Genomic DNA, 144179 nt, shown 5'->3' with positions numbered 1-144179 from the left:
TACAGCCCTACAATAGACTGTGATTTGTTTGATGGTGGCAAATTTAGGGTGCTATCTCTCACCCCTGTCTCTGAAATGTAAAAACAAAATGTGTAAGCTGCACCCTCACACCCAAATCATTTGGCAGTGACACACTGTAGACCCATTTTCAAAGGAGCCTTAACTGGCACAGATTTCATTTGGAATCATCTTCAAAGCGGACAACACAGAGGAACCAAGCCTCGCATGGTTGCGTGTTTTGCAACACGATCTGCTCTGTGACTTCTTGATTCGCTTCTCCAAATTAGCCACACGTCTGTGAAGTGGCACTTGAAATTTCAGGGGAGTAGACGTCGATGCCAGAAGGGCATGTTGTGTTATAGCTGCCATATCGCAGTTTGGTAACATAATAGAAAAAGTGTCGCGCCATGCCGGGGATCAAACAGGAGAACAGAGAGCAGATGCCGGTTAAAAAGCCGAGGCAGTCTCCCCCTGCACAGGGCCATGTGGGATGCAATCTGTTGTTCAGAAAACAAGGAGCGTCTGTGCCAAGGTTGTCACTTTTCTTTCCACTGTGACGGATCTTCACCCAGTGCTCACTGGAGAGTGGTAAACCAGCTCCATCTGCAACACAGAGATCACAAACATCTGAAAACTGACGTCCACCTGCGATGCCGAGTCGAGTAGTTCCTCAATATCACTTGTGACTACGCTTCAACGTCTGTGATGTAGTTTTAAACAGGACCATGCCAGTTGTTTTGCATGTTTTACTCCATTTACGACAAATCACATTCACCTTTGAGCACAGATTTTATAAAACATGCTGCTGTGATAAAGAAATTCATTTCATTTTCCATTCATTTCTGTATTGCATGAAAATCAGTTTACAGAAACTTGCTTGAGTTGTGAAATCCATCACACTTGATATCAAGTCTCGATTCATTCTGTCAAAGTTACATTGTCGTGATAATGAAGCAGCTTAATTCAGAATCAGAATCAGAATCAGAAACTGTTTATTGCCAAGTAACATACATTACAAGGAATTTGCTGTGGTCTGAAGGTGCTATTGTTTTGATAACAAATAAGTAGAATATAAAAGCTAAAATAAGAATAAGAATAAAAATAAAAATAAAAAAAAAATTAGATAAGATAAATAACAACAGTGCAGTGACCAGAATAAAGTAAAGTGTCCAGATAAAGTGTCCAGTAGGGGGTGGGTGCGTTAATGTAACGCAGTGGGGACAGGGGTGATGTACGTTAATATAACGTATAGCTTGTGTTTGTGTTCTGGGGGGGGGTCAGTGAGAGTTTGTCAGGTTGACTGCAGAGGGGAAGAAACTGTTTTTGTGGCGGGAGGTTTTGGTCCTGATGGACCGCAGCCTCCTGCCAGAGGGGAGGGGGTCGAACAGATGGTGTCCGGGGTGGGAGGGGTCGGCAGCGATCTTCCCTGCTCTCCTCAGGGTCCTGGAGGAGTACAGGTCCAGAAGAGATGGAAGGTTGCAGCCGATCACCCTCTCTGCAGAGCGGATGATACGCTGCAGTCTGCGTCTGTCCTTGGTGGAGGCAGCAGCGTACCAGACGGTGATGGAGGAGGTGAGGATGGACTCTATGATGGCAGTGTAGAAGTGAACCAGCATTTTTTGTGGCAGGTTAAACTTCCTCAGCTGCCTCAGGAAGTACATCCTCTGTTGGGCTTTCTTGATGACGGAGCTGATGTTCAGCTCCCACCGGAGGTCCTGGCTGATGATGGAGCCCAGGAAACGGAAGGACTCCACAGTGTCCACTGCAGAGTCACACAGGGTGATGGGGGCGGGTGGGGCTGCGCTCTTCCTGAAGTCAACAACCATCTCCACTGTCTTTGAAGCGTTAAGCTCCAGGTTGTTGCTGTTGCACCAGGTCACCAGATGGTCAATCTCCCACCTGTAGGCAGACTCATCCTCTCCAGAGATGAGTCCGATGAGGGTGGTGTCGTCCGCGAACTTCAGGAGCTTGACAGACTGGTGACTGGAGGTGCAGCTGTTGGTGTAGAGGGAGAAGAGTAGAGGAGAAAGAACGCAGCCTTGGGGGGAGCCGGTGCTGATCGTCCGCGAGTCAGAGACGTGTTTCCCCAGCTTCACGTGCTGCTTCCTGTCAGACAGGAAATCTGTGATCCACCTGCAGGTGGGGTCAGGCACGTTGAGCTGGGAGAGCTTGTCCTGAAGAAGAGCCGGGACGATCGTGTTGAAGGCAGAGCTGAAGTCCACAAACAGGATCCTGGCATAGGATCCTGCGGAGTCCAGGTGCTGGAGGATGTAGTGTAGAGCCAGGTTGACGGCGTCGTCTACAGACCTGTTGGCTCTGTAGGCGAACTGCAGGGGGTCCAGCAGAGAGTCTGTGATGGATTTGAGGTGGGACAAAACCAGGCGTTCAAATGATTTCATGACCACAGAGGTCAGGGCGACGGGTCTGTAGTCATTTAATCCAGTGGGCCCTGGTTTTTTGGGGACAGGGATGATGGTGGAGGCCTTGAAGCAGGCTGGCACGTGGCATGTCTCCAGTGAGGTGTTGAAGATGTCCGTGAACACCGGAGACAGCTGATCGGCGCAGCGCTTCAGGCAGGATGGGGAGATGGAGTCTGGTCCAGCAGCTTTACGCGGGTTTTGTCTCTTGAAGAGCCTGTTCACATCTCTTTCAAGGACAGACAGAGGTGTTGATGCTGGAGGAGTGGGGGGCGCTGTGGGGGGCAGCTGCGGTGGTAGGAGGTGTGAGAGTTCAGCCCCAGGTGTGATGAGGGGGTTGGGGCTGTTGGGCTGGAGCTGGTGGGTGATGGTGTGGGGGATGGTGTCAGGACTGTCCCATTGTCTTTCAAAACGACAGTAGAAGTCGTTGAGGCTGTTGGCGAGGCGTCGGTCGTTAGCAGAGTTGGGGGCTCTTGGCTTGTAGTTGGTGATCTGCCTGAGCCCCCTCCACACAGAAGCAGAGTCGTTGGAGGAGAACTGGTTTTGTAGTCTCTCTGAGTACAGTCGTTTAGCTTCCCTCACCGCCTTGCTAAACTTGTACTTGGCTTCCTTAATTGCAGATTGATTTGACTGCGCTACATTACTAATAATGTAACTTTGACAATAATTAATGCAGACTTAACGGCTTGCACAACGTGCATTTGAAAATGTTAAACAACTTTGTAAAGCACATGTGATGTTAAAATAAGGAGCTGAAACTGGCAAAAAACACTAGTATGGTCCTTTAAATGTTCACCTTGATACCGTTTAAGTATTATCTTTGTAGTTTAGTTTGCAGTGTAGCATTATAGAAACGTGAGCATGGCATTCAACGCCTGCGTAAAAGTCTCGTAAATGACAACTCTGACCTCAGTGCTGCACGGTAGACACCCTGAAACCCAATGCACTGTCAGCTCTAAAAGAAGACGAGTGTCGTACGAAAGTGTGACCACAGTGTCAGGGGTCGGGGGGGGTCAGTCTGTGTGGGGTAGTGTCAGGTCACGCTCGAACATTTGACCCTTCACCTGACAAGGTCTGGGACTATTTTTCCTAACTGCTGACCACATCCAACACACCAGTGACTAAAACGTGGCAGATTAGTTTTCAAGTCAGGAATGTATCATCGTTTTTTTTAATCCCTCTACTTGTGTGACTGAAAACAGGCTGTTAGCGTCCATTTGTTCCTTTAAAAAACACTGCAAGGCTCCATTCTAATCCTGAGGATATAATGGTAACAATGAAATATTTATAAGTTCATGCATGACTCATTATTCATACAGACAGACAAAGAGTCATGAAAAAAAAGCAACATAAGCCCTTCCTGCCAACTTAGAGTCGAAGATACGAACGCTGACGTGCCTTTGAGTCATTTTGTCTAAATGTAGGGTTCACACCTGCTTAACGCCAGCATTTCAGACATTAAAGCATAAGTCAGACCTTTTGATGTCGTCACTGCTGAGGCTGATTTCATATGCATCATACTCCCTTATCCCTCTCACACCTGAGGCGCATTTTTTTTAAAACATGGCTGTCATCTTGGAATTCAACACCAAAGCCAGAAAGCATGAGATCATGAAATCTGAGAAAAAGATTCACACAAGTGCCAAACCTGCAGTGTGTTCTGGAAAGCTTGTGTGCCTCCAAGTAGCATGTTCTTTGTTACCTTTAGGGTGTGGGATCAGAAAACTGTACACAACACAAAAGTAGTGTAGTGGTTCAACTTTACGCTCGTTTGTTTGGCGCCTCCCTCATGGCTCCTATTCTCCAACCTGCCCTTCCTTCCCCTCGGCTAAAATAGGCCCAGCTCTTGGTGGGCAGCTGTGGGGTTTTGCATGGTTGATCATTGTGTTTGAGATGGAGCTGCTAACCTTTTACAAAGCCTGTTTATCATTATGGGGCACCATAACCGGCTTTATCATGGTTCACAGAATGGAAATCGCTGCTGAAGATGTTAAGGATTTATAGTTTCAAGAGACAGTTGAGCGTTTAATTATGCTGCTGCTGCTGTAACCACACATGTGACCCTGCTGGTCTGAGATCGAGTTTTGTCTCTCCTCTCCTCTGTTTGCTTTCATTTGAACAAAAATATGTGGAGTATTTCTCTTGGGTATTGCTCTCACTGAGATTTAGGTCAATATTGTGCTCTCTCTCTCGTGTTGTGTCTTTTGGGCCTTCATATTACATTTTGTCTTACATTATTGCTTTGACTTTGGCCAAAAGAAATTGGATTTTGAGAAGATGTGTTGTTTAGTGCATTACAGCAGTAATAGTTGATGTTTTGGCAGCTTGTGGAACAAGCTGTAAACAGAACATTGACAAATTATCACCGTATAAAGTTGTTGTGTTATTGTACAGATGCCTATTTACACATCCAGCGACACATTAGCATTATCCTTTTAGTTCTGCATTTGTTTCCACCAACTCCTGAGGAAAATATCTGGCTCTTCAGCTGTTCCCTCGCTCACTTCATCTGTCTGCTGTTTGGTGCTGGGCAGGTAGCATACAGCGGGTTTATTAGAAGGTTTATTATTAAAATCAGCTACCTGCCACGGCTGGAAACAATCGATAAAAACAGTGAGAGAGAACCAAAACAGTAACATTGTGGGCGGTGAAAACCAAAAAAAGAGCTGAAAGATGCTAAAATGCTCTGTAAAGTTGAGGGAAACTGATTTGGGTGATAATTCTCTGTGGGTTCATCAATATGAGCAGCCCCTTTCACATTACATGTAATAATTTGATCCACTGTTAATATAAGAATATTGATGAGTGCAGCTTTAAAGTCTTTGGAGGCCCATTTGCTCCCATTGCATTAATAACTCAGCACAAACTTCAAATTCCAAACTGCTCTGTATTCAACACTGAATAACTGTACATAAGCACATTAAGATGACAAGCACATACTGTGGATACATAACACATTACTATGGGTTTGAATACAGTGAGGCCTACGGGGGCCCATTCACTCCCAATGAATCACTGAACTCCGTGAGCTTTGAAATGCTCATAATGCTGCACAAAAAGTCGATCATCGAGAAAGCTTACTGCATTCACATGCATTTTCATCAGGAAATGCTTCTCTAGATTTACACTGCTTTTGATGTTAGACTACGACGAGGGAAGGATCTGGAGTCTTTGCGAAATTAACGTCACACTTGATGTTACAACTGTGGGCTGGAGAATTGGCTGTGCACTTTAACTGCCCACACACACACAAGGTGCTGACGTCAATTTCTGCAAGCATCTATCTAACAATTATTGCTTCCAGCGAAGGTTTTCAGCCGGGAAGACAACAGATTGGGTCCCAGACTGTCTCCAAATATCATCTGCCAAAGATGATGATACGGATCCTAATCATCCTGCGTCTCCACAGCAGCATTGCTTTTGTGACGGTGTAAATGAGCTCTAGCAGGAAACAAGCTATTAAACCACCTCCCATCTCTGAAAAGGCCATCAGGGAGTCTTTGCTGGGCGGCGGGTCATAGGAGCAGTGATAGGTTAGATTCTGTTTTAAAGGGACAGTTCACCCAATCCTCCATTTACTTCTGGCTGATGGTTTGGATTTTATTTGTCAAGCTTTCGGGATATCTGTGTCTGAGATTTCTGCTGCTATCCCAGTACAATGGAGGTGAATGTCCTTTGTGGTGCTCACAGCACTGAAGTTGAAGTTACATTTTAAAAATGCATGAGCATCATCTCTTTCCAAAAACAGTGTTCCCATTGCTCTGGATAACCCACATAATTCGTTATCAGGAGTTTTCACAGGAACTATTTTTAATATAATTAATGAGAAAATATGTAACGTCTTGCCTTTAAAGATGGATGACTTATATAAGTATAAGTAGGATGGCATATAGTTTGTCAGTGCCTCCCGAAACTGGTTCAAGAATGACTCATATGTCTTTTTTATCCCTAACTATTAAGTTTTGGTTAGATTTAGGCATTGATGATGAATCAAAGCGCTCAGCCCCAGTATGTTTGGCAAGGGTCAAGGAAATGAGGTTAGGAAAAGATAATAGTTTTGGTAAAAGAACCACTTGGCTAATGTAAGGGGCAGACTGAGGTTTGGGATTTGAAAACTGATCTTCCTTATGGAATGATCATCGTCACAGTTAAAAGAAACCAACGCTGATTCTTGGTATGAAAAAGGATAGTGGCCTGCCGTGTCCAAGTCTGACATTTTGTCGTTATACAGTAATGCTCACATCCTAAAGGGCTTTGAAAGTTCAATATAGACATTGTATCTAGACATTTGCACAGACGACAGGTGCTGTCATTTCTCTTGGCGGTAAAAATTCGGGTTAAAAACGTGGATGTCTACACTTAAGGAGGAGCTATTTGTGTCTAATACTCTTTTGTTGAACATTTTTCACTCTTCTTCTCCTGAACGTGACCCCGAGGACACTCGGACCAAACAGAGTCACCATAACCTTTTTTTCGTCAAAGAGGCATTCATTGCCGTGTGCACAGTAATGTATTTCTTTCAGTGAATGCTCCACAGCTTTATTGCCCTCTTGATCGCGACCTCGGGTGCTGTCCACAGCGGTCTGCGGCGTGTCCAGCAGTTCATTCACAGAGGCCCTCTCTGTATCCCCCGGACAGAGACCCCATTTCTGTCCTTGACCCACACACAGCCCACCATTCATTTTTAATTAGGGGTGGAGGTGGAGGGAGGGTGGAGTACGCTAGCTGCTGCCGCTGCTGGCCAGCTCCTTCTAAACAGGAAGACCTTTTGGGTCTGATAACCTTGGCCTCACTGTTTCCTCCCCCTCTGGCCAATAACAAACAAACAACAACAGTGAATGGCCTGTATTTCATAGCCAAAATAGAGCAGTAGCTTGTTTTTGATTTCTCGTGTGTGTGTTTATTTCTCACCTAATAATCCAGTTAATGTATATCAGTGAACACAACATGCAAGCAGACACATACATGCCTTAAAAAAAAGACACAGACTTCATTGAAGCGAGGCACGTCTGGACATGTGTTGAGCTCAGTGTGTCTCCTCAGCAGAGGAGCATTGATTTATTTATACTTTGCGGAATTTAATTCACTTGCATGCATACTGAATGGTTTCTGGATGCATCTTCACAGTGGATAGATCTTGACGTGAGAATATAAAATATAGAATCTCCAATCAACTGGCTTGTTTTAATTAAAATGGCCAGAACTTTTTAATACGCCTCCATTCAACATTAATTCAAGACTGCCAGCCATTGTTCTTAAACTTTGAAGCATCCAGCCCTTAATTGGCAATTATGTCTGGTTGGCTGGCATTACTGCAGCCAAAGAAGAAGTAGCGGGGGATGAAGGGGGAGAATCTGGACAGCCCCTTTCTTTCTTTCTTTCAGCAGATTTTCACTTGGCTTGCTTTTTTAAAGTGATCTTTTTTATAGAAATACACGCTTGATGGATTAAATGGCTGAAATAGTTTGGAGGCTTTAGTTCAAAAAGAAGATTTAACTAAACTTCACAAGACTGGGTTAATGACGCCAGTGTTTCTGGGCAGTACAGCAATTCCCTGCAGCCCCAATTTCATCCCAGTTCTCTTATTAAATTAGATTAGACAAGACATTTTTTTCTCATCCCCATTTTTTTCTGGGTAAGACCTAAAGGTGCGTGTGTAGGCTCTGTAAGGTCTGCGTCCTGTGTGTCTTTGTGCTAACGAGGCCCTGAGCTGATTCACACATTGTAAAAGTGAGGCATCTCAGAATGAACAACATCTGTGTTTGAACTAGAAACTGCCACGGGACATTATTGTAAAGTCACTTCCAGCATCCTGAGCAGACGCAAAAGTGAAGGCTGAAAAGGCTGACATATTTGGGCCACACAGTTCAGCCTTGAAATGGCAGTGGTGGAGCGCCTGGAGTTAGTTGGCATGGTAAAGGTGGAATAATAGGGTTTAGTTTACCACTGTTCCTCCGCTTGTTCCCCAGGGCACAATATGAATTATTAATGTTGCCTTAGAATAGAAAAGCCAGTAAACAACTCAGTGTGTTTTAAATAACCAGTGGGAACGCCTGCGTTTTGGGGATAATGGAAAAGTTGCATGTGAGTGTTAAATTAGGGTGTTTTGGTTAGCATGTGCAAACAGGTGCTGCCCTTTCAGACTGCATGAGAATAGTTTGCTTAGGAGATAATATTTCAAAAACAGATTTAATACATTTAAGTGGTCCAGATTTCACCCGCAGCTCAGAGTGTGGTAATCCCTCAGCTGATCCCTGCATAAACTTCACGGAAGCCACATGTCTGCCTCTGAAGATATAACAACAATACATAACTCTGCACGTCATCTTGTCTTCAGACTTGTTGACCTTTGATGTGGAGGAAAGTAAACCGTAATTATGCGCTCTTTCCCAGCCTCTCCCGGGACAGAGGCAATTACAGCTAATGAAGTCAGCCATATGTGGAAGGCACAAAGACAAGAGACAACCTGATCGTGCTAATTACACGTACCTTCGCTGCCTAATTTAGCGAACCAACGGGAAGCTCAGAGGCTTTTGTTCCCAGCATGTGCATTGATAGGCTTATTATCTAATCTTACAGGCTATTCACGCCCCTGTGCACCTACTCAGCCATATGTTAGTGATGAGCAAAGTGTTTTAACCCAGAGGTTTGATGGTGCAGGGTATTGGATAAATGTCATGGTGGAAAGGCCTGGGTAATTAGTGCTGAATCAATCTGTCGGTTAACAGAGAATTAATCAACAACAATTCTGATGACCAATTAAGTAATGTATCATGGAAGAATGCCAAACATCCTGCTGGTCTCTGTTGTGTATAATTGTAAATAGAATATCTTTGGTTTTAGACTGCAGGTCAGACAAAAAATGCCATTTGTAGACATCACCCTGGGTCCTGACGAACTTGGGATTACAATTTTCATTCATAGATTAAATGATTAATCAAGAAAATAACCAGCAGAATAATCTAATTGTTTATGAAAATGAATCATTAGTTGTGGCCCTAGTATATAAGAAAGTGTCACTGTTCTAAAAAGTTTTGCAAAGTCAAATATAATGGATTTATTTTAGAAAACAAGACTAGCGACAAGACAAGCTAGCAGCTCTGTGAGGTTGTACTAAACATTGTGATTGTGAGCATGTTTGCATACTGATGTTAGCATTCAGCTCAAAGTACTGCTGTGCCTAACACGTTAATTTTTAGCAGGTATAATGTTTACTATGTTCACTATTTTAGTTTTGCGTGTTAGCATCATTCACTAATTAGCACTACACACAGAGTACAGCTGTGGCTAGTGAGAAGGTTATTAGTTTAGCAATTTAGTCATAAACCAAAGTATTGGACAAATCAAACTTCTGACCAGATGATGGTGCTTGGTGGAAACTTCAGCGATTACTGAAGTGACAAGTCATTCTCAAGGGGACATAAATGTCAAATGTCATGACGAATTTCATGGTAATCCATCAAATAGTTTTTGAGACATTTCACCAAAAATCACAAATGTCAACCTCATGGAGGCACTAGATGAACAGTCAGGGGATCACCAAAGTCCGTAAGCTTCATCCTCGGGGGACCACGAATGTCTGTAGTAGAGATATTTCAGTCTGGACCAAAGTAGTGGACCGGCCGACTGACATTACTAGAGCCTAAGAAAAGTTATATATGGCATATTGGGGGGCTAACAGTCATAAGATAGATATGTATTGTTGCTTTTTCCGCGTTTTAAGATAATCACCTGTTTACTAATAGCTAGAATTTTATTTTTTTAATCTAAATGTAGCCCAACAATTCTAGTTATTGATGACATTTGTCTGTTTTCCCAGAAAACCCACATTCTGCAACATTTCCTTCTCTCACGGTGCTTATAGGTTGCTTTGTTTATGATGCTGTACTGTCAGTTGTCCTACACAGCTACTTTTCCCACACAGGGATCAACACAATCACTGCTCCCTCAAGATTAAGTATCACAGCCTGGTGTTGTTACACCTACAACCGACCCCCCTTTCTCCCATCTATAACCCCCCTCCTGTGTTCTTATGGTGTCATCCATAATTAAATCCATCAACAGTTTTCTCTTCGACATCTAAACATATGGCGAGGGACCCCCCCCATCCCTCTCACTCGCTGCCTCCCCTCTTGCTCCTCTCATTGTCAATCCGTTTCCGCCTGAGTGCCCCCCCCCGTCACCGCCGTTTGGGGGGTTGTAGTCTAGACGTGCAGCGCTGATTGGCTGTCACGCCCAGCAGTGTCCCCCCATTGGAGAGAGATACATATAGGGGCCATTAGACTGATCTGTTTGAAAGGTGAGAGACAGTGACAGGCTGGCAGAGGTGCAGACTAACAACAACAGAGAGACAGACAGGGATATCTACACCTCCTGCTTTGTGAAGGTTTACAGAAGGTAAGGTATAGGTTTCCAATTCTAAAGATTTACAATATTTGTTTTATAGAACGAGTCGTGAGTTCTACAAATTCTTGTTTTTCATTTTCAGATAATGTTTCACTGAAAAGTAGCTGTTCTCATGATAGAGGCCTGTTTTATATACAATAGACTGCATTTATGTTTAGTTGACAGTTATCCATGTTGTTGTGGTTTAACCGACAGATCGTGACAGCTTGGTTTCTAGGGAAAATAATTGTTGATCATTGTTGTTTGCTGTAGGTGTGCTTTTCTTCAGAATTCCTTGCATGCTTTCTCTCGTCTTCCCACAAAAGCGCTCCTGGCAGGTTTACTCATCAATCACTTGCTGCCTCGTCAATGTGAGCATGTTATTAGCTGAAGATAAACCTGTTGTTATATTAAGAGAATGATTCAAAGTCTGGGTCAAAGTGTGAGTTGATTCAAGCCTACAAGTTAAGACACAGGTCACGATGCTGCCTCCGGGTTTTCCGTCTGCCTTCAGGAGAAGACGGTTAGTCCAGGTCACATGACACACAGGCTCTTAAACAGATGAAAGCAGAAAGAGAGAGGAGGAGGAGGAGGAGGAGGATAAAAGCAGAGTGTATGATTACGGCCGCATACAGTGAAGTAAGAGTGAAGACAAAGAGCTCTGAGGAGGGAGCAAATATGGAATGAAGTAAATGGAAAGAGTTAGAAAGAGTAAAAGAATGAGAAAAAAAATGGCAAGCTAGTCTGTTTTACAGCTGTCATGGGTTGGATCCAGTCTTGTACGCAGGCCATATGGGACACTGGCCTGCCATCCAAAACTAGGTCACATGACCCATAATTAAACAAGGTGCGCAGCCTGAAACACACAAGAGAAGAGTCCAACCAACACAGAGACAAAAAGCAGGACTATTACTGTGATTTTTATTCATTCATATGTGTATTTAATGCATTTGATACTGACAGTTAATGGTGTGTATTTGGATATGAGCTGGTGCTGATATGAATGATGAACAAGAGGGGGGACTGTGAGGAATTCTGTCTTTGATGGATGAGATGGGTCCTGCAGGAGGCAGAGGAGTTAAATGATTGAATTGATGACCGCAATAAGATCTTTAGTTGTTAAGCCGAACTGGACATTTTAGTTTTTTGTCTCTCATCATCTTTATTGCTCTCTGTCTCCCTGCAGGTGTCTATGAAAGAAGCCGGAGATGGCCTCCATGCTCAGATGAATTCAATGATGGGAGCCCTCCAGGAACTCAAGCTCCTTCAGGTTCAGACAGCACTAGAAAACCTCGACATTTCGGGTCGACCCATTAACCGAGGACTCCCACATCCTACTCCGTCAGCTCCTCCTGACGCATCAGCTACAGCGGCTTCGACCTCAGGCAAGGACCACGGGTCCTGCTTTAGCCAAGCCATGCCAGAGGAGCCCAGCCAGAGTCCGATGCAAAGTCCAAGGCTGTCTCTGGAGAGCAGAAACACCTTCAGCCGAGATGACAGGAGCCCGTCTCAAAACAGAAGCAGCCTGGGAACCTCATCTTCCTCTGCATCCAGCCTTGACAGTGAAAGTGAGAGAAGTGAAAGAAGTGCACGAAGCGAGAACATCCTTGAGTCTATACCCAAGAGGTGGTCAGGATACGCCGCCCCACAGGTGGATTTCTATGGACCAATGGTGGGAAACCCTCCACCGGAGCCCTACCCTCATCCACAGGCTCCTAGTCATGCTCAGGTGGTGGACCTGCCTGGGATCCTGTACAGCCTCTCCAGAGAGGGCCCTTCATTGGACAGTGACTACTCTCAGGACAGCACAGACGATGGCAGCGACTGGACTTCTTCGCTCATGAGCCGCAGCCGCAACCGTCAGCCCTTAGTGCTGGGCGACAACGTCTTCGCCGACCTCGTGGGCAACTGGCTGGACCTGCCCGAGGTGGAGAGGGAAGAGGTGGAAGAGGAGGAGAGGAGGAAGAGGAGAGAAGAGAGGACAGCAGACGGAGGGGCGGACAGACCAGACACCCCAGCTCACCCTCTCCGCCTCAGTCGCTCACAGGAGATCTGCAGGAAGTTCTCGTTGACCACAAACATCTTCAAGAAGTTCCTGCGCAGCGTCCGGCCCGACAGGGACAAGCTGCTGAAGGAGAGGCCTGGCTGGATGGCTCCAGAGCTGTCAGAGGGCGATCTCTTCAAAAGGCCGAAGAAACTGGTTCCTAAGAGTTCAAAAGGCAGCTTCTACCTGCCCTTCTGGGCAAACGGACAGCAGGGCAAAGGCAGGCCATGTCCACATCTAGCTGAAGCAGAGAGGAACCACCCACACCACTTCCCCCAGGTCCACCAGCAGCCATTTGCTGGGATTTATTTAGACAGGAGACAGCCAGAGACTGGTCTGGAGAAAATGCATCCCTTGTTTGACTACAACACAGCTGTGTGGGTCTGACAGTGAGGCCAACAGACTGCCAGTGATGCCAGACTGAGTGAGTGACAGGTGCTGGGGGATTTTAGCTGTGCTGGAGGGGGATGAATGAATGACTGAATGAGGAGGCTTGGACACAGTTATCTTCCAAAAATGAACCGATGAACTTCACACCCACAACGAGATTATCAGGGCAACATTTTGTCTGACAATCCTAAAACCTAAACCGTGTTTGCCGTGTGTGTCTGGGTGTGTGTGTGTGTGTGTGCTGGAGAGTGTCTGAAAAAAGAGTAAGAGAGATAGATTTCATGAGGACTTATGCTGCAAGTTTTGTATTATTCAAATTTCTTCCTGTGTGTGTGCATGTATGACTGGTTTCTCTGGATGTCTTAAAAGACGGTACTTTGAAATGGACATCTTTCTCAGAATGTCGCCATCATCACAGATCTTTATAAAAACATCCACAGACTTTTTCACTTCTATGCTACAGGACATACTATATCTCACTTCCTTGCATCTATGAATAGAAACGCCAACTGTTGGATTGCATGGTTTCTGTTTTTATAAGTGATGCTACAAACAGCTGTTACTCAACGCACTGCCACTAAACACAGTCATAAGCTCCCTCTCGTTTCCGACAGGCCTTGCCGCCTTGGAAACTCAGGTTTAACTGAATCCGTCGGTCTCATTCATCTTGCTCAGGGAATGAATGTTACACAGGAGTAAAATATGAGACACTGGCGCATTTAAATGTGTTTCAAATACATTTTAGAGAAGTCTTTCCTCCTCTCATCTTGCCTAGAAACAGCATAACAGCAATATAGTGCATGACTAGTTCAGAGATTGCACATTAAACTTTGAGATTTGTCCCTCGTAATCAGCAATGGTTGTGCTTGCAGTCATGCTAGAAATACTGATTTTACTTCTCTGCCATGTAGACATGGCACATGTTGAGTCAACTGTCAGTCCTCCTGGGTTGTTACGCAGAGAGAGGAGGGGGTAAAGATGGCACAGCCAGTACTGACTGACTGACTGACTGCCATCTGGTACCCGGTCGTTATGTAAAGCTCATCTGACACAGGCTCGAGGAAGATGCAAAACGGGCTTATTTAATCCCACAGTTTTTGTGGATGAACTGAATTATGATGATGGTGTTATATACTGTATATACACACACACACATACACACAGGGCTGTGACAGTGATGAGACAGGTGAGAGAGGAGGCAAAGACCCGTAATCTCTAGCAGACAGAATCAAGTTAAATGTACAGGACATTGTACATATTTGCCATCAACCAAACAGCAGCAATAACAAGCATTTACTGTAATATCCCATCGCATGGTTTTCATTATTCTGCACAGATAAATGTGTCACAGTAATATTACAGTTCGAGATGTAAACAAAACCACCACAGTTGTATTTAAACCACAAACTGATGAGTTAATCTTTGACCTACAGTATCTATTCTCTTGTATCATAATAAACTGTTTCAGTGTTTTTCATTTCAAGCTGTTTCATAACAGTTCAAAACAAACGACAGCTTCCTTCACAAATTCACATAAATATCAGGATTCCCTCAGGATTACAGAGGACACTGCCCGCTCTGACTCAAAACACTTTGTTTTTATAGAGGACCACTGTTATGCAAGGACAATCTGATATACTAACTTCTTATTGTTATGGGAAAAAAAAACAGTTAATTTCACTCAGTTTTAAAAAGGGATCCCAGACCAATCAACTTAGCCAGCAGGGATTAGGCCTTAGGTCTTTTGAGTGTCTTGGCCAGTCGATCCATATGGTGTTGTCTCAGTATTCAGGTCAATACATACTGCACATGCAGAGGGTCCAATACACACAGACGGTTTCTGCTGAGAAGGTTGTGCCATGACGCACAGTCCGAGATGTCATATCACACAGTATGTGTATGTAAATGTAACATTTATTTCTTCCTATTTACAGTTGTCTGAGTGTAATTTTCAGCACTGTTGTTGATATTTTTCATCGGGGTTCTGCGAACCATCAGTAGTGATTCTGTGTCATGTGCACTGTAAAACTGTCACTGACTCTTTCTAAATTAAATCTGTTTTCAGAGAAATGTTGACCTGTGTCTTGACTTCAGTTTTGTGTATCAGTTGGTGAGTCTGTTACTTTGTTGGTTTGTGGAACAGTTGATGCTGTTGCTTGTTCTTGTGTGGAGATGAAACTTTCCAACAAGCATTAAACAAATGGCATCCTGATGAATATTTAAAAAAAAAAGGTTGAAATCAATATCACGATATTAATACAACTATTATCTCTATATCTATCAAACAACTTATATTGTTAGTTTTTAATTAAAATGTTCTTGATATCATTTACACTAAGGTTTTTATATTATTTAGCCTACCCTCATTGATATAAAAAATAATAGAAACACCTCTGTGTATAGCCCAGTACAGTCCAGCAGCACCACAAACTACATCCTCCAAAATGATCATACAGCTCTCTAAAACAGTTTCAACAAAAACGGAATATTACATTTGTTACAGGACTGCATTAGTTTTAGCTAGGTGTACCTAATAAACTGGCAACTGGGTGTATTTGGGCTGCAGAATTCAAGAAAACATAATCTAATCTAATCTAATAACCAACACAAGCACTGATTTTCCTTAGTGCTATACTGTTTAAAGGAATAGTTTAACATTTTGGGAAATACATTTTCTTGCCAAGAGTTAGATGAGAGGATCGATTCCACTCTCATGTCTGTACACTAAACATGAAGCTACAGCTAGTAGCTGGTTAACTTAGTATAAAGACTGGAAACAGGCAAATCTCACTAATGAATACATATCTGATTTGCTTAATCCCTACAAAATCCAAAATATAAAAACGACAGATTGGGGTTTTTCCCGGGATTATGTACCGGACCATTTTTTGGCAGGGAGGAGTAACTTCCAGGAGATCCACTGGGTCCCTCAATTTCAGGAAGTCTGGCACATAACCACTCGTAAAAACACACTTCAGTTTTTGTACAAATTAAACAAGATACGTCTTAATTAGTGAGCTTCAGGGGTGCTTTTAGACGGATTTTGTTGCATTTGGATAGAGTTTGCTGTTCCCGGTCTTTAAGCTAAGCTAACCGGCTGCTGGTGGTAGCTTCATATTTACAATACAGACATGAGAGTGGAATCAATCTCAATCTTCTCAACTTTTGGCAAGAAAGTGCATATGCGTATCCCCAAAATGTCGAACTATTCCTTTAAATAGGATAGGAAAGGATAATATAACATGATATTCAGTATCAAAATGGTTGTAGCGTCTGGATTCTTGATCTTCATTGCTACATTATCACCACATTTAAAACAGCACCACATTTACTCTTACATATTTAGAATCTAGCATACAAAATAAAGTAAAAAATTAGAAAAATATCAGACTCTGCGACCAGCTTTTGCTTTCAGCTGTAGCTCTCAGTCTGATTTGTTTCTGCTCTGCATCCTCACTCCAGTAAAGTGCTGCTGCATGACTAACAGGTTCATTGAGGCCAAAGCCAGCAGCCACTCGCTGCCTGTGCATCAACTGTGCACTAAATTGATTCTAAATCTGTACAACAACTCCATCAGTGTCTTCAATAAATAAACAAAAAGCAACACGAACTCTGCAGCCCTGCAGTTCATCACAGGCCCTTCATGACACTCAATCCCTGAGATGGTTTTTATGAGATTCACATCAAACCACATCAATCAGTTCATCTTTCTGTCCCCGAGCACTTTGTCCAAGAAAAGCAAGTAATACCTACTGTAGAAGTCCTGGGCTAAAACAAATCTGCTCTATAGTGTAGAAACAACTCTCTGACATGGTATTATGTGGCTCTTTTAGAGCTGAAACAATTAATCTATTAGTCGATCGACAAATATTGATAGTACTATTTGTGTAATAAACTAATTGTTTCAGTCATTTTTTCCAGCACAAATGCCATATATGCACTGATTCCAGCTTCTCTGTTGTGAGGATGTTCTGCTTGTATCTGTTTTATGTCATTATAAACTGAATGTCTCTGGGTTTTAACTGTTGGTCAGACAAAACAAAACGTTATCTTGTTGAGAAATTGTGGCATTCTTTTTACCATTTTCTGACATTTTAGTTTTAGACAAAATGATTAAAGTTAATTGAGAAAATAATCTGCAGAGTATTCAGTAATGAAAATAGTCATTAGATGCAGCCCTAGACTAGTTTGTGTTGTTGTGTTTCATGTTGTTGCATACTGCATGACATCGTTTTTATCGTCTGAATGTTAGTTTGACATAAGTAGGCTTTTCATTCTGTGTGAAGTCATTTGAGACACTTAAAGAGATAATAAATAAATGAACTTGAACTTGTAATGAGGAGGCTGAAAACAAAGATGCTTTTAAAACAAAGGCTTCCCTGTTGCAGAAACTGGTGTTACTGTAACATCACTATAATGAAAGAACATTTTTAACCCAAATCATTTGTGGATCAATTAGGAAATCGTCAGAAAATCAGCAGACAACAACGCCGATAAATGCTGACGAAACAAGTATGATGAGCATTTTTCACTATTTTGTAGCATTTCACAGGTTAATCAATTACTCAAAATAAAATCAGCATATTAATCGATATTGAAAATAATCATTAGTTGCAGCCCAAATTCAAGAATAAAAAGCCATAACTTGCCTCTTTTGTTAATGTGTCATATTCTGAAACCTATAAAAGTGGAAGTCTCGCAGTAAAACACCATTTATCTGCTGCCAAATGTGCTTTGATCAATATTCTCTCAGCTTTAACACCATCTCACAGGAATGCATTATAACTTTACATAACACTCAACGAACAGGTCAGTGAGCATTCCAAATTAAACAAGATGCTGGGTTCATTTAGAGAGAATAATCCGTGTGTGTGTGTGTGTGTGTGTGTGTGTGTGTGTGTGTGTGTGTGTGTGTGTGTGTGTGTGTGTGTGTGTGTGAGAGAGAGAGAGAGCGTGAGCAACAACAGCTGCAACTGTAGTCCCTTCTCTTCTGGCTCAGTTTCCCCCGGGATCCCAGCAGTGGAAGCTGACTGTCTGACCACCACCAACCCCCCCCCCCCCCCCCCCCACTCCCTCCCCTCCTCTATGGTCCCAGCTAGTCAGCTGTCGCTCTCTCACAGCCTCACAATCCTACTCCCACTCCCACCCCCAATCTGGGGCACGCTTGCACAGTTGTACAACTTTGCAAGCCGGGGAGCCTGCAGAGCTCAGACTCACACGAGGACTGAACATTGAGACCGGGTCAAGTTACAGTTCAGCAGTCAAGTGTGACTTATTGCCTGAACATAATGATGGGATGTGTGTGATGATCATATAAAAAAGGGATCATCATCAGTGGGGGAAGGTGAATAAGGAATGCATGTGCATATGAGCATGCATTTATGTGTGTGCATGTATGTTTCTGTGACCCCTCTGGATCCTACTGTAGGCTAATTTCCTGCTAAGCGCTCATCTTTCAATAAGCCCTCAGCTGTGCAGCCACACAGCTCTACCTTGGCCCTCAGGAATGCGCTCACGTTTCACTTTTTATAAATCGTCAGCAACTAAAAGTCCAGATTCGTCACTCAGTGCGGCTTTCTGCAAGGAGTTCCCACAAGAAACACGAGACACACTCACACATGCTAAAGCTAGCAAAACCATAGGTCATTTGTAGTAGCACATAAACACCCCCACTTTTTGGAAATGAAAGACTACATCTTAAAGCCACAAAGCAGAGCCAGATTTGGCAGAGAGATAAATGCAAGAGTTAAATCTAGGGCGAATTATTTGGGATTTAACATCTGGCCGCTTTGCGCCGCAATGCTTATCATACAAGATAAGTCTCACACTCTCTTGTTCTGCTAATGCATGCAAAGTGGAACTTCACGGACATGAAACGATGTTGCATTAAACATTATTAACCCGGTCTTTTAATGAGGTGAAAGGGCCACAGCTTTATACAAGAAAATGCATTAATAACACTTCAAAGGGTTCACAGCATGAACAGATGCTCTCATTTCTTTTATTTTGCATGTGTTGAATAAGTTAAACACGTTTAATGTGTACACCTGTAAAATTCGTGCATAAGAATGTAAGCTATGGAGGTGTAGTATATGCAATTTGATAAACAAACGTAACCTATGTGGATTTGTAGATCAATAAAGGACATACAATATAAGACACAACATAAAACACAGAAAACAGCAGCTTGTTTGTACGGATGTTGAATACTCTCTTGCAAAGAACGCAATATAAACTAGTTGAGGTGTTCATGGCACATATTACTGTAAACAGGTCAACAGGTCATACAGACTACAATGATTTCCAGCAGTACATACTGCATAAGAGGTGTGCACATTTACAAATAAAACAAGCAATATGAACACATCACGTTTGGCTCTGGGAAATTATCAAGCATTTTTCACTATTTTTTGACTTTTTGTCTTAGATAAAACCAATAATCGATAGTAAAAATAATCGTAATTGAAGCCCAACTTAGTAACTTAGGCCTTATGAACAGATTTTATTCGCTTTTAATTACAAATCATCAAATCATCAAATATGTTTCCATTGAAAGACAATATGAAACGATAATATTGAATCACTGCGCAGCCATAATCAATATTCTTATATCATAATGTGCACAGGCATCAGTTTTGCCATTTAAACATAGGCAGTAATGTGAGTCATAGTTTAGTTTCTGAACATTGAACTTCTCTTTAAAGAGGGATCCCAGCGGTGATGAATATTTCAGCCTGACTGAACACCGCACTGATTTTTTGTTGGTCAGACTGCAACACGAAGCTCCCTGCAGACCACCCTCCTCTGGAGCCATGATTGATGTCTTTAGGTGCTCTGACAGGTGAACCTAACACACAGGAATGTTTCCACGCTTTGATCTCCAGTCTTTTGTGAATCCGAGGAATTCAACGTGTATTTGTACAAATGCAGTCTGACGTTGCTCTAACTCCACCGCAGACGAGCAGAAGTGCCGACGGTGCTGTTGTTTCAGGGCGGTCGGCTCTCCAACTCCCGCTGTGTCCTGCCCGTGTAATCTTCTTGGGGGGTGAGATCGGAAACAGCGATGGTTTGATCCTGGTGCTGTGTCTGCAGTTAGGATTTATTCTAGAGCTGAAACAGTTAGTCGATTAGTTCTTTAGTCGATGAACAGGAAGTGAATTGACAACAATGTTGATGATCTACTAATCATTTCAGTGATTTATTAAGAAATAAAGAAGAAGGGACAGCTTGTTCCACTTTAATAACCACCATAAAACCTGGACAACAAACAACAACTCTTAACACCAGCTGTGACACGTTTCATCACTCTCTTTCTTAACGTGTATCACTCCGCCGGGTTAAACTGTTACAGGAGGTGTAGCAATGTTACAGTATGTATTAGGATAACTAATTAGTCATTAACTCGGCCTGTTGGTCGGACTATATGACTGATATGAAAGTCAACTTGGAAATTATGATGGTCACTTTTCTGACATTTTACAAACCAAACGATTAATCCTGGAAATAATAAACACATGGATTGATGATGAAAATAATCTTTGGTTGCACAGCTACCATCTAACTTCTCATTAGCTACAGTAACAGTGACAACAAACACTAATTTGTTTCTTTTTATTCTATCTCTGTCAATACAAGCAGCGTGATGCCGGCTGCTTCCCACACCGACAACATCACAACATATCATTACGTGCTTCTCAGCGATAATTTAGGAGATCATCTCATCGCGGCGGCTTCAGATCCGAGAGCCTGCAGAGCCGCAGCATGCGGCTTCTTTTTTATCCCCCTTCAAGAGCGTCAGATCGTTCGTCATCATTAAACAGGAGCTGGCTTCCTCCTGCCGGTCATGGCAGCCGCCCCAGTCAGAGGGAGAGACTCTTCCACCACCAACATGCACTCAGATTAGAGGTGACCCCTGCTAATGGCTCAACGGCCGGCATTTAAACTTCACCATCCCCTCAACAACAAAAGCATCAGTTTTCATGAAGCCCCTCCAATTCTGTTAAACCCCTCAAACAGTAAATAATTGAGCCTTGTACTTAGCCTGTCTTATCTCTGCAGGGTGTTGCTCTCTTCGCACTCACACTCTTTTAAACACCAATGGGTGGGCCACACACACATACACACATACCCACTCCCTCCTTCCTTCACCCCTTTCTCTATTAATTTCTCCCTCTATTTCTGTCATTCCTGCACACACACACACACACACACACACACACACACACACAAATCCCAGGGGGTCTGTCTCTTCCCTGCTTTCATTAAATCATAAACTGAGGGCCAATGGGGGCTCTTCGTCATCATTAATCCAGATTAAACACAAATCTCCAGTTCTGACTCACACCCACAGACAGTTATTTAATGCCGCATCCTGTTACTCAACACAAGTCATCATCAGCGCCTATTTTGTGCGTCTGTTATTGGGACATCTTTTTTTATAAAAAAAAAAGGATCTTTTTTCCACAACTCAAGAAGTCTGTTCTTTTCAACCATTTGCTCATAAATTGATGTCTGCTATCTGACATTTGAAACAGTCTCTGCAAACCCAACTAACCAGACTGTCCCTGCTGTCTCCCCACATTTTCCTCCCCGTCCGTCTCAATGCCAAAATAGAATTTTTTTAAAGAAAGAAATGGAGTGTGGAGGAGAGGGAGAGAGGCCTGTATTTGACTACTGCTCCTCAAGTTAATGTATTTCCAGGCTGAAGCAGAGTGCTGCAAGAGGAAGAGGAAGCGCTGTCTCCATGAGTGTATCAATAACAGCAATCTGCTCCGTGGATACTTTATTAGGTTGTACAGATGGAGTTTACTTTTCACAGGAAACATTTGATAATAGACAGATAGATCTCATCACTCCTCTGTGTTCACCAACAAAACACCTCAAATCATTGCACGGAATATAATACCTATGGATAAATCCAAACCTCAGAACTCTACCTGACATGCAGCAGCAGACAATTATTAACTTTAAGGTCAAGGTAGAATTTCTTGTCATTCCCTCCATATACAGTATTTCACGGGTAAGCAAATCAACGTGGGGACCAACACAGCTTTACAGGCCAATTTATAAAACATGTTGTTTTAGGGTTGTATCTGAGGGCAGATGTCATTTTTCCCCAGTAGCTAGTGAGTGCTACAGCAGCTTATGTGACTGTAAAACTCACACAAATCATTAAATCATCACATTTGATGATACAAGACTGCAATTAATAGGTTATCCACACTCAATAAAACAGTGACCTGTTCCATTTATGGTTGAATGAAAATTGTTTAGTTGTTTGAGTGCGCATGCGCCAACTGTGCAGTCGCTCCTGTTTGTTTTCTTATTTTATCTTATTTTTCTCCTTTATTCCTCATAACTCCGTATTTTTTAACCAAAATAAATAAATAAATAATTCGTATAAATACTGATGGGACAGTTCAGTGGCAGCACTGAATGTTTCACTCAGGAGGAGGAAGAGGAGTCCTGTGCCTCCTCTGACTTTACATGGTTTGTATTGACTTTATTGGAAAAGAATAAATAATGTGGGGGGTTTTACATCCACCATCCACTGAGCTCGTAACATTTTCCCTGAAACACATGATTTCCAGTGATAACCATGCAGATCAGAGCTATATAAGCTAGAGGCTGAGGAGATGCACCTCAGTGGAGCAGCAGCATAAACTGCACTTCACATCGAATTATGAAAATAGTAAAGCAAGCTACCACACAAACCCACTGCCTTTGAGTTAACATTTCTCTTTAGCTTCACTGCATACAAAGTGTGTAAAGAATGTGTGTCGGTGATTATAGTGTGTGTGTGTGTGTGTGTGTGTGTGTCATGTAGCCAATATTACAGAAAAATAATTATGCAAAAGAAAAGTGTGCAAAGACAACAGTGATGTTTACTCTTCAAAAGGCCAAAAGCAATATTCAACTATACACCTGGTTTACATTGTGACCTCCCAGAACAAACCAACAGCAGTCCAGCTCATATCACTCATAATACTCAAACATGAGTAACTTACAGTAGCTGTGATATTGTCAAGCGCACATCAGCAACTCACGAAATGCACGTTAGCACCGGCAGCTAGCTCTTACCTTTGAGCTGTGATGCGCGGTGGTCCAGAGCTTCACTCCACTTCCGGGTTGAAATGGCAGTAGCTGATGCACAAACAAGCGGCAAACACAGTTATTCCTGCACAACGTAGCGCTGAAGCTGCATTATCAAAATGTTAGCATGTTAGCTTCTTTAGCAGCAGGTGTTTTGCAGATGTGCTGCAGCAGTTAGTTGACCAGCAGTGCAGCAGGTGCAGCAGGCTAACACAACAGCACAGCGGGCTGGACACTGACAGTTCAAACAGCCCGCTTTGAGATCACAGGGTGCGTTGAATTTACATTGCAGCACGTAGAGTGAGTCACGTGTGAGTGAAGTTCAAGTTGTCTGTTTGTGTCTGTTTCAACAATGACGGAAGAACTACTGTATTTAAATAATTTAGTAAAAGTAGCAATACCACGGTATACAAATACACCATTACAAGTAAAAGTCCTGCATTCAAGTAAAACAGAAGTATCAGCAACAAAAAGTAAAAGTACTCATAATGCAGAGTGGCTACTGTCAGCGTTATACTGTTATAATATTGGATCATTATTATTGATTATTATTGTACTTGTGATTATTATGTTGTTGTTGGTCAAGGTTGAGCTAATTTTAACCACTCCATATACTTTTGGTAGTTTAATCTGTATATCATTTTAATGTTTTATAAACTGATGATATGTTTTGCATGTAAACTGTTCATTTAAAAAGTAACTAGTGACTATAGCTTTTAAATAAATGTAGTGAAGTGAAAAGTACAGTATTTCTCTCTGAAGTGAAGTAGAGGTATAAAGTAGCATAAAATAGAATTGCTCAAGTAAAGTACAAGTACCTCAAAATTGTACTAAAGTACAGTACTGTACTCAGTTACTCCACTACAGGAAAATATTGTACTTTTTGAGAACTAGAAATAGTTAATATTTAATGGTTAACAGTTACTTTTCAGATTCAGATTAATACGACAGAATATTATCAACAAAATATAAAGTAATAATAAAGAAGTTAAAATTAGCTCCACCTGGATGTTCCACCTGCCTGACCTCCACCCTCCATTTCTTCCTGAATGTCACACTACCTCTGCACTAACAGTACATTTTGCCTGTACATTTTAATTCACTAATGCAGATTAGTTGCATATGAACATAATTTGTATCCAGAAGAGAAAACATGATTCTTCTTACTGCTTTGCTTTTTCCTCTCATCCTCTCCTCCTCACCCTTCATGTAGCCTCACGGGAGAGACTCACTAATCATGGCCCCAATTCTGTCTGGTATCACAACCGCATCCTATTCCCCGGGATGTGTGGCCCACAACATCTAAAGTCTTCCTTGCACGCTGGATCATTGGTTCTGCATCACTGAATCTCCTCAGAGAGAGGGATGAGGAACAGAGAGGAAGAAGGGTGTGAGAAGAGGCTCTGGATGGGCTGCTTGGTGATCCCAGGTATCAAAAAAGGTGTCTCACAGTCGTCATTACACAACAACAGATGATAAAAGTCACTGGATGAATGAATACAGATTAGCGTCATGGACAGAAACCAAGACATCCAAACTGTTAAGTCAACTTTTTTTGTGACAGAATCATACCTAGCTGGTTCAATAATTAATAATAATAATAAAAGCTATTTCTCACCATCGTTGTGACTCAGCAGTTTGAGTCCCAGAGACCCACATCCTAACCTTTTGGATCGGGTTCGTTCATTCGCTCTGCCCCCTAGTCCAAGGCCAAATGTAGGGTTAATTATTCATAGAGGTGGAAGACTCAGAGTTTTAAAGTTTCAAGTCTTACCTGGCTAAATAATGAACGGTTGGCCCAATTTTAAAAGCCTCCTGAGACAAAATATTCTACTCTTCTTTAACTTTTTTTTTATTTGCCTTTCCCTGCTTCTAAGCCCTGCAGCTGACCCCCCTGTAAAATGCACACCCCATTTCTTTCATCACCCATCTTTTACTTTCTCTTGCCCCCCCCTCCTTTTACTTCATCCTCTTTTCCTTTATCTCCACCCCCTTCAGTTTCCTACTCTGTGTTTCTCTGTCTGCTCCTCCTCTGTGTTTCTCCTTTCCGCCTTTCTCTCACTATCTCCTCTGTTCTTCATCTCCCTGACAGACCATTGTGCTTGGTAACACAGCCGCCTCGAGTCAAAACAACACGCACAAAATGTCTCGGCTGCAGTCTGATGAACACTGATAGTCACAGCTGAAATGTCACGGGGAGCCTGCTGCTAACTCTCTGCACATCTATTCCTCCACACTTAAATACAGTATCAGTCCTCTGCTGCACTTGCCGTGTCAAGTTCTTCCACAACATCCAAGCATTTTCATGCAAATGATGATGAACTGAATTAGAACGGCTTAGTGGAAACTGCAAAGTTTGATAAAAATGTATTTTACACTCCTAAGAAGTATTTTCACCTGCTTAATGCTGAAGCAGACAGCTTTGTCTGTGAGTGGTGATGAATACACATTAGTGAAAATTAAAATACAAAGTTCCTCATGTTGTCTGTCGGGAGAGCTGCTATAAATAAGCCATGAGCCTATAAATATGCTGAAAATGGAAAAACATCTACATTTCTTGCAGTTTAAAACTTTGTGTTTTTACTCACCAGTTGGATAAACATTTTGGCCAAAAGAAGACCTGGAGGCTTTGTGTGGTGGCATTATACCATGTCAAGGGTCTGAATCCAACTAAAACCTGTGTTCTCATGTTTCTCTCCATCTCGATTGTACCCTACAGAACCTAAAATATGATCTTAAAATGCCGATTTAAAGCCTTCTTGCACCTGCCAGGAAAAACAACTCTGGGTGGGGAAATACTACAACATCTTTTATGTATATTGTTTTTATTATACCATGGCCATTGCAATTCCTAGATTCTCACTGGCTGAAAAGTGTGGATTATCATTTAGTAAGTGGACAGTATAACCTGACACCTATGACTTAAGTGTTAGTTTGCTGTTCATGCCAGTATTAAAATCGGTAACAGCAACGCTCAGCTGAGAGCAATTTGTGTAGAACTTATGAATAGATGTTCAGTGAGAACCACGCAAATTTATTTTCAAACTTGTTAAATATTTGCTTGAGTCTGGACAGCAGGAGGCTCTTACTGCAGGAGGAGGAAAAACATTACTTTTGGAAGTATAGCTACAGCGAAGCCAATAGCCTGTGGGTCTGAGGGACAGCTGCAGGGGAAAGGAGAGAGGAAATGTGGCCAGAACAACACACAAAATAAAGAGACAGAGAAGTCTCAGGTAAGAGTCAGCGAAAGAGAGCTAACATGTCTGTGTGTGACAGAGGAAGGGATTAAATGTGAAGTCCAAAATGCACCGTATATCCTTTGTATTACTTCAAGCCCTCAGTGCACTCAGAGGAAACAGACGCTCTGTGCAGACGGTCTGGGTATGATAGATGTATTGCTAACACAACACTTGTGTTGCATCAGTTCAGAAGGTGAGAAATCATTTGCAATAATGTTGTGAACTTTAGACATGACTCCTTCTTAAAATTGCATTTTTTTTTTGAAGTTTTTGACCATTTCTTCCTGCCTGCTGTAGTTTTTAGCGACAAGGTTGAGCAGAAGCAAAGGTGAGAGAGGAGTGGGAGGAAAGGCCCTTTATTTTCGTCTGGATATGAGGAGGGAGAGGAGGAGGAGGGTGATGGGATGAGATGAGACATTCACCACTGCCCCTGAGGAGGAACAGCAGTAATGGGGAAGCCGGACGAGAAGTGGAGGGTAGAGTATGTGTGTGTATGTGTGTGTGAGTGTGAGTGTGTGTGTATAAAACATTACTCTATTCTAAATTTCATGCACACTAATTAAAAGTATTAGTCTAAATAAAACATTTAAAACTTGAACATGCAAGTGAGCACGCATGATTTTCCACATACATTAGCACCTATGCATGTGTGCAAAATGTAGGATATCTGTATATGCATGCATGCACATGTGTGTGTGTACGTGTGTGTGTGTGTGTGCAGAGAACAGGGTAATGAATGGCCCTCAGTTTACCTCAACTTCCCTCAGCTCTGTGATTAACTACCCTCGATATATCCCAAATTAAAGATGTGGGTTTCAACTTTAACCCCTGTGGAGCAGCTCGGCACGGCACAGCCCTGCCCAGAGAGCAGTGCAGCTGTTGCGGCCTGGCGATTAGAGGGCACTTCGATTTGATCCAGAACAAACCCAGTGAGACTAAAGTAAGAGAAGGATGCAGCCCCCCGCCCCCACCTTGTGGTGACCCTCCCTGCCGACACGAGCTGCATCTCACCAAGAAGACTCTACTTCAAACTTGAACTTTGAACTTGAAATTGGGTGGACAGATGACCAAATGGCCCAATGATGATGTGGTTAGGGTTTGGTTTTGATCCAGATTTGGGATTTCTGCCATTCAGTGGTTTGAGGAGTTTGGTGTCATGAGTCATAGAAAACTCTAATACTCTGGATGTCCAAGTTGGCTTGTAAAGTTAACTGTATTTATGGGCCACTCTGTCAGAAATTATATCCCAGACAACAAATAATAAAACACAAACTGTTACAGAAGCAAGTTGAAAAACTGCTCAGTGTTTGATATCTTCTTGTACTTCTTGTTCAATATCATCTGTATTTTATCAGACTGTACATGGTAATTTAAAATACTTGCAAATCTATATATTTGTGTTCTGATTTTGAATGAATATTTATTTTCTCTTCCACAGAGCTTGGTGGCTGAGACCATCTCGTAATTTGAGACTCATAGTTTCAATCTCCACAACAGCCAGTGTGTGTCCACTCAGAGGAAGACGTTCTGTCAAATAGCCATGTTGCTCACTGGAAGTTGATGGAAACTGCAGCTAAATGCTTGAAATATGAATGCATCTTATAAGAAATGCATTTTTAATTTGTATGCATGATTAGATTGATATAAATCAACCCACTATCATCCAACAGTATGTGGTTTCTGAATAATACAAACTCATATCACCAGTTTTCAGCACTTCAGGTACAAATGACTGAATTGTTTCCCATATTATTAATTGTTTAAGTGAAGTCAAGTCAAATTAAGCTTATTCATATAGTCTAAAATCACAATTTTGTCTCACTTGCCTTTGCAACATGCTATCCTCAGACTCTTGAAAACTCCACATAAATGCACGAGGAAACTTTCCACTTTTTCAGCCCCAAGTCGTAGCAGCATATAACAAAAAAGAAATGTTGTTATTTGAATGTTTGATGAACTTAATTACCCAGAAATTATGTAACATGACATCAGTAAAGAGTACAATCCTTCGGGAAGCACTTGCAGCGACAATATTTGGAGTTTTGCTTATAAGATTAAACACATCACTGCCTGCAGACAGAGAAGATTCTCATTTCAGACAACTTGGCGAGTTTGTCTCTGATCAGCTTCCCTATTGCTGACCCAACATTTAGATGTAGCCATGTAAGCAGCCTTGTTTTGCTATGTGTTGTGTATGTATTTGTGGTGGTGTTGGGCAGAGAAGTCCCCTGGAGAATCTTCCAACATGTCTCCTCTTCAGCTTCTTCCCTCCTGCCCTTCGTCCATCCCTTCATCTCATCGTCCTTCATCCTGAAAGTTCAGCACAGCAGCGGCCATTAACATTTAACGGCTGACTTTTACTAGTTTCTCAGAGCAACAAAATCCTTTTCCCTTAGCACATGAATATGTAAGGAGACTCTGTCAATGCATGAAGGATAGGCAGACCAGGCCACAATTACACTGCTGGCTGAAAGCCGCTGTTGTGTAGCCTTACATCACATCATCTCCTGGTGCAGAAAGGCACACTACTGGAACACTAACCCATTAGGCTACAATCTCTGCTGGCTTTTTTTTTTCTGTGTCACGGCTTCCTTTTCTGTGTCATCGCAGCTGGAATGCATGCGGTGGTCCCCACATGGGTGAATCTCTCGACTTGGATCCAGAAATGTTCATATTCCTGTCACTGCAGTACGAGTCCAACACTCTGCAACAGTGACAGGATTTCTTCAAACAATTCCTCTAAGTAGGTGAAGTAGCAATGACCCGCTCAACGCTAGATGTCTTTCTCTGTCACATTAATGCTGTGACTGCTGTATAGCTCAGAATTTTTTTGACAAGGTTTTGTGCAATACGATCTTACGAGACAGGCTGTGGTAAAGATGAAGACGTCACAACAAATATTTCACTTTTAAACTTAATGCAGCCTCATGTTAACCTTCATGCCTAAAAATATTTAGATCTCTTTTAAATAGTTAATCCACACAGCCCTGTAGTGCAGTATGCATGTAACAAGACTAAGAGTCAGCTCTGTGAGGCAGTACAGCGGTGCTTTGAGCTAAATGCTAACATAAGCATGCTAAAATGCTCAAAATGACAATGTAAATATGCTAATGTTGAGCAGGTAATGTTAAACATGTTCACTATCTTAGCTGAGTGTGTTAGCACTGAACACAAAGTACAGCTGAGGCTGATGGGAACATGAATGTTTGTTCAAGATTTCATTGCAATCCATCTGACAGTTGTCAAGACTTTTCCCTCAAAACCTCAGATTTCAACCTTGTGGTGGCGATAGAGGTAAAGTCAAGGGATCGCCAAAGTCATGAGACTACATCATTTCGGAACCATGAATGTCTGTACCAAATTTTGTGCCAATATGTCCAATTGTTATTGAAATATTTCAGTCTCAACCAAAGTGGTGGACCTCTAATGTGACTAAAAAAGCCAAAGAAATATGGAGTTCATGCTTGAGTACAGTCCAGTGATTTATCATTTTGACCTCTGACAGTGAAAAGGCTATAATGAACGGTGTGAAAAAGCCCAATCATTATATTTACAGTCTTGCGATCAATATATGGACTGATGACGCTTTACAAATGAAGCATTGAATGAACATCAGCCACGAGCTATCAGGAGACTCGAATGAGCTTCACGGTGCCGCAGCAGTTGAAAAACTGCAACAACACAGAAATCAAATAAAATGAAGGACAAATTAAGGTCAGTTACAAACACTCACCAATGGGAGCTGCCCAGCAACATCATAGCGCATTGTGTGACTTGCTCAAAGGCACCACAGTAGTATTCCCTACAGGAGAGCATTACTCATTCATACACTCCCCCAGTTTTTGCCAGTTGGTATATAAATATCTGTCACAAGCCCGCTTTCCTAACCTGTAGGCTTATGTTGCCCTATTTGCACAAGAAAATGAGTCAGTACATTTGTGTTCTTGCTTGTAGCTGAATTTAATTAAATATGAGAAATGTGCTGGGTGTGTAGGCGCCACCAGCATAGAGCCACATGCCAGCAAGCTCAATGCATAATGTTACAAATAAATGAAATCACAATGCAACATTTTAAATGTAACTGTAAAAACATTTGCGATCCCTTCACTTTTCATCTAGCGCCATCATCAGGTCAAATGTTGAATTCGTCCACTACTTTGGTTTATGACCAAATTCCTGTAAAACTGATGACACTCCCATCTGCTTGTGTGTTTAGTGCTAATTAGCTGATGTTAGCATGCTAATACGCTAAACTAAGACGTTGAACTAAACATCAGCATGTTAGCATTATCATTGTGCGCAAGTTAGCATGCTGATGTTAGCAGTTAGCTCAAAGCACTGTTGTAACAGAGCTCTTAGCATGGCAGTAGACTCTAATTTTAATAGTAAAAATCTTATTTTAGTTCATTTTCAAATTAAAAGGAATTCCTAATTTTTAGGAAGAAATGTTGTGCTGCACTAAGACTCTTAAGGAGTTATTAAAAATAGCAACATCAGGCTGCCATGAAGCACACGTTTTATGGGATAAAAACACCTCACAGGCACGAGGGAGTCTTAGGGAAGTCAAACACTTTGATTTCCAAGTTATAATCCCTTGCAGGTGTCCTTTTCCCTATACATCACTTTAAGCAGGTATTTGGCTGCTTCCCTTTGTGAGCTGAAATAGAAATATTCAAGCTTCACCTGGCCTGAGATGCTTCCAACTGCTGTGTGTGTGTGTGTGTGTGTGTGTATGTGAGAGAGAGAGAGAGAACTTGCTTGCCTGTATGCCCATGGCTGTGTGTCCTTAAGAATGTGCAAGTAGTACACGACCATGTGTGTGTGTGTGTGTGTGTGTTAACAGCATGCCCATGTCTGTCATGTATGTGTGTGTCGGCCTGTTCCCAGGGGGCTCGTCGTGTTACAGACTGTCCTACTGGTTTTATTAACCAGTTGCTCCTCGGGGCCATATGAAAACACAGTTCAGCTTGTTTCCAGCAGACAGAGCGTCACAGTGTCGCTGATGTCGGACTCCCGTGGGTCTCGCCGCCTCAAATCATGCGTCCCCACTGTCAACACTGGAACGTATTCATATTTATATTGAAGGCCACATTTTAGGTCACATTATATTTCTACATTTCAGAGGTACTTTTTACTCCCCCTACATTTGTTGATGTTTTTGTTCCTTCCTCACGCCTTGCTGTGTGTTTTTTTAAATACCCGGTTCATCATTGATAAAGCTGTCTGATACCATTTGTGCATCATATTTGGATGCGGTGGCAGATGGGATGCTCTCAGTGCTCATCATGTCTCCAGCAACACTGGAGGAGAGTAAGGCGATTGCAGCACAAGGTGCAGGGAGGACATGTGACAGTGTGTAAAATAAAAACCCTGTGGCTGTTCCCTTCCCCCCAGTCCCCTCCAAGCTCCTCCAGCCTCCCTGTCTGAATTAAATGAGGCCTGTCTTCTTCCTCACAGCTGTAGCTGAGCTGTAACACTGTAAAATGAATGACAGACACACACATTGTTCCTCGCCCTCAGCGCTCCATGTTGTGCAGACATTTTCAGCCCAAAAACAATTAGCATACGTGTTAATAATAACAGCACACTGACAGGCGTAATTGTTGCTATTAACATTTCTTGTTTTGAAAAGGAGGCACAGGATTTGTTAAACATAACAAGTTCTCCGTAACAGTGACCGGATACACTGAACCTATTTTGGTGCATGTCTGTGACTTCCATTATGTCGCAAGCAAACCACACACACACATACACACGCCTGCCCAAAATGCTTACATGCACACAAACACACTAATAGATACATACTTCAACTAAAACATTAATTAGACCCACAAAAAGTCCCAAACTGCACTTGCATGCAGATGTACAAGCACAGAGTCACATTCATTAAACACACACGCTGAAATATTCCCTTTGGTGAAGTAAAAGCAGAGCAGCGGCTGTTTGGTGTTTATTTACAAAGCAGGAACTCAGGCCATAAACTTAAAGCCCAGCGGCTCAGAGAAAATGACGAGGGGTCTGTGTACCGCTTTGTTTTTCCATCCAAGCCTCTTTCAAGTTCACTTGTATTCGTCTTTAACGAGGCAAATACCAAACGAAGGTGGTAATTCAGGCAAAGACTCAATTCTTTTTTCTTTTTTTAGGAGGAACTGGTTGGTGCGTTGCTCTCTTTCAAGCAGTGAGTTTGTGGTTGGTGATGGTCCCGGCGGCGTTTCGCTGTGCTCTGATGATTTTACCAGATGACACATTTTTAAACGTCAGTGCATCTTCAGCAGAGACACACGTGCACACAGTGAAAGGCAGAGAAGCATTCATATGCTTATGTGGGCCACTAAAGCCAAAAAAAGAAAGAGGAAAGAAATCAAGTTTCTTCTTTCATGGCCATCGTGGCCAATTTGCATTTCATGAAACCAGAGAACACAGACACTAATCAAAGATTTCCCCCAGCAGAGCCAGAGCTGCTTTATTGCTTTAACATCCAAATGAGTTTTGCTTACAAGTGAACTGTCTGAACCAGACAAATGTCTGTTTCCCCCTTAAAACCGCCCACAGCGTGTGCTCACAAAATCCCGCTAACAAACACAGTCTATGGACGAGCAGCATGGTTTGTGTCTTGATTTTACATTATTAAGTGTGTCTTAAGGAAAAATGTGCTCACGGTTGCGCAGCCTGACATGCAATTTGTCATGAGAGTGTTTTTTAATGTCATAAAGTTCACCCCAAAAACAAGATGAAAGTTATGACTTTCTCACATGCGTTGTAGTATCTTTGTTATCATCTGTTTTCTTAGCCACGCTAGCGGCACGGCAGATGGCGATGTCAGTCGGTCGGTCCACCACATTGGATGGAATGACACGATATATTGTACAGATATTCGTGGTCCCCAGAAGATGCATCCTAATGATTTGGTGATCCTCTGACTTCATCTGACATTTGTGGTTTTGAGGGATTTGTCTTGACAATTATTGGAGTCCCAAAACATTCATGTTCCAAGTTTTTGGTCAGATCAGAATGTTAATTTGTCTTTAGTACTTTGGTTTATGACCAAATACCTACAAAACTAACGACATTCCCATCAGCCTCGGCTGTACTTTGTGTTTAGTCCTAATTAGCAAATTTAAGGATGCTAACACACCACACAAAGATGATGAACATGCTGAACATCAGCATGTAACTGTATCATTGTGAGCATATTAACATGCTTATGTTAGCATTTAGCCCACCGCTGTGCCTAAGTACAGCCTCACAGAGCTGCTAGCATGACTGACAACTCTTAGTCTTGTTGGAATATCTAGTTTTATGAACCTGGGTATGTTGGCTGTAGTACTCCAAGAAACTGGGATATCGTGACATCTAAACACTTTACGAAGGTTACCAATCACTGTCTGCCTTGTCGGCAGTTGTGTCCTCAACTCAAGTTATGTAGTAGTTAGTCTGTACCATGAAACATATGATAATACAGGGCACAAAGATGGTCTGAGACTCGTAATGTTGATGTTACATTCAATGGTTGCTGTCATCTTCTTTTACTAAAGATTAGATGGAGGAGCTAAATCCAGCAGAGTGAAAACAAGGAGATATGAGGCTGCCAGAAACCAAAGTCAACTGCTGAAGCAACACAGTCAGTAAAGAAATGACAGATTTTCCTGGATGTAAAAGAGAAACACAAACCGGCACCAACGCAGAAACCTGGGTAATATTAGAATCGTGCATACAGGAATATAAATGTGCTCCATGTAAACATTACATTCCAAACATGATCAAAATCTAGATAAGACCTGGATATTAATGTGAATGTAAATGTATTTTATTAACTATGTAACCCTAAACACAAGATCCACTTACTTATATGTGGCTATTCAACAATAGGGACAGCGTGTGTGGACATTGTGTTACCAGAGTTATGTCGAGCATGAATCTCCATGCTCAACCAATTAAAACTTTTCAAACATTAAATGACACTAAAACGTCAATACGAGACACCGCTGAAACAGGACAAAGCAAAAATGCCACATGCAACCGCTTCTACGTGTGTGTGTACAGGTGTGTGTGTGTCTGTGTGTGTGTGTGCAAAAGTCAATGTCTGGCTGCCAGAGTGAGTGAATACATTAGAGTACCATCAGCCCGTATCTCAGCCCGTATCTCATCATTATTAAGATAAAGACGTGATAGGAGCAGACAGATTGACAGGAAGCCCTGGAGGCTCAAACCAGCCTCCGTCGACCTTCAAGCCACCCAGGAGGAGCAGCAAGCTCACCTGAACCCACACACATCCCTCCATCCATCATCCATCCATCCATGATCCATCTATCTATCTATCTATCTATCTGTCTATCTGTCTATCTATCTATCTGCCTATCTGTCTATCAGACATCAGAGTCAGACAACACATATTCCAAGCTGTTCTATATGTTATTAGTAGGTTCAGCAGTCTACCCAAGTTAAACCTAACACACACACATCACACTAATCTTTATGCATGGGTGCATACTGCAAGCATTAATGCTTTTGTACAAAGACACACATGGGCAAAAAAAAGCTATTTTTCAGTGGCGCTAAGCACCTCACTGCCTCTCTCTCTCTCACACACACACACACTCACATAGACATGCTCACACACACACACTACACAGCAGGGATCTCCAGAGTCATTACACACTCAGAGAGGCGGCCTGATGTTGGCAGGTTGGCTCCAATAGAAGCAGATTTGCCGCACCTTGATGCAATGTGTCCAAACATTCAGACAACATGCTGGGCTCTGATATCAAAGCTGTGCCTCCATTAGTAACTGAGAGCGGCAGAAGGACAGCAGGACACAATAACAACAACACCGGTGTTATGCAATCCAGTGCAACAGCCCTGCAACAAGTTTTTCAACTGTGAGGCTTATCATGGCGAATATTTGTTGTGTCAGAGAGGAATTGATTCGTCTCTGTAATTGGCGGTCTTGTTGTATTGGAAAATAGGTATTCCTTTTATTTGATCCAGCCTTCATGTGTTCCCTGAATGAAAGCAGCATCTCTGGAACATTAGACCTGAAGGAACAGGTGGTCTTATGTAAACAAAAGAGGCTATTTACTTGCCGTTTTGGTTGATTGATGGCTTTTCTGTTCTGGGGTCAATATTGGGAATTCTTAACAAAACTCAAAGTTATTATAACTGAGATCATTTTACTGAAGAGTGATCAGGCATACATAGGATTTTATCTAACTTAGTGTATTTTCTATTTAGCGTAAATTTTTTACATAACTTAATATGCATTTTAATTGCAGAATATTTGTATTTTTAGAGAGACAAGTGCTGCATATAAGGCTGTAAATGTTATGTGGCAACAGTCAGTTCAAAATGCCATCTCATATACACACACACAAAAACACGTAATATTATTTTATCATGATATATCACCTCTTTTGTGTCATGATTTGTTACTTTTTCACAGTGTGTTTAATTTCTGTTGGATAGCTTACATACTGTGAAAATGTGACTTTATATTTGTTACAGGATATAGCACCCAGTGCCCCTGCTGACCAACAGACGTCGAAAACACCTTCCGACCCACATTTTAAAAATATGTTTTTCGATGTATCCAGACTGCAACTCGTTCATACATGCATATTTGTTTATTCACTGGGAGGCTTTAAACCTGTGCAGTCACTTATAATCACCATGTGCTTATGAAAATGAACCAGGATTATTCACTACTGTTAAACTGTGTAGGTGCTTTGTGCATGCAATACTGTGTATCCTTGTGATGTGACTCTGCAGGATCATCCATCAAAATCACTCCATTCCTGGCTCCAAAGTGACTATCCAGCAGCATTTTCTCCAGACTTTGTTACCCTGCAGGAAATTAGGGCCACTCAGGCCATTAAACGCAGTCAGCAGCTGTGGATACTCAGCTCTTGAGAGTCCCTTTCGAAAGAAATATCAACCTGCACCATTTCAATAGGCCCCAACACAGCCTTTGCGATGTAGGGTACTGTGCTCAATTAGCTATTGTTGTAGGAAACGGCTGTTCATCTGGGTGATATTTAGCTGTGGGTCCTTTGGTGTGTAATCATGCTCCAATAAGCAGCTCAGTATTCAGTTCAGTCATCTCTGGCTGTGTAGCAGAGACCCACATGGGGACGAGGAGACGATACTCTCATTATTGTGAGTGTGTGTGTGTGTCTGCAACTCTGCATGTGTGTGTGTGGAGGAGTGGTGATGAAGGCAGAGCTCTGTGATGAGAAGCCAGTTGGCCGAAACCTTCCTCTAACTCCCACCCTCAGTCCAGTGACGGATTTCATATAAACGGATTTCCTCAGTCTGATTTTGACATAAAAGAAACGTTAAAAAAAAGTCCTCTTTGTTTTATTGTTCTATTGTCAGTTTAATTTGTCATGAAATTCGGTTGTTTTTCGCTATGTCATGTCGATTTTTGTTTCTCACTTTTCTGTATTTTCTGTGCCTCACCTGTTTCTCTCCACTACCTTTGGGTTTCCTCACTGCCCACAAAATAAGACAGGACGGGGAAAAAAAGATTTTTAGAATTATGGTGACAAACATAGTTTTACAGGAACATAAGGGGGTGGTGGTGGATTATTGCAACACATCCAACTTCAATACTCAAAATTCTTAGTTATTTAGGAAATAATGGGTCTTTGATTTGAGACTTGCCCCCTTGACAGTCGATTTTGCAAGCTGAAATGACAACTGTCGCTAGCTGATTTTATGTGGCAAGCTTGCTAATTAAGATAGCATGAGCTCCATGAGCTGGTTGAAAACACTTTTCCTGCCTTACTATTTTTTTATAATGAGAAAACGTCTTAAATATGCTCTTACATACATGACATTGTGCTAAAAGACTGAGGCTAAAGCTACATGTCCCATTCAAGTAATCAGTATCCTCACCACTTGATAATCCATAAGACGTGCAAGTAAAGAAACAGCAGTGTTGAGCCAGTTAATACTAGTCCTAGTATTATCCTAGTATACTAGTGTTAAGTCTGACGAGGAAAAATATATTTCATTCTAACATAACGCTGTTTGGCAGCTTAGCTTACATTATCAAGAGATTTGATTTATTCTTTATTATTTGTATTTTTAAACAGTTTCACTTTTAAAGTTACATGAGAAAAGGCTTTTAGGATGAGGTTACAAGAAGACAGCACCCTCCAAACCAACTATGAAGGTTTAGCCAACGGTCAGTTAGCCATTTTAATTACATTAGCACATGAAACAGGAGTGTGTGGTGGATCTTGGCAGCAAAAGGCAAAAAGCTGGAAAAAAAAAAACCCAGAAAATAATACATGACTGAGTGTTAGTAATTAAAGAGATATTTTGGTTATTACGAACCAGATTCTCATTGAGGAATGTTTTCAAAAATAATAAGCACACTTTACATTCTGAAGGGCAAACTCTCTTGAATCAATTTTACCATAATGTAAATAGATGTTTTTTTCATTGTAAAACACATTTTCTGGTGTTTTTGTTCTTATTTCACCAAAGGCGCAGTGTAACTAAATGGCAAACCCCAGGTTAGAACTGGATGTGTAAGCAATTATACCTCAAAATGATTTTCTGGGGGCTGATTTATCTCCACTGTGCACTGAGAGCAGATTATGAAACCCAGCCAGCGCACAATAAAACCTCTATTACACAAGCAATGAATTTCATCAAGAAGTGGAGCAGGAGAACAGAAAAAAAAGAAAATCCAACCATCCATCCGTGGAGTCATGGAGTCTACCTTGTGTTGAGCAGTAGCTGAATACAGAGCAGCCCAGGGAAGCCTCCACAATCCCAGGCAAGATATTCATTACGGCCGCAAACCTCCAAGTCAGCAGAACAGGAGAGCAGGATTCAATGAGAGCGCAGGCATCTCCAGTGGCTCTGATTTCATGCTCCAAGCCGTATTTCCCTGGTTGCGGAAACCCATCCCCCCAAACCCCCACCCTTGTTTTTCCATTGTCCCTGCCGTTTTTTCCCTTGATGACGGCCCACAAACGTGACTGCATGCAGAAAGTGGCCATCACACTCGGGAGGGTGAACCTCTCCTCCATGAGCTGCCATGAGGAGAGGGATAGGATTTCATCATCTGACAAGAGCTCTATTTGAGTGTGTGTGTGGTTTCATCCATGAGGAAAAAGGCTCCTGTATCTCTATGATATAAAGCCGTGTAATAATACAAGCTCCCCTCTGCTCTTTCGTTAGGGTTTTAAATCAATGGCAGAGTACTCTGCAGCCCTGACTCCAGGTCAAGGTGGATAATGGCACAGAGATTCATCAAACACAGTCCACTGTCTCCCTGCAACATACATTGTTCTGTTGTCATTCTTTATCCTGTTTTGTTCAGATCTCATAAAGGTTTAGTGGCCGAGTTCTCCATATATAACTACTGAATACGACTAAGAGGAGGGAAGCATGTAAAATTTGTACTGACAGGCAGACTCCATGTTCCAGGAGTCAGCCTGTCAGTGTTTCTGCCTTTGAGGATCACTTCAGGGTCAAAGCTCACTTATTGTAGTGCCTGGCTGGTTATGCATGTGTTCTGCAGGGCAGAATATCTGCAACATCAATGAGTGTAGCATCAAGACATAATCTGATAAAATAACAGCATAATTTTAGTAAGTATTATAGTTTAGTTCATTCAAACCTCACATATAGAGCCCTGCTCCGATGTGATTTGAATATTCTTCTATTTCTATTTCTATTTCACCATGCAGATGCAGCAAGACGATATAATGTAACCACATATTAGCATATATATTGTGTCCCTAATTGTCCTTATCCCCTAAAAACCTTACTCCACTATCACTGCCACCCCTCTCCCTATAACCTCAAAATACAATAAAGAATATCTAGATTACAGAAAAGGGAAGAAATTACATAATAAATAGACAAATAAATAAAAGTACCATAAGTCAGATCTGAGCCAACAATTAAAAGAAGAAAGAAAAGAAAAAATTATACTCATTAAATCCCTGAATAAACGTGGTGACAGAGGATATTAAGTCTCCTCACCATCACCATGAATAACTGTGAAGGCCAATGACCTGCTACTATATGAAAGGGGGCGAGGACAAGGTTAGATTGGTAAAGAGGAGGAGCAGCAGAGACTCAGACCTTGGAGGGAATTGATATTGAAACATCACTGACACCACTGCAGCCGTTGCCTCCTCTCTAATGACCAGGCACACAGACACATCAACACTCATACACGCACGCACACACACACACACACACACACACATTGTGGTGTGTAACAGACATGTGGGAGCTGGTGACCAGGAGGGAGAATGAGGTAATGATGAAAAAAGGCAGACAGAGAGGCAACAAGAGAGGACAGCCTCTTCTAATGAGCTATTGACATTTTCAGAGGATGAGTTAGAGGAGACATGCTTAGCTGTTGGACTGAAAAACAACAGTCTCTCAAACCCAGAATTATTTGCAATTAAAACTAAAAAGATGCTCCTAACATTGGTATGCAAATACAGAAGACTGATTAGGCCTACCTGACAAAAGAATTTGGAACATTACAGACGATTGAAGGGGATGAGAAATTAAAAAGATCACAGTGGAAGACAAAAGCACGAGATCAGGTTGCAAAAAAAATCAATGATGGATGAATCAATGATTAAATCATGCATCATGGAGGAGGAAAGGCTTAAAATGGGGACGTGGACTGTTAGGACGTGCAAGATATGATTTGAATCCCAAAATGTTTCAAAACAACAACAAAAAACTGCACAGTGTTGAGAATTCACATGAGAGTAATTTTTATGCCTCTACAGTGCAAGTATTATAATGTCTTGAATAATCACTCACATACTCTTGTTATGGAGTGCTCTGATGTAATGACGAAGAAAAGAGAGCTTTGCCGAACGTCAATAATATCATCAGCAAAAACATTTTCCTGTAATTATGACTACAGTTTGTGTTGTTTGTGTGAAGTTAATCATGATTACAAACATTGGAGACATCACAAGCTCATTTCTAAGCAAAACATGTTGTTTGTGGCGATTGTTAATGTCAGATTTCTTTGGTCATATATGTTTTTGTGGTTTTGTGGTTGTTAGCCATGCCAGCAGTGTGGCTCTAGGGATGGCAGTGTTGGTCTGTTGGTCTTCCACTTTGGCCCAGACTGAAGTATCTCTACTACTGGATAGATTGCCATGAAATCTTGTACACGTTTGTGGTCCCTAGAGGATGAATCCCACTGCCCTCTGTGACCTTTTTCTCTTGTGCCATCATGAGGCTCATATTTGTGATTTTGAGGGAAATATCTCAACAATTATTAGATGGATTGTCATGAAATTTGATACAGACAATCATGTCCCCCTCGGGATGAATTGTGAAAACTTAAGTATGTCCAGAGCTTTGGTTTATGACCAAATACCTGATAAACTAATGACATTCCCATTGATATTCACAACTGATATTCTGAATACTTGATTTCTTCCTGGTTATCAACTGTTTCATCTCAACATACATACACCCTTTTTAAAGTGGCATCTGTTTGTCTGATGAATGCGATGAAACCACTTTATCAAGGTGAGATGATGGACAACATTTTTCATTCACTTTCAGAGGCTGTGATGCATCAGCTCAATCTCTAGACAGACACACAGTGTTGCTGAGACGAGGGGTAATTGACTGGAACTCAAGCCAACAGATACAGGAAGGTCCCAGAACATCGGCTGCCACTTTGGTTTTCAAACACATTACCATTGATTTTTCTGTGTTCTCTTGTCATCACAAACTGTACAGGCCATGAATCAGGAAGCCAGACTGGATGAAGCTTCCTGCACCAGACAAAGACTCGTGAAATACTTTGTGATGTTTCATATATCTAAAAGATTACTGGAAGTGTGCACATTTCAAAGGGTTAAGAGAGTTAAGAGTTACTGACCAAATTAGAGTACAATAATAATAAAAGTAATTATAGTAACTTTTATTTAATTAGGCAGTCTCAATGGGATAATCCTTAAATCACTCAACCAGCACACAAGAACAACAAAGCTATATACCATACAATTAAATGACAAGAGAGAATTAAAAAAAATACTAAAAAGTGCATAGTACCTGAAACCAGTTCAGCCATGGTTAGTACATATATGGAATATCAAAGGTTTGGATCATGTTCTGTGGTTACAAGATTTAAATGAGAGAAGAGATGTGAGGAAGCTTTAACAGTTGAGCTTTATAGATAAATATCTGTAAAATGATTATTCCTTTTTGTCATTAAGGAAGTCCATCCAACCTTGAGTGCAAATTTGAGTGACATTGAAATAAGCCATTAGTGATAAAGCGTAACACATTGAAGTAATGATGGGGCAGCATGACAATACAGAATATCTCCAAAATCAATTTCAGACATATAAGTTGACTGAACAATAGTTTTAAGATCAACAGCCTTTAATTTTATACAGAAATACTTTAATACAAGCCCATTTCCAATTATTTGTATGACTCAGAACAAGTGATATGGGTACCATTTAAAGTTTTGAGACACACAAGTAGATGTACACCAAGTACTTAGTTTTACTGGCAAAACAAGTTTAAGAAGGGATATTTGGAGACAGATCAAAGGCGGACTGAAGATGGGTCAGATTCTTGGAGGGGTACCACAGTCACATAAAATTGTATCGTCTGCATAAAAATTAGAAGAATAAATTATTCATGTTTAATGTAAATCCTAATGGACCAAGAATAGACCCCTTTTAAGAGGTCAATAAAGAGAGCAGCACAAAACCGTTTTTAATCCAGAGACAATGTCATCAATTACTGAAACTGCTGCTGTTGTAAACCTTTACTATATAAAAGTACAACAGGTTAAACTGTTGCTGTCAACTAAGAGGTGCCTCCAATTTTCTGCTCTGGACTAAAAGTGCATCATCTGTCAGAATTAAAGAGTCGCTGCTGTCGAAACAGTGAAGCCACAAACCTGTGCAGCTATGTATGTGAGTGTAAACAAAGACAGACTGTGCTGCATGGCTGCCTGTGTAAATACAGACGTTTAAAAATTGCCTCTTATTCGTTATGTAAACCAGAGGGAAAAAATCATTATCTCTTTTCAATTAGTTAGCCTCTGCTAATGAGAACTGAAGCCCTTCATTTTAATTACAAAACTGTGCGATCGAATCACAGGCAAACATGTTAATAGAAAAATTATGCATTCATCGATGTGCGGAGGGAAAAACAAAGACGTGAAAAACAGACAGGGTAGTCTGTGTTAACAAAGCAAATTTACAGTATATATGGATATACAGTATTTTTGATTAACAAAATGTAGTACAAAAGAAACAAACAAATGAGTACCATCTTGCACAGAAAAGGCCAATTTCAAATCCTCTTTAAATTAAGTAAATTAAAATATACAGAAAGTAATATTAAAGGCATGTACATAACAACAAAACAAACACAATACATAGTTGAGAAAAAGGCACAGAAGAAATATATTGAGCAGCATTTTACATGTGCATTACCGTGAAACATATATACAGTACGAAGAAGAAACCCCTGTCAGCAAACTGGCATTAAAATATATGGAATATTAGAGAATGACCTGTGTATCAATACAGCATCAGTGTACATCATCAAAATAAATAAATTACAGACAGGAAATGGCAGATGATGAATCCTCCGAGGGCAAACGTAACCTTGCACTCCAAACTGTCAATATTCCCCTGACAGTGAAGCTCATGTTCACTGCCTCTCCAGAAAATGCATTAGACACAGATGATATCCTGAACCCAGGCCTTCAATCTATCCCACACAACCACTAATCTGTTAATTGATCTGGCAAGGGGAAGGAGAGAAGGGTGTGTGTGAGTGTGTGTGTGTGTTAGGAGATGGAGGGATGACATTACTGAAGAAATATATAATCTTTTATAATGGGTTCAGGGACCTTGAGTGGATGAAAGCTTGCTGTTGTTTGGAGGCCCTCTTTAAAAATTCATCCATCCTGGTTTATTGTTGGCAATCTCTGAGAGTGTTTGTTGAAGATGTAATTCAGCTACTTAAAGGATGCAGTTTTTTGACAGATAGTACTACCAACAATATACTTCTACTGAAAACAAAGGTGTCAGATTTCAGAAGACACTGCAGGCATCAAAGTGGGACTTGACTTGAATGATTTGGAGTAATCACCTCAAATACAACTTTGTCTTTACTGTGTATTTCACAAGATAACTCTGACCTGCTGGTGGCGCTAAAGGAAAATTCTGGGTATCACCAAAGTCATTCAGATTCATCCTCTGGAAAACATACGTGTGTTTACCAAATGTTATGGCAATCCATCTTATAGTTGTTGAGATATTTCATATGTGATGTGATGGGCATTAATATGCGGCTATAACAGCCTCCACTCTTCAGGTCGGGCACTGATGTCGTTCCAGTTCTTCCCAAAGGTGTTGAGGTCAGGGCTCTGTGCAGGAAACCCAGGAAATTCACTGTTAATTAAAGCTACTTTATAAAGTATGGTATTTATTAGCTGTTGTTTCTTGGCACATTTACCTGCTCCTGATGATTGCTTTAAAGTAAAACCGAAAGCTTGAAATTGCAACAATCCCTCATTTCTGCTGTTACAGTTCAGGTCTTCCACACCAAAACCATTTCTTTATGAACCTGCCCTTTGGGCATCGGGGTGTTGTTGTGTTAAAACAGGTAGAGGTCTTCCCCAAACTGTTGCCATAAAGTTGAAAACACAAATATTGTTTTCTGAAGCATTAAGATTTCCCAAATTGGAAATAAGGAGCACACTAAAGCACACAAACGTACAGGACAGGGGTGTCCACTTACTTTTGGCCATATTGTGGAACTCACTGTTAAAAAGGGCAAAATATTAAGCCCATTGAACATGTTTATACTAGTGAGGATCACATTTTGTAAGACCCAAAAAGAGAGCGCTTTGATTTAACTCAAGCCCACCTGGTACCAAACAGTCTTCCTACTTTTCCTGCGGGGACCAGGAGAAGCTGAAGAAACCTCAGACCGGGGGAGTCTGGAGGATGACAGCGGGCATTATTTCACAGAGAGGATAACGAATGCAAAAGTGTTTTGGTATTACTCCGCTTCTCAACCACTAAAGGGATTAAGGGCCCGATCAAGGCTGCAGCGTAGGTGATAAGAGTCAAAAAAACAAGAACAAGAAGTGAGTCACACGCTCTAATCCCTTCTCCACCGTTCTCACCAGCAGACATTTAGCATCCTCCTCTGCTTGACACGTCCCCCTCTGAGACATAAGGAGCTTAGATGATGCAGCATATTTTTTTTTTGCTCCGTAAAAAATAACTTGAAGAAGTGCTCGTGGTCGAGGCCTGCCAGGTTACTTTGACTCCTGACAAAACACAGACACTTGTGGTTGGTGTTGTCACTTATGGAATATAAAATGCAGTAGGGATGATGATATATACCATGATATGATATAAGTTTACCATTTATACTGAAGTAGCCCTTCACTATCTATGGCTGTATTGGATTACTGTTGTGAATCAATGATACAATACAGAGTTTTATGAAGTGCCTTGATTTGTCAGGTATTTAATTTTGCAGATCAGCCAAAAAATGTCATTCTTGTTTGGTTTTTATCCATAAACAGGTTTCTCTCAAAGTGATTTGCCAGAAAACACACTATATTACAATATAACAGCTGAAACAATTAGTCGATTTATCAGCTATTTTGAGAATCGACTAATCGTTTAAGTCCTTTTTCAAGCAAAAATGCCACCAGATCCAGCTTCTGAATTGTGAGGATTTCATGCTTTTCTTTATCTTATGTGATCATAAATTTGTAGGTTGGTTGGGTTTAAGGAAATTATGACTTCTTACTATCTTCTTAGACGATTAATCGAGGCAATGTTTGGCAGATAAATCGATAAAAAAAATAATTGTTAGTTGCAGCTAATAACAATATGTAGTATTATAGAGGATTTTATCCGTGTTTTCCATCCCTAATAGGCAGTTATGGCACCCATCAATAATTAAGAGACACCTTTAAAGCAAGACTATAACTTTTGATGAACAGCAGCCACCATGGCCACAAGAGACAATTTCAAGCTAATGGTAAATACCAAAGCATAGTGTTAGTAAAGAGCAGTCAGCTACATGACTCAGTGATGTCACTTACACAATAATATCTATCTAAAGTTTGCTAACATTTGCTAACCTAAGCCACCATAAGCTACTGGTCATACCAGACCAAGTAAGACTGTAGAAGCAAAACCTCTGAGTGTATAGACGTAAAGAAGGGCGTGTTTTACTGTATGAACTCAAATTTTCATATGTAAGAGGAAGATTGCAGTTTTTCTTATTTTAAAAGTCTAACTGAAATGACGTTTGCATCTGGTATGAAAACACAAGTTTAGGTTTAAATTCAAGATCAACAGCCTTTAAGAAAACCTATTATGTTATTTCACCAAACAAAAACCATGTTAGATTTATTCAATGTAGCCTTCAACCTTTCATCTATTCCGATTTTTTAAATCCTCCCTGCTTTCCTTTGCACTTTGCTCTGGAAATCAGTGAGAGAAGATTACAGAAAATCCCATCTTTCAGGTGAGAAACTAGAATTAATCCAGGCTGCGGGGGCTCGGTGTACAAGGCACCAGATATACTGTGGGGTTTGAAGCCCTCACACAATCCTTCCTTCTTCCCAACACCACCAGTGTTTCTGTGTAAAGAATGATCATGAAAAAGATGCACTGACTTCATTGTGACCGATTGTCCCATTAAGCCACATTATATAATTTACTGCTGGGGCTTTGAATCAGTTCACTTTGACAGCTGTGAAACATTTCTGTTCATGTACTGACACCTAGTGGTCAATAACCATAAGACAAAACATCATGCGTAATATAGAGCATCATACACTTAAATAGGCTAGCTGTACAATGCACAATAACACAGACTGTGTCCTCTCTATGCCATCTGTTGATCAACAAACAGACTGGTTTCACTGTATAGACTCAATACTTCATTAACTAGAGCTAACAAAATGTCCCCATGCAATTCCAATTTTTGAGCCATATAAAAGTTTCCAACCCTTGAAAAAACACCCTTCAATTTCACTCCTCTCAAATAAGTCAGATCCACTTTGGATAAAAGTTTAATTCACAAAAATACATTGACCAATATAATGAAAATGTACTAAAATGTACTTTAATAATCCATAAAAGCTGGAACATCATTGACAGAAAAACACAAGAAGCATTATTAGAGTTGGTTTAGTATAATATATTTCAGCTTCAAGAGACATAGAAATCAATCCTTATTTTTCCCCATATTTCTTCTATAAAAGACCCATTTTTTTTCTGAAGCATTATTATGCAAAAAATGGCATTAGAATATATTATGGGAGCTATGAAATCCCAGTGACTGAGTATAAAATTAAGTCACATCAGAGAGAGATATTCGCAGAAGAGAAGTCCATGAACAACAGGGCGAACAAAGAAAAAAAATATATAATAAAAATAATAATACATATTATAGACCTTGATCTATCATCACTGACATGACAGGCATGGAGAATAGGTGTATGGCTATAAAAAAATTCTCACTTTTCCACTTGATTTCACTTGAAAACATCTACACTTAATAACTGATGCATTTTTTTCATGCTCGTTTTTGAAGAATATTTATAATCATACAACTAAAGAGGTCAACTTCCATGTCTTTCAAATACGATATTGAAAAAAGATGAAAAATACTGTTCTAACTTTGTTTTCCTTCTTTAACGCTGTTATTTTCTTTTCATTAAACTGTCAAAAAAAAAAAAAAAAATGAAAATACGGGGCTGCTCTCCGGTCATGTAAGCGACTCATGGACACTTTTTTTTTTATACTTTCAGAGGCTTTTATCATCATCATCATCATCATCATCATCATCATCATCATCATCATCATCATCCGTTTGTGGTGTTTGTAGGTGCAGAAATGGAGACTGTCCGTTCAGGGTTCACACTGAAACTGAGAAACAGAGGAAGGTCCTCGGAGGCGAGAGACTAGAGTCTTCTCTCCCTTACTGTCTTTCTTTCTCTCTCTCTCTTTTTTTGTTCTCTCCATCTCTCCCTGTCTCTCTCTCTCTCTCTCTCTTTCTCTCTCTCTCTGTGTCTCTGTCTCTGTCTTGTGTAGGTCTTCCTCGTCTTTGATAGGAGCAGTTCAGTCAGCTGATTCACCGTTTATGGCTGATGGAGGGAGGGGGGGCTGGGGCTGTTGGAATGCTGGCACGTTCCAATCAGGGCAACAGTTCTTCATTACAGCATTTCTGCAAGACAGCACAGCGGTTAAGTCCTCGTTTCACATCCTGAAATCTAGAATTCCCAAAACATCATCTACAAGTTGTCAGTGCCCTCTAGTGGCCGGTCCATGACATTACATGCGTAGGAGGGGAAAACAGAAATCAATTTCATATATAAAGTCCCTCAGAGGAAAATGTTGATCTTTAGTGCTTGATGCATTTTTTTGCTCTTATTCTTAGAGTTAAGATTGAGAGCCATTGCATAAATGTTCGCAAGTGTCAAGACTTGGTCTCAGGGGTCTCCTGAGTCAGTTACCAGCAGAGGCAGTGGCGACACACCATCCATATGTTGGAAATGTGTGTATAAGTCCTAATACCCACAATATCTATGTATCTATCTATACAAAAAAAGTTCATGACATGATGGATTCAGCATGTACACATATTAGTGTGATTCTTTCTAATGTTCACATTAACCACATCTACGTACAAAATGTGCACTCATTTTTGTACTAGCTGAGCAGTGCCATACAAGAATTTCAGGGAGTTTGAAAAGACACAGAATAACAAAACGTAAAAATGGCTGATTAAATGGATTCTGAATACACGAACTTGTCTGTAAACTCTTTAAGGAAATGCTTCATTTTTAGGTCAAACCGCCAGAGTTCTCTCTTTTGGGAAAAAGAGGTGGTTGAGACGGGAAAGATCCCCAACTTAATGACTTGTGAGCATTCACAATCATCAAGACCAAATGTCTTTGGCTGATATGAGGCGTCCACATTTGTTTTTTCTTAACTTCTAGATTTCAAAGTTTAAAAGACAACCCAAAGCTCAATTGTGCAGATTTTTCTGAAATACATAGTTACACTTAAATATTTAAAGGCACACTGCCTCTTTCTTTTATCTCCCTGTATACAGTATGTCCTACAAAGTCCAGGCTTAATAAAGTGAGAAAGTCAGAAAGAACTGCAAATACTAATAGTCTGCACCTTAAGAATCAATATTTAAATCATATCAGGTATGGGCTCCAAGCCACTTCCTGTCCCAGTGAATACAGTGATGGCTAAAATCAGAGACTGGTAGCTCATGAGGTCAGCAAACTGGAAAATGGCCATGTTGTACAAATGTCCCATTAACTCCCTCTCTGTCCTGTCTGAGGCTGGCACTGTAACACCCCTCTCTCCCTCTCTTGCAGTGTATGAGCTTGTGTGTTGTGAGCAGTGGAACAGTGGGGCTGTAATCCCATTAGTGTTGGTTCATTGGACTGGCCAGCGTGTGAATGGGGGGGGGCAGACACCGCCCCGGGGCCTGCTGACAGAGGCCCCACTCTCACACACACTGGACTTCTAACTGACCAACACAGATGGATTCAGACGAGGAACGCAGTGGGTGGTTTAGCGACCCTGATGTCTGGGCTGGGCACAATGGTACTGTCTGTTTCACTAATCCGGTGTTATCAGTAATATCACAGTTTTATTTCCCCCCCTGCGCGCACTGCAAGTTAAAAGTGATGCAAGAAAGAAGATATAAAATCTCTGATGTAGGCTGTAGGCTTCACTGGTTTGGCAACGCTGACGTTTTGTTCTGACAACACTGCCCAAAACGTGTTAACAGTGACTGTAAGGCCTTCTGAGGGGCTGCACTCTGACCATAACAGTTGAAAAACTCTTGTAAACTGCGGGTTGTTCAGCTACACCCATTTTAATTTCCAAACAACAAAGAGGCCCGACTACTGACACCAAAACCCCACTTCTTAAGTTGTATCTGTACATTACATTGCACTGCGCTGCGCTAACTTTCAGAGATACTAAACAGTTTATGCTTTTTATTCTTTTCACACGTAATTAGTCTTGAGCAGAAGCGGTTCATGTTTGAATACTGTCAGCTCCCTGCACAGAGATCAGAAAATACAGTTATTATGATTATGACAATATGATACCAAACTGGTACTGAGAAGGAAATGTATTGATCATAAAGAAATGTTTTATCCACTCAGAGAAAAAGGGTCAGCTACAAGACTGAGTCAGCTTCTTGCTCTAGGATGCTCCAGCATGGTTGACACCCACAGAAATGACAGCTTGAAATGTCCTCCAGTTTAAGAACAAAGTCTCCCTACTCATTTTACCACCCTACTGCCCATTAGTCTCTCTGACAAAACCCATTGGGGGTGAAACAGAAAGTTTAAAAAGAAGAAATCAAGCAGCAACGTTGCGCACAGAGGATCCTCTACCAACAAACAGAGACCAACTAAGTGTTGAGGCCTTAGTTACAATATTTCTTTCAAATGTGAAAGAAACGCAGGGCTTTAACTTCTCTTTCAAGCTCTTTTTTTTAAAAATTCTTCAAATACATTTTATTGTGTACATCCAAGTGCAACACCATGAACGTCTTTGAGGAGACACTGTCCGGTCGTGGGGAACAGCTATAAGCACCTTTTCCTTTAGACATGGTCAGATGACATATATATATACACACACACACACACACATATATATATACATATATATACGTATATATATACGTATATATACGTATATACACATATATATACACATATATATACACACACATATATATACGTATATATATACATATATACACATATATAAACACACATATATATATATATATATATATATATACACACACGTATACATATATATACACATATATATATATACTCTTTCAGCGAATACCTTCAAGGTTTGGAAACAGTGAGGCCCAATTTAGTAATCTCCATGTGAGGCTGGATACACATCATGAGATCTCACAAGATCTGCTCAACTGACTGAACCTAAACTCTTCTTTCCATATCAGGTTGGAAACATTCTCACTGCGTCAGCGAGGGACGGGTTAACTGGGGTTAACTCTTATCATCAGGGGCTCACAGTGACCTCTGACCTACGGTGGGTTTTTGGGTCAATGCAACCAGCAGCTAAAATTAGAAGTGGGCAATATGACGATACATACTGTGAGAGGAGATTTTGCTACACAGCTTATACCAAGGTAGCTGTGCCTTTACTATTTCTGGCTGTTAAAGGCCATTATGGGCATTGTTATAAATCAATAAGCATGACTGCTTTATAATGGCATTATAGGAGCCTTGCACCAAAGTGATTTGATTTGTCAGGTATCAAAGTTACTAAATTATCAACAAAAATAAAATCAAAAAATATTTATTATGGTTTCTCAGCTGAATTTATTAGAAAATGTACTATATGTAAATATATAATGGGATTTCAATATAAAAGTAGATATATCGTGACAGAAGATACGGTCTTGACACTACCAGTGTTTATAAAGAGAGCTGCAAGGACAGTAGCTCCAATCCAACACCTAGAATGGATTACTAAAATTAATTATTGCATCACATGCAGTAAATATCAGTAAAGACCAATTCAAAATGAATAGACCAGCTCGTCTGTTTTGAAGGATTGACGGTAATATGCAGCCTGGTTTTACTGAGCGTGACTTAGACTTCAGACTTCCTCATTACCAGTGTCCGGCCAAACTATAAGAAATGTTGTGAAAAAAACCAAAAAGAAGAAGCGATTCTGATTTTCCTGGGAAACAACCTAATGACAGATCTGGATTTCCTCAGACATAACCAGCTGCTGCAGTCTGCTGAGGTCCATATTTAAATCCAGCCATCATACAGTGACTCACTCATTCAACAGCAATGAAGATGGAAAAAAAGAAAATGCTAATGAAAGCACTTCACACTTTTGAAGGCTGACTCAGGGGATGTTGGCCTGTCCAGAAACATTTACTGGATCTGCAACTAATCTGCATCAAAGAAATGCTTTTCATTGTCACAGGACGACAACTGCAGTCAGTTATAGAAAGCGACAACACACGTTCCACACATGCAAATTATGAATAAGATGCCTGACTGATCTGTAGTCACATGGAGTAGTTCCTCTTCAGACAACGGCTACATTTAATATACAGTGATACAGAAGATGACACTGCCATCCTGCACTGGAAGAACTACACACAAAACCCTTTCAACATATACTGGTTCCAGTTCGATGAATCCAGGTCAGTTAATGTGGAATAAACTGACCCTGCTAACCAAGCACGTTTCCACAGAAGCTGCATTTTCTGTAACTTTTATCCGCTTATAGTATATGTTGCACCTCTATCTGCCTGGAGGGGGGGCTCTCTCTCTGAATTCCACCTCCCAAGGTTTCTTAAATTGTCTTTATGAGCTCAGGTTCTTCTTACAGAGCTCAAGAAAGGACAGTAACCACTGCTGACACAATGTCGTAGTAGGCTATACAGATGAATTTGACTTTACTTTGCTGCAGGCAAACAAGTGCGTTATATATTGCGATGAATGATGAACTACACCTGATGAAAGCAGCATCATCTAAGATGACAGAAAGCTATTATGTAACATGAATTAACCTTTCAGCCTGCCCGTGCATCTAGACCTCATAAATATGTGAGCTGCTGGGCCTTTATGACTAACACTATGTGTTATGAAATTTTAGACACACATGTACACACACACACACACCTGGCTCAGAGCTGCTGCAGGGGCTGGTGGGAGGGGGGGTCTTTAAAGCAGGACACAATTGGATTTCTTTTTCGCCTTCTTCTTTTCCACTGGCGTTTTCCTATTTATCTGTCTGACCAGGTCATAGAAGATCTAACAAAGACACAACAAACAAAGACAAAACAAAAACTGTCAGTGATTTGGTGGTAAAGTCATCTCTCCTCTTTCATACACGGCAAGTCTTAACACACTGTGGCACCTTCAAGCAATCACCTGAAGCCTCATCACTAAATGGATTGATGTCCCCGTTTACACACAGTAGGTTTAAGAAGGGTGTTGCGCTGAGTAGCAGGTATAATCCAGGTGAGCTCATTACTACCTGCATCTTAGATATACTGGTCTTTGTAAACACAAAATAAAAATGATGAAGTTACTCTCACAATTAGAACTCTAAGTCAGGATTTCAATAATTCCCAGAGAGATAAATGTAATATTGTGGCTACTCTTTGAGGATCAGCTGTTTACAATACGGGTGAGTGGTTTGTTTGCGAGTGTACTCACATCGAGGACGTTGATCTTTGACTTTGCAGAGGACTCTAAAAAGGCACAGTGGTTCCACTGTCTGGCCAGGTTCTGGCCCTGCTCCTTCCCCACCACACGCTCATCCTCCAAGTCGCACTTGTTCCCCACCAGGATCATCGGCACCTGAAGACAAGCAAAAGAAGGTAAGTATGAATCCCTTTGAGACAAACGTTGTGATTTTGTGTTAGAAAAATTAAATAGACTCGAATTTATACATGCAACCAAAATATAGCTTTCTCTCTTTTAAAATTTTGAATTCATTTAACACTGGCTAAACAAATACATCACTAAATACAAAATTGTCATCATCTGAAGCAATGAAAAATGCAATCAGACACAGATGCGTCAGACATTTATTTTGAGTGGTAAGTCCATAAAAATAAATAGAGAGAGAGGGAAGTTAGACGATAGAAAGGAGAATAAAGAAAAATAGGGGTTTAGAGCAGAAAGTGAAAATGAAAGAAAGAGATGGAAAAGTGCGGGACAGTGTGAATCATGGCAAGGTAGCATTTGAAATGTTGTTGATACTAATGCCAATACGATACTCAAGTTCAGTCTAAATTCCAAAAGCATACTTTTTGAATATCACAAAATTATAAATAAAAATAACAGATGCAAAAGAGTGCATGTTTGCATTCATCTGCTTTAATGTGAATTTGGAAGTTGTCCATAAAAAAATAGGGTGGATATGACAGGAATTCTATGTGAATCTTGCAACAACAAATCTCAGCCCTACTCAGCACCCTGGTGACATTAAAGGGTGCACATTGGGACTGGGAGGTAGTGAGAGTCAATGAATGGTGAACTCATGTGCATCCTCAAAGTAAAAGAGGGAAGACATGATTATTTTTTATTATTAACAGTTAAATAGTCAATTTGAAGCCTGGATAAGAGGATCACAAAGACAATCAAGAAAATCAATCCATCTCTGGCAAAAAAGTCATTTAGGTTACAAAACAGTGACAAAAGAGATCAATATGAACTCGCCATTAATGTAGTTTCTCTCTGTTTTATTTCTTTAGAAAAGGAAATCCTTTCCAACCAAAACAGAGAACACAACCACCGACATGAAGCGCAGCTGGTTGTGGAATCTCCCAAATACTCAACACTTCTTCTTTTGTGCCCCGAGTCAGATGTTTTAACAACCAAGGTCAAAAAAACAAAAACCCTCAGAGGAAGAAATAATATTCTGGGCAAAACTTCAGCCCCAACTGTCACAGTGGGCAGAGCCGGGACAGTCAGGGTGTCGGGATGCGTCTCATCCTGCCTGCTGTTTCCTGACCGGCTATCTAGGGAGCATGCCGGCCCGGAGGAAGTCATGGCAGCCCCGCCCAGCCGGGATAACATCGCTTTCCTTCCTGAATGTTTTCGAACATTTCAGCTGGATTCCATGCTCTGGCTGCTCTCTGGAATTACATGATAGTGTGAGACCGTGTGTGTGTGTGCGCGCACGCTTGTGTTCAATCGGCATGCAGAGTATTTTCACATTAAAACTTGGCTTCACTATACCACCCACTGTACAACTGTATGACAACAACAAAAAAGGCTCAAGTTTGAGGAGGAGTTCAGTATTTTGTTTTCTATGGGCTTACAGAATATTTGTTTGTGGTACAGCTTAGTAAGAAATATACATAATCAACTAGTGGAAAGTTTTGCATGTAGCAAGACAGGCGCCAAAAATATATCAGTGGGGAAATCTATTTGTGGTGGGCCTGCAACAAATAAATCCATGCATGGGAAATCCTGCCTTTGCTCTCTTCTCCTGGTCCAGAAACGGCCCCCAGACGTGTCTTAAGGATCTGGAAAAACTGGATATTTGTAAGCAAGATGGTAGTACCCTGACATGCACCAACTTGCTCAAACTTCCTTTCCCCACCAACAAGTCTACTGTTCAGAGGTCGTTTTTGACAGCAGTATGGCCACGTTCCTCCGGATAATACTTTTGAGTATTCCAGGGCCCTTATTTCTTTGCTTTCTCTCTCTCTGGGGCTGTGAGGCAGACGACAGGAAACTGCGATGTTTAGTTTAACCCCATGGAGGTTGCTGCTTGATGTTTGATATCCAAACAAACCCTCGCAGTGGACTGCTAAACGACATTTCTCCCAAGGGGTCCTGGGAGAACCAGTGGTATGCCCTCCTAACACAAACTCTTGAGCCAAGATGGGATGAAAAGGATGGAGAGAGGGATCGTAGGACGGAGGTATGCAGGGAAGAAAAAATGTTCAGTGTCAGCAGCACATAAGGCAACATTAGCCTACTTGAAGAATCCGTGCAGCCCACAGAGAATCTGTTCAGACGCTGTTAACATGCTACAGACAGGCCCTGTCCCGCCCACAAGGCATGCTGGAGATTGGATTGCGGGGAACATAGAACAGGGCAGTATAGAGTAGCTTAAATGAATGGAGCCAGTCGTTCCAAATGAAGCAGTGAGTCACTAGCATGGAGTCAGGCATTAGTACCATCCGAGTCACACAAGCAGAGACGGAGATGGCCCGGAAAAGTCATAAGACCTCTCTTACATAAGAACTGTGGAAGGAAGTAAGGGAAGTCAGCTTTTAATACACTGCTGGTGACTGCTCACTTACTTTATTCTTCACTCCTAACAACTTTTTTTAAGGAGATGGAATTTGGCCCCACTGTGTTCAATGCACAGTCATTAAAAGGCTTTTTAATTGAGCTTGGCAATATAAAGTGCATCTGTACATTTTGCCAGCATTGCAGTAAATGGTGCATAGAAGAGCTGAAAGTGAGAACAGCTGTAGCAGCAACTAGAGTGTCTGCTTTAGCTCTGCAATCGGGCTTGAAAGCTTTCTTCAAATAAGAAATCTGCCCTCGTGGATGAAAAAGAAAACATGTTAAGCATTTCCTTTGGTTGTGCATTCCTGCAAGGGGCAAAGAAAGATAAACAGATGTCACGGCCATCATAGGTAAAAGGCTTAAATCACCGGTGGACTGATAGCTGTCAGAGTGGCCATAATAGCCAGATAAGCACAAATGTTACATTCAGAGGGAACACAGTTGGAGAAGAAAAGGGATGTCGACTGTTTTCTTGCACGTTGAGGAGCCACTGATCCTGCAATCCATCTGTTAGCCTGAGGCTAACCTCAGTTCCCTAACCACGAAGGCTCTAATGAAGGACCACAGCCTCACGATCCTGTGTGTTTTTGATGAGCTGAGGCTTTCCTTGCACATCATCCCTGACAGTCCAATCACCCGCACAGAGTGCCAGACCACTGTAACACCACAAGGCAGGCCATAGAGAAGAGAGGGCGAACACAGAGCAACAGGCGCTGAAAAGGCCAGTCAAAACAAAAAGCAGAGGGACGTACTAGCAGATATAGAGGAAGGGGAGCAAGAGAAGGACCAATAGAAAGATGGACAGAAAACGGCGGTATACAACTTCTGCGCCAGGCTGCAGAGGGGCTTTTTTAGATGGTTGACAGGGAACAGAGAGAGAGGAAAGGAAAGAGTGAGAGAGAGGGTTATGGTAACATTCACTCCCTCCAGAGATCACCAAAAAAGGGCATCTGAGATCCTGCTGACGCACTATCTACCCCACCAGAGAGGGGATGGAGGGCTTACTCATTCAACAGCCTCACAATTTACCAGAGATACAGAAAGTTGGAAAAGTGCTTCTAACAAACAGTAAACCAGGAAAATAATGAGATGACACATCCTCTTTTTATTTGCACTGTTATAGATCCAAGCTGAGTGGCAGACTTGGAGAGGAAAACCACACTGTATAAAAAGCGAGACTAATCGGGTTGAACATCCACTAGTGAGACAAAGGGAAAAGGGACTATTAGCTAAGTGGGGACTATGGCTCTGTGTCCCTGTTAAATACATCTGAAGTCATCAAACCACAGGAGCCTGCGTGACGCCAATATCAGCTAATGCTAAGATACGTACACAAGTTTCACAAGTGCTTTCTCATTGTTTTTACTCTGACAACACAGTAATGACACCTTGACACGACCTGCATTACGTCGAGGTAATACAAATTTGTAATTACTGGCATAAGATGCAGTGATTACAGTGTTGAATGGTATCCATAGCAACAGTGCAATCTGGTTCCGAACAATGTAGGCGGCTGAGAACACGGACATGGGGCGCTTGTAACCTATCTGTACTCTTATCCACTATCTGTGTTTCTACAATAAAATATGAAACTAAACGAGAAAAAGTTCTGTGAAAATGTGGAAGAGCTGATGTAAACATGCCTGTAAGCCTAAGTGTGCATACTGTATACTTACATCCTCTGTGTCCTTTACTCGTAGAATCTGTTCTCTCAGGTCCTGGAGGTCGTTGAAGGTGGACTGTGCTGTGATGGAGTATACCAGGGCGAAGCCTTGGCCATTCTTCATGTACAAGTCCCTCATTGCTGTGAACTGCTCCTACACAGCGGGAAAAGTAAAGAGGGGAGACAGGCCATGAGCTCTGGCATTTTATATAATGTATAAACATATACATATGTATAAACATTTCACATTTATTCAGTACGTATAGTGGATGTAGTGACAGGTGCAGTGCGGTGGAATTGCAGGATCTCTATCAAGTTTTTCGCTCACAGCATTGTGCGGTGTGGGTAGACTATCAGCACCCTTTGAAACAAGCAACGTGTTCATGCTTGTGCAGCACTAACATGCATACAATTACCTTACCACACTCTTCTAGCATACATGAACAAGACTTTGTCTACAGCCATGCGGGTGTCTCTGTGAGGCTGTACTTAGCTTTGAGCTAAATGCTAATGTCAGCAAGACAAAATGCTCATAATGACAGTGCTAACATGCTTATGTTTAGCAGGTATAATATTTACCATGTTCACCATCTTAGGTTAGTGTGTTAGCATGCTAAAATTTACTAATGAGCACTAAACACAAAGTACAACTGAGGCTGATGGGAATGTCGTTAGTTCGGACAAATTAAAATTTAGAATTTACAATGACGCTAGATTAACTGTTACGGTATTCATCCTCTGGTGACCATGAATGTCTTTACAACATTTCATCCAAATCCATGCAATAGTTGTTGAGATATTTTAGTCTGGACATCCAAATGTCAGTGTTCAACACAGCAATACAGGGTATCGACAGAGATTTCAGTGGTATGGAGTTCACTTACTGTGCCTGCCGTGTCGAGAATTTCAAGCATACATTGCTGCCCATCTACCTCCACTTGCTGTAAGAGAGAAAAAAAAATGGCAACAGACTCAGATAATGTAAAGCTTAATTTCAGATCAATGGGCACATCATATTCCACATGTAAAATACAGCATACCATTAAAAAAAAAAAAACAAGAGAGACAATTAACACATGAGGAAGAGATGAGATAGAAGCAAGATATAATAATATATGTAAAGACAGAGAAGGAAAGAAAAAGAAAGACAGGAGTGAAAGAGAGAAAAACAGAATGATGAAGTGAGTTAGATGAGAAAAAAAACAAGAGCACAACATCATGACGTGAACCTGCAGAGCAGCTGCTAACAATCAGCTCATTCCAATCCAGCACTCTGCCGCTCCTTCTCCCCACTCATGGGACACTCACCTTTCTGTACGAGTCTTCTATTGTAGGGTCATATTTTTCCACAAAGATTCCCTGTACAAACTGAACTGTCTGTAAGAGAAGACACAGAGCAAGCCAACGTCAGATCAACGCGACCTCCCGGCCACAAGAACAAAACATCCAGAGAGGCAAATAAGTGCCATGTCTCCTTGCTGTGTCATATCAACAACTCGGTAGGACATTGACAAAGAGGATGTTGCTGGTGAGACCTGGCAGGACGCAGACAAAGTTCAACTAAAGCTCTGTGCATCGCTGATTTATCTTATAGACACACGACACGTGACACACATATGCAAATACAGAGTCAGGACTGCGCTGCATTAAGCACTGTGCTTAATGGTAGGTTTACATTAGGGGTAGACCGAGTTCACCTGATAATATCTTAAGATCTAAACATGTCTGCCTGCCAGTTTGAGGGATTAACCTGATTTCAACACCTGGTCGAAGTTAGCTAAGCAGGGCATACATGTCACAGACATTCATGACCTCCTGACAACCTTGTAATGACAAGAAAATACATGAAATGATTTTGTGTCTGTTCTTAGTCCACTGAAAACTAAATGGTGAAAATGGGTTCAAGTATTTAAACTGCCCAACGCGATTTGGGTTTTAATTATTTTACTGGAACTACAGAGTAACAAGCCTGCAGCAGTTGAAAGAACTAGACTGTATAACACTGTACATAGTAGACCTGAACACTTGTCAAAAAACACAAGCATTTCCTATAAATAGTTAAAGCAAAGGCAAAAAAGTTTCAGTAAAAAAAAAAAAAGAGGAAAAGGACAGTTTCATTTGTGCTCTTGTGGCTCACTAAGTCAAAAATACCACAACATAGTATTCTCCACAACTTTGAAGCAAAATGTATATTTCTTTGCTGTTTAAATAACCTACAAAGTCTTAAGGAAACACACTGCAGAGGTGTTAGAGATGGGGGGGGGGCAGGAAGGGATTCAGGAGGGAATACTCACCAGAGCGGACTTGCCCACACCTCCAGAGCCTAACACCACGAGCTTGTATTCACGCATGGCGGGTTTGCTTCACCGGACAGCCCAATAATCTGCACTGGACAAACAGGGAAAAGCAAAATGGGACAAACAAAATGAGAAAAGGTGCAAAAAACAATATCTAACTTTCTTTTCAAGCAAAACAAAGAAATTTTCCCAGACTGGTCTCTGAGTTTTTCCACTCCAGAAAGGAAGGATTCTAGTCATTCCTGGAGGTTATGGACAAGAAGCAGCACAACAATGGAGGGAACACCCATAAGTGGAGCTGCTTCAGGGTGGAGGAGGTGAAGAGTATGTGACCCCTCTCTAACACAAACCAGCTGTGGTGTGTATGAGAGTAGGGGGAACTGAAGGGGAGATGATACATGGATCTGGCAGATATTCCTCCTAATGACACAATCATCTGGCGTTCACACACCAAAACACACCCTGCTGTCAGATGTTTTAGTCACTCACTCATTCGTGTTATTGTAAAACAGCAATACAGTGTCAGTCTTTTTCGACTAATGACAGAAAACAGCTGAGGGAAGTGGAAACTGCAATGGAGAGGAAATTGTGAAATCACTGGAATATACCTTTAAGGGATGGGGGGGCTTCTAATCGTTGGCACACATTGTGGCGTAAAGTTTGTTGGTTTAGCCAACTGGGTCACTACAAGTTGGGTTACAGAGACCCAGAGACTGCTACACTGAGGTTGATGGCTGGGTTTCTGATTCCTCGTAAACTTTCAAGCTTCATATCAAATTATATTTTTGTAAAAGTTGATGTCCGACAGTCGCAAAACAATGCTGTCACGTGAAAATCATGCATCTCTAAAACAAACTTTTCGAGAGCTAAGAAAAACCGCCCTGCATTTTTCAGGTTTTTCAATGATTTATTTAGCTTAAGAAATGGGAAACTTTTCTCAACCCTTTAAAAAACACAGAAAGTCTTTGACAAGTCAGCTCTAACCTGAGGATGGGCTTTTCTGACATTTTATAGACCAAATGATTCATCTAGAAAAAACAAATCTATAATGAAAGTTATCATTTGTTGCAAATCTACTTCAGTTCATATGAAAAATTCAACATGGTTTTCACTGACAATGTCAAGCATTTCTTTTAAAATGTGTGTTGAGGTCGTTTTCCCCTTAGTATAATTCAGTTCAGTATTCTCTTTGAGATATATTTTTCATCATTTACTGCACCTGTTCCTGCACTGAAAATAAAGATTAACAGATCAAAATCATAACAGAGTATAATACTAAATCACAATGTAGACTCGGGTAAGGTGACAGCATCGTTTTGTGAGCTGTATGACAAATCACCATCCTTATGCCTTACTGTGCCACATTTATTAAATTACTGATAAAAGATGGCACTGTGGCTGTACCCAAACCAGGTTTCTTCAACTACACATACTGGCCTCTCATCCTGAAACCAAAGGATACAACTTTTCTGTCACGGGTTTAAAAGTGCAGCATGTTGAGAAAGTGGTTCGTGTTAAAAATCAGGTCTCAAGGAAGACAGTATAGCCTCGCTTGATAATCAACCCTTTTTGCAAACCATCAAAAGCTAATCGCCAGCCATTCTGGGAAGCAGATGATCCCCTCCTACACTGTTCTTTTTACAGCACACTCCATCGAAATACTCAGGGGGGTGGACAAAGGACTAAGGACCTCCAACTTCAATCACAAGCAGTGACCATGTGGGATATGAAGCCCGGACTGTGAATAATTCATACTCACTAATCCTTTACACACAAAGGGAAGTTCTCCTTGCACGATTAGGGAGGAGCCCATTGGGAGGAAAAGAAAAAGAACAGGGCTGCACAAGTGCTATGCAAACAGTCTCTGCTGCACTCTCACGTAAACATTCAAGTACAGAGTCAAGTGCATGTACAGTGTCACATATACGATGTCATACAGACAATGTCACACTTAGATTTAGGCTAGGCCTCACTTGTCAGCTATCCACACATCATGGTTTTTGTATGGACACTGTGGACTGACCCCTGCTCAGGCAGATGATGTCAGGAACCCACTCTGTGACAGTGGCTGTTACATGTCACTGCTTAAGAGGTCGTTATTGAGGACGTCTGCTCCTCCAAAAAGTGTAAAGTCCAATTCTGTCTGTTCCCTCCCTTAAAAATCCTCCAAGGATGAGCAAAACTGAGGTATATCGAAATGATCGATTAGGACCTTGGTTTCCAATCTATGTGTTAGGCACCATAGCGAGTGTAGATTCACCTGATTCACTGGCATTTTGCAGGAAATCAGTTAGTAATGGAATAAATTCTTCTGATGTTAGATGAGGTGCTCTACAGGGGGTTAGGGTTAAACTGGAAATAAATATAGTCCTCTTGTAGGAAGATCGTCACAGTTACGCAAAATCTTATTAGGAAGATACCACCTCAAGCACAAACATGCACACGATTCTTACCTACATTTGTATTATTGCCTTTTCCTTACATTTCTACGTTTTAATATTTGAAACAAATAAGTTTACATGCTATTTTCAAAACAAAGAATATATGAGTGCATTGTATGGCCTTTGCTTTTTTTGATTTTATGTGTATTGCCCATGTTATTACTGAGGATGGGAGATTGGTTTAATTACTGATATTTCTACGACCATCTAAAAGGAGAACTAACACAGATTTTTTTTAAATGTAATTGCGGGTGCTTACCACAGCAAAAACTGGCAACATGAGAAAAATATGGATAACAGTGACTCAAGTAGCGGGCACATTCATAACATGAACGATGGGCCGTATGAGCGGCAGCCAGCAACAGTTGCTCTCTATTTCAACAATTTCCCTCTGGATGAATAAAATTCTATCTCATCTTATTTTAGCAATGTTGGCAGTGTTGATTTAGTTTCTTCAAAAGTTAGTTGTTTTTCTATTGTCCTATTAGCTTTTACATAACTATGTCATAAAATTGTAGATTGTCAGGTAATGTGCTGGTAAGCTGACGACAAAGCTCAACTTTCGCCTAGAAATAAAAGACAATCAATTTTGAAGTTAAATTGCATCATTGAGGATGAAACCACTTAAAAAGGCAAGATCGTCTGAGCTCGAGTAGGAGTGAAGGACAACATTTCTCAGTTCGAGTGTGTTAATTCATGTTCTCGAGAATGGCAAAGTGGTTGTGCTTGACGCCTGCCAAGACACAAATACCACTCTCACCACCAACTCAAATGACCTTACTGATCAAGACTCAAACTAACCTAATTCTGCTTAATATTCAATTACTGAACAACATCTGTGTCCTTTTAGCTCCTTTCTTGTTGAGCGTTCCTCTCATAAGTGCAGCCTTTTCTACAAAAGGCTCAACAAAATGAAGGACCTGACTGAAAAGGATGCTCTCGTTCTGACACCTTATCTATAAACTTTCATACCAGGAAAGCTACATACAAACGCTGCACTCTCTCCCTGCCTACACACTCACGACGAACACATACATACACACACACACACACACACACAGGGCCATTTAAGGACATCTCCCTTTAAAAACCAAAACCTCGGCCTCTTTCCACTGCCCTCAACTACACACTGTCATTCCCAACAAAACAAACACACAGCTGCCGTTACTCTGCTCTCGTAGTAACCCCAGCAAATAAGGAGCGAGGGAAAGCCACATGCCACAGAAAACATGCTCCACCATGACATCACTGCATCACTCACCCTCTACAGCCAAAGGTATGTATCCATCTAAGGCTGGAAATTGGACGTGGTGGTGCTGCTAGCAAGAATATGCAGCGAATGCGTCTGGATAAACTACAACTCAAACTAGAGGACACTGAAATTAGAGAGCAGGAGGCTTTGCAGTTAAATTAGAACATCCAGGATCCACTATTTCCTGGTCTAGTGAGGCTAATCCGACAGCAATGATGCTGTCACAGCGCCTGACTCAGCACGGCCGTATGATTGACAGCTACCCTGTGTATCTTCGACCCAGTGCGGATGGTAAAAATGCACACATCCGTTGGTTGAGCTAGCAGCATGATACAGACTCTTGTGCCATCTTCTTATTTGCTTGCTTGTTGACCCACATGACAACTTCAGGTTTAGGTGTAGAAAAAAAACAGGCTGAGATAATGGTTGTTCTGGTGGAGTGTTTTTTAATGCTGATAAGCTCCAGGTTACTCATTACCCCAACCATAACCACAGCTCACATCACTTGATCACGCTGAGCTTAGCATAGGAAACCCACAATCTTTAGGGGAATAACCTAGAAACTACTGACAGCAGAAAACCTGTCAAGGACAGACCTTAAGTAACAAAGACAGAGCTAACTTATTTCCTAATAATGTCTTCAAAATTTCCTGGAAAGAACATTGAATGTTATTTGGTACTAATTATACTGAAAAAAGTTCTGAGAGTGAGACTCTGAGACTAAAAACAGCTGTTGAAATCCAGAGGAATTTCCTTCAAAGTACCGCTCCTTTTAAACCCAAGTTGAAATGTATTCATTATTCATTGTATTTCAATTTATTATTCATTTTATTTCATTCTTGGAAACTTTTTTCTTCATATATGTTAAACTGCATGATTGCCCGTAGTCGTATGGCACATTTTTGCATGTTCAGCTGGTCTGGTTTGACTGAAAGACTAGCTTAGCAGTTAATTGGGATTAATTAATTGGGAGTACACCAATTTAACCCCATCTCTAATTTAACCTATAATTAGTGCCAAATTACATACTTCTTTTTAGGAAACTTCCTAGGAAATTAGGAATTTACGAGCCTGTAAAATAAACCCTTACCACCATGTTTTCACAGCGGCAACTACTGTAATGTTGTTTTTTTAAGAGCTGATCTTCATGTGTGATAGCTAACACTGCATTAACTTCATTCCGGAAATCTTGATGTATGAGTAATGAGGATGTTTCTGATTTCAACCCTTAAGGCAAAAGATTTCCACTAATGTGACATTTGTTAATATCTTTGAAGCCAAGGTGTCAAACTTCCTGCACAATCTTTATCAAAATTATACCCACAGAGGAATGTCTTTAAAGAACCAAAAGCTCACATTGTCTAGTTGCATAGTTCATACATCTCTTTTTCGGGCTCACTATAACCCTGAATGCCCCCCATGAGTCAGAACAAAACTGCAGCCAGGCACACAAAACTTTGCTGTGACTTAATTATGACAAAGATCTGTAACTGACAAACACCATCAGCAGTATGCATCTGTGTTGCTGAGGCCTTGACCTGTAACCACATCCTCTTTCCAGAGCACATGAAGGCTTCATGCTGATAGGATGGAAAAGGAGTAGCTACCTACTAAAATAGTCTCTTCCAGTCTCTGTTCCTGTTCAAGACTCCAGACAGCAGGCTTGCTTAAAGAGAGAGGGGGGGGGGGGTGTTGGAGTGGCCTGTATGTCATCATCAAACCTGAACTATGAAGAGATTCAGGGCACCTTTGAGCCTGTTAGCCTCCTTGCACAAATGTCCACTTCACTTGGAAACTGTGATAATCTGTAATTAATACTTAATTAAGTTGAGTGTTTATATTTTGAGGATGGAGTACACACCTTTCCCGTTTCACATCATTCTCCCTGCAGCAAAAATAACCTGCAACAGGCTGGCATAAGGGCTTGGACCCAGACAAGAGAAAGTCAACTGAGCTCCTGGGTTATCTCACTGTGAATCTACCTAATTTGCTTACGGCAGTAGCATATGCTTATCACTCCAGGTCATGCTAAATCCCTGCAATCTGTGGCTGTGACTATACCACAGAGCAGTAACTAACACTCCGTCGATGCTTATTACAACCTTAGCTTCCATAACATTAATCAAATTCTCTTCAAATCATAAACCCGCTTACAGATAAACCCTTAAAATACCATAATCTGTAATCCAGTCAACTGAGACCAGCATCTATCCATAAACAATCTAGTTTCATACCAGCAACTACGCTAAGTCCCGTTATCAAGCTTGTTAGCAAAATGCCGCTAACTAGCTAGCTTTAACTGCCTGCGACGGGCCGCCGACACTTCACAACCGCTAGCTACGGCTCGTTAGCAAGCAAGCTAGCTAGCCGACACATTCCTGTCCTTAGCGTGTAATCAAAACACAGCTAGGTTGTCAGAAACATGCTGCAATCAAGCGCATTTCACAGCTCAAACGTCAACCGGACTTGGCAGGTTTTAAATCAACCCGCACTACGTTTTATTTGCTCGGGAAAGACACAGCCGATTGCTAACGTTACCTGCCCTTCCGCCTGGCCTTGACTAAAATGGGAGTGCACACTCCGTTTTGTGACTTGCGGACAATTCTTTTCATTTATCAGACAAATATAACGCACGCCGTGCACTCCGCTATGTCTGCTTATTGTCCCGCAAGTGTCGACGCGACGCGCTGCCACGCAAATGACTTATTTGACCGCGTTTAGCATGTAGTAAAGTTTGGCATTTCCACTCACCGTTTCTCGCTCGCTGTCTTTCGCCGCTCCGCAAGTGTCAGTTTGCCTCCGGCCTCTGTGCGCAGCAGACGTCACTCCCGACTATTTCTCATTTTTCTTAAAAGGGCATGACACATCGGCCACTCGTCCCGCATCATTTGCATGATAACGGGCTGCACAGTAATGATGAGTGTTAGTAGAAATACACACACGCCCTGGTATTATTCATTATTAGTAATATTTTTCAAATCAGCTGCACATTGTTTTCAGGACTTACATAGAAACATGACACATTCTTGAAGGGTGAGTTACTTTTCTGGCTGTGAAATCTGCCCGGGAGTGCCAAAATACAAAAAAACTCCTAAAGGAAAGAGTATTTTTGTGTGTCCAAGATATCTAAGATTACATGAATAAATAAAAACGTAAATACATGTGTAAGAGTTGTTTTAAGACTTTTTGTCTTGTCAGAGCAAGTCATAAGTCCTTGTGGGCAAGTCACAAGTCATAAGCAACTTTCTCGTCAACTTCAGGTTTCACACAGACAAACCATTTGAAAATGTTCCTTTAAAGGCTTTTAATATTGTTTTTTGGCCTAATTAGAGCTCAAAAGATTATAAGATATGAATCAACAAAATGAATCCACTTTGATAATCAACTAATTATTGTTAAGTACTTTTTTCAAGTGAAAATATCTAAAATATTTAAGAACACATATTATATATTCCCTCAAATGTGAATATTTTCCTGGGTTTTTTTAGTCTTCTATGATTGCACGCTTATTATTTTGGAGTTTGGGGAGTGTTGGTTGGAAAAATAGTTGCATTTAGTTGCAGTTAATCCTTTGGGGAAAGTCCATGAAGGCAAGTCCAAGTCCACGTCTTCATGTCAATTTCAAATCTTCACATTAGTCTCTGAATACTGACCATTAAAATGACAAACATTTTAAACATTTTCCTTTCAAAGCTGTTAATACTGTTGTTGTTGTTATACACCTGAGACCAAGTCCTTTCAATGTATGGATCTACTGAGAACTGAAACAATTGATCGATTAATCAACTAGTCTTCGATAGAAGATTAAATAGCAGCAATTTTGATCATCAATTGATCACTAAAGTTCTTGAAAAAAAAAATGCAGAAGTTTGTTTCAGTTTCTCTGATGTGAAAATTTGCTGGTGCTCAGAGTCTTCTATGACAGTATACTGAATATTTTTGGTTTGGTTGGATAAAACATAGATCTTCAAATATGTCAAGTTGGAATTGTTTGTTGGGAAATTGAGCATGCATGCATGTTTCTTTGAAATTTTACAGATCAATTGATTACTTGATTAATTAAGAAAATAGCCAGATTAATCAGAAACGTCTTTCAATGGTCAATTGCAGCCCTAGATGTATTAATCAAATATCCAAGATGCATCAAGTGCAAGGTCTTCTGACACTGTCTTACTGTTTATCTTTTATTGTTCTGGACTTTTTTCAGGTGACATCAAGTCTTTAGGACGTCAGGTCTCTAGTTTCATTTTTTTATTTTTGTGCCTTATGCTCGACTCAAGTCTCAAGTGTTCAGCTCTGCTGATGAAATGAACGATCCCTGACCCCACATATCAAACCGGTGACGTTAAAGTTGCATCATGGTCCCTTCCCCATCGCCTCATCCAGTGTCCTTCACCTGTAACTACACAGAGCAGGCTTCAAACAGAGAACAGGTGTGTGACACAAACAGACTGAAGAATGTCAGAGGAAAGTGCTCCCTTATGTGGCTTTTGTAAACACAGCCTAAGAGAGTCGGTTACACAATTTTGGCCATGCATAAAAGAGAAATAGTGATCTGGATGTTTGCGAGGACTACCCTCTAGTGGGGAATGAGCAATCCTGCCCAGGCAGCATGGACTATGGCCGACAATTGTAAAAGTTCAGTTTACTCACACTCTATCCTCACTCGTAATCTACATATTTCACAACCCTGACCAGAACTAATAGCATAAAAGTATTTATAAGACTACAAGAGACACACATAACAACTTATTTCTTTATTGTACCATAGTACAATCTGTCATAAAGAATTAATACAGTGTGCATCAATCCCTTGCTTGAGTTTCTCCATTCTTTTGTACCGCCTATGCCATCCTTTGTCATCAGCAGTCTTTTCCACACTTCTGTGTTGAATGTAAAAGCACTGTCACATAAAATAGAACAAACTGGTAAAACTCTTTACAATCTAAAATAAATAAAATCACTTTAAACAAACTAATATCCCAGGAATAAGCATTATATCTGATAGGTGTTTGTCTTCATAACTGAATAAAATCAAATAAAAAAAGGCCAGCCAAATGTCATTGGCCAGCCCAAGCAGGTGACATATTAAAGGCAAATAAAGACTAACATAAGTGAATACAAGCAGAAAGCCTTTACTGTATATACACATAAGTATACCATACTTATATATTTAATTCACGACGTGACGTTGATGTGATGTTTTTTTTCTAGATTCAACACTATCCAGAGCTTTTCAGTCTTGACCTCCCACTTGTTGGGCTACATGCAGTACGTACTCTACATGAACAAAACAGAGAAACACACCTCGCCCCACAAACTCTCAAAGATCAGAACAATGAATCTCACCACATGTCTGTATTTAACCAACATTAGGTGAAACAGATGCACATGACAAGGCTGAGAATGGCAAAAGGCAGATCTGTACATGGCTCTTGAAAGAAAGAAAAATGAAGATGTGTTATGTCCTTCACTTCTCTGACACGGTCCATTAAATTGGGCACAGTTGCTATTGTTTTGACGTGTGGTATTTTGCATCTCCATTTCTTCTTTGTAACTTCAGCAAGGAATTCAAAAAGGCCTAGTGGATGAGAAGCGGGCAGTCCTCTCACTGATATTGTCTGTAGTCGCCAAATGAAGGGGAGGGCATGGGAGCAGGGGCGGGTTCCTCTGCAAACTGGGGCCCTGGAGAGGAAAAAAAAGGTAAATTTCAGAGTGAAATGACAGCCAATCAGAGGTCTAACAGCTGTTAGCCGTCAACTTAGTGAGCAATAACCTAAAATACAACTTCATTTACACCTGAGCTGTATCCCATTTTTATATTACATACTAATTCTAAGCAGATTTTTAGTCATGTAGCGCTGCACCAATGATTACGTTTATTATCGATTAATCTGCAGATTTGTTTTTACTCATTTAAATTGTTTTGTTTTGTCAACAGTCCAAAACCCACACATCTTCAGTTTGCTATCTCAGGTGACGAAGAAAACCAGCAAATATTGACACTTGTAAAGCCAGAATCTGTGAATTTTTGCTTAAAAAATGACTTAATCTTTTAAATCACTAATCAATTGTTGCCGATTACTTTTGTTGATCGTTTTTTCAACACTGATAAAATTAAGTATGAAATGGAGGAGCTGCTCATAACCGGAAAAAAATGCAACAAATTGTAGATGGTGGTGGTGAAAGAGCTCCAGGAACACATCAGAAAACAATAAATACCCTTTTAATCTTTGGAAAAACATTCACTTAAACTGCTGTACAGGTAGGGAGTTTTTCTTTGCCACAGCAGTTGTTGCTTCCACAACTAAAGAGGCACTGATACCTGGCTGTCTTACTGAGCTCTGATCTTAAGGTGCAAAATAGAAAATAGTCAAATTACACTTCATCCACATCGAGTTAGTCAGATATCAGACTTAGATTTAAGAGCTGGTGTGAAAGAGGTAGATTTATAACATACGAAATCATCAAACTGTGTTCTCACTATGGTATTACTCACCAGTTGGGAACTGTGAAGAGGCAAACCTAGTAAGCAAGATTCCAGCGCCCTCTATCAACGCCAGCAGGACACCTCCCATGGCTGCAGAGCCAAACATGGCTACTGGTCCATCTACAGGGAATAGAAGAAGTAGATTAAACAGGGAAGTTGAAATGTTACTGTATGTTAAAAGGTGTGTAGGGTCTAATTCTAACTGAGTTTAGATGAACAAATGTGGACATCTCACATGCAGCACAGTTATAACACTTGACTCCAGTTCCTCTAATTTAATGAGGTTAATCTGCTTATTTCCAGTTTAAATACTGAAAACTGGGAAACTCAAAACTCTATTTCTTTAGTCAGTGTTGCCAATCAGGACCATGTCCAGTTGTGACAACTTTACTGAAGTTAGTCTGGAACTGTCAACAAAATGATAGATTTTTACCTAGAGACCACATCAAATTTTCTTGCGAACTACATGGCTGCAGTTTCGTTTAGGATGCAGGAGTTGCCAAAGTAAAAAAATTATCTTATCCTACATATAGGGGCTTTATTATTAATATGGCACATGTAAAATGATGCACAGTTTGGAGGAATCTTGTGCCCAATAAACAATTCCATCAACCAGCGTTCAGCTCTCACATCCTCTACTGGTACTGGACAGGTTTGACAAGTGACAAGGACAGTGCCTCTCTGAAAAGTTAAGCTGATTTTCACTCGAAGCACAGCTGCAAAAAAATTCTGGCACAAAAACATGCTTAGCAAACACATCGAAACTCATAACCACATTTTGAAATAGTCTTACTGATGCCTTCTAGCAAACTATGTAGTTTTGATAATGAAGTAGGTAGAATTTTTAAAACCGTTCAGTCAACATCACCACCCTTTGCCTTTTTCATGAGGCATGTATGTACCGTCTGCTTACTGTTAACAGGCAGCTTCTTCTAAGTTTACTCACTTCTTGCAGCAAGGATAGCTCCTGTCATGGCCCCACTTGTAATGGAGTTCCAGGGATCCTCCTTCCCTCGTACTTTTACTAAACCACAGTCAATCATGGAGAAGAGGCCTCCCCATACTGCAAAGCTTCCTGCAACCCCCCCAAAAAATATCAGTTAAGTTCAACAACAGTTAAGACATGCTTTGCCTTTTTCTTAGGCTATTTTGCCATCATGTTTTTTAGGCCTCAATCTTGACCCGAGTCCTTTAACATTTCCTATCTGCCGATAAGATGTCTGATCTGAATATGTATATCGGACACATTGAAATAACAGCTGTAGAAAAGTTCAGATACATTTTACAAGCAACTTGATTGAAAAACTGATGGTCCCGGTTAAAAATATTAAGCTCAAATTATAGATATATAATTGAAAAATGAACTGAGAGAATGCAATTTGATACTTAAGATAAAGTGTCACTTTAGATGATATTTAAACTCAGCAGTTATTCTTACCTCCAAGCTGTGGGGCTCTGGTCTTGATGGCAGTCATGCTACCTCTCATTCTGTGGCTCATCCCCTACAAGAGAGCACCAGCAAACACAGATCAACTGAGAATCCTTGTCAACTCTGGACATCTACCTTCTTGATGAAGTCAAAATGTCAAAATTGCAGATTTTGACAATTTAAGACGTGGAGAAAAAAAAATCATGTTCCCTTGTAGTGTTACTGAAAAGACTGAGAAGATACCACACTACTAGAGTTTAAAAAGGCATTTTTCAGACAAATGCTGACTGAGGTGACATAATGTTATTCATGTGCGGGTGCAGGACACATCTGTGATTGCGTGATTGTAACAACCACAGCAAGCATGAAGTGTATTGAAATCACTGTATTTAATGTATATATTATTCCAAATTACGCTTTACACCATAACCTAACCCCTAAATTGTAGATATATTCTTATGTGTAATTAGACCGTCATCTATTTTGCTTAAATTTTAAGCAAAAAAAGGTTACAGGCTCTTTGTCCTGCAAAAAAACTTAAAGAATTAAGATAATAAAACATTAAGCCCAGTGTTTTTTTTACATTGTATCCTCTTTTTGGGGGGAAAGTATTAAGCTTTTTCATGAATTGCTTGTTATTGGTACTGAACGCAATATTTTATGTTTCGAAGGACTGAAAATGTGCCAACTGTTCACATTGCCAACTGCAACTGTACACTACTTTGGTTAACAACAGAGGTTTCATTATTTATTTATTTATTTATTTATTTATTTACTTACTGAGGGTGCATTTCTGAAGCCTTTTACTGCCTGGAATATTCCTCCTCCAATAGCACCCATGGTGAAGGCTCCCCCACAGTCGTCCACGATCCTCCAGGGGCTAAACACATAAGACAGCCATTAGTGAAGTAATTTTCATATACAGTACATAAGTATGAACAGTATAAGTATGAAGTTGCATTTACATGTGCCAATATTATGACCTCTGATTGCAGGTTCAGCCTTGATATGCCCCATGAGTATGGATTGTAAGCCAAGGGTGATTGCAGAGGAACAAGCACTCTCTTATTATTGTTAATACGGAAATAAAATATAGCTCATCTTAACATGAAATTATTGTGTGTGTTGTAGTCAATAAACAAACATGTCATTATCGCCGAGCAATATATATCTCTTTCACAGAATACAAAATATGTCAAATTAATACCAATATATTTGACCTCCCCATTTACATCAAGGGCATCTCTACTTAAGCAGAACTTGGAAATCTAAATGTAATTATCATTACATTACTTCTTTCTGACCTTAAATGTATTTTCTTTAGTCACCAGCAATTACAACACAAAATAAATTGAGAATGGTTTTATTTCGTGTATTTCAAATAGCTACTTGTTACAGCACAACTGCAAGCTGAGTGTAGAAAATTATTCTTAATACTAAAAATTCCTCTTATTGCCTGATTATTACACTATGTACCACCTGGTACAAGAGATACCAGACCATAGATGTAAACGTGTCACTAATTCTAAACATTGGAAAAATAAACTATCATGACTAAAGCGACACTTTTAATTTCAGTAACAACTTTCCCGATCAATTGAACTATTCTCGAGCTAACCTTCTCCAGCTGTTGCAATCTCCAGGGTGCCCCCCCAACAGATAACATTAGCACACAGGTGGCTAACTTAGCTAGCTTACCCATATGCTAAAGCAAACCCTTTTAACTGAGCTAACTTCTATCTTACTGATCAGCTAAAATTGTCACAACGGCACTTGACATCCACGGTAGATATATCACCTTGCACAGACTAAGTGAATGGAGTCAACTGATTAAATGTAATGGTATGTGGGTGATAAAACCGACAAGGTCACTAGCAACGTGATTTAGCAACGACGGTGTAATGCTAGCACAAACTGCCAATACAGCTCTATGTAACGTTAGCATTTCTGCTAACGCTAGGTAACGAGCCGGATTTGAGAGGCTTCGGGTTATACCACATGTTGTACCAGAAAAACAATTATACATACTTAACATGGCAGTTACTTTAAAGATTGGCATGTAGATGACTAAACAAAAGGCCGGGTAAAAAAAATATATTTTAATTTGTATTTGGACTCACCATGGCTCTCTGGCATATTCCTCCATTTTGTTCTTTTGGTGTTCCCTCTGACGTAAAGCTTATCGACGACCTGACGTAACGACACAACGTGTTGTTTTAAAGGAGCATTTCATGTATTTATAAGCAAAGCGCTGTTTACACGAAAAACGGGTTAGCTTGAGGTTATTATCTGGGTAATGGTAAAATTCTGTGAGTCATAGAATTTAAAAAAACACATTTTGGGGGCTTAAGCGACTCCGTACTCACCAGCAGTAATTTATTTATCGGCGTCAGTGTAGTGACAGTTGACAATGTCAACATTGCCAATTAGTGTGCTCAGTGTTGGGGGAGAAGGAGGTGAACTGGTCAAAGGAGACATGCTTTGCAGCCATACAGTTAAACAAGTGATTATAAAGTTTATCCTGTTTAGATTTATTTAGCAAGCGAGCACATTTCAAAGCAGAATTTAAAAAGTGCTTTATAGGAGGAATAAAGATACGGGGGAATACAAGAGACAGAGAAGACAGTGCACAACATGTAAAGTTACAAAAATCAAGAAAAAGCCAAAGAAAACAAGCAGCTTTTAGGATGCATTTTAAAGGTGTACAGTAAGTTGGCCTCTCTGGGCCCTTGGGAGAGACTGTTCCAGAGTCAACGAGCAGCAACAGCAAAATCACAGAGATTTAGAAATAATAATAATAATAATAATAATGATAATAATAATAGCAAGAAAAAAGAAGACCTACATTTGACTCAGTCATTTTCTAACGCAGTTCTTAATCTTTTGTATTGATGATTTAACTGGGAGAGTTAAAATGAATATGACTTTTACATCCAGAAACAAGAGCAGTGCAAATAACTCCTCCCGCTTCTCAACTCTATTCTTTTGAGGAGGTGTGATTAATTGTATATTTGTTCTGGAAAAACACAATATCAACTGCTATGATGCACGTCCTGTTTTATTGCCTGATCTCGGTTAATATGTCAGAATTTGGTTTTAAGTTTTATATTAGCTGATGTAGCGCTTACATGTTGCATATTCTTAGATACATTTTTTGTTTTGAATCAGATTGCCACACAGTGAACCTGGGTTCATGTAGTATTCAAGAAAAGGGGAGTCAAAAGGGGCCCACCAGCTCATTTTTGCCCTGGGGCCTCCTAGCAGGTTAATTTGGCCATGCTACAGAGAGAAAGGAACTTAAATATACAGTTAACTTGAAGACTAAACTAAACTATGTTATACTGTGTACATGATGTAAACAGCAAACACGAAATGTGGATACATTAGAATGACTACAGAGTTACTTATTGCATACAAATGATTACCAAGTTCTCCTTAGATCCCCTCTGTTGGCGCTAAACAACCAATAATCTCAACATTTTTGTTCTTTCCCCCCTTTTTCCTCCATCTGAGATCAGTGCTGTTGGTCAGGGGAGCAGCTACAGCTGAGAGACAGACCACTGGCCTGCAGCCCGTTATTAGGAACAAGAAAGGAATGAATTGCAGATCAAGCATTCATTGAGAAATGCCCAAATATAGGCATTTCATGGATGAAGAGGCTGAGGCAGGGAGATGGAGACATAAACTGGCCTGCTGCTGCTGGTGGTGGTGCTGTTCTCCTTTTTCTCCTATGAACACCGAGGATGATGAGTGAGTAGACACAAGACAGCTCCCTCGGTGTCCCTGCAGCTTTAAACATGTGATGTAAAGAGTAACAGAAGTGTAAATGTTCTTAATTTCTGGTCACAGAAGCACAGGCATGTTTTGTACAAATTGTACAAATTAGTGTACAATGAAGGAGAGATTCTTTAAATTCACTTAAGTAACTCAGTTGTCTGGATTCACATGGAGTCCTTTAAATCTAGTTAGAGACACTATTTACACTGCAGGCTGGTTGTTGGCTATAGGTACATAACTATATATGGCTCTGTAGATATTGTGCATATGTTCCTCTAGCATAACAGCTAGATCTGAAGTGGAATATACACAGTGAAAATGTGGAAATATTATTAACAGTGTACGATTTCAAATAGACCATAAACCAACTGAAATGAATGACAGCTCAACAGATGTTAATACATATGTACCTTGATTTATCATACTGAAACATATTGCAAAAGTCAGTTGTATTTCATTTTACATATACTGTACATATTCTTCTTAATGATATCAGCCAGGCATAACATTACACTTGTGACTTGTCATTGCAAACATACCAGAATCTTTTATTGAAGACATACAGGCTCTGTAAGAAAAGGCATGTGTAATCAGATAATCCTTCATTACACACCCCACATATGAGTGCCACTCTGGTTTTTGTGTATCACATTAAGTTCCTTTAGAAATGACATTCACTTAAAAGTATGGCATAAACCAACAGGAGGGTTGATATAAGCCAGTAATGGTTTTCCAAATCCCCCTCCGGTTAAGACATGTCGATGCATTACATTACAAGTTATGTAAGGTATTCAAACACCCAGGCTAGAATGATTCTGTACAAAATATGACATCAGATGCTGAAGGGCAGCTATTTGCACTTCCTGGTAAAAATGCATTATGTAATTATTTCCATGCTAAAACTCTTTCGTCATGCAGCAGGATTCCACTGGGCTGCTGTCCAAACTGTTAACCCTGCCTGAGATGTCTTGAGATTTGGCAATGAGACACACAATCAAAGACCACCATGACCCTTTTTTTTTCTTACCCAGATTTTCTTAAGTCAGGCCGCCATGTTTGTTAATTCCCTGATATTTTCAACCATTTCAGAATTCCCAGTTCGAACAGTTTTACAACTTACAAGTATAAGGTGGATTCCCTCTCCACAAATAAATAAATGGTCAAATTAATGTCCACTATATCACTGATAAACTTTTGTATATTAGAATTTGTATAAAGAGTTATTTGAATATCTTATTAAGCTCATCGCGCACTCCCACCACGCTCACATTCAGATGCATACACAAGCCAACATGTTATATGATCGGCTTCATATTATCTAGTGCAAATAACCAGCAAAGCGTCAATATGAACTGAAGACAAACAACCACAAAAACTCATGGCACTCTCTGCAGTCGGCTAATAGAGAGCCCCGCATCACTCATTCTCCACAGAGTCCTTTTGGTCCAGTGTTTGAGGGGAGAACTCATAGTGAGGGCTAGTCATCCAAACCGATCGGGCATCTCATGTTTCACTTCCTCCATCCGTCCCACAGCACAGCTCTTCGACTGCATCCTGGGGGGAATGTAGAGTTTATCTCCTTGAACACCTGTGATGAGATGTCAGTTCTCCCTCTCTCTTCTTTTTCACTTATATTCCAGCAGGAAATATTACTGCAGCCACTTTGGCACCGGCACCTGTGGGAAAAATAAAATGTAAGTATGTGAGATTACATTGTGGCCGAGCGAACCTGTCCATAAAACAATCTTTACGCACCTTCTTGAGTTGTTTCACATTGCTTCCTCTGATCGAGGCAAGCAGTTGGTCCCTTGAGTTCTTACTACCACCTGGGCTTTTTCCATCCAGCTTCCTCTGCGACACCGGAGTCAGAGAGTTCCTCAGGGAGTCTACATCCAGCATGGGAGGTGGTGGAGGTGGAGGTCCACCCCCAGGAGGCGGTGGAGGTGGTGGTGGAGCTGGACCTCCAGCTCCTCTTTTAGGAGTCAGCTTTGGTGATGGCATAGGTGAAGGTATGGGAGAAGGTTTGGGGGAAGCTTTGGGCGAACTTCTCAGAGACCCTCCACCACCCGTCTTGGGTACCTCCAGTGTCCCCTTCTGCTTCTGCTCCTGCAGGCGCTTCTGCCTCTGTCGGTCCATGTTGCGACTCAGTATGTTTGTTGTGGTCATCCGGGGTCCAGCTAACTCAAAGTGGTAACCCAGCTTGAGCAGGGTGGTGTTTTCTTTCAGGATCTTGGTCATCTCCATCTCGGTCTTCCCACCGCAGATGTGACGCTGGTTTTGAAAGCGAAGCTCCGTCAGCGTGGAGTTGTGTTGCAGCGCCTGGATAAGAGACAGGATGCCCTTGCCAGTCAGGTGGTTGGAGTCAACGTTGATGCTGGTGATAGTCTTGTTGCTGCGCAGCGTGCCTGCGATGGCATAAGCCACATGGTCGTCTGCACGGCAGTTAGCCAGAGCAAACTTCTTAACGTGGGTGTTGTTGTGCAAAGCCTCTGCAAACTCGATGAGTGTTTTTGTCTTGATGACCTCCGAGTTGTTGACATTGAGCTCAGTGAGGGTGGGGTCATTGCTTCGAACCTGCTCCATCAGCTCATCAAACATGCTTGAGTCTTCGTCCTCCTCGTCTTCCTCTTTCCCCTTGCTGTTTGGGGTGTTTTTGGCCACACAGTTGCCAAGTTTCTCAGTTTCCTCTGCTTTTTTAACCTTTCCTTTACTGTCCTCTTTTTCCTTTTTATCCTCTACTTTCTTCTCTGTGCTAACCTTCTTCTCCTTCTCTTTCACGTGGTCACTGTGGTTCACCAGCTCTTCTCTATCTGTTCTTTTCTCCGCCTTGTCATGTTTCACCTGCACCTCACCCCTCTCAGATGCTTGTCGCTCAAGTTTGACATCAGGTTTGTTTTTCTCTTCAGCTTTTTTCTCCTCTGCTTTAGGCTTCTTCTCCTCTGATTTACTCTCTGGAGCCTGGCCCTCTTGTGCCTTGCTCTGTTTCTCCAACATTTTAGAGACAAGTCCTTGTGTCCTGAAGCTCTCAGATTTCCTCTCCTTTTCCTTGCCCACATCCTTTTCTTGTTTTTCTCGTAGCTTTGAGATAATGTCTTTGGTTTTGCTGTCATCTTTTCTCTTGCAGTCTTCTTTCCTCTCCTTCTCTCTGTCTTCTTTTTTGTCCTGTAACTTAGAGATCATATCCTTCGTTTTGTTGCCTGTGCTCTCTCTGTTTTCTCTTCTGTCTCTTACCTTATTGTCCTCAAGTTTCTCTTTGGCCTCCTCTTTCATGTCACTCTCTCTGCTTCCCTGCTTCCTGTATCTACTCGACAACCGACTTCGCTCCTCTTTCGAACTTTCAGGACCTTTGCTGTTTCTGTCGTCTGCCTTGATATCTTTAGTTTCACATGACATACTGGCTTGTCTTCGTAACCCTACTTTCACGTCGTCGTTCCCCTCCTGGCTCAGGCCCATCTTCCTCAAATATTCCTGCTTCCGGCTCTCCTTCTTTAGCTCACCCTGCAGGAGGATAAATATGAGGAGTATGATGTGGAAAAGTAAATTAGTGTCATGCCAGAAAGTAAAGCAGTTAGATATATGCGACGATTATAGGAATTAATCAAATTTTTTTTGTGAAGGGGTGTGTCAAAGGATGTAGTGCCCTAAACCAAAACAAATCACAGTAGATGCAGAACTGGCTGTCATTTAGCAGAATATAAAGACGTCTTTCACGTCTCATTATTCAACTAATCTATTGGCTCTACAGTACAGAACTTGTTCTTATGGACATACAGTATATAATGCGTGACATGTACAGAATGACATAACACCTAGCCGTGCAAATATCCATGCAAGTCCATCTGCTCACTGTAAACACATACACTCTCCCTGACACAATATGGCATGTGTGTTTACAGTCAGCAAAAGGACAAGGAACAATTTTTTATAGCACAGGGATGCATTTGCAGTGAGTAGCTTGCAAAGTGTTTGATTTGCGAGTCTCCATCTGTTTTGCTGTGCGAGGCCGTGGCCCTGGCAGATGTATCCTTAAAAGGCAGTGAGCGTAGGAGCAATCAACCAAGGAATTCCATCAGGCCCGGGATTAAGAAGCTCCGCAGGGCCGGCGCTCCGTCGACTGAAGTGCCTCTCCTTTAAACACACAACTGCAAGAAATCTGGCTCCCTGACACTCGACCAAGGAGGGTTCAAAAATCTTTTATAGCCTGTCACAGGAATAACATAAATGGTTTGGTGTGTTTCTGAGGCTGTTTCTCTGCTTGTGAGAAGATGCTTAAGAATGTGGAATGGATGTAAGCAAACCTCAGAGGGGAAAAACAATATTTTTCCTGGCACAGAAGCCGACTCTGCACTATTTATGAGCTGGTGGACTCAGGGTGCATGGGGTCCAGTTGGCGGTTTGCTTCAAGCTAAATGAAAAGTTATCATTAGAATACCTTGGGGATGTTACATAATGCTGTAATCTATCAGTCAAAAGTGCAAACATAGTCACACATCTGCACGTCATTTTTATTAAAAACTGCTCGAGTACAAACATCTTAAGAGAGCAATGGGTCTTAACAAACATGCAGATCATACTTAAACACTCATGGGTGTTTCTTTTAAGGCAAATCCAAAACAAAGTGCCACTATACCAGACAAGGAATCAAGCTAAGCATTCACAAACCTCAAATGACTGTTCCCTCTGACTGAGCCTCCTTTTAGGGTCACTCTCCCCTCTGCTGTCCAGTTTAGCGTCCCGGACATTGTTGCTCATAGGTGGCTGCGCAGGTTGGCTCTCCCCTTGGGCGATGATCTTCCCATCCTCTGGACTGAGGTCTGGCACTTTCATCATGTCCTTCTCCAGCTCCTCCATCTCCTCAGGCGAGAGGGTGGACAGCAGGTTGTCCAGGTCTGGGTCTTCGCTGACCTGACGGCCCGTACGAGTCAGGCCTCTCACCTTTCTCCTGGACATGGCTGCCTAAAAAAATCTGGGGTAAAGGTTACGCCCGTGGAGAAGAACAGAAAAATGTGGTTTCTTCAGAGGTGCTGATGGTGTTAGTACAGTAAATCCCTTTATTTAAAATCTGGTTATTGTGCAGTTTCTCTCCTATGGTGAGAAGTGAGTGAGCTGGTATCCTGCTGTCTCGTCACGTTCCGCTTACCAAAAAGCCACCAGAGGCATCAATCCTGGTGCAAAGAGGCTGGACTCGCAGTCTTGCAGTGAGGGGTACCAGTGATGAACTGCAAGAGCCTCGCATCATCAAAGTGGACTGTGAGGCTGGGACATTCTTCAAAATCCTCTGAAAGTGCATGTCCATATTTAGTTCAGGGTACACACTCCTTTAAAGGTAATGGGAAGGGCTGAAGTTTACAGAGCTGCCGGAGCAGAGTTACATAGACTTCCTATTACACAACTCATGTTTATATTGAGACCAGTTCGTGATGACTCCAATTTTAACAGTCGAGAATTTCACATTTCACGCACCATGAGAGGTGTCAGTGTTTCTTTTAGGAACTTTTCCTATTTCCTAGTTTCTTCATTAACACATTCCCAACAGTGTAAGTTCAAAATATAGTTTTGTTGTTACAGGTAGCTCAATATGACACCAGTCAATAAATATGTGCAGTGAAATGCAGGGTGGCATACTGAAGCTGTGCTAAAAGGCAGGTGGGCAATAAAGAATAATATCCCGCTGTTTATTACACCAAAGGCACTAAAATTCAGAGACCTGGTAGATTGAAAAGCAGCACAGATCATGCATTAAGTTGTTTAAAATGAGAGAAAGTCAATGTGATTTGAGAAGAATCTTCTTTTAAAGGGACCAAAATCAATTCAAATTTTCATCAAAAAATAATAATTAAATTAAAGAAATTGACTGATACAAGGGTTACAAGTAAGGTATACAGCTGTGACATACAGTATGTACACAGCTGTAAGGCTAACAGCTTGATGCAAATGACAAATAATAATTGTTAACATATTTGTTAACACATTTCTTTTGGATTAGATGTTGCTTATGATGACAGTAAAATTAAACATCTGAACACGTTTAACATTGTTTGGAGGTTAATATGGACATCTAGTGGTCAAAACGATGTAAACACATACTGACCCCCTTCTCAAATGTTTACATTTGTTGGAAACAAAAGATGACACAGCAGACGGTTGTGTTTTACATTCCAAAGTTAAAATTTATGTTAATAGAAATAAAAACTTTTCACTCACTTTATATTACAATGTCATACCATCCATATGACAACAGACAGAAAGCCATACCTAGACAAGTTATTTTGCCAACTGATGTCAGTTTCATTAAACACACTCATGGAGTTGGTTTAGAAGCACGAATAAAACAGAAACATCATTGAGCAAACGTTATGTCAAACTACATATGAAAGCATCTTACAAAGAAAAGTCCAGTGCACACATGGACGTCGCCATCGGAGGAAACGATTTACGTTGTAAACTAACACATCTCGTCTGATTCATCGCGTGGTTTAGCAGTGAGACAAGAAACAGCAGTTGAGTCTCAGGGGAAAGGTTTGCCCAGACTTCTCTAATCAGCATAACAGTGTTTTTTAATATGTGTCTCATTTGACTTTAAGTTCGAGATCAATTACACCTGAATAAAGATAATCCAGGCATCCCATATTAGCTAAAAGCTAAATCATATTTCACAGTTCATACATTTTACAAGGGGCACATTACAGATTCATTACAGGTTGCAGGCCCTGACCTCACTGGAGCCCAAATCTGTCAATTTAAAACAATAGACTGACATTTTGGGAAACACCCCCAGGCTATCTGCTTTCTTGTCCAGTGAAGATAGATGAGATTGATACTACTAATATCTGTGAGATTGGTATTGATCTTCTCATCTAACTCTCTGCAAGAAAGCGAATAAGCATATTTCACAAAATGTCAAACTATGACTTTAACTAACGAGAGGTGGTCAACAAAATCTATTTTTGGCTTTGTAGCTTGTCCACAAGGTGAGAACCCATTCACAGTAAAAGGTAAACTCATTATTAATAATAATAATAATAATAATAATAATAATAATAATAAATACCTAATGGAAAGATGCTAAAACGTCATATCTTATGTTACAATAACAATACATTATGTTTAAAATACCTTGTTACAATATCATAAAATATTCAGCCGAAGAACAGATTTACAAAATATGTATTTAAATAGTTAATCTCTTTTTTTTCTCCTCCATGGTTAATTATTGTAAGGCGGGACGTTTTGTTTTAATCGAGCAGCATGGCCTGCAACTCCCCTGACCTGATACGTTACAAGAAATAAACATTTAACATGGATTTCACTGTAAAAACATCCCACCTGGCATTGTGGAATTTATCTAAAGACTCATTTCTAATTTGTTTAAAACCAGAAAAGAAGCATGAGAGGACCGATAACCAGATGACTGGGGGTAGCATGCTGATGTCGAGATGTTACATTACAATGGTGCAGCTAATGTACTACCATGAAGTAATAGTCGAGTCAAAATACAAAAAAAGAAGAGACAAAGCTGAAACTAACAGGTGACTAAAGGCTTCTTACACTGAATTAGGAATACCATGAAATCCATTAGGCCATCTGAGCAAATATAAGACAGTATCACGCTGCCTTTAAGCCATACCTGTCACCTTAATGTCACCTCAGTCAAACATGCGATTTTATCACATTACGAAAAAAAGACATCAAATACAGAGATAAAGACATCATGTAATCATATTTGGTGAATGTGGATCAATGATCGAAATGACCTGGAATATAACATTAGGCAGTTATCAATTTATTCAAATTTAACAAAAGTGTGGAATTGTGGCATTTTTCCCTTTAACAAACAAAGAGGGAGTGCATTATCAGTTTTGTAAATCCCTCCTGACCCCTCTGCTGTAAAGGTAATGAGCCCTGTCTCTCAGGTGACACCCTGTCATTGAGGCGAGTGTGTCCGAGCAGAAGCGCCAGCACAGAGTCGAGACGCCAGTCGGATACCTCCTCACTCTGCGGATGGTGTGACGCCCTTTGTGAAACCCGCCGGGAGCAATCAGGCGTCAGGTTGCAGAAACAGAATTTGACTTACGTAAAACACTCCAGAAAAGTAGGACAACGTTGTAAATAAACTAACAAAACGCCTTAAAGTGCCTCCTGTTCTCTTTCACAGGCAAACCACTGCTAGTCAAGCTGTAGCGTATAATTGAGTGTATGTGTGTCTGTGAGTGTGTGAGAGCGTTGCTGCCTTCTCCTTCTGAAACAGTCCTTTCTCTCAGGTGCTGTTGTTTCCCACTGTGTGTATGTGTGTGTGTGTGTGTGTGTGTGTGTGTGTGTGTGTGTGTGTGTAGACGAGCCCATCAATGACCAGGATACTGAGGTGGAGAGTAGGGTGGAGGGGCTGAAAAATAAGTAGGTAGAAACATAAAATAAAGTCAGAATCAATCAAATCAAAGAATCAATTAAAAACAAAAACAAATCATCACATTCTGTAGGATTCATCCTAAAAAAGAAATCACGAATAGTTGAGATATGGACCAAAGTGGTGGACCAACCGACCAACATTGCCGTCCCTAGAGCCGCAACTAATGTCAAATTTGTTCTTAAGATGGAGGCACTAGTGGAGGCACCACACAGTCATTAGAACTAAAACGGTTTATGCCCTTACTAGCATGAAATGCGCAATGCACAAACTTCATGGAAATCTACCTTCGAAATCACAAGATATCTTGCATCAAAGTTGACCTTTTCAACTAGCAATGGTGCCAAAATAGAAGCATTCACCTGGAGAGCATGAATGTGATCAGAACATTTCATGGCAAATTACTTTTTTATGGCCGGATGTTGGTGCTACAGAAGGGACCGGGGGGGTCACCCAAACATCCCGTGGACTGTAAATATGCTCAATAGATTTCGTGGCCATCTGTCCCGTGGTTGTTAAAATATCTTGTTCAAAAGGACCTAAAAAACCAACATCACCATTTTAGCAGCGCATTAAACACAAGAAGCACTATTTGCCTTTCTCCCTGTGTATGTGATATCTTGGCTTGGTTATATTACATGAATGGAGCCACTTCACTTTCCCAAAAGAAGGTAACACAACTAGTATTTTATACAGTGTATTGGCACATTACTTGTTTGCATTGAATTATGTGCAGACTAGTTTTTATTGTCAGATCGTTGATATCAAGAGCAATTGATATCAACGATCAACATTATGTGTACAATATATCTAATGCTACTCTTACCCTGGCTGTATGCAGGATCCATCAGGTGTGGTGGATAAGGTCCAGGTTGCATCACCGGGTACTGTGGGGGCATGCCAGGGTACTGGGGCGCCATTGGATAACCTGCATGTAGATACTCAGAGGGTCCCAGTGGTTTTCCATAAGCATCATACATGGGCTCCACTGGGTAGCTGGCCATGGGGATCTGCTGGGCTGTGGGTCAGAAAGTACAGACTGCTGTGAAGGAAAACTGTGACTTTATGGCTGTGTGCAGCAACATGGACAGAAAGAGTAGAGGGCTCACCATCATAAGGAGTCCTGCCCCGCTGCTGCCTTCTCTGGTAGAGGTAGCAGCAGGAGCACATGAAGCAGCAGACCATGGTCGCAATGATCGCCACAAACAGGAGGATGGAGGATGCAATGCCAGCTAAAGTGGTGGGGCTGAGAAGGAAGAAAGACAGAAAGAAGAGGACTTAAGTTACAAAGCATTTCCTTTCCTCACGTTGTTGCTCCCCCTCTATCTTGCTAATTACGACTCACTTTAGAGAGGATTAAAGCAGAGATGGCTGTGATGTGAAGCTTTGGATTCAGACGGGCTGTTTTACCACAGACTGACCCTGAAATCACATCTGAGTTAATGACGTACGCCCTGCATCTCTCCGTCTCTCTACCAGATTCCATCCCCTCATCGTCTCAGTGAAGCAACAAAGCCCTCCATTTCAGCTCAGCCTCCGCCACCCACTGATCTGATCTCCCGCTGAGCTTAATAAGCTGCAGGTTGTCTGCTCGCTACTGGATAGTGATGGATGGTTTCCAGTCCTGTGGAGGAAAACTGCCATTGTGCAGTCTCTCAGGTACAAGCTTGCTTAGTCTGGCATTATAACGATCCCTCACTGGGGACTCTGGCATTAAACACCACTGGAAGCACAGATAGCTGATGTGATAGGACAACTAAACATATTACACTGTGAGGACCAAAGCAGGGTCATTAAGCCAAATTCAGCCAATGGGAACAGGCCAGTTTCAGAGTGTGTAGATTTCAGACTAAAATGCAGGATTATGGTGGACAATATTTTCTATATTGTATGTATGATGCATATATTGCATTTTATTTTCATTTTTTCCTACTGTGTATAGTACACACTACTCTGATTTTTTAAGTATTAAGTATTATTCATCTGCTCTAGTACTTACTTTTGTGACTGTGACACTTCAATTTCCCAGCGTGGGCTTTCTAAAGTTTATCTTATCTTATGTTGTTGCATGATAAAAGATTTTGGGTCGAAATCAGTGACTCTTTAGTTCAGTAAATGTATCAACTTTTTTGAGATTGAAAGTACTTTATATATTTTTCTTTATATTATAGTATTTATGCAAAACTTAAATTCTACTTGAGCATGAAAGTCTGTTTTTCACCTCGTGAGCAGTATGTGTGACAAAATAATCTCAGCTCAAAGCTCATTAGCTTTTTCCAACCACCCCAGACTGTCTTTATCAATGAATGGACCAGACTCATGGCAACACGACAACATGCTATGACCAAAAATTTCACACTTGTGTCTCACAATGACACCTGAGCATGTTCCATTCGCTAATGAAGAACGTGAAAGGCGGCTGAAAGCTCTGAGCTCAAGTCAGTGGACCATAGTGGTTAAAAATATTTTGTCACACATTTCATTCTGTTGTTCTGGGAGACAATATGTAGGCAGATCCACAATGGTACATTATATGACATTTATCTTATGTGATACATATTCAAATTGAACCAATATGTTTTTTAGCATTAAATGTTACTATATTTTACAATAAATGTATGCTGTAATCATTTGCCTTTGGTAAATGTATGGCTGCAACTAAAGATAATTTATATCAAATGGACAATAATATAACAACAACAATTAATTGATTTGTCAGTATAGTGTGTACTTCGTGTAGATGGATTTATGTTCATAGGTATTTGAGGATGCATCTTGCAGGGAAGGGATATATTTGTGCAGACTGTGGCAACCCATTGCCTCAAGCGGGATGTTAAAGAATCTGTGTGCCTTAAGAAAATGAAGGACATGTGATCCTGCAGTGATAGCCTTGAATTGTGAACACAAACACTGACTCTTGGTGTCGAGTAAATTAATAAATAAGTAATTAAATTAAAACCCTGCTGCTGATGCTGCTGCCACCCCCACCTGAACTGGAAGAGCATGCAGCGTTTCTGCTCCCTCTCTGTGATCATCTTGAAGGCATCCAGGCAGCAGTAGCGCCGGTGGCAGTTCCCACAGCAGAACGTGATGAGAGGGCAGTCGAAGCCGTTGTGCCAGGTGCCATTTTTATCCACGTACCACAGACAGTCCTCGTTCCCACTGACTGCAAAACAAACGCAATACAAAGTGTGAGGCGCGGTGAAGATGATCAAAAAGAGTAAAGACAAGAAGGAGGCAGCAGGTCAGACTTCAGTTTGTTCTCTGAAGAATTTATTCTCCTCTTTACAATCTCTCAATTTTACCGACACGCAGTCGTTTCTGTTTTATCACACATTTTCAAAGTGAGAAAATTCTTGATTCGTAACTTACAGATACTGCTTTGTTCGGCCTTCAGGAGAAAATAAATACTTATTTTGGAACATGTACTCGCTCTTCTCATAATGCATTATTCAATGGTTCCCTGTGGCAGAGGTCGAAAACTGATTAGGGCTTCAGTAAGGTACCCAGAATATTTAAAGGACTCGCATGTCTGAAATAAAAAAGGCTTTATTCATTCTAGGTCTACAAATAAGGATTATTTTCATTATCAAAAAAAAATGGCCGTTACAATTTCCTACAGCCCAAGATGACGCCAACAAATGTCTGTTTTGTCCGACCAACGGTTCAAAAACCCCAAATATCTAATTTACTATGACGTAAGACAAGACAAAGCAGCACAATTCTTACATCCGAGAACCTGGAACCACAATGTTTGGTATTTTTGCTTGAAAAAATTGTAGATGAATCAACTAATTGTTGTCGCTCTAATTAATTCAAATATTTTTTGCACCTTAAAAAGGACAATTTCATCCACACCGGTACACGTGATCAACTCTTTTTAAAAGCCAGAAATGAAACAACAGTGAAGAAATAACACTGATCTGTTCACATACAGACTGAGAAACTTACAGTATAGTCAGCCTTTCATCAGAATAAATACACAGTGAGTGCTAAACGGGGTTGCAAGGAGCTGGTATGATGTTTTTCACAACGTAGAATTTAAGGCACTAAATTACAGCCTGGTCACAAGAGCCACATGTGTGCAGGCTGCTAAAAGTCACACTGACACGTACATTCAAGATGAGTTTTCTGAAGTCTATAGTTGTCTATACAATCTGACTAAACACTGTATATAAATTAAACAACACATTTTTCCTCGGAGAGCTGCTCTTCCTTGTTGAACTGAAGATTAATTCTAAGTGTATTAAACTAATAGAAGCTCCATTAGAGGATGTCAGCAGTACAGTGCTGAGCCAAGATCTATATAGACTTGGCTCCTGAAACGGTTTAGACTAATGTGGGATGGCGACCTTTGTTGGCATCCAGAATACTTATTCTGCCACTTGATATAAGCCTTGTTATTAGAAAATCTAATATTGTCTAGTAAAGGTCATTGTTTGGTTATCTTAAAACTACTTTCTGTCACAATGTTAACTGTTAAGCCAAATAACGCCAAAAATACAAGACAACTACAAAATAAATCTAAACTATTTTTGTGATGATATTGTAATATTGCCTTGAAATTACTAGTTATATTAGTTAGCGTTATATAATTTCTACTTTTTGGTTGCATTAATCTCCAATTGTTTTAGCTGCTGTGTATATTATCAGCTTGTCACACATGTTAAATCACTTTAAAATTGTAATAAACGTGTATAAAATGTGCTATACAAATAAAGTTTGACTGATGTGTGAGGCTTTTAATGATGTAAACTGAGCTGTTGAGATAAACTAGCTTCTGTGCTGGAAACTTACTGCCAGGCTAATGTTAACAATATTAGCTGGCTAGCTATTTTTCCTATTTAAATAAAAGAAACAAAGCAAATAATTTAAACAAACACACAAAAACAAGTGAGACTAGTTCACAGATGACTGAACAAATGGACGCTAAATGTGGTCGGGCGCTGAACAGTGGACGGTTTATTTAACGTTAGTTATCCGGGCCTGAGGTAAACATCGAGGCTCACAAGTAAAGAGCCAGAAAGCAGCAGCATGAGCTGGGAGGCTGTGGGGCGATGCAGAGTCCGCGGCTCTGGTGTAACGGCTGCAAGGAATAACGGCCACGCAGGCAGAGGAGACGCTGGCAGGGCTCAGCCGTTAAACCGTTAGCTAGCGGCGCGCGGCCTGGATGGAGAGCCATAATCTTACCGTGAGAAGTGCAGAGGACGATGGTGAGCAGCGCCAAAGTCAGCGCGATGAGGGACGTGTTGCCCGTTGGAAAAATCATCCTCATCCCGATTTAAACCAAGCGATGAGATTTTTTAGAGAGGAGCCGTTTTCATCGGTGTAAACAAAGACGAGTGATCCGACTAACGGTCGCTCTCAGACATTATCTGGGCTCGGGAACAACGGCATAGGAGACAGGACGGCTTTGTCAGTCGGTAATTTATCCGTCGAAATGACACATCGCGGCTGTGACGCCGTTGAACCGGGACAAGGAGAATGTTGCCTTCACGTACTGCCTGAAACGTCGGAAAAAATCTCCATCTGTTCAGAAACGTGCTGAACTAGACCGTTTCAAGAGCAGTCAGTAATGGAAGAAGTTCTACGCTCTGTTATTACTAAGTAAAAGTAGTAATACCACAGTGTAAGAATACTTTGTTACAAGTACAAGTCCTGCTTTAAAATTCTGACTTAAGTAAAAAGTACAAAAGGATTGGCGTCAAAATATACTTAAAGTACCAAAAGTAAAAGTACTCATTATGCAGAATGGCCCATTTCAGAATAATCTACATAATATAATTGGATTATAATATAATATAAATATAATGCATTAATGTGTACATCACTTTGTTGTTTCAGTCGGTAAAGCTGGAGCTTTAAACTACTATACTGCCAGGTAGCTTAACTAAGATTTAAAAATAAATCTGAAAAAAACAAAAACAAAACAATTACAATTTATAAGCACACAATATCAGGCACATATGTATGGCACCTCCAAATTTTGAGCTCAAAATGTCAAGATAAGAGAGGACAATAATCTTTCAGGACTTTCACTCCAAATTACATCAAATAATATGAAGACATAGGTTTAAGCGTGACGTTGAAGTTATGTTTATGAAGTTATATTAATTAAAACTGAGGTGGTTGTTGGTTTTATTAGCCAGTAGGTTAGAAAGTCACTCTATTGCTCGATGTTTACATGAAATTCATGTTTACGAGCAGCGCTGAATGCACCTGGAGAGGTCAGAGGTCCCCCCTCCTCCCTCCCCGCTCCGCCCCGCCCTGCTGGAGAGAGAATGCCTTGGCATAGTCTGGATTTTACCATGCACCTGACAGAGAACAGCTCCTCATGATGTTACTCGGTGACAAGAAAGTGTAAAGGCATTTGTCACGTGGTGGTGGCAAATTAATCATAAGGAAAGCAAAAAATAATAAATAATAATTAAAAATAAGTATCTATTATTTGTTTACGGCAAAACGGTACAGCTGGATCATGGGCCCAACTTGCATTGGTTTGACTGTAAAAAAATATTTGCACAAACACATTTTGTGGCTTTAAGGCTATGAGAGGCTGGTGCAAAAATCAGAGCATCTCTGTATTCAGGATGATGAACGCAAAGAAAAGCTACATGCCAACAGCTCCCCCTTGTGGAAAGTCTGCAGCCTGCCGCATGTTGGTATAAGACAGCTTCCAGAGATGCCCTGCATCTAAAAATGAAAAACTGTATAATAACTAAATAAATAAACAATTTAAACAAGCAATTCAACACACATTTTCACTTGTGCCCGATTAGACCTCCTCTGAGGTGAACTCCTGGCATCTGCTTTAAGTCCCCCTATTTAGCATTTATAAGCAGATAGAAGTGTCTATTCATTTGTCAACCACTGGAACTCCTCCTGTGATCACCCAGACGTGGAGGCCGCTGTAAACCAAGACACCTCAAATACTCAGTTTTCAAAAACAAAATGTCTGCAGCATAGTAAGATGCCCGTCTGAGGCAGCATGAAGAATGATCGTATCCCCCTGAGTGGGAACAATAAATATTTTTCAGTTTTAAATTTCAGATTTCATTAAAACTGTGATTAAAGACCTGTGTTTATTAATCCCAGCTCGGGAGACAAGAGAGGAATCTGGAAATCAATCTGGAAACGTTGTCCTTTTGGGACTTTTATTTAGAAATGTTTCCATCCCAAATTTCAATGGGTACAAGGAAATGACAAGGCTGTGAATCACCATGGCAATCGTGTAAATTCCCAAATACCCACCGTACCCAGAGACATGACAGCGGGTCGAAGAGCTTTTCATTTCCTGTCAGAAACAGTCGACGTTTTCTGGAATATAAGGCCGCCAAATGTTTCTCTCCCTCTCCAAAAGATCAGGATGTTTGTTTGTTTTTGTTTTTTTTACTTTCCTTCAATCAATGTAAAGTCTTTTGGAAGTGTTTTCCATGTTGCATTTTACTCTGTTTATACAGAAACACAAAAATAACGGGCTAAGTTACAAATACGACATGGCAAAATAGTCCGTTCATATTTCATGGTTCACCTGTCCAACTGTGAAGCCTTGACCTTTTTAGTCTGAAATCACTCTAAAAATGGTGAGTCCTCTGACCGTCTTCAGGAACAGACCTGTGCAGTCTCTCACCTCTTCATCTTCCTCAGTTTGACATCTGCATAGTCCTTCATCCCATCACATGTATGTAGAAACGGGGGACTTACGGGTAAGTGCACGTCCATCTCCTTTAACCCCGTTCCCTTCCTCTGCCAGGCCCATCATTCCAAGTTTTTCCTCTCCTTTTTCTTTGCTATGTTGTAAATATTCATCATGGGAGCATACGTGATGGGGCAACAGGAGTTTTTAGGGAGTTGTAGATGGAAGAAGATGTGTTGGAGCGGCAGACGGCGGCGCTAGAGGCCTATAGACTGCAGGGTTTGTCTCTCGGCGTTGTTGAGGTGACCTGAGAACATGCTGTAACATGGCTGCTGGGCGAACTGTGTCAGGAAGTCTGTCAGGTAAGCCTGGGGAAAGACACATGATACAGCACAGGTCAATTATAATGACATCAGTGTCATAAAGTGGTGAACTGATCACTGATCAGATCGATCAGAGCACAGGGAGAGTGGTAGGACAACGAGCCTGGAGCTAGTACAACTTCAGATTCAGATTTACTAAATTGTGTAAAAAAACAAAGATCCGATAGCGATGTAACAGGAAGTAGGTGCTCCTGATGCACAGGTAGGAAACCACCGTCCACAAGAGAAGGAAATTTTAGTTTTGGCACGATGTGTAAAACGTCATTTTCTTGAAAATTGAGTCGTTAGCTAACGCTAGCTAGCAGCCGTCAGCAGACGTCTTGTCAGAAAACACAAATAGCACGAAATTAATTGATCTGAAGACTCTTCTGCTGAAACTGATTATTAAAGTGGATGTCAGTGCTCTACAATTATAGAATACAGAAATATATATAGAATATAGAAGCAGATTTTTTAAATTAAAATTGTAAACAGGTGGAGAAAGAAAACAAACAAAACAAGATTTAATTTGTATGATTTTTTTTTTTTTTAACAAATTAAATCTTGCCTTGATTTCTCTGGTGATCTGTTCCGTCTCTTGTTGGTTACTTAATTGCGTTTTTGCGCCTACGTTTTTTTAGAGCTAAAAAACACACACTTTGCATTTTGTCGAGTCTTTGAAAAAACGATGCACAATCCAGTAACAGTTATTCATCAGTTGTTGGAAGTGCAAATTGCGTGCTACATCCTTAAAGACTAATCCAACAAGGCTGGCACCATTTCACCCTAAAGCCTCTTTATAATTGGAGCATCTTCTGATCTGATCTGACACTCTAGGACAGAAAACACACTGTTATACTGCCGACGATGGCTGCATCTTGCAGCGATGGCAGCAGCCGGCTCTTCCCAGAAAGCTCTTACAGCGACTTTCAAAAGACCTTAGATTTTACATCCCTTTTAATTCACTATGTTTGCAAACAATTTACATGCACATGACAGGCTAGAAGGCTTTATATTCTTGCAACATGACAATATAAACCAAGAGACGACAAACATTTTTCTACCATCAGAGACGTTGTAATAAGGTTTATCCCTGGGTGTATTAGATCACTGTGGGCAATGGCAATATTGGATTTGTTGCTTCAAAGTGATTAAGTGCCTTAATTTGTCAGGTATCAGCAGTTTTAGTCCAAATGAGACATTCAAATATAGTTACTTTATCCATAAACAGTCTCTGAATTGATTTTTCAGAAAATTGACTATATCACATCATATAAATATATCATGATAGATCATTTTCACCATAACACCCGCTCCTTCCACTGGCACAAATGTCCAGCAGCCGAAGGACCGTCTCCCAACTCATTTGAAATGAGACACGTGGAGTTAAAAGTTTAGGGTTTGTACCTGCAGATCAATCTGATATATGGGGTCTTTCAAGGCATCTGGATCGTCCTCCTCATCATCCTCATAGTAATCTTCATCTGTAAGACAGGAACACACCAAGATATGGAAGCTTAGCAACCCGGTACCTGAGGTTCTACAGCAACAGCAAAAGCAAGGTGCACGTGGAATTGAAGACAAACTACAGGAATAGCCACTGGGGAGACACTCGTACCGTATTTGTTTGAAGCGATGAGATCAGAAAGCAGCTGGCCTGCCAGACCTTCATCCTCCTCCTCATCATCCTCCCTCTCTTCCTCCTCATGGTCCTCCCACATACCACTGGAATCTGAGACAAACAACAGCTGGTAAATGAAATGTCTGCTGCCCTATTCTTTAGTTTACAGGGAAGTAAAATAAATAAAAGAAATACAACAAACCTGAAATCTTTCAGCAAGACAATATGACAAAATTCACTGCAACTATTTTGTAGCAAAAGTTGATCTGTCACCTGACCTAAGAATGAACGTTGTAATTCACTGATACAGAAGAGAAACTTCATCAGGATGAGTCGAATGCAGTAGGTCGGCACAGTGCACATTCGACGTGGATACACTGTATGAACGAACAACTGTTCTTAAAGTTTATTTTGCTGAAAGTGCAAAACAGTTGATGCTGTTCACCGTGAGAGCTCTGAGCCTTTGGTGATAAATAGAATAAATTGATAATGATGTCAAACTGAGTAGCAAATTACTAATTTTCACCATTTTAGATTTGCTTGAGTGACTCCAACTATAAAGAATACACACAAAAAAATAAAGGTTTGCAGAGCAGAGGTTTACATTTAGGCCGACTTATTGTTTCCCCCAATTTACTACAAGAAACAGGTACAGAGGTCCCACTGCAGAAAGGTCACAAGTTTGATCGCCTCCATAGTGTCATGTCCACTCACAAGCCACGTGTCCTATCAAAGCTTCACTGAGTGAAACACTGAACCCCTAAAGTTGTATTCACCTTGGCTCCAGTCTGCTGCGTTTGCTCTGCTGGCGTTTGCCTCCACCACCGTCGACAGCTCATTGATGATCAATTTAAAAATCTTCACTAGCAAAGGAATGTTCGTCCACCGCTCTGGATCTGTGGAGGAGAAACACACAGTGAAGAGTACAAAGACACAAAGCTCAGTGTTAACAGCACACATCCCTAATGTACATCCCCTAATATCACTGAATGGATGTAATGTGATTGTTGCAGCCCTGTTAAAAGATATATCTATGTATTTATGGTCATCCATTTAGAGATTCAGCTGTCTCCGGGTCATTCGGTGACTTACTCTTGGCAGATTTGGAGCGAGTGCGGATGCCGTCTTCAGGGCTGTAGATCTCTTCTCCCTTCACCACAATGTCCTGGAGACGTTTGTCGTCAGTGTTGAGACCGTGCTGCAGCAGCTTACAGAGAGCCACCGTGCTGCAGGGGAACAAAAGTTTGAGATATAAGGCAAGAGTGGAGAAAAGACAGAAATAGTTAAAGCCGTTTCTGTTCTTGTCATAACCACAACTCTGTTTTAAAGCTATACTGGAAGCATAAACTGTCAAGTGAAGCCTGTGGATTAAACAATAATTGTTTAAATTTGGGGATAGCAGCGCACATTTTCAGACAGACAGTCTCTACTGGAAGGCATTCATAGTGTTGCATTCATTTGTACACAACAAAAGAGACAAAAATAATTGTGTAAAGAACGAAAATAAGAGAGTCTTCAAACCCTGCCTACATACAGCTGGCCATGAAGTGGGTGTGAATGACTGATGACAGTTTAGGAAAGTTAAAAAAAAAACCCAGACAGACACAGTGAGTTTACATCACACTTGTAGACATGAATAATTAATGAAAATGTTGTCATACCTGACTTTACCCTCGTACTGTCCGTAGAAGAGGTGCTGCCTGCTCATCCACTCTGTCATGACGAACTCCAGGGCAGGTTTCCCCGTTGGGCCGGGCAGACTGCACAAAAACTCCAAGAGAGGCTCCAGCTGGGAGTGGACCAGGTGAGCGAACACCATGATCAGAGACTACAGACAGAGGAGGAGAAAAGAGCCGGAGGGAAGGAGAAATAATGAAGTAATGAAGGTAACTGCACCATCGACAAATAAAACACATCAGGAACAGGTCGCCCCTACCTGCATGACACTCAGCGTCTCGGCTTGCTGCATCTTGCTCAGAATTGCTCGGAGGATCTGGTCCAGCTGTTCCCCGAGTTCGGTTCCTGCCCGAGAGATCAGAGTGGATACCAACCTGCCCACGAAGGCAGCAGTAAACTCGGAGGTCCGGGGGTCCAGCAGCTGGTTGACCACCTGCATGACGTACCAGAGGCCGCTGTTGCCCTGCTCGTCCCTCCACTGGGCGATCTGCTCGAGGGCGACAGAGACGTACGCCCGCAGACACTCGCCACCGTTCTGGAGAGAGGAGGAGGAGGAGGAAAATGCAATGTTTATTCTTTGTATTTTCTATTTAAAATACTTGTTTTTTTTTGTTTGTTTTTACTTTGTGGTGAGAATAAATGTGAAGACATTAAGTTTTTTTTAGTTTTTTTAAATAAAAAAATACTGTTACTGGAAGTAGCTTATGGAATTTGCCAGATAACATTATCATTTGTTGGATTTACCTGCATTATCGTGTTGTCATCAGTGCGTAAGGTGCACTGCGCCACCACAGGGAACGCCTGGCACACCAGCATCTCCGAGAGAGGTGGCTTGGTGTTTCGGACAACTGTGGTTAGGATGTCTATGGACGTCTGTGGTGCAGACAGAGGGGAAGAAACGTGGTCAGATTTGGTTATGAAAAATGGATGATTACATTACTATGCAGAACTGATAGTTGGTCCTGTAACATTTTCAGACATGTCACATCAAGACAAACTGAAGTTTCAGATGAACAATATCAACAAGCAGTCATTCACAGGATTAGAAGGAAACACTTGGAGAGGAGGACATAAGGAAATGGGTCGATTCCTGTTTTCGTGCGGCTGATTGCTCATCTGGTTGCTGACTGAAATTATTTAACCACATTACTTCTAACAATAGAATATATATCATCAGCAAACGCAAAGGAAGCATAAATAATAGAATTACAAAACAGCACTGTGTTCAAAACAGTTTGTTACATGGTTGAATATTATTACCCAACTGTGCTACCCGAGTCATATAAAATAAAATACAGGTTTTATCTACACTGTAATAACATTTGTCTCTTACTGTGTGCTTCATGACTGAGGTGGCTGCTTACACACTATGAGCAGCAGCACATGAAGTTCTTCATTTCAATTCTTCACCACAGACTGTAAAATGCAAATCATCAGAAATAAACTGACAGTGTCTGACAGATGGAGAACGTGCCCACGCTACTAACTGTCTGCCAACTGCAGCAAATTATGTTCAGCTTTTGTTTTTTAATACATTGAGTATATGCTTATTGGCTGATTGATTGGGGCATCCTAAGAGGAGATCAATGATTACACTGGGGAACACAATTTTTGTTGAGTTAGGTCTGACAGCTGTTTTTAACTAATTTTTGGGTGCGGAATCCAAAACTGATCTCAGTTTTTCTCTATCACGTCAAGTTTTTGAACTATAGGATCCCCGTTTTCTTAAAAAATATGAAAAATACTGTACTTAACAGATATGTGTGTGATAGTACTGACCTATTGGGAGCTGCACACACCTCTCACCGCACTGCCTCAATTGTGACTGCACAAACAAGTTGCCACGTAGCTGTAGATGAGTCCAATCGTAATCAGCTGGCAAGTCTTACTACAGCTAATCAGTGGAATTTTGCTTATCTGGAGGGTAAGCTGTGGAGAAAAAACTTGACGTGCTAGAAAAAAACCGACTGCAATTTTGGAATCAGCATGCCAATTTTAGTTTAATCAGCATAAAAATCTAACTCAACAGAATTTTTTTTTCAAATTGTTCCCCAGTGTTATATGTGGAGACAGAAGTTGACACTGTCAGAGGTGAAGAAGATAACGCTGGACAAAGGACGCTGAAAACTTGTGGAGAAATTTGGTCTGGTAACAATGAACATCCTCTGCAAATTCTGTAGAAATATGAGTTTTTCAATTAACTCCGTCATGTTGTTGATCAAGAGGAAAAGTTAATGAGATATCTTGTTATGGACCAAAGAAAAAGGACATAATGACCTCATCATTGTTAGGCTCTGCTGCTCGTGGGGCAACAAACATCGACAAATAATTCAGCCACCTGCTCCTTCTTAAAGATGCGTCTTTTTATACATCTGTGTCTTTTAGAGCCACTGTCTACTTACAGCACAGAGTCCAGAGGGAATCTTGTCAGGGGGAGCCTGCATGATGCTGACCAGCGTGGGGATGAGACGCATCTGCATGGGGCCCTGGCAGCCTTCGATCTGTGCCAGTTCCTTAAAGATGTCCTGAGCCAGGGACGCCACCACAGGGTCTGAGGAGAAGAGAGGAGACAGGGCCTGAGAAAAGATAAGAGACAAATCAAATCTATGTGTCTCTTAACTTAACATGTCTTCTCTGGAAAACACTTTGTGACTGTTGCTTGAAAAAGTGCTACACTTTGCGAAGAGAAACATGTTTTTCTTTTCCTCACTGATTCCAGTTTATTCATGTCAAAGTATTAGAGACAAGCTGGAAAATATTAAAGCCCCAAATCTTGTGACCTCTATTTCACCTTTAAAAGACAAAGGATAAATTAAGAGGAAAAACATAAAAGGAAGTCATTTGAAAGCAACAAAGGACATGGTTAGAGGGGCTATAGCAGTACCATTGTTATATTTAAGGAAAATAGCAATGGTGAGGGGGCAGATCTTGTTCTCTGCGCTGGTGGTGAAGGCCGGGTCGACGGTGCAGACGATGCACAGAGTCTCCATGACGAGGGTGAGCACCTCTGAGCTGAACTGGGCAGCCAGTTGGACCAGTCCCTCGAGGATGCTGGGGAGGAAAGGCTGAAGGACATGGGTGCTCTCTGACAGCTTCAGCTGATCACAATACCTGGAGAATGACATGGATAACAGGCGTCAATGAACAGATGGTATCCATGACACTTATTTTGCCCAACAAGTTTCCATGAACTACAACTGAGGTTACGAGAAAACAAATATTAAACGGCGCCTCTAGATGAAACACACATGTACACTGCCTATTTTAAGCAGTACTTTTGGGAAATACAGTTGTTCCCTTTCTTGTGGAGAATTGGATGAGAAGATTAATACCACTCTCTGTGTGCAGAGTAAATATAAGGCTACAGCCAGCAGCTGGTAAGCTTAGCTCAGCATTAAGTCTGAAAGCAGCTAGCTGGCCCAGTCCAAAGGTAAGAAAGTCTGTCTACCAGCTAAATCTCAGTACTAAAAACAGTTACATCTCATTTGTTTAATAGCTGCAAACACCAAAGAGCAAAAACTACCAGTTGCAGTGTCTGGAGAGTTATGTGCCAGACGGTTTCTTAGCCAGACACAGTAACTTCCTGGAGTCACCGTTGGTTGCCTGGCAACGTCATGGTGACAACAAGACAGAAGGTCACTGCACTCGGCTAAGAAATACAAACAAGATATTACTGAGCTTTAGATGTGCTGGCAGATTTTGTTACTTTTAGAGTGAGCAACTGTTTACACCCATTTCCAGTCTTTGTGCTAAGCTAAGTTAACTGGCTGTAGCTTCACATTTACCGTACAGACATGAGTGGCATCTTCTCATCTAACTCTCGGCAAGTGTATTCCCCAAAATATCAAACCATAGCTTTAAGCTGTGTATGCCGTTACCATTCGTTTATAGAAAATATGGAATATTGTTCAGCCTCAAATGCAATCATGATCAGTCTTCACATGTTTTTCAAGATGCTAAATTGTTGGTTCATGACTGAATGTGTTCACTGTGTTAGATCACAAAAATAACAAAACAGTTCAAACACAGCTTGCTCACCCCCAAATGGCCCTGACCGCAGAGATGCGGACGGAGGGCGGCTGGCTGTCGTGGAGGCCGCTGACAGTGGCCTGGAGGAACTGCTGGATGAGCTCAGGAGACATTGCCGCTGTGAAGCGACTGGCCGCCCACAGAGCTCGGCCAAGGAGGAACGGAGACGCCGCTGGTCAAAACAAAAACAAGAGACAGCAATGAAGAAACAACCGTGATGTGTTTATTTTGCACAACAATTTAATGTGGTGACATTTTAATTCAATGACTTCCTTTTTTACTTGGTTGTAGCAAACAAATTAAAAATTAGAATATTGTAGAAATCCCTTGTAAGTGTACTCAATTACATTGTAAGAGTTTAAAAACAGAAACACCTATATCAAGTGCCTCGGAAAATACTCTTCTTTGACACAGTTTTGACGGGAATTGATCACCATACACTTCAGAAAGTTAGTGGTAGATTTAAGAGGTCTTCGCCCTGTCTCTTATATAAAAAGGGTCAGTTTAGGACTCACCTGCCAAGTTGAGATCAGCGAGGATGACACTGGCAAGGAAACCATGCATGTCAAACTGGATTCGACCGTTCTTCACGTTCTCCGTGATGATGGTTTTGACAGAGCCGAGGGCCAGCATGCAGGCCTCATGGATCTTCCACCTGGTTTAAAAAAATTACAACAATTACTTTTCTGACTTAAAAAGCACAGGTGAAATCAAACACAATAAAAGCAGGATGGCAGATATACACACTTGAACCTTTTCTTGCAGTGGAATGCTTGGCATTTAGAGTTGTTTTTTTTCCCCCCTCATTTACCCATTGTCCTCAGTTACAGCAGGAATGTGGCTCAACAACTTAAGATACTGTGATGTAGTCAGATAGAGTCAGAGAGAAGTGTTAGTCTAGAGTCTCTCCTCACCAGTGCTCATTGCCACTGTTTTTGGCCTGCTCTGCCTCCTGGAGGTGTCTGGTTGCTGCCGCTGCCAGCGCCGCTGCACTCTCATTCTGAAACTCTGCAGCAACAGCCTGCAAGCAGAGGTCAAAGGTCACCATCATTATACACACTCTCAGGGTGGACCAGAGGTTGCAAAGTGAGCTATTGAGCAAAGAGTTGCTATGAAACCACTGCAAAATTATAAATGCTGGACATTTCTGACCCCTGTTTTACACATGACTGCACTGCTCTGCATTCCTATGATTAAACAACCATTTCTAGTCCTTTTCAAGGACTAGGGCAGCATGGTTTCACAGATGCCTCAAGTGTTTGCGGAGGCTGTATGCGTGGAAGAGGAAAAGGGAAAACAAGGAGGCGTTTTCTTCAGGACTATGTGTAGACGCCTAGCAGGCACGAATGTCCTCCCATCCTCTGCAGACCTGACTGAGCAAAATATAACTGAAAAGATTTCAATCTTCCCAAGTTCTTCCAAAATGGTCAATTCATACAATGTCATTGTAACATGATATAAATCTGTTTCGCCTGGGTTCTGCTTAATAGTTTGAGAAACACTTTGTACGAGTCTGGTGACAATATATAAACACAAAGCCCAGCTTTGAGGGAGGTCGAGGCTGTTTTCACACCTGTAGTTTGGTTCAGTTGCTCAGGCCGGAGGAATAAAAATGATGTATCGTTGCCTTTTAGTTCTGATTTTATTTGTGTTAAGAAACAAACCAAGAGCTGTAATCATTAAGTCTGACAGCAGGTCATGCAGCACATTACTGTGTCACGGAAAAATAACCTATTATGAGCGTTATTAGTGGAGACTGTAACTGGACCTGGTTTATCATAAATAGTGACTAACAGATAAAGGGACAAAAAAAAGAGGCATTTTGTACCATAATATTACAGGAGGATAGTTTTTGTGTGGTTGCAACATTTACATCGTTTCCCTCACTTTTTATTGCTGAACTACTAAAACACAAGGCGGAGGACACAAGCTCAACACACCTGTGGTTTAACTCTTTTTCACTCTCTGATAAATCACACAGTGACGTGCATAGCCTACACGTTTTACTATGCTTACAAAATAAGCGAAATAAGGGCCAGCTGTGGCTCAGGAGGTAGAGCGGGTCGTCTGTGTGTCTTGGGCAAGACACTGGACCCCACATTGGTTGGCCAGAACCCTGCGTGATAGCTCGCTATCAGTAATAATGTTGTGAATTTACAACAAGAGTTGTAGGTTTTTATCTCACCAGCAGCAGGTCTTGGGCAGAGATCCTGACAGAGTAAGAGAAGGTGTCATCATCCTCATCCTCTACAAACTGCTGGGGGTTAGCGGTCCACACTTTGATCTGAAGAAAGAAGAAGACAAACAATTAGGCCTAACACCAGTGAATCCCTATAAATATACATGCAACCGGTTCGAGCTTGTGTATGAAGGTGATTTCTCACCTGGTCCTCAGTAATCTGCATGTACAGGATGATGTAGTAGATGAGTTCGGGCAGGGCTTTCTTCACTGTGCTCTTGAACTTGTTGTTCTCCAGCAGCGTGTGGACAAACTCAAAGATGCTGAACACCAGATTCTCAAAACCCAAAACTTCACCTGCAAAAATCAGCACAAAATAACAGAAGGTTGAAAAAAAAAAAAAAAAAAAGGTGCTTAGACAATAAAAAGAGCAGGTGAAAACAAGTGGTTAGGATGATGCGAATTCTGCTCACCATCTGAGTCTACAGGGTCATCCACCTCCTCTGTGTAGTTGACTTCTGTTCGTACATAAGTGAGCATGTGGTTAAGGAATACTTGACTAAAGCTTTCAGTTTTCATGTTTTGTATTCGGACATTTGCACTTCTTACTTAAGATTTCACTGCATTTTATTATTCGCTTCACTCAGTCTGCTTCAATCTGAAAGTATCAGATGAGAGACGTAATCAAAGTAGAATTTGCAGTTTATGTAAAATGCAGTCTTTCTCAACATGAACGTGTTTTGAGCTTGCTGAGTAAGCATGAGCTGCTGCAGCGAGGTGGTTTAGTGGTTAAGAGAGGATGTTCTGTAACCGACAGGCCACAATCTCCAAACTCACAAGTGTTTGATGAGTGCCCAAAAGGAAGTAAAACCTCAGGTTATATCATGTTGTTTCACCACAAGTGGAAGCTATTTTTACTCACTGGTCCAAACAATGCTTTTACAACACAGACGGCAGCAGTTATCCCAGCAGGAATTAGCTTATACACAGCTGACATTGTAAAAGGATATAAAGCCGCACTTTCAGTCAGTGTATTCCACACAATGGGTAGTATCTGCTGCATGGAGGACACCATGGGTTTTGGGAAGTTCTTCACTAACGCTGTGACTGCCTGGGAGAGAAATAAAGAGAAGAAGAAATACAGATTTAATTGTAGATAATAGAAAACTTTCTTAAGCGAATAAATATAATAATACATACTGCATGCCATGATCAACATTTCAGTTCCAAAAATGTTAAAGAAGGACAAATACTATAGTTTGTGACTGTGACTGCAAGTCTGGTTCTCTCCTCCACAGCTAAACACATTTATGATACGAGACATTCGAGGGTCACTCTAAGCAACTACTCCGTGACTCTTTGGTCCATAGCGTCTCTCACCTTGAGGACTTCCATCTTGAGACCGCTATCAGATGAGGGTCCATCAGGCATCTGCAGAGCCTGCACAAATGCTTCTGTGAACTGCTGCACCACAGGGAAGATCAACGCTTTGGCTGCACCCTAAACAAACACACACACACACACACACACAATCAGAGGAGGTACAGTTACATTCAAATGTAAATATAAATGTGATACTGGAGCAACCAGCACAACACGACGACATTCAGTCTATTTTAGTCTAATTATCTCTTTTAAAGTCAATTATCAACTGCAGATGAAACCTCATCACCTTTTCAAGCTCTTCAATAGCACAGATGAGGTTGGCACAGGTGGTGAAAATCTCCACTGCTCTGGATCGGGTACGAATACTGTACACCTGCAACAGTTCAGGATCATTACAAGATGGCCGTAACTTTTTTAACAATTCAGTATCATAAAATGGTTCAGTTCCCACTGGTAGTTGACAAAATATGTGTATGTAAAATTTAAAAAATAAAACTGTTTTATTTTTTGAGTTTCACTATATGAGTTGAAGCAATACCTCGGCCATGGTGAAGATCTTGTACATTTCAGGTAAAATGACCGGAGCCACCAGCGGCATCTGTGTATCCGTCACCTCCCGAGTAAACTCTGGATGTAACAGACAAGATTGTTACATAAACAAAAAGGCATTTAAATGCTTTTTCTCATGATTTCTACCTCAAGTGTAGAAATTATCCAATTATAATGGACTAGAAAGTTTAAAAACAAATTGCATTGTTACAATTTTACAACGACAGATCAGCATCAGATAACATCGGATCCAGCATCATTAATGAATAAAGGAAAATGCTGTTAAAACAAATATATGTTAGAGCTCTGAAAACTTATGCTGTGGGATGCATTTAAGAGTTTAGAATGTAAATATATTTCCTAACTTTAAAAACTTGTCGATATGTCGATATATATATAGAATTATACATGTTATATATTAACACTGCCTCTGCCCTTATGAAAATGACTTATATTCTCATGAATGTTCCATTTTCACCGCTGGACTCTAAAAAAAATACCTTATTCTGAAAATCTAGGTCAGTTTTTTTTAGGGGTTTGGCATGATTTTATAGAGGTCGTACATGTACAGCTTCAGTGTGTGTCCGTGTGTTTATATGTATCTCATTACATACCTGTGAGGACCCTCATGGCCCCGTGCACAGCGTTGACATCTCCGCTGACCAGCATCTCCATCAGCAGGGTGAACAGCTGCGGCCAGGCCTCAGGCCAGTCCCAGTGGGCGATGGCCGACACGGCGTACGCAACGCTGGAGCGAACTTTGCTGATGGCTTCCCGCAGACCGCTTGGCAGCAGCTCCCTAATGGCGGCTTTAGCCTGGAGGGGGACAACAAGAGTTTGACAACATTAGGCTGAAAAAGCCGTCTGAGGTCAAATTAAAATAGTGTGCAAGAATACTTTTGAAAGACTGAACTTGTTCCACTAGCAGACAAAAGAAATATTTCTACGGTGAAGAATGTTTTACCTGATCTGTAGTTTCAGGAGGCCTGAATTTCTCTGACTGGGAACACCAGTGAGTCTCCACATACTGCTTCAGGATGACTGATGCCAACTGCAAACACAGACAACAAGACGGCCATGAGGAATTACTTTTATTAAGATGCACAGAAGTGATACGGGTAGTCACAGTCAGGGATATAATCAGGACAACACATAAGCAGATCATGATCAATGTCAGAATATCTGTCTGAGACCTTAATTTGACATGCATGTGAGTGGGCTGGACATCCTTTACTTTGGTTTTGTACGCTCACCTGACGGATTGCGAGCGCTCCCTGAGGATCAACTGTGAGTTCTGCCAGGTGGACACCAAACTCTTCAACATGAACATATCAGCAAGGACAGCAAATTAATAAATTAAATAAAAATTAAAAAAAATCAGAGAGAATCAGAACATACATTATACGAAGCTAATGGCAGGAATCATAAAGTAACAGGATGAAGATAGAAATCTAAAAAGTAACTGATAGCAAAAGTCTTTTGCAGAATTACACTGGATGTAATGAGCAGTTTAAGACATTGCAACAGGAAAAATGTGTCTTATAAAACAAATCTCTACAAATTCCAGAGTCAAATCCTGGGAACATGAATTAGCTGTTGCAACCTGATGACAAAAAGGCACTGTGTGATGCCAAGTAAAAAAAAAAAAAAAAAAAAAAAACACACACACACAAGAAAGCCACAGTACACAAGCAGAACAAACATGAAACGTCCTCTTAGGTGGAGCTAAATATGACAAATGTGTAGGTATGTTGTTGTGAGCTTGCGTACTACACTAAATGACAACACGGTTCCAGGGCTAAAAACATGGCAATAACCCATGAGCTATACAGCTAACACAGCACACAGGTTTGAACCTGGTCTGACACACACAGATTCTATGTGAGAGATTAACACACAGTTCAGGATCAGCATCAAGCCCAGCTCTGAACCAGCTCTCACTGGGTTTTAGTAAGAGTGACATCAGGCGCCAGAAGACAATGTTAGTGCTGACAATCCTACAAAGTGGCTGCCTTAGAGAGGGGCCAGCGGAAAGGGTCGGCCTCGCTGCGACGCTGCAGTGCAGCCGACAGACAGCGTGCACAATTAGCCTTTCACCAGGGGCACGAGGATCGCGGGACAGACAATGGAAAGTCTGGTTGAGTATAAGCTACAGCCACTAGGTACTGTACCCATCTGTCCCATTTGAGTTGTCATGGGTATTATTTCCCCCAAACACCAACCATCACCAATTGTTTACATAAGGTCATATTGTCATGTTCAAGTCAAAGGTGCTTGTAAGTTCCATCAACTATACTTGGGACCTTGAATTTCACTGAAAATACACCAGTTCTGTCAGTGCAAAATAAAAATTAGAATAGGAAAACTGGCTATTTAGCTGTTCATTTGCCTACCACAGGATAGAGTACATAATTGGTTTAATTTCGCACACCGAAGAGTGTGCTAAGAAATCAGGCAATTCAAGCGTCAAGATGCTTTCCGACACCTTCGTAACACCTTCACTTTACATGATTGTAAACCTGAGACACAAGGTGCCACTATGCTGGTATCCTTGGAGTCTTGATACATTATTGGACTGCAGGAGCAAGTAAGAGCTCAGTAATGTACATGATCAGATAATGGCACCAATATGTTTATGTAACAACTTATCTTCGGTAATATGTACTTTATGTAGGCATGGACTCAGGATCCCTGGGTTCCTCCAGTAACAAGTAAGAAAAAACTGGATCACACAAAACTTGGACTGTTAGTCATTTTTGTCTGTCGCTGTCTCGGCGGGATAATCTGTCAACGGTTGCCATAGCGACCGTGTATTAAATTAATAAGACTCAGTTTGAGAGTAACGTCGCTTTTGAGACCACTGGGGGTCTGTTATGGCACCATACATGCTGCCGCTCTTAAGACGGTTTAACAACAGCTGGTTCCGGTGGCTAACGGCTGTGGACGAAGCTGATCTGTTGCTGTCATTCCCTCGTTTCCCGATTCCAATGCGCTCGAGACCAGACACGGTGTGTGTGTGTGTGTGTGTGCGTGCGTGTGTGTGTGTGTGTGTGTGTGTGCTATGGCTTCAGAATTGTGACAGCTAGCTCCCCACACATAACTGATAAGAAGACATAACTTAACGCTAACTGAACGCTTTTACCGATGCAGAGGGATAAACCAGGGTTCACCCTGTTGCTGTGCTGTTTGGGCCGGGGTCCACACAGTCCGCATGTGCTTAATATAACTTACTTACTCGCTAACGTTACACTTGTAACTCGGTTAGCTGCGACTTGTCAGATCCGATCACCTCAGTTTGAGCGAGGCAAGGCAATCATCTCATAAACTGAGGGAAGGATAACACTTTTTCATGAGCTTTCGAGCTAACTTGGTCATCACTAACTTCTGAAAACATGGCCTAACGTTAGCTACAGGGAGCCAAGGCAGTTCCCCGGCTAACGTTTTGAATGTTAGCTATATTTCCACAGCCAAAGTTAGCCCTCATGAAAGCAGCAGACAGCTGTCCACATGGTGCTTGTCTCTGCAGAGGCCCATGCTGTTAAACAGTGAGAGCACCGGGTAGCTAGCCGCCGTTAACTCCATCAAACTAGCGTTTAGAAAGGGGCTACCACTCACCCTCAGTCACTTCCAGCACTTTGATCTGCTCCTCCGCGGCGGCGCGCACTTCTTGAACCGGGGAGAGGATGGCCGTCAGCGTCTCGATCAGAGCCTCTTTTAGTCCCTGCTGGACCGGGCCGGCGGCCGAACCGGTCCGAGCACTACCCGCCGCACTCATGCCTGCTGTGTTTTCACCCGCAGCCCGCTACAGAGTCAGTCCACCACCTGGGGAGGAGCAGAGAGCCACGGCCACAGAGGCGAAGCGCGCCAATGCATGGAAACGTGGAGGCGGGGTTTTGCGGGAGGAAGCACATTTTGTCGTCCGGTTCGGCCCACGTGTTTTTTTTTTCTGTTTTTGTATCTAAAACTCTGGCTCCCTCTTGTGGAGCGGGGGAAAATGATGCCTTCAGCTGCTGTCTGAAATATTACTATGGAAGTAAATAATTGAGTTCAAATTAACTACTGAACATTTCAAAGAGACCACATATATTCAGATAGATGGTTTTCAAAGTAAAACATATCAGAGCTATGAGGTGTTTAAATTTCAAGTATTATCAGTAAGTAGTGTTCCAAAATAAGTTATTCACATGACTATAAAAATGCAAATCTTTATGGCCATTATTTACTTCTATACCTACCTACCCAGTATGGTGACATCCCAGTTCATACACCTTTGTGTACTTGTAGGCTGTTTTTCATGGTTTGGGACAAAGCCCCTTTAGTTATTTACCCATGATGGTATTTTAGACGAGTGTTCTTCCAACTTTGTGGAGTTTTGGGTATACACTTTCTTGTTTCAACATGACAGCACCACTGTGCAAGTGAGGTCCTTATAGAATTTGTTCTCCCAGTTTGGCGTGGAGGCACTTGCTTGGCCTTCACAGTGCTCTGACCTCCATCCAAAACCTTTGGGATTAATTAAGAAGACGACTGCGAGCCAGGCCTTATCGCCAGGCTCCAAAATCTTGTGAAAAGTCTTCCCAGAAGAGTGGAGGCTGTTGTAGCAGCATATTTATGCCCATGGTTTGGGAATGAGACGTTAAACAATCACATCTGGTTGTAATGTTCATGTGTCAACATACCTTTGGCCCTGTAGTCTGTTGAGAGTTTAATTCAACAGAAAACGGTGCAGAGACCTGATTTACCCTTTAACACCATTGAATGTGCCTACCAAGTTACTCCTAGACACAGTGGGTGGTGCACTACTATGCAGATTTACTAGTTGCAACAGGCCCCTTGTCAGCTGCAGCAGACTGTGAAACCTCCCTGCATCCTTTGTTAACAGGTGTAATCTCACCTGAGCTTTTAGATGGGCTTGAACCTTCATTTCAGACTTCTCACTTCTTTACATAGTCAAGAGTAACATTAAACCACTGTGGAGTGAAACAACAGTGCAGCTCTTTGAGACTGTCAGTCTGTCATGCATTGTAACTCTGGAAGTGGCAGTGGGTCTTGTTACTGAAGGAGCTTCACTTCATAACCCTGTTGCTCCAACAAGGAAACAGATGGAGTAGCAGCAAGATTTCCGCGAACATGAGACGAGCGCGTGACACACAGTTTGTCTCCTCTTGAACCTCCATCATTAAGACTTTCTGGATGAAATGTTTTTCTTTGTGCTGCAAATACGTTTACATTCATACATTTTAATCGTCTGAGGATGAGCTTCAATCTTCTCATGTGTTACATTTCTTAATTCAGGAGCTTGTCAGCTAATCTTAAAACCATGGCATAGTTTGGATGGCTTTTTGAAAAACATATTACACCATGTTACTCCTTTTGCAATACACCGTGTGCCATCAACAATAAGTATGGCGTGTGCAGGCCTGGCTGCACTAAGACTTTTGTTTCCTAGATATCTTAAACACACCAGTGAGCAATAGAGCTGAACTAATTGTAGATTCAACTGTACCTAAAAACCTTTGCCCTGATTTCTATGTGCCTGAGTGTCTGTCAGGGATGTTTTTACTGTTGATCTTAAACCTCTAATTTAAGCATTTGTACAAAATGCACAGGAAAAATTACACATGGAAAACCAACAAACACCACGACAACACTTGATGCCAAAATAGAAAAAAAAAAGCAAGATGGGGTTTCTTCTATTTGAGCTAAATTTAAACTCACTTATTGCTGCAGCCTGTGTGGCATTAAGGAGAGCACAGGTGAGGAGGTGCTGACATAAAAATAAACAGTGAATGTAATCTCTTCTCTCACATTATCACTGCTGCAGATCTGAAGGATTAAGCCAGAGAAGTAAACCTGGGGACTTATATCGCTGTGAAAAGAAGTCAAATAATTGTATACTTGAATATTACAATGATACCATGTTCCAGGAAAGCCTGTCACTGTGTTTTGGGATATAGTGTGTTGTATATAAAGCTGGTCTACAACCTCATGTATCCTCTGTGGCCGTTTGCAAAGCCAGAGACACGGTAATGGCTGAAAATCTCCTTTTTCTTTTACTTAATTCTGTGATTATGTCCCTTCTCCTTGACTGGTATCTTCAGTATATCAAGACCTACAATACTCATACTCAGTTTGGCCTTTCAGACTATAGGAAATAATAACTCATAAGTGTACAATCCTAAACAATTCAACTCTGCGAGACCTGAGAAATAAGGCCCTGATCTGCATAGCAAGGCCATGGTGGAGATCATATTTGCATCTTTGACACAAATATCTGTGAAAAATGAGTTGTGCAGGATGTGAAAGTTTCAAGGTAAAAACCATGATGTTCCTTCAGAAACACAGATTATCTTACACTCAGTTGCCAATTAGGTACACCTAGCTAAAACTGATGCAACGGCAATAACTCACACTTTCAAGAAGGTTATAATGTTCAGTTTTTGTTGAAACTGTTTTAGAAGTGTTGAATCAACTTTGTCATTTTGGAGGCTGCAGTTTGGGATGCTGTTGAACTCAGATTTGCAAAATAAATCACTTATGGAAAGATTTTTTTAATTGTAAGGCTTCTTTGTCACCTATTTCATTTGGGTAATTATTTATTTGTGTATGCAGGTTTGTTTATGTATGTATGTACATGTCATGTGTGCTTGAATTGATTTACAGTCTACTTTTCCTTGTAAAGCACTTTCTAATCTCTGGCTTTGATAAGTGCTACATAAAAAAACGTTATCATTATTAATTGTATCATGTTTTACTGAGAGGTGTGTATAATATTTAGTCTACCTTCACTGATATAAATGGGGTGGGCAAAATGTAAGAAACACCTCCCACATAACATTATAAAAAGGTAAGACTTATTGCAGACTGCATTTTAAGATAGGTGTACCTAATAAACTGGCAACTGCGTGCATGTGATGTGGACCTCAGGTGAGCGGATCTAGTAGACTCAGCCTAAGAATGAACCAAACACTAATACAACCGTTTCTTCTTGTTTAAGCAAAAAGAATTTGGTTTATGTAGAAACAAGCAATGTTTTGCAACTGGATATTTCCCTCTCCTTCAAAAGAGTTAAAGCTAAAATAAAAAACAGAAATGAATACCCATCCCGTTGCACCCAGAATCGCCACCTTCCGAAAATGTATGCAGATGTTACTGACAGAAAGCAAAGGAAACCTGGGGGACAGCTCACAAGGGAGATAGATATAAGTGTACAGTACATATATATAAAATATAAAATCTGAAATATATTTTATATATATTAAATTGTGTTAGGGTTCAGTATCTTTCACTACACAGCATTAAGGTGGTGTGTCTGATTATCTTTTTTTTTCTTCATTTTTCTTTTTTTCAAATCCTATTATATAAACCAGAGGAGAGTCAAAGCAAAACAAATGAATCAACGAACAAACAAATGTGTGTGTGTGTGTGGGGGGGGGGTGGGGGTGGAAACTAAGCAACAGACGAAAGGCCTCCGCCCCGATCCAATGCCCCTCCCCCCAGCCACCAGCAGAGGGGCGAGCTAGCACGGACGAGGTGGGACAGACCCGTCCAGCTGTACAGCGCAGTGAAACATAACTTACATATTAGCTCATTTTTACACGTACAGTCGTGATCAAGGCACAGGGATCTTCTACAAGTTATTTTTTTTTCTTCAATAAAGTTGTACAAAATAATACATTTTACAGTCTGTACAAGAATAATAGTCCAGCAGTAAAATAAAGACAGACGTACTTAAAGCCGGGAGGGGGGAGGAGGTGGGACCGGGAGAGGTGAGAGAATAAGACGAAAGGTGGGGGGAGGACGTTGTGTGGAGAGGGAGGGGACTGATGAGGGCTGGAGCGTGCGTGCGTGTGTGTGTATGTTCAGTGTATCAGGTAAAAATGTTGCGTCCAGTCTTGATAAGTCATTTCTTTTACTTCATGCTTTCCTTTTGCGTTGTTTTTTTTCCTTATTAAATAAAACCTCTCCTTTATTTTCCATATGTTGAATAGTTGTCAAATAGCAGCAGGGGCAGGGGGGCGAGAATGTATACGTGGGTGTGTGTGTATATATACTGTATGTGTGTGTGTGTGTGTATGTGTGTGTGTGTGTGTGTGTGTGTGTGTGTGTGTGTGTGTGTGTGTGTGTGTGGGTAGGGGGGTTTAAATGGTGCACAAAGGCAGATCACACACACAGTGTTCACCAACACACAACATGGGGTAAAAACTAACAAAAACTTAAAAGTTGAATTGTGTTATTACAGGAATATATAATATTTATATTTATATATATACATATTTATATACACACATATATAAATATCTATATATATAGCTTTGATTTTTTGCACTGCATGAAGTTCACTGGTATGCATGATTTTATGCATTGTATGGTATTTTTCTTGTTGTTTTTTTCCTCCTTTTTTTTGTTTTCTGCCATCCCTCCTCGATTGGTTTCTTGAAGAGCAGGTCATGTGAGCCGTGTGGTCTTATGTTCGAGTCACGCTCACGTCCACAGGCAGACGATAGTCAATTAGTCCGTCTGTTCGGGCACAAAAAGGCTCACAGCCCTCCTCTGTATCAGTTTGTCACCCCCCCATGTCCATCGCTCTCTTCTTCTCCTCCTCCTCCTTCGTCTTCAGCACGCGGTGAATAAACTCCTCTCTCTCAGAATGCATTATTTAATTCAGCCTCTGCCGACTTGATCGCAGGAGGACTCGGTTTTAAAATGGTCTGTGTGTGTGTGTGACTGCGATATGAGACATTAAAACCTATCTAAGGGTTCTGGATGTCTTATGCTGTAGTGTGTGTGTACCTGCGAGAGTGTGTGTTCGTGTGTCTGAGAGAGAGAAAGAGAGCTAAAAGGAGGGGTAGTCTGCACTGAGGGATTCCAGTCTTGACCCTCTTTCCTGGGTCAAAGTGTAGCTGAGTGCAGTTGTCAGTCCTGGCTAATGGATGGTGAAACGGTTGTTGGTGTATCCTTAATTGTGTTTCCACTGTTCTGTTTTTCTGAAATCGTGACTGTGTCGGGAGAAGTAGGAGTTGTATCAGGATGGAGGGGAGGGCAGGCAGACAGACGCTCGCTCTGTTGTTTGGTGAAGTTGGTGGAAGTGGAGGGGGTGATTGGCTAACTGGTCGTGGGGGGTAGATAGGTAGGTTGGTAGGTAGATAAGTAGACCGGACGCCGCTGCCCATCACAACAGCTCGTACTGCCGTAGGTGCATCCTCTGTATGATGTCGCGACAGTCATTGAAGACGCGGCGGATGTTTTCTGTGTCAACCGCGCAGGTGAAGTGGGGGTAACAGTAATGCCGCCCGTCCCCACTGGCTGTGCTGATCCTCTGAAAAAGACACAACAGCACAGGCGAGTTAAGTGTTGAAGATCAGTGGCTCCCAACCCTTTTTGTCTAATGCTCTCACAACTCAAATGTCAATGTTTAAGTCAGTTTGGTCATGTTTGCATTCCACTTGGAGTGTGTCAGAAGCTGGACAATGCAACCAATTATCCATTACTTTTAGCTAACTATTTCAACTGTTCAACCATATGTACCCCCTGGTTGGGAACCACTATTACAGGACGTGCTGAGACAACACCTTCCACTGAAATCTACTGAGAATATCTTGTAGGCAAATATCCTCTGTCTACAGCGGCTGAGTGGAACAAGAAAGTGGCCATCTGTGAGATTTTGGTGACATCTTTGGTGCTAAGCTGTCACTGGTGTGTTTTTGCACAGCACGTCCAAGAGAAACATTTGCCACTCACACAGTTTGAATGAAACTGTGATGTCTTTTACTTTGGATGTTCTGTTAACTGCGGTTGCTGATTCTGGACTAGAAACACACAACTTCGTCTGTATCCATTTTTTAAGAAAAGCAAATTAAAAAAAAAATAAAACTCAACAGCAAATTGTCAGGTTAAGTCTTTGTTTGTCACATCTTACATGACCTACACTGTTATGTGAACCAAATAGGTAACATTTAAAAAATGATCGAATTCAAACAGGTGAAACATGAGCTTTGTACATACCAGAAACTCATCCCGAATGAAGTACTTTGCCCTTGTGACGCGGGGATCTTCACCCGGCTCTGGTATTGCTGTTGGAGAAGAAGGAATCTAGTCACAATAAAGTCATCGCTCCCCCTGCTGACCAGGCCACATCAACTTGAGGAGCTACAACTGGTAACGCTGGCGAGGATGACAATTTAATAAACTTAATGAAATATTATAACCAAAATGTTTTGTCAGGACTGTCTTTATTTCAAAAAGGAAAAATTGTATTCTCTATATTTAAATTCTGCCCATCATTTGTATCACGGGCAGTTAGCTGATGTTAGCTGATATCTTGAAGAAAGAGAGCACACCAATTCTCAGACTTTCAAAAAAGCTGCTCTATACTCACTCTGCTCACACACTGTGGTCTCTGTTAGATTGCTGATTTTAATTTTTGAGATTTAGTCATACTGCAAGTCAGGGTGCCAAAGCCAGTTGACTTAAAATTATATTTCTGATTTATAACAGGCTGGCTGTTATTTTCATAGCTTTGACCATCATGTCTATCAAAGGTTTGTATAAAACCTGGATGATTGTCTGACTTCCCGTGTTTCTTGCCCTATCTTCACATTTGGAGATCTCAGTAATAAAGTTGGTGAGTACAATGTTATCCATTGTCTCGATGATACTGAGAAACGATGGGCAAACCTATGAAAATAGGATCTAAGTTGTAATTGTGACTCAACGAGGCTCATTGTCTACATTAAACCATTTGAATGTGGCTGTTAGAACCACAGAAAAACGGATATGTGTGTTCTGTATTAGACACCCACAGATATCGGTGTCAACCTCTTACCATCATCAGGTGTAGTGTAGCGTGCAAACTCCGGGAAGTACTCCTCAATTTTAGATTTCCCTGCCAAAACCTTCTCAGCAAGCAGGTCCTGCTTGTTCAGGAAGAGGATTACCGAAATGGTCCGTAGCCACCTGTGGAGGGAAATGAAGAACGAGATCAGTGCCAGATTTCTTTGGACTTTCGTTTAGACCCCAAAATATGTTACCAGTCTGTTGCTGGAGAGTCCCCACTTTTCAAGTGGCATTATGTTTTAATAGGCTTTGGCTGAAGAACAAGGGAATAATTTACTCTCTGGAGTTCTAGGCTGAAAAGGTCTTCCAGCTCCTGCCATAAGCAGTCCATATGCTCCCACAGGGAGAGAGGAGTCAAGGGAGGACTCTGTATCCAAACAGCGTCTCCTCCCACCGTACATGCACCCTGAGCAGGAACGTTTCATTCTGTTAATTCTCAACCCTGTTTGTGTACAAAAGTGTCCCTCATATTTAGTCTTTTAGTGAAGAACCTTTGCTAAATAGCACTGAAGTGATACTGTGGTACGAAGGTTGCACTCAAACTGAGCAGAAATTTCTTAATCTGTGACCAAAGAAATATTCTTTTGAAGCCATGTAAAGATCTCATCTGTACAAAAAAAGAGTGACGAAAGGTGGTTTCAGTCTCAAGACAACAAGGCATTAAATATATATATTTTACTATGTTATAAAAAAAAAACATAAATACAAATGGGTTCAAAAGAAGAATAGAGAAAAAGGTATAAAATGACCAAGTATGGCCCACAACACACCGCTACATGTCACATGACGCATCTAACACCAATAGGAAGTGCCACAGTGCCGCTCGTCAACAGCACTTCAGCCACAGGATGTGGGGACAGTAGAAACTGTACTGACTGGACTTTAGAGCACTTGGTATTTCTGTACCCCAACAGTGACTTTCTCTAGTCACCTGTCACCTGACTACAGAAGTCGAGTCAGAATAGGATGGCAGCAAACCAGTGCACAGCTGGGATCGGCAGCTTGGTGTACAGGTTTGAGTACAACAGAAGCAGCAAAATTGTCAAATTTTAGGGATCTGCTGCACAAACAGTGTAACTTTACTTCTGTACAATCTGACTGATTAATACCATTACTACATTGCCACAGCATCAAAAGCTAAAATACAGTAATTCTGTCTTCAAAGTTTTTACATTTCATCTGTTGTTATCTGTTTTGCCATAGATTGGACTTGTGCTTACCTGTTTCAGCATCCATAGTGGACACTGACAACATTCATATACATTCAATAACCGAAGAGGTCAAAACTCCAGCGACACCAACGCAAAAAGCGCTACTAGTTTCATGTTCGATAGTTTGATGAAAAACATGAGATGAGAAGTTGATGCTGACCTGTTGTTCCAAATGTTCTTGAAAAGGTTGAGGGCTTCCTGTAGTCTGTTGGTCTGATTGTCTTCTCTGATCACCATGTTGTAGCTGCTACTCGCCACCACAAAGATGATAGCTGTCACATCTGTGTCACACAAACACATCAACACCATAGGATTAACACACTAGAGATGGATAAAACTACCTAAAAACCTCACTGCACCCTTGCATACCTTGGGATTTAACATGCATGCATCTGGAACAACTAGACAACAAATGGGCAGAAATAAATAATAAAAAATGCTTGACTGCTTCCCGCTGATTATTTTTCAGTAATTCATAAATAATCCAGAGTTTCATCACTACAATAAAGCAGTCCAAGTTACAAACAGCCTACCGTTAAAACACTGGATCCATTTTCGACGTTCATCCCTCTGACCTCCAACATCGAACATACTGTGAGACAGAGCAAGTTAAAGGTCAAATTCGGTTTCTGCCTTTCTTTCAACTACTTCTTTTTTGACTATTACTTTATCACCCAACGCTGCGATAAATAAACTTTGAGCTAACTCACTGGAAATTGACTTTGTCTATTTGGAATCTTGTCTCAAAGATCCCAGATGTCAGTACTCTGCATCTCAACAGGTCCTGAAAAACAGAGAAGGAACAGGAGGGTGTTAGATAGTTAAAGAACATATATCGAAAGGGAAAGGGATACAGACATAGAAGATGTAGAAGAGAAGGTGATGTGAGATGTCAGGAAGACAGATATATGATAAGTGTGTCAAAAGAGGAGGATAACAGGATAACAAGATATTGATGATTATTAACAGGAGAAGAGTAAGAATATGGAGGAAATAAACTCATGGAGAACAAGTACAAGATAGAGAGAGAAAGAAGGTTGACAAAGGACAATTAAGATGAAGGATAAAATGCAAATTAAGGGAGAAATTCAAGTTGTGATTAACAGAAGAATATTCAAAACACAGTTCATCTATAAACAAAGCATACAAGCACTTTAAACTTCCCCTTAATTCAGGTCATAGTTAATATTTATTGCCGAAATCATTCTCTTTTTACTATATAGTGAACTATATTTACCCTCTGCCATTTTATCTGAGTGTAAAATGTATGGGCTATATAGCGCCCTCAAACACTCCAACAATGGCACGAGTGTCCATGGCACTTTCTGCTTAAAATCCCACAATGCAATGCGTCACATTATCTAGATCTAGCAAAGATTCCTGTTTGTCAGCGATGACACAAAACAACGTTGTGTCCGAAATCTCACTTTACTGCTCACTATAAAGTAAACTACTGAGTGTCTGTTATTTAGGAAGTAGTGAGTGAATGAAAGAGGAAGTGATTTCGGACACAGCCAAACAAAAGGCCTTTTTTCACAGCACACATTTTGACTTGTTATAGAAGGAAAGTACAGGTGTTCTTAATAACATTAACGATGGCTCTGATCTATTCAAGTGTCCCAGTAAGCCATGACAGTGTGACAGTGAGCCAGCATGCACAACACCAGGACCCTGAGTTCAGCCATCATTCATTTCATTATTTACACCCGTGCTCTTTGTGCTTTTGTGCTGTTTGTGCATTTTTTCTTGATAAATGAATTAAACATTGAATCAATTCTAAAAATTGTTTATGTTTAATTTTCTGTGTTGCTGAACATCTCACCTGATCAGTGGGTGTGTAGTCATTCTGCCTGACCACCTCAATCCTGTCTAAGAAGCTGCAAAAAGAAGAGAACCTGGTTAGATTTTAATAACATAATATGATAACACAATAAAACAATGACACTGTAGTAAAATATGTCAACATTTCAACTGGCCACTCTTAGTAATCATCAAAATAAATGCAACTTAGCATTTAGCAGGTACATCCCAGTACAACAGTGGGAGCAAGAGACAGATGGTGGATGTAGGTGCCTGAACATCCACCAGGGGGCGTGTGCTTTAATTCACAGTGAGATCTGAGGCAGCCAGTCTGAGTCACCAGCAGCAGTTTGCTCTGTCAGACTAGAGAAGCCTCGTCAATGGAGCTGCTGTAGTAGTACTTGCACAGGAGGAGAGGTGTGCGTGCGTGTGTGTGTGTGTGCGTGCGTGTGTGTGTGCGTGGGCGGGTATGCAGGCCTACGTGAGTTCAGATTTGCAGAGTGCCCACCCAAATGCATGTTAATTGTTCCGATGAACTGGCCTACATTACTGCTGCTTTTCCTTATGCGTGAGCTGCCCTGATGTTTTCATGATGACTGTGTCAGGGTCACCTGCTGGAGGTGCTGCAAGTCAGGACTCAAAACAGGCCTAAAGAAAGACTGCTGACACTTTTACACGAGCATCTGTCGAGGCAGAATTTCAGAATTATGGAGGAAGAAGAACAGGAGCTGCTCCGTTCAGACAGTGGAAAGAGGAGTGGGCTGAACTCAATGCTGCACTAGGAGGAATTTGGTGATTATCTTTAAGCTACAGCGGTAGCTATCGTAAGTGTTCCACTAGCCTGCATCAGACACAAGTGCTGCAGGTTTTCTCACAACAATTCCTCTTAAGGGTGAAGCAACAACATGTCAGCAGTGAAAGAAACATCTACAGCTACACTTGTAAGCAGACTGGAAAGGAAGAAACTAACTTTCTGTGTACAGCCAACAGCAGATGATCATTTTTACCAACTTATAAAGCATGTTTTGATTAGGTTTTATAGGGTTAATACCATTCAGTGTATTTAATTCAGTCATTAGAATCATCCTATCACAAACTTTTGAGAATTGCCTCTAATATTAGCTGTATTTTCTTGTGAATTACTAGATAATTTTAACATCTTCAGGCCTCTAAAAATGGTTCAAACAAAACAAGGAAAGGAACAACGTGTCTCAACAGGTAACAACAGAGTTGTAAGTAGTAAACTGATGTATTTCAAGGCACGTGTATTATTGTGGAGGTATGCCATGTCGCCTGAAATCAACGAATGTCAGAAAAAAATGTACAGTTTAAGGAATATAATGTTAAGCTTCAGCTTCAGGGAAACCAAGCAGAGGCACTAATTCGCACAGACACAACACGTATTTAATGAGTGATGCAATTATTTGAGGTCAACTAGTAAATAAATTCATAACAAGACAAGATGGCAGTGTATACCACCTTCCCTAATTAATTTCCAGGTAAAACCCTGTAAGGATTCACATGCTAATAAGTTTGGGAACCTCTGTTTCAGAGCGATAGCTGGTTACCTGCTGAAGTGTCTGCTAACATAGACAAACGTACTAATTTCCCACCCTGTTTGATTCCTGCACGGCTGTCTCTTTTGACTGATCGTCTGCCTACCGCTTTTACAACTAGAAAGGCAAGACGCTTGCTAGAAGCTGCCTCTCGGGGCAAAGGTATGTAACCCCCTCTGAGATAACTAGGAATGTGGCAGGCAGGGGTGAAATGTGACAGGAGGGCTGCAGGTAACACACTGAGAAGAGCAGGGGGCTGCGGAAGCTACAGTCCTGGGCTGACTGACAGACGGAGGGAAAAGACACAGAGTCAGGAAGAAGAGAGAGTCAGTATGAGACTGAAAGAAAAACAGAAGAGGACAAACAGTTTGGGGAACAAAGAGACGCCCATGTGCATATCTCTGCACAAATGCACAATGACACAGATATTCATATAAAAACACACACGGAGGCAATTAAGCAGCCAACCAGTCTGGTACCATCAGCTCTCTGCAGGGGCCGAGTGGCTCAGCTGTTCCCACACCACAGCGCCTCCGCTGTGCCAGCACACCCAGAGCCCTCAGTGGACAACTGTTCAGCCAAGCTGCCTGTTACTGTCCCGTGTCCACAGCTCAGAACCTGCAAGCGCCTAACTTCATCCTCCCATAACATCCCCATGCTGAGCTCCCAAACACATAAATAACCTGGATGTGACAGGATCTAAAAGGCTCTAATGATGACAGAGTTAACATGGCTGCCACCGACATCTGCCAAGGCCAAACTCTTGTTTATCTACAGCTCTGGTCTGAGGCGTCGACACCCCCAGAACAAACACACTGCTCAATTTTTAGCAGTTCTCCCTATTAATAGGAGAAGTGCTAATAATAACCGTGCCTAGTAAGTTGAACTAAATAATAGTGGCTGCCCCAGTAACAGAGAGGTCTGCAGAGTTATGTTTAACCTGTCAGGGTTATTCTGGGGTAGCAGACAGGCTGACTTAAACTCTGGAAATACATACAGGACTCTTGTCTGGTGACTGAAAATAACCCACTATTTACAAGAAAAGATAAAGTACATTTTTAACTTTTTACTGCACTTTTTACTTTGGTAGAATTTTTGCTGGTTAGCAGGTACAACATTAAACATTATTTATAAGCAAATTTATATCCTTAAAATGTTCATATTTAATACAATTGTTTCTATTATATAAACATAAACAACCTTGGAGACTTTTTAATGAAAGTTTAGTAAAATTTACAACAAATACACCAGTTAAGAAGTTTTAGCTGAACTTAACTCAAAATTCTGACTTAACAATTTCCAAAAATAAAGAGGCTACAAAATTTACTTTTGCAATTATTATCTTCCTTTTTATTGATATAAAATCTAAAGCTTCTTCCTAGAATAGACTGCTCTGAAAATATTTACAGTACTTCCACAAACAGCAACATGTTTAAACTATATATCCTCTTTGCACACTCAAAACCTAAATTAAAAAGAGGAATTTCTGTACTGAATATCAACAACAGCAAGCAAATATGAGGGTTTTTTCTGTGGCAACAATTTCCCTACAATCAACAATCAAACTGAGATCTTCACTTGCTGGAAGGACATACGAGGCTACAGCATCAACAGCAGCGAACTGGCACAACTAAAGCTGATAACACTCCCGTAATGCATTCATCTTGTTAAAGTGGCAGTATTAGGACAAAGGATTACTCAGATTATGAGCTAGTATACATCTTCAGCTCTGAAAGGGATTAGGCTACTCTAAGCTGCACAACGGTGTTGCCTCGTCCGGCCGGCACGCACACAGCTGGACTGGAAAATATGCTGAATTATTAGCTTCATTTACTTTATAAATTACTTTATAAATAAGATAACGTGAGCAGGTGCCTCAAGTTACTGACTTAACATATCTGGTTACATTTTTAAATCATGATGTCATCTTTTAATATTCATTTGTGAACATATTAAAAGGGTTTGGAAATCTCTCTCCTCTGTTTAAAAAAGGTCTGCATTTATTGTTAACAAGAAATTAACTGTAATAACAAACTTAACAACCACATTTAAACCATTTAAGTTTATGGTTTAATGTGACACACACACACACACACACACACACACATATATATATACAAGCTGGCCGACAGGATTACGTCCCTAAAAAATACCTTTTTCCGCATCTGCCAAAATCCATTTATTGTCTCCCAGATTTTCAACAAGCAATTTATTTTCATGTTCATCTCCTTTCAAAAGAACATTAAAATCATCCCAAACATAGGCTTGTTCATTAACAAAGAAAACAGATAATACTGTAATATTTCTGTCAAACTGAGAACACAGTAAAATTGGCTAAAAAGCTCAGATGAAAAAGTGCAATTGTTCACGTTACACAAATAAAATTTAGCAACAGGTAGGAAGGTGAAAAAATAGAAACAGAAAACTTAGAATCTCCTTGGATATATCTGTGATGAGTCACTATTAAATTAAAATAATTTACTATTGATGTTACTAATAATTAATTTAATATGGATACTTGATGGGGAGTTAAAATGTGGACACATAATATATTTATTTCATTTAGCCCATGCACTTAAGAGTCTAAGTAACAAAACGTACAAGTACAAAACACAGAAGAACATATTATGAAACTCAATCTTCCTCAGCAAGAAGTTCACTGTTCACTATTAAATTTCACCATTAGCATGAAGTATTCAAGCTAAATTGCACAACTTGGAAATTCAAAGCAAACCGAGCAAAACTGAAAGCAAACTCGGAATTTGTAATTTCAGGAAACTTAAATCAATCTCTGCACAAGAGCAAACTGGAGATTCACGAGCCTCCGAAAACAACTAGTCAAGTCAGAAAATGGTCTTGGCGCTTCCTCAAGGGGGGAAAAGATCGTGCACGGCCCGCCGAGCGTAACGGTTCGAGGGGCTTACTGCTTCTTTCTACGTTAACACTTTACACTGCGAGCTGACCGAACCAAAAGGCTTCACCGGGCGATCCTTAATCAAACACGCACACACACCACATCCAGTAAGAGAGGGAGAGAGAAAGAGGAGGAAAGAAAAGAGAGAGAAGGCTGTGTCTGACATTACAGCGCTGCTCCAAAAATAGCTCCCTGGCGCCCTGGCCTCCAGCTTGGTTGTCATGGCGACAGAACCACAGGCGCTATAAATAGACAATCGGCTCCAAATCTTGTACGACTGGAGTGGGGCCAGAAAGAGGGAGAGACAGACAGGGAGAGAGAGAAGAAAAAGAAAAAAAACAGCGACAGATATAAAAGAAAAAGGAAGAAAGAATGATGGAAGAGGGGGAGAGAAACAGAGCGAGCAACAAGGAGATACAGAGAGAGAAATGCAGGGAATGGAGTGGGTTAGAGAGCGAGCGGAGGAAGAAGTGCAAGAAAGAAAGATATAAAAAAGAACAAAGAACGAAAGGACAAATTAAAGAAGTTAAGAATTAACAAAAGAACACAAGAGGAAAAGAAAAAAGGAAAAAACTAAATATGAAAATATGAACAAAGTCAAAATCAAAGAAAAGTCAAATAAAGACAAACATAATGAAAGAGAAAGAAAGAAAGAACACAGCACCAAACAGAAAAGAAAGAAAATACAAGAACAGATTAATAAAGTAAAGAATTAATGAAAGAATGCAAGACTAAGAGAAAATTCAGAACGAAAGAAAGAAAAGAAAGAAAAAATGAGAGAAAGTCAAAAAAATGGAAAGAACATAACATCAAAAGAAAGAAAGAAAAACACACCGATGAAGAACTTAATTAACAACAGAATATCAAGGTAAGAAGGTATGAAATAAAGGTAAGAAAGAATGAAAGAAAAATAGGCAAATAGTAAATAAAGAGAAAAGAAAGAAAGAAAGAAAGAAAGGAAAGAGTAAACCCGGTACTGGGAACACTGGCCTGTTAAATAGCAGCTGAACATTGGGAGCGGCACAATCACTGAATACACACAGCATTCAGAAAATCACAATACAGTGAGATTGCAGCAGCTTCTCCCAATGAGCCTCAAACACTTTCAAATGTACCTGACTCATGCTACACATCAGCACAGCAAGAGCACGTTCAACATCTGCTGCATACATAACACCTGCATATTCAGGATCACACCATGCTAAGTACTGACACTACCCCCCCCCCCCCCCCCCCAAAAAAAAAATCAGTTTGTCTTTTCTCATCCCCCCCCCCCCCCCCCCCCACACACACACACACACACACTCCCTCTCTCCTCGCGATGAGTCAGAGACTCAATCCCAGCCATTTTCTGTCCCTGCAGAAACACCACTACACATCACAGAGAGAGGGGGAGGAAGAGGGAGGAGGAAGGAGAGAGGGGAGAAGAGAAAGAAGAGGCTCAGGGAGAATGAAGAGAAGCAAATCAGGGGGGCTCCGGCACATGACGGCACATTATCGCCGGGACAAGATTTCAGGGAATCGTCAGATAATAAACACGGTTGTAACGCTCGGCTGGTATCACAGCCAGAAGACACATAACACAAACAGACACAGATACTGAACGTATGGGGATGTTCAGCCACGTTCCTCCTCTCAGCTTCGTGTTGTTTCTGTCTAAAAACCTGGTTTAAGGCCTAAAAAGTACAATCAAGAAAATTCTGCAGGTTACCACAGCTTGTTTCCCAATGTTGGGTTTGTAAGGAAGAGTTAATGTACCCAAAAAAACTGACAACTAATATTGAATTTTTATGTGATTTTGGCATCATGGTACTTGATTTGTTAGGCACAGTACTTGTTGGATTAGTCAAAAACAAACATTCTCTGGTTGTTTTACAGTTTACAGCTCACTCAATAGATTTTCAAGAAACTATACCAGATATTGATATTATCGTATGATATAAAATTACATATACCATGATAGAGGATTTTTCCATATCCCTCAGCTCAAATCTATCAAGCGACTAAATGTTTGAGCACTTCCTAATTTCCTGGCATCTTGGGGGCAGCGGACACAGGCTGTGAACACAACACTGACATATAATTAAGTTTATTTACATATACAGCAGAGACGGATCAACATTAGAATTCATTTGGAATCTTGTTTCTTTCCAATATTCATTCTCCTCTTAGCTCTGTTTTTGGTCTCCACCAACTTCTGAGGGAAATATCTGGCTGTGTCAAAAGTTAGTTTTTGTGTCATCCACATCTGCTACAAAGCCATTTAACATGCTAGTAAAGCTACCAACTCATGTTGAGCTCAACTGCTCTGGCGCCTTAAATGTCATTTATATGCTTTGCATAATAAACAAATATATGTTTTCAAAAACATAACCACAGGTAGACAGTTCAGAAGGCAAAACGGACACGTTGCATTTGCTTCTATCACAGCACTGTGAACAGGCTCCTTTCATTCAGTCTCCAAATACATAATTGTCTGCAACTGGTCAGCAATGTCTCATGATTGGCTGTGTTTTTCACAAGTTCCTCTGGGCCATGTGTTTGCATTTATTTTCTTTGTTTATGCCATGATACGTGTCTCCTTGTTTCATTTAAAGAGGAATAGTTTAGCATTTTGGGAAATATTTGTTAGCTTTCTTGTAGAGAGGTAGATAAGAAGATCAATGCCACTCTCATGTATGTATGGTAAATATGAAACTACAATCAGTATCTGGTTAGCTTAGCTTAGCATAAAGACGGAAAACAGGGGGAAACAGCTCTGTCCAAAGGTAACAAAGTCTGCCTACCAGCTAAAGCTCACTAATTCACAAATTATATCTAATTTGTTTAATTTTTACAAAAACCAAAGTCTAAAAACAACATGCTGTGGTTTTTACGGAAGGTTATGTGCCGGACTAGTCTCTGCTGGTTGCCTGGCAACCTCACAGTAACAACAAGAGTCCAGGAAGCTTGGACTAAGGACTGTTTTGGAATTTTGTTAGATAAAATCACTATCAAACATATAAAACGAATCAACGAATCAAACAACAAAATAGCTGACAGATAATTTTTCGGTTGACTAATCGATTCATCAATGAATTGCTTCAGCATATAATATAATACAATATATATTTAGGACGATAATATATTGTATTCAATTGCATATCTACAAAGTTAACAATTGATAACAATTACATAAAATCACATATATTGAATCACTGAATGAAAAATAATTAGGGATCAAATATCACCATAGCAAAACTAATAAAACTAATAATGTGTGAGTGGCGAATTATGGATGAGTCCTTGAAAAGAAACCATGTCTTGTCAGGATCTCAGAAGTGATTTACAATCAGGGCAAAGTGCCCTAATATTTCAGGCCGGAGTTTATACCTCTATGATCTGTATGGATGAAACTACAGAAACCTGACAACCAGGCCTCAGGGGTCACAGTCAGCTGTTTGGGCTTTCTTGCAAACAAAGTGTGTGACCATATAAGGAGTCAGGAAGTGTTAATAAAAAATTAAAGAAAATAAAAAAAAACAACAACAACAACAACAACACATCATAGAGGAGCATGACGGAGCAAAAACACAGTCAGGAAAGCTTCAGTGATTTCCTTCTCGTCAGACAGAGACAACAAAGCATTACCACCCCGTCAACTTCTTCTTCCCTTTTTCTATTTTTATCATGGCATGAATCGTATGATATAATATGTTTGTTTTTTTAAAAGGGAGACGAGGGGGTGTGTGGCATGGCCCTGACTTTTCCCGCACTGATCCAGGGTTGACATTTTCATTTAATGCTAACAACCTTCATCAATAATGCTGAAGTTGTCTCTCTCCTAACACACTCGCTCATTCTTTCTCCTTCTGCAGCCTGCCTGGGTTAAAAATAGCTCTCCCCTCTCTCTTTCTCTGCTTCTCCGTTTACATAAGCACACAGAGGGGGGAGGGGAGCACTTCCGGTCTGGCCACCCAGCCCAGCATCTGATCCATAACACTGGGGCTGCTGGGTGTGGGAGAGAGGAGAGGAGAGGAGAGGAGAGAGGAGAGGAGAGATCCCGCAATGCAGGGAAGCCCTCTCTTTCTCTATTTCAATCTGTCTCTTCAATCCTTTCTCTTTTTCAATCGTTCGGTCTCCCTGTTAGCTTGTAACTCTCCCCGTCCACAATCACATTTCTTACAAGGAAGGTTTGTCATGATCATCTTACAGAGCCTCTGCTGACACACAAAAAAAAAAACATACAGCGCCAAACACAAGAGAAACAAAACACCTGTGGCCGTGCACACAGTTTAAGAGACAAGGACACACAAAGACAGTAAAGTCACTAAGTACATGTACTCAAGTGCTGTACTTGAATACAATTTGAGGTACTTTACGGGAGTATTTCTCCACAACATTTTCAGAGGGAAATATTCTACTTTTTATTCCACTACATTTATTTGACAGCTGTAGTTACTAGTTAAGTTTTCAGATTAAGTTACGTTAGAAAATATAGGATAAGCATATAAAGTGCAATATATTCTTAAAGATGATGGTTCCCAATCTTTTTGGCTTGTGACATCTTACAAAAAACTAGTGTGTACTTTCAGATGTCTATCTTGTTGTTGGCAGGTCCACCAAAGAGTGATTTTCACTCTCAACGTCTCAGATGGTTTCATTTAAATTATTGTTCGGGTCTCAAAGAAGTAAAACTCTCTAATATTTCATACTAGAGGAAAGTCCGAAAAGAATCATCTCACGACAGTCCAGATTTATCTAGTGACCCTTTGGGGGGGCCTGACCCCTTGGTTGGGAACAACTGGACTAAACTTCCTAACTTCACATAAAGTAGTTAAAACTAGCTCCACTTCGCTACAACAGTGTAATGTTACTTACAGTCACAGGGCCACTTTTCTGCAGAATAAGTACTTTTACTTTTGATACTTTAAGTACATTTTGAAGTTAATATTTATGTACTTTCGCTTCAGTAGTAGTCTGAACACAGGACTTTTACTAAAGGGATCTAAGTACTGAGTTACATATACAAAACACCAACTACCTCACACAGGCATGTCAATGCACCAGCACATACTGTAACACGCACGCATGCGTACACATGTGACAGAGTCGGCGAGCCTCCACCCCTCAAGAACTCTGGCTTCATGTGACCACTGCATGCCTTGTAACAGAGGCTGGCCTGACTGAGATCAAAAGGTGGAAAAAAAAGAAAAAACAGAAAAGAAAGAAAGAGTTTGGAACAGAGGGGGGAGAGCCAGGCCGAGGGAGGTTCGGAAAGCTGAATATTTTTTGGGGAAAAATAACTTCGATTTACAAAACATCAGAAACGAAAACATTAAAGAGTCAGCGGGGCGAGGACACAATCTCGGTCGCTGTCACCAACCATGGACACACATACACACACACACAAACCACCAGAGGCCTGTACTACGAAGCAAGATTTGAGGTTAGTGAAGTAACTTCAGGGTTAACCCTGGGTTTTCAGGGTTACGACAGTGGTTCACTTCTTACCGGGGTAACTCACCATGGTAACTTATGCTCTGGAGCAGGTTAGGTTTGCAGATCAACTCGTATAAAAGCACCGCCTACTGACCAATCAATTATCTTGAAAAACGGCATCACCAATCATTGAAGATCCCGTGGAGCTCAGGGCACGGATTGTGAGAGGGTCTCTGAGAGAGGGCAGAGTGTTCAGAGAACGGCAAAGCCCTTTGGCTTTACCTGACGGTGTTTTATATGAGAGGTATAGATTCTGGTCGGAGGGAATGACTTATGTGTGCATTTCATTGTGCTTTTGTACACCGATATCATCCTACAGCAGAGACTGATTGAAGCACTAAAGCCTTGTACTTGTTGTACTTGTTGTAGATATGAAAGTAAGCCTACTCACTGCTTTGAATTATGTTTTCATATTTATGTTTTATCTCAAGTCCGTTTGAAACACCAGGGTGGCGGCTGAAAGAATAAGACTGAATAAAAACTGTTTGGCAGCTGCAGCTGTGTTACTTGGATGATGTGTTTAACTTCTTCATATTTGTCTAATATTATAGTTTTGCTCTTCATTTGTAAAATATGCCACTCTGCTTCCAGTAGACTTGTCCATGTTTGCCATTGGTCAGCTGCTGCAAATCCCTCCCCTTTCATGTGAACGCGCTCGAGGCTAGATTGGGAAATCCTTGGTTGACTTACCGAGTTGATAACCACCGTTGTGTGACCGCTTAGCGAGATTGTGGTTGTTAGGCTTAGTGAAGTCAGATAACAAAAAGATATCCTGGGTAAGTTGAACTTGCTTCATAGTACAGGCCTCAGGTCAGTGTCTTAGTTGTTTGGCAAGACTGCAACTTAATAGAAAAGTCTTGTTGTTTGCCAACACATAATAGTGCAACTGCTCAAAACATAGTAGGACAATCTGCAAAACAAAAAGATAAATCTGGTGATAATCTATATTTTTCTTCAATAAATTCCATGAAAACACCAAAACCAACACCAACAATGAACTGATCCTACTATCAAGTATCACCTGTTAGCCAAACCCTGATATGGCTCTACATATGAGTCTACAGTCATGCTAGCGGCTCTGTGATGCTGTTCTTGGGCACAGTGGTGCTTTTAGCTAAATGCTTACACCAGCGTGCTCACAATAACAGATACTGATGAGGTCAATTCACAAGAACTTCCTATCTACCAATTATCAATATGCACTAGTTGGAACAAACACAACGTCAATTTAGGTAGCGAAGCCTTCATTGTCACATCATGAACCTCGACACCTTTCACTCACATTAACCACGTGGCAAGACACCCCAGAGTGTTCAAGTTGGCAGTTGGATGGCTTGTTGTGACTATATATGAGTGAACTAAAGAGTCACAGAAAGAAAGGGGAAACATGTCTTTGTGTCTGCCAGCACTTCTGAGAGCCCTTAGACATATATGTATGTTTATTTGAAACTGTATGTATGGAGGTGAACAAAAAGGAAAGAGAATAAAAAAAGACTCTTACTACTGTGCGCAGTCGATGAGTTGATATTCATTGGACCTTTCCCAGCAGGCCCGGACACCCTCATCCTGCCAGAGGATCTTTGCATGGTCATAAAACTCCTGGAAAGAGAGAGAGGTCTGGATTAACGACATAACACAACTAGAAATAACTGCAAGTCAGGCTCTCGTTTTAGGATGCCTGAAGATATGCTATTAAAATAAAGCTAAAGGAAAAGCATATGTGCGAGTAAAACAAGAATCTTTTGACATCCTAAAAACAATGTAATTCTCACTATTTATCTTGTATATTTCTTTGAGACAAGAGAAGTAGAGCTGTTACAGTGAAGACCCACTGAACACAATGCGAAATTCGTCCACATTCATTTTCTATGGGACACGAACTTTGTAGGATTCAAGGCGACGCAGGACTGACCAGCAGTGCTGGAAAATTGAGGGGTCGAAAGTTAAGAAAATTTAAGTTTATTCTTTATTCTTTTTGGAACAATGTCACGTGAATTGTTGGAGAAAGTGCAGGTTGCTTATTTACACAACGTTTGCTAATGAGCAAGCTACTCGCTTGCTAAGAGGAGGAGTGGGTTTAATCCAGTGGGTTTAATTGATTGGTCGATCAGAAACATTTATCCACAACTATTTTGATAATTGAATAATCATTTCAGACATTTTCTGGTTCCAGCTTCTCAAATGTGTGGATTTGATGCTTTTATTTGTCTTGCAGGAAAATAAAGTGAATATCAATTTTCTGACATTTTATAGACAAAGCGATTAATCGAGAAAACAGCAGATTAATAAGGAAAATAATCATTAGTTGCAGCCCCAAAAGACAAAAGGAGAAAAGAAAAAAGAAACAGCATTAAAATGTTGTTTATCAGACATAAACTGTACTGAACAACAACAACAAATGATCGACTTCACACATTGGTGGAAGGAAATGTTCTCCTCTGAGTCTCGATGGGTGAAAGTGTGTAAGGACAGATGGAGGGAGGCAGTGATACTCCCTGGCTTAGTTTGTAGTTTAAGGCCGGCTCGGAGAGGAGCAGCAGATGAGCGGGCCCTGACAGAGGCAGGAAACAGAGCAGTTCACTGAGTTTGTGAAGAAATGGAGAGCTTTGTACTGACACAAGGCTTGGCTGTTACTACACAGGGGCCTATCTCTTCGCTACGATCTTTAGTTGGTCACATACAATGCAGTCAAGCACAAATAAGCCATTATGAGCCATGGAGTTATAGTGTTTACCCTTGGAAATACTTCATTTAACTGAGAGTAAGCAGGTTTTGCAGTGACCGCTGAGTGAATGTTACTGACAGATATTTCTAAATATATATAAATAAAACGGGAGCTACTTGGTGTGCGGATCTATGTTTTTCAACTTTGCTTGATATCTTTTTGAAGCAGCACCCATCCTATTGGGCACTGAGATGTGTGTGTCTTTTTTATCTTTTCTTATAACACTAGCGTGTAACCATAGATTTTCTTTTTCATCTTATTGGAAGAAGAAATCATTCAGCTATCAGATTCAGCACCCAGTAACAGTAACATTTTCATGAGAAGAGGTCAACAAGGTCAACTTCAGGCTTTTCCATCGGTTTCTCTTTGTAACCTCTTCAATTTAAGAAGATGTTCTTTCCATCATAAAGTTTATTCATGGCTACATATAAAATTCGGAGAGTTTGACAGAAGAAGAAAAAAAAGCTATTTCATGCAGTGGTTGTGCAGCTCTGTGAAGAGTTTAAGAATAGGAATGACTGTGACCTGAGTATAGACCTACTTTGAGATCCTGTGTGAAAACAGACAGTACAGTTCAATTGTATTTATAGAATTAGGTTGAGGAAAAGGTATTCTGAATAATCTACCAAGTGACATACCAATGGTATGATATCACTTCTTTTGTACATTGGGCTTGACATATTAAGTTAAAGTATTGTAACATTTTCTCAGAGATTTCAAAAGTTTTGGGGGAAAATCTCAATGTTTTCAACCCTTTCAGACCTCGGAAATGCATTTATAGATTTTCTGCATCCCATGCACTACAATCAACTGAAAGCAACGTTCAAAAGTCTAAAAACTATGCTACAGTATGAAGAGGGTTCAGAGAGTCTCATTGTTTATACAACATCTAGTTCATGTCTGTTCCTCCTTTGTTGCTCTTAGTGAGGTTTATCCCTTTTTTTCCTGTTGAAGGATTTTGCTCTTGTTCTTTTTTTGCTTTTGTTGTTTTGAGTTTCTCCAAATTTTTACTAACAGCGGGTGTTGTATGTTGTAAGCCCTGTAAGGCAAATTTGTTATTTTGAGCTATTTACAGTAAATAGAATTGCTGTGTCACTGTACTGCACAACGCTGGGAGCAAGGAGGCTCAGGACAGGTGGGCATGGCAGCTATCGGTCTGTAAGGAAAAAGCCTAAGTAAATAACCAGTAAACTCTAATATTTTAGGAGAAACAATATTTTTTGTGAATAATAACAAACTCAAACAAGGATTATTGATTAGAAATGCAGCTCGAAAGGAAATCAAGACAAGACTGTGGAGATTCAATCCTGGCCTTGTGCTTATTTTCTCTGTCTCTCTTCCTCCTCTGCTAAAGGCAGAGTTAACCAGTCCAACTGGTTTCCAGTAGGCCCTCAGGGCAGGCGAGGGGGAGCGGGCTGAGGAGGCGGTGGAGGAGTTGGAAGAGAGGCTGATCAGATAGTTTTCTACTACATTCTCTTTCCTGAACAACCACCTATTCACTTCAACAGGCAGAACCGGTAAAAAAAAATCCAAACTTTGTGCTTCTGTGAACTGATGCTTCATTAAACGTTGCTTTAGGTAACCAGCTGTCATTGTGGTGAAATCAGTACTTAAAATAACAGTGGTGCTTCGATGACTCCCACAGCATTAACACCATGTTTATGCTCTAACTCTCCAAATCCCACATGAATAAGACCCAAACTCAGTATCAGTTCAAAGTGCTGCTCTTTCCCTCCATCGAGACCCTGCAGGTCTTCAGCGGAAGTCTAGTGACTGACTAAAGGCCCAAGGGAAGGGTCAGCTTGAGACAGGCCCGCATAATAAATTTGCCATGAAGTAACAGAGACAATATCAGGAGACTTCCTTTTGCTTACACACAAATACACACACTCTTCACTGGAAACTCAGCTGCTGTGTACAAATCTCCACTGTGGAAACGACCGGTTTGAACACAGACGCTATCGTGCTGGAAAAAAACAGGAAGTCACAGTGTTCGCCGTCCTCTATACGTAACCTTTCCCATATCAGAAAACAATGAATTGAATAATATGTTTTGTGTTTACTTTCTAATTTTGTAGCTTTAAAGTTACATTTATCATTTTTTCCAATTTGACAACATCACATCTATTCTCTAAATGTTTGTTCCACTGACTGATTAAAGCTACATATCACTCTTTAAATTTGTAAAACATTTAAACACACTTCTTTTGGATCGTCTTACCAAATCAAAAATTCTGTACTTGTCAAAAAAGTGTACTTTGCATGATTTTACATAAATGTCCCGGAAAATCAAACAATGCATCTTTGAAAATCCTTTGATATCAACTAAAATAAATAAATAAATCAGTTTGATTCAAAATAAATCAAATGACATATTATTAATATATCGAAAAAGACATTTTATTTATTCTTTATTTTTAATAGAGCTGCAGCTAATGATCATTTTCATTATCTGCTTATTATTTCAAAAGTTTCCATTTACAATGATTTAAAACAGAGAAACCCCACATTTAAGAAGCTGGGACAACGGAGCTTTTAGCATTTTTGCTTGAAAATTACTAATGATTAATCGATTATCAGAATTGTCACAGATCATTTTTGCTGTTGATCAACTAATCAATTATTCGACTAATCGTTTCAGCTTAATCGAAAGGTTTCATCATGAAAGCAACAGTTATTTTTATGGCTAGCGTTACATGAACATAGGACAGTGCTTTGAAAGTACTAATTTTTCACTGCAACAGTGCTCAGTTTTATTACCATTTTTGACAAGTGACCGAGGGACTCTTTAGTTGAATGACACATTAAGGGAACAAGTGTCGTTCAGGAGTACAGCTTCATTTTCGTTGCATGAGCATACTCAAAGAGAACGAAACCCTGACTTTTATGGCCTCTACTCACTTAAGTATACTGGACCTCCTTGGGTAGTGAGTCACACACGTTTTACCTTTTGACAGAAATGTCCTGTACAGAGAGACTCCATGACGTTCAAAGACTACGTCAGAATCCAAAGCTGAAACAACATGTGTGCAAATAGAAGAAACCAGATTCTGTAGCTCTAGATTACAGCCCCTAGTCCCTGCAATGTAAAGTAGGATGAACGCCACACGCTATCAGACTAGCAACCAGGATAAACTAATCTGTAATCTAAAAACTGATTAAGAAGATGGCTGTAAATAAATAGATATCTGGTCCTGCAGTGGAACATGCAGCGAGTCTCTGACAGGCCGTTGGGAGCAGACTGCAGCTCAGGGGGGAATCCCTCAGGGTCTCTGTGTTTCTGGAGGACAGGTCCCTCTAGACACATTTAGGGTTATTACAGACAATCAGTGTTAATAGGTGGTGTGGATCTCTCAGGTGAGAGGCTCATTCAATTGACAGCCTCCCAAGCGGAAGCACACCTGCTAATTACTGAATCACTGCACAAACACAGGGCTGCCGTATGAGACACCTTACTCACCTATAGCACATCTAGCCAGGGCACCAGCAGGCTGGGTCAGATATTTTACAACATTTAATAGAAGTTATGATAAGACTTTTAGACCAATTCTACCCTTTTTTTTAATTTATAAAACACTACATGTATAAAAATATGAGTTTGATATCTTGTACGGAAAATAGTACCAGGCTGTGATTAAGATTTGAAACTGTTTAAAGTCTTGATTTTAAAAAATAGCAATTAAATTTAATTATTTTCATGATTAATGGTATGGTTGATTGTGAAAAATGCGTATCACAATTTCCCAGTTCAGTTTAATATCAAAGAAGACAGCAAATGTTCACATTTAAGAAGCTGGAGCCAGAGAGTTTTGCTTCAGAAATATTACTTAAATAATGATTCGATTAGCCAAATTGTTGAGGAATAGCTTTCTATCGACTATTAAACTAATAAAATTATTGTTTCAACTCTTATTATTTTATTAATAATATTTTAATTAATATATATATATTTTAATAATTGTGCATACATTTCAGGACCAAATGTAATGTTGGACAATTTATTATGAACTGCCTCTGGTAACACAATGCAATACTTTCATGATACAACAACTTTCATTGACCTCCAGATTACGTTAGGAGGTTATATCGGTTATATATCTGATCAACATTATATAGGAGGAGGTAACTGGGACTTCCAGTTGAAAGGAGGAAACAAACAAGTGCAGAAGTCAGAGAGTCAATAGATCCCAAGCAGGAAGTGTTCAACTTACCGAAGGAAAATCAAAATCCTTCTGGTTTACTTGGTGCAGGACATATTCAATTCGGCATTGGTTTGCAGAACAGGCTAACTGGCATGGCGGTGTGAGCGTAGTCATGGCAGCCACAACCGTCTGGATGGAGAGAACAGAAGAAGAAAACTTATCTACACGTACAGTACAACAGGGTTAGATTCAACCCTTTCTTAGTTTACATCATCTTAAAACTCCTTTACAGCTACATGACAAAGGGAGCTTCATTTCAATGTGCTACATATTGATTTTAAAGGAAAAGAGTTACCTGAAGTTCATTACTCAATATTTTAAAAGCACTCAGAAAATTGTTGTCAGTTGTTAAGCAAAGTTCTTTTATTGCCTAACAACATCAGTAATAATTTATCATGACTCAGATTTTACGCTCAGATATTTCATAGATAATTAATTCATTTTGACACTATTACACACAAACGTTAACACAAACTTTCAGAGGCAATAAGAGACTGTATTGTGCCTTTTGTCTTGTCAAGCCCTTAAAATGAGCAAATCTCTCAGCATTGCTCCGAATACAGTAGGAAAAGTGACAAGCTGTTCAGAAATCACAGACATCATTCAAAATGGGTCAAAAGATCAATTTCTTACCTCTATAGCTTCTTTAATGTTGTTTTTAATATCATGAATTTTCTGTTTTTTCTCCCTGTGAAGAACAAAGAAGGCTTCATGTTATTTTTTATTTTTATTTCTTTTACACAAAAGCATAAAACTTGATTATTTCCAAAATACGGCTCCATGGGGAACTAGGAAAGTAGTGGAAATACATTTTTATCTAAAATGTAAAAGAAACAGCTTGAAAAAACAAAGAAATGTTTTGTTTCTTCTGTGTCAGTGGCAGGGGGTTTTTGGTAGGAATTTGCTGTGTAACATAAACTTCTCCAGGACCTCTTTGTCAGCCTGGAGGTAAATTATATCAGACATCAGTATTATGGCTGCTCCAGATGCACTGATACCTTTGTTTTGCTGACCAAGTGCAACTCCTGAATTTTGTGTACTTGCTGATACCAAATGAGAACAGCAGAACTTGTCTTAATTTTGGCAAAGACAAAGTAAACAGAAAACAGCGGAATGTGGAGGACAACACACACTGTTACTGTACATTTTAAAGGTGCATGAATCCAGGTAGAATCTGAAGTATTAGCAAATACAATGATATGCTCCATATTTTGTCCATTTATCGTTGTAAAGACAAATAAGATTTCAGCATCACCACACAGCATGGTACGTGCAATGTAATCTGTGGGCTTCACTGATACCAGAAGCAAAGGTCTAACGTCACGCAAGTCTTTCAGAAACCAGAGCTGCCAGTGTTCAGTGTTAAATTCTTTCAAATGTCCTGACAAAAGACGAGTTTGACAATTGAAAGTCAGATTTGATAATGAAATTCCCCAAATGAAACAACCATAGGGCTGCTTACACAATCAGGTACCTGCATGGTGTGATTTCTCCTGAATGACCCTGGGCGAAATATCTCAGTATATCAGAGCAGTACTTAGCATTAGCAAACACGTTCGAGTGCACTGTGCAGTATATTTTGTCGACATTACAGCAGCAGTGGGTCCCGTTAAAAACCAGTGAGTCAAGCCTGTAATACTCATGTTGGGCAGAAGGATTTCAAGTTAAAAGCATGGATGAAAATTTTTTGGTAATGAACATGCTCTCGTTTAACTGACTTTGGTGGGGAAAAACGCGTCGCCGCATCATTGCACGCTGCTGTAATCAAAACTTAACCCCGACTAAGGATGTTGTGGTAGACAACTAAGTTTTAGCCTCAAGATGGTATTTATATTTCCTCGGGAACATTTTCAAATCATCAATTATTATAGGGTACCTATCGATCTGAAACCACTTGTTGAGGAATCTTTTAGAAGGTTTAGTAGACAATTTTGATAAAGAATTGAAGTAATAGTTTGTCCATTTTTTAAGCAAAAATGTCAAAGATTCACAGCTCCTCAAATGTTAATATCTTCTGGGTTTTTTTAGTTTTTTATGATATGGAGAGATGAAAGATAAATAAGTTTGGGTCTCTGAAGACTTCACCTTGGGCTTTTTTCACTCTTTTATGACATTTTAAGAACCAAATGGTTAATTGAGAAAATACTCGTATAAATAATCGTTAGCTGCAGCCCTCTTTTACAAGATGTATTGTTCTCACAATAAATAATAGATGCTCCAGGGTAGAGATTTTTATGTTTATTAGTACCGACTCAACAACGAAAAGTTCTCACACTGAGGGGAACTCGAGATGCCACTTTCAAATTTTTGATTACCAAACAAAAAAGCTATGAAACGTCATCAATCTGATTATTTCTTCAAAGGAAGGAGATGTTTGAACTTTGTGAGAGTGCCTTCAGAGAGCTTCCCTCCACATCTTTATTTCACTCAGAGCGACCCCAGTACGACAAAGAAAGACAGGCTACATGCCTCACACCAGGACCTCTACAAAAAAAACATCCAGTTTGAAATTAACTACCATACCAATCTCTTCTCACCTCAGTCATACTCCCCTTATTCCCCCTCCTATATCACTGTGTCACTCCCCATCATCTCCTCCTGTCCCCATCCTCCCAGCACCTTGCACTGACTGGCACTGCCCTGCACCCAGAGGGGGAACCCAGCAAGGTGAAACCCTCCAGCCCAAAGAGAGCAACAAACCCCGGAGCTACAGGCGACCTGCGAGTGACAGCCTGTAGGTTTGTCGTTACACCAGAGCGTCTGGGTCTGTGTGGAGCATCTGTTCGAGGTGACCCAAAAATAAGCATGATGATGCTCCTACCCCACAACCCCTTTCTAGGAAACAGATGATTAAGAATAGAAAAATGTGACTTTTGTTTCCATTGCATCAATTTGGGATTGAGTTTGAGGACGCTCACAGGACAGGGTTGCTTTAAAAACACCCAGGGCAATGTTTCCATGAAAAACTGAGACAGATAAAGGATTCTTCTTGTATAAAGTATTTACTCCAAACATTACAAAAATCTTGCCCAAAACATTTGACGTCATTTTCATCATTAGACCATATTGGATAGTTGTATTTTTAAACAATGACAAGAGTGTTTCCTGCCATTCCAACCGAAACTGGAAAAATAAACTTGTATACTATACTATATATAACTTGTATAAGCTTGTATACTAGCCAGATCTGTTTCAACCAATTAAAATCATTTAATGTGTAGAAATTAATGCAAAGTTTTCCTTCTAATAACCAGTGCAATTATATATCAATGTCACGTTACAAAAAAGAGAAAGAAAAGCAACTTTTCTCGTCTTTCTGGAGGATAGCAGCTAATTTGTATATTCACAGACCAAACTGCATACACATTTCAGAACAAGAAAGTAATCATATTCTGCTTTGTTGTATGAACAAGACAACTAAAAGCACCCCAAAGCAAATAGAAGATATTTAGTAAATATAATCTGTATATGTTATCTAATCAATACAGTACATTTCAATTTTCAATAATAGGATTTTCCATATTTTTATTATGGTTAGGATAGGATAGGATATTATGAAGATGAAGTTAAAATATTGTCTAGGGTTTGATTATTGTAATATTGTTATAGAGCTGCAACTAACAATTATTTCCATTATCGATTAATCTGCTGTTTTGAAGAGTCCAAAACCCAAAGACATTGAATTATCTGTGATATCAACTGACTAAATATGATATAAACACACTGTAAACAGCAAATCTTCACATTTGAGAAGCTGAAACCAGAGAATGTTGAAATGACTCAAATGATGAATCCATTACCAAAGTAGTTGCCAATTAATTGTCTGTCTATTGACTAATCGACTAATGTTTCAGCTCTAGTGTAATATATCTTAAATAACGTTTTACAAGCTGCATTTGAAGTTAGCCTCTTTCTCAAATTGAATTTTGCTTCTAGCGTTTCTTTGTTTATTTCTTACAGTATTTGTCTCTTAAAAGTCATGCTGTTTATTGATGCTGTGTCCTGTTGTCTGTCTTCATTAATAATAATTTCTTGAATATTTTCCACATTGCTGAAAATAAAGTTCCTAACTAACTAATTTTACTGTTCTAATTGAGTGAAATGGACAGTGGATCCCTCTACCTGCATACCATCAGTATTACTAAAGGTCATTTCTATCATTTGTATCTTGGGAATGCACCAATAGTCTTCCCCAAAACATCATCACATGATCAAGCCATTTGGTCAACAAATATTTCCATGTCTGATCTTGTCAGTGTAGCCCAATCCTAATCATTAGTATTTCATCTATATTCTTTAAATAAAACCACCAAAACTGTCTGTAGTGATTTAGTGATCAAATGTGCTGTATGTGTGATTAACAACAGAGTAAAACATGAGGGAACCCAACACTTACTCTGCGTTGAAGCCATTAACGTGCAATATTCGCATCTGTTTGACTATCGTGCTTTTCCCGGATTCACCGGCCCCTTAAAGCAGAAAGAGGACAGAAAAAAAGAGTCAGACAGAGTTCATAAAGAGTTGTACAAAACTCCTTCAAAGGCACAAACTCAAATATCCAGAATGGGGATCCATCTGAAACTAGCGGATGATAGTTTAAAGCTCATCATTGGACACTGGATCAATGAAGTATTTGGTGTCTTGGTGGAAGATCAGGCCAAGTGGAGGAGCTACAAACTTGATTTTATCCATAAATGATTTGAACTTCAGGGCTTTGTTTCTCTGCACTGCCTCGATACCTACCTACCTTTTCTAGCTCCATCTCGAACAGCTACCACAGTAAAATGCCATGCATTGTGCTATCGGCATTAAAATCTAATAATGTAATATTTTATCTGCAGAACAAGCGCTTTTAATACTGAGTACTGATAATACGTATGTATTTTCACTTAGGCAGGAGGTTGAATGCTGGACTTTGACTTGTAATGGAGTATTTCTACATTGTTGTGTTGGTACAACAATGAAGGATTGGAGTACTTCTTCCACTACTTCTTACAGATGTGAGGAGGAACTCTCAGCACCAGGGATGAGATCAGCTCAGAATATTGTCTAGGTGTTTTTTCTTTGAACATAAGAGAGATGTCATTCACAACAGATGGACAAAATCTGTTTGGTCCTGATAAATACTTGATAAATACATGAATATGTCTCCATAATTCTAGCCCAATAAAATGCGTTTCACAGGGAAAAGAGAAAAAGTCCTAAATGTGTCCAAGCAAACTAAAAATGAAAGAAGCCAGGCCATAACACCTCTTAACCTAAACACAAGGAGCTAGGCTACAGGCCTGCTATTTAGAGGCTAAGTGTAAGTGTACAAATCAAGGATCAATTTCAGATTAGAATGAACGGGACAGTCATTCAAGGAAAGCTAGTAATCCTAATAGTAATCCTAATTTGCTCTCTCCGTACTCCAAGAGGCTTAGCAGGATACGAGCCCTGGCCTTGAGGTTCAGACTGTATCGTGACATGGACTAGATGATAACGCCAGAAATAGCTTTATGAAATTAAAAATAGTAGTTTAGTTAGAGTTTTTTAACAACTGATTAGAGAATATGGCCGGTGTGGAGAGGATTATGTAAAAGTTGAGCGTGGAGTCTGAAAAATAGCACCAAACATAAAGTCTATAGGCCTAAATAACTCAAGGTGAAGGCAGATCCAGGATCTACACAAACACATCACTTTACACATCTTGCCGTGTGCCGCCCCGTACGTCTTCTGTGGAGAAAAGACACAACGACGCAAAAACGCCTATTGGTGGCCTCCCAGCTTCTGCATGCTGCCTTCACACAAATGGTGTCTGTCAGTCTGTCTGTCTGTCCATCGTCTCTCACATGCTCTGTAATCATGCTCCATAATAAGGAGACAAGCCTGCTTTTCGACTGTCCTGTGTCAAGACACTGTAAACCCAGTGATGTAGTGACATCATTTCATTGCATCATTTGTTGATGCTTCACTGTTGGAGGCTGTAAAACATTTTGTTCATGGGTACAATCTGAAACAATAGCCGTCAAAATTTTTATAAACTACTGAAAATGTACATGTATTGTTTTTGTGGGTACAACAATTCAGCACAAAATGGACCTTCAGGCCTAAACTGAACACACACACATATTAATGATAAATCTCACAACACCTACCTAATAGTAGTAGTCGGTGAGTCGCCCGGTATATCTGTTTGTCTTTTTGGAGCTGCTTCTCTATCTTTTTGTTGGCTTCCCTCTGTGCCTTCTCCTCATTTCGTTGGTCTTCGGTCTTACTATTGCCAAGACAGCCCATCTTCCCAAAAACCCAGTGATAGGTTCAGGGGGAGGCAGGGTGGGTGGTTGGTTGGGTGGGTGTAGGGAGGGAGGGAGGAGGGAGGGTGCTGATCAGAAGAAAAATCAATCAATCCTAAATTCCTAGACTGGCCCAACAGAGGAACACCTGGCTCAAAATGGGTGACATTTATGTTGCCAGATGCAGATGAAACAGATGTAAACCTGTTAGGTAGTAGACGCTGGGCTCCACCAGGCTTTGGCACAATATGTATAGATTGCTGTGGCTATTTACTGACAATTTATCAACAAGAGTTCACTCAAAAAGGAGCAGAGCAACGATGCCGCCCTCTCAGACGCTTGATTCTTGTGTTTTTCACTGTAAATCCGCAATGAAGTCATCAACATTGATATGAGAGTGTATGTGAGATTTCCAGCCTTGCAATGTACATGAATGAGCGTCGGTGGTCCAGTTTCCTTAAAGGTGGTTTAAATCTAAACGCTGGCTTTTTAGATGTATATATACATTTAAATATATGTTTAATTTTCTTAGCAAATGTCTCCTCCGGAGCCCATCTTCGGCAGATATCTCACACTGCCATTCAATTCATTTCCACTCACAACCAAAGCCCTATTTTCCTCGATCGTTTTTTCCCTTTAAATATATATTTAAGGTTATTATTTTTACGGGTTGTTTGCAATCCGTTCCCCACCTAACCAAAGCACATCAGAGGGCGGTTGAAAAAAAAATTAAAAAATAAATATTTCCTCTTAAAATGACGGCATGTGAATCATCGGGCTACACCGGGGCTTCTTTCTCTATCACAACCGTCTTTCAAATCCGTCACATTATACACCGCTTTTTTGGGGAGGGTTGTCGTCGTTGATGTTAGCAACCTTATCAATAATATCCTGTTTTTAGCCGATGTCAAAATGATTTCCTCTCCCCGTCAACAGATGCTGGTGCTTGCTTTTTCGGAGGGTTTGACCAGACCCAAAAAAAGGCCCCTTCTCCGTCCTTTTTCTCTCTGTTACGTTAATTTGTATTTCTCCTCACATCGGAAAGCTTCTCCGCGCGAGCAAAGGCGGTTTTTGGCAGTTGGATGTCCTTGAGTATAACGCGATATCCAGGTGATATTCGTGGAAATCCTCCGTTATTTTCCCGTTTGGCGCAGGTACAGCCCGCTGTCAAGTCTCTCAGCTTTTTGTATTCCCTTTGAATCCGTATGGTAGATTATGGTTACATGTGCATGATACATGAACATACCGCGGTGTTTTCAATCACTGATCCAACGGCGAAACATTTATTTTTTTTAGCGCCGACAGGCCGCGTCTGCTCCGATGAACCGGTCGGGGAGATGAGAATCGTTTCTTTGCAGTGTTGCTCTGAATTATTTTTGCCCCCTTTTTTCTCTGAGAATTGTACATTGAGATAGATAGCGTTGAAGAGGTGGGGTGGGGCAAACGGCTCTCACGGAACCCTGGGAACCGAAGAACGGTGGTCAAGCTTCTCGTGACGAGAATTTCAACTTCCGATTGGAGCTTTCACAATAAAGCCCTCATGGACGCCTCATGCCCAGCATACTCTCATATAGTGGTTAGGACTATCAAGCTTGCTTTCTATGAAAACCATTTTTAACATTTGTAATATAGACAAAAGTCAAATACTTTTTTTCTGAGAAAGATGAGGATTCATTCATGGGCTTCCAGATAATGGTGGAAGAAGTACCCCAATCCTTTATTTGAGTAAATTATTAATTAAAGTCTGCACTAAAGTCAAGTCAATGTTATCAATTTAGCTCAATATCACAAATAAACAAATTTGCCTCAAGGGGCTTTGCAATCTGTTCAGCGCACGACATCCTCTGTCCTCAGACCATCAATTCAAAAAAAGGAGAAACTTAAAAAAAAAAAATGGAAATGGAAAAAATGGAAGAAACCTCAGGAAGAGCATCAGGTCCCTCTCCCAAGATGGAAAGACATGCATCTGATGTCATGTGTACAGAACAGACCCACATAGTGAAATTACAGTACGAACAATCAGGATGTTTGTAAGTAGTGCAAACAAGTGCAAAAGAGGAAGACCTATGTCAGACATGACAAGGCAAGAGAAAGAAACAACAACCAAAATAGGATAGAAATTCAGATAAGCTTAAGTAATTAACCGGAGAAAGATGAGAAATTTTTAATGAATACATTTAGATTTTTCTGTGCACGTATATATAAATGTGTGTGTATGGATAAAGGGGGAAGAGAGAGAGAAGCGAGGAGGAACAATTTTACTTAAAACCCTACTTAAGTAAAAGTACAGAAGCGTTAGCAAAATGAACTAAAGTATCAAAAGTAAAAGTAAAGGTTCTACAGAAAATGAATGTACTTAGTTACTTTGCACAGCGCTTCCTGAAAAAAGAAATTCAATCGAGGATTCCTCAAAACAAGAACTTTGTTTGTTTTGAAGTACAAAGTAATGTATGGATAAATTGTATACATTTTTATAATTCAAAAGGTTTTACATGAAATATTTCTTGTTGCTGGTGCTATGAATAGATTACCATTTGAGGATGAATTACTCATATAATTATAATTCTCAGAAAACATTATAATCAAACTCATGATTATATGTTTTTTGAGACACTGTAAATCAAGAATACATTTTGAAATTGAGTTGTGGTTAAAAACTATTATTATTGCATTTTTTGTGAACTATATTTTTTATATTATGTCCCTCTCACACTAAAATGTATAATGTAACATACATCAGTCAATAACACAGTGCATATTTACACTTAAAGGCATAAAATAAATGAATAGACAAATCCACAAATAATGCACATTTTCTTATCAAGGCGAAAGAAATGTTAGGCTTTTAGTTTGAAGTTAAATTTAAAGTATTTCCGGTTTCCGCTTTGCTGTCGCTTGACGCATCTGGAATGAAGCAGAGTCGGATCACATGATTGCCCGGAGCGTCATGAAGCAGAGGTACAGAAGAGGAGAGGCGCCCTCTTTGAAGCAAAATGATTGTCAACCGATCCTCCCAAAAGGCATTAATCAATAACACTGAAAACATATACATTAAGTCATAAAAATGAACCATACTCATAAGTAAAAACAGTAAATGTCATCACAAACATTTAGTAGGAATAACACAAATACTAATGATAATAAAAAGTGATACTTTGTTCATTGAACCTCCACAGTCAAGTTGTTCCATGAGGGGCATGAGGGCCTGGCAGAGGTGGGTCAAAGTCTTTGTTTTGAAAGTCACAGTAAGTCTTAAGTCTATTCAAAGTCCAAAGTCAGGACCAACAAGTCCAAAGTTAAGTCAGTCCTCTTTTAACTCTTAAAACTCGTGAGCTAATAATAATAAAAAATGATAAAGATATTCTATCTTGTTTTAGATCTTGTGTTTTGGTTTTTATTTGCTTTTATAATTTGTTCTGACTGTAAAGTCATTGTGCGCTCTTTACCACATTTTGATCAGGTGTGCTATTATTTCTGAGACTATGGTTGGGGTTTGATAGCATTTTATCAAATCTGGAACTGGTTTTGAATTCCTTTTTGAATCAACGTGTCTCCAGCTTTCAACGTTTGTAACAAAAGTCCAGTCAAAAGTCATCCGATTCAAGACTTGAGGCATGTTACTCGAGTCAAGTCACGTGACTCACATCCACACCTCTGGGGCCTGGATAGGAAAAAACTAGATCACCCTTGTAGCATCTTTAGTTAAGTAAGAATAAGTCAGAAAAAAAATAAAAAGAATAAGAAAATAGTTGAGTTGTGATATCTTGTTGGAATGTGGTTTCATAACTTGTGAAGGGGAATGTCACACTGAGAGATGTTCACTAAAAAGAGAGATAGACAGGTAACAAATTAAAAGAAAACCCAAATAAAACAGTGGAGATACAACACAAATGCAGATGATACAGGACACAACGATGGTTTGATGAGTATGAAACTGATGTGAATCACATGCTTCACAGTCACCAGATCTCAACCCAACTGAACACCTATTGGAGATTTGGAATGATTGTGTCGTCCAGTTGAGTTCAGGCTCTTGGAGAATCTATGCAAAGGAGGATTCAAGCTGCTCTGGAGGCTGGTTGTTGGTTTTTCCTTTAAGTTGTTGACCTTCTGTAGACGGACTATGAAGCCAAAACAGGTCAACACTTACAAATGTGACGTGTCTGAATGGTCGACAACAACCTTATCTTCCCAAAATGATTTAGTATTTAATTAGTTATTACATCCTCATGTCTTCTTATGCCTTAACAATTTGTCTCATGCTATGGCTTTAAAAACCCTCAACTATGTGCAACAGGCATGATTTGTCCAACAAGGACAAACAAATAATACTATGGTTTGCATTTCATAACAACAGATATACTGTTATCACTGTTAATAGCATGACAGAAACTTGATAACAAACTAAACCATCTCCCTGGCAACTGAGCAGCTTGGTTACTTACTTATTAGCTGAGGAGCCACAAGATGTGGTTCAAAGATTGACAAACAACAAACAAGAAGTAATTAAAGTCTTCATACATGTTACATGTTGTTCACTGTGG

At 40.6% G+C, this 144179-nt stretch overlaps 7 protein-coding genes across 9 annotated transcripts in view; 1 reads left to right on the top strand and 6 right to left on the bottom strand.

The window, feature by feature from the left end:
- Positions 1-13286, top strand: part of inka2 (inka box actin regulator 2) — a 14086-nt gene extending 800 nt beyond the window's left edge. Inside the window, exon 2 of the mRNA XM_070903484.1 lies at positions 11989-13286. Within this exon, the coding sequence (XP_070759585.1) occupies positions 11989-13233 (1245 nt within the window). The 3' untranslated portion in view covers positions 13234-13286. The remainder of the gene's footprint in view (positions 1-11988) is intronic.
- A 34119-nt stretch (positions 13287-47405) lies between these two features.
- LOC139283231 (ras-related protein Rap-1A-like) lies at positions 47406-65911 on the bottom strand. 3 transcript variants are annotated; one of them, XM_070903209.1, is made up of 8 exons: positions 65848-65911; positions 59401-59489; positions 58415-58483; positions 57991-58047; positions 57120-57260; positions 52846-52989; positions 52306-52437; positions 47406-47810 (listed from the first exon to the last, which is right to left on the bottom strand). In XM_070903209.1, exons 2-7 carry the CDS (start codon positions 59455-59457, stop codon positions 52348-52350), a joined length of 558 nt encoding a protein of 185 aa, XP_070759310.1. In that variant the 5' UTR covers positions 59458-59489; positions 65848-65911; the 3' UTR covers positions 47406-47810; positions 52306-52347. The 3 variants fall into 3 exon arrangements, with proteins under 3 accessions (XP_070759310.1, XP_070759312.1, XP_070759311.1); XM_070903211.1 differs by having other exon boundaries at positions 59401-59494; positions 65848-65873; XM_070903210.1 differs by lacking the exon at positions 65848-65911 and adding an exon at positions 63106-63199.
- A 1927-nt stretch (positions 65912-67838) lies between these two features.
- On the bottom strand, positions 67839-73166 carry timm17a (translocase of inner mitochondrial membrane 17 homolog A (yeast)). Its single transcript, XM_070903212.1, has 6 exons — positions 73136-73166; positions 71796-71895; positions 71025-71088; positions 70533-70661; positions 69596-69706; positions 67839-68781 (listed from the first exon to the last, which is right to left on the bottom strand). Exons 1-6 carry the CDS (start codon positions 73159-73161, stop codon positions 68705-68707), a joined length of 507 nt encoding a protein of 168 aa, XP_070759313.1. The 5' UTR covers positions 73162-73166; the 3' UTR covers positions 67839-68704.
- Positions 73167-75208: 2042 nt separating this feature from the next.
- Positions 75209-79742, bottom strand: lmod1b (leiomodin 1b (smooth muscle)). The gene is made up of 3 exons (XM_070902747.1): positions 79455-79742; positions 76548-78290; positions 75209-76468 (listed from the first exon to the last, which is right to left on the bottom strand). Exons 1-3 carry the CDS (start codon positions 79740-79742, stop codon positions 76442-76444), a joined length of 2058 nt encoding a protein of 685 aa, XP_070758848.1. The 3' UTR covers positions 75209-76441.
- Positions 79743-83134: 3392 nt separating this feature from the next.
- shisa4 (shisa family member 4) lies at positions 83135-88471 on the bottom strand. Its single transcript, XM_070903426.1, has 5 exons — positions 88387-88471; positions 86185-86362; positions 84306-84442; positions 84023-84214; positions 83135-83175 (listed from the first exon to the last, which is right to left on the bottom strand). The coding sequence occupies exons 1-5, from the start codon at positions 88469-88471 to the stop codon at positions 83135-83137; spliced, it is 633 nt and encodes a 210-aa protein (XP_070759527.1).
- A 1848-nt stretch (positions 88472-90319) lies between these two features.
- On the bottom strand, positions 90320-106425 carry ipo9 (importin 9). Its single transcript, XM_070902485.1, has 24 exons — positions 106251-106425; positions 103889-103950; positions 103600-103686; positions 103250-103451; positions 102625-102713; positions 102373-102459; positions 102081-102200; positions 101711-101811; positions 101174-101232; positions 100906-101057; positions 100707-100805; positions 99436-99542; positions 99037-99176; positions 98531-98693; positions 97377-97603; positions 96895-97043; positions 95237-95365; positions 94752-95027; positions 94477-94643; positions 93908-94041; positions 93592-93711; positions 92813-92926; positions 92602-92678; positions 90320-91200 (listed from the first exon to the last, which is right to left on the bottom strand). The coding sequence occupies exons 1-24, from the start codon at positions 106408-106410 to the stop codon at positions 91090-91092; spliced, it is 3132 nt and encodes a 1043-aa protein (XP_070758586.1). The 5' UTR covers positions 106411-106425; the 3' UTR covers positions 90320-91089.
- Positions 106426-110965: 4540 nt separating this feature from the next.
- Positions 110966-141005, bottom strand: LOC139282406 (guanine nucleotide-binding protein G(s) subunit alpha-like). The gene is made up of 12 exons (XM_070902102.1): positions 139498-141005; positions 137757-137829; positions 133994-134048; positions 133370-133489; positions 127935-128032; positions 116505-116559; positions 115393-115466; positions 115216-115274; positions 114843-114963; positions 113461-113591; positions 112641-112708; positions 110966-111954 (listed from the first exon to the last, which is right to left on the bottom strand). Exons 1-12 carry the CDS (start codon positions 139634-139636, stop codon positions 111808-111810), a joined length of 1140 nt encoding a protein of 379 aa, XP_070758203.1. The 5' UTR covers positions 139637-141005; the 3' UTR covers positions 110966-111807.
- Positions 141006-144179: the final 3174 nt, after the last annotated feature.

This window comes from Enoplosus armatus, chromosome 3 (assembly GCF_043641665.1).
Source record: "Enoplosus armatus isolate fEnoArm2 chromosome 3, fEnoArm2.hap1, whole genome shotgun sequence".
Classification (NCBI taxonomy): domain Eukaryota; kingdom Metazoa; phylum Chordata; class Actinopteri; order Centrarchiformes; family Enoplosidae; genus Enoplosus; species Enoplosus armatus.
The sequence above is the reverse complement of the archived record's forward strand: the minus strand, read 5'-3'. Positions and strand labels throughout refer to the sequence as shown.

Bases quoted from the DNA above. Each gene is read 5' to 3' on its own strand.
- LOC139283231 (XM_070903209.1), bottom strand. From the start codon at position 59,457: ATGCGTGAATACAAGCTCGTGGTGTTAGGCTCTGGAGGTGTGGGCAAG. The intron at 58,048-58,414 runs GTGAGTGTCCCA...TCTCTCTTACAG, and splicing joins TAGAAGACTCGTACAGAAAG to CAAGTGGAGGTAGATGGGCA. The intron at 57,261-57,990 runs GTAAGTGAACTC...CCCGCTGTGTAG, and splicing joins TTCTCGACACGGCAGGCACA to GAGCAGTTCACAGCAATGAG.
- timm17a (XM_070903212.1), bottom strand. From the start codon at position 73,161: ATGGAGGAATATGCCAGAGAGCCATG. The intron at 71,896-73,135 runs GTGAGTCCAAAT...TTATGTGTTTAG, and splicing joins GAATATGCCAGAGAGCCATG to CCCCTGGAGGATCGTGGACG. The intron at 70,662-71,024 runs GTAAGAATAACT...GGGGGGTTGCAG, and splicing joins CAGAGCCCCACAGCTTGGAG to GAAGCTTTGCAGTATGGGGA.
- lmod1b (XM_070902747.1), bottom strand. From the start codon at position 79,742: ATGTCCAGGAGAAAGGTGAGAGGCCTGACTCGTACGGGCCGTCAGGTC. The intron at 78,291-79,454 runs GTTTGTGAATGC...ATCCTCCTGCAG, and splicing joins AGAGGGAACAGTCATTTGAG to GGTGAGCTAAAGAAGGAGAG. The intron at 76,469-76,547 runs GTGCGTAAAGAT...TTTTTCCCACAG, and splicing joins ATGTGAAACAACTCAAGAAG to GTGCCGGTGCCAAAGTGGCT.
- shisa4 (XM_070903426.1), bottom strand. From the start codon at position 88,471: ATGAGGATGATTTTTCCAACGGGCAACACGTCCCTCATCGCGCTGACT. The intron at 84,443-86,184 runs GTGGGGGTGGCA...CTTCCTTCTCAG, and splicing joins TGCATGCTCTTCCAGTTCAG to CCCCACCACTTTAGCTGGCA. The intron at 83,176-84,022 runs GTAAGAGTAGCA...CTTATTTTTCAG, and splicing joins GGATCCTGCATACAGCCAGG to CCCCTCCACCCTACTCTCCA.
- ipo9 (XM_070902485.1), bottom strand. From the start codon at position 106,410: ATGAGTGCGGCGGGTAGTGCTCGGACCGGTTCGGCCGCCGGCCCGGTC. The intron at 103,452-103,599 runs GTAAAACATTCT...GTCCCCCTCCAG, and splicing joins CTCCTGAAACTACAGATCAG to GCTAAAGCCGCCATTAGGGA. The intron at 101,058-101,173 runs GTGAGCAGAATT...TGATTTTTGCAG, and splicing joins TGACCCTGTAGACTCAGATG to GTGAAGTTTTGGGTTTTGAG.
- LOC139282406 (XM_070902102.1), bottom strand. From the start codon at position 139,636: ATGGGCTGTCTTGGCAATAGTAAGACCGAAGACCAACGAAATGAGGAG. The intron at 113,592-114,842 runs GTCAGCATCAAC...TTCCCTCCACAG, and splicing joins AAGAACATTTGGAACAACAG to GTGGCTACGGACCATTTCGG. The intron at 111,955-112,640 runs GTATGTACAAAG...TGTCTTTTTCAG, and splicing joins TCATTCGGGATGAGTTTCTG to AGGATCAGCACAGCCAGTGG.